The sequence below is a fragment of the Oenanthe melanoleuca genome, chromosome 12 (genome assembly GCF_029582105.1).
Source record: "Oenanthe melanoleuca isolate GR-GAL-2019-014 chromosome 12, OMel1.0, whole genome shotgun sequence".
NCBI lineage: Eukaryota > Metazoa > Chordata > Aves > Passeriformes > Muscicapidae > Oenanthe > Oenanthe melanoleuca.
This window is the reverse complement of record NC_079346.1, coordinates 11,142,947-11,270,884: the sequence shown is the minus strand read 5'-3', so window position 1 is coordinate 11,270,884 and position 127,938 is coordinate 11,142,947. Positions and strand designations below refer to the sequence as shown.

At 53.6% G+C, this 127,938-nt stretch overlaps 8 protein-coding genes across 12 annotated transcripts; 6 read left to right on the top strand and 2 right to left on the bottom strand.

The window, feature by feature from the left end:
- The first annotated feature begins 8,849 nt into the window (after positions 1-8,849).
- Positions 8,850-39,933, top strand: COL7A1 (collagen type VII alpha 1 chain). The gene is made up of 119 exons (XM_056501867.1): positions 8,850-8,963; positions 9,475-9,551; positions 9,895-9,925; positions 10,634-10,835; positions 11,658-11,838; positions 11,916-12,075; positions 12,169-12,262; positions 12,346-12,504; positions 12,706-12,869; positions 12,968-13,097; positions 14,693-14,812; positions 14,942-15,088; positions 15,255-15,371; positions 15,446-15,595; positions 15,800-15,936; positions 16,026-16,161; positions 16,325-16,450; positions 16,520-16,663; positions 16,745-16,870; positions 16,945-17,091; positions 17,172-17,300; positions 17,371-17,517; positions 17,678-17,813; positions 17,895-18,028; positions 18,115-18,251; positions 18,333-18,459; positions 18,538-18,681; positions 18,753-18,910; positions 19,013-19,054; positions 19,202-19,228; positions 19,344-19,388; positions 19,578-19,670; positions 19,953-20,024; positions 20,293-20,328; positions 20,403-20,456; positions 20,641-20,709; positions 20,800-20,913; positions 21,227-21,253; positions 21,393-21,446; positions 21,555-21,617; positions 21,740-21,799; positions 21,945-21,980; positions 22,101-22,145; positions 22,356-22,391; positions 22,484-22,519; positions 22,618-22,653; positions 22,733-22,759; positions 22,852-22,881; positions 23,041-23,112; positions 23,203-23,262; positions 23,369-23,404; positions 23,544-23,624; positions 23,751-23,786; positions 23,872-23,916; positions 24,014-24,085; positions 24,226-24,270; positions 24,377-24,403; positions 25,139-25,219; positions 25,377-25,412; positions 25,504-25,539; positions 25,620-25,700; positions 25,883-25,918; positions 26,143-26,214; positions 26,419-26,463; positions 26,647-26,682; positions 26,836-26,871; positions 26,979-27,083; positions 27,227-27,262; positions 27,435-27,470; positions 27,622-27,669; positions 27,779-27,814; positions 27,981-28,112; positions 28,257-28,466; positions 28,558-28,593; positions 28,762-28,806; positions 28,975-29,046; positions 29,161-29,205; positions 29,355-29,417; positions 29,507-29,551; positions 29,827-29,862; positions 30,128-30,163; positions 30,347-30,391; positions 30,635-30,667; positions 30,826-30,888; positions 30,977-31,012; positions 31,118-31,198; positions 31,296-31,364; positions 31,462-31,497; positions 31,593-31,634; positions 31,768-31,812; positions 31,950-31,994; positions 32,111-32,146; positions 32,279-32,338; positions 32,479-32,604; positions 32,740-32,811; positions 33,006-33,041; positions 33,277-33,336; positions 33,502-33,546; positions 33,620-33,655; positions 33,778-33,813; positions 33,904-33,960; positions 34,179-34,250; positions 34,483-34,554; positions 34,642-34,677; positions 34,770-34,850; positions 34,935-34,988; positions 35,201-35,254; positions 35,331-35,393; positions 35,496-35,558; positions 35,837-35,953; positions 36,306-36,383; positions 36,461-36,514; positions 36,704-36,752; positions 36,831-36,878; positions 37,258-37,347; positions 37,673-37,756; positions 37,849-37,968; positions 38,646-38,813; positions 38,938-39,933. The coding sequence occupies exons 1-119, from the start codon at positions 8,850-8,852 to the stop codon at positions 38,985-38,987; spliced, it is 9,102 nt and encodes a 3,033-aa protein (XP_056357842.1). The 3' UTR covers positions 38,988-39,933.
- Positions 39,934-41,094: 1,161 nt separating this feature from the next.
- On the top strand, positions 41,095-43,132 carry LOC130258096 (urocortin-3-like). The gene is made up of 2 exons (XM_056501154.1): positions 41,095-41,261; positions 42,228-43,132. The coding sequence occupies exons 1-2, from the start codon at positions 41,259-41,261 to the stop codon at positions 42,687-42,689; spliced, it is 465 nt and encodes a 154-aa protein (XP_056357129.1). The 5' UTR covers positions 41,095-41,258; the 3' UTR covers positions 42,690-43,132.
- Positions 43,133-43,423: 291 nt separating this feature from the next.
- Positions 43,424-63,314, top strand: COPG1 (COPI coat complex subunit gamma 1). Of its 2 annotated transcripts, none has more exons than XM_056501152.1 (24): positions 43,424-43,544; positions 47,054-47,106; positions 47,878-47,958; positions 48,056-48,127; positions 48,921-49,000; positions 49,876-49,951; positions 50,105-50,197; positions 50,527-50,613; positions 50,763-50,920; positions 51,500-51,633; positions 52,162-52,229; positions 52,967-53,155; positions 53,612-53,707; positions 55,075-55,318; positions 55,689-55,764; positions 56,060-56,163; positions 56,276-56,401; positions 56,798-56,866; positions 57,233-57,375; positions 58,813-58,984; positions 59,933-60,030; positions 61,308-61,446; positions 62,380-62,478; positions 63,043-63,314. In XM_056501152.1, exons 1-24 carry the CDS (start codon positions 43,517-43,519, stop codon positions 63,171-63,173), a joined length of 2,616 nt encoding a protein of 871 aa, XP_056357127.1. In that variant the 5' UTR covers positions 43,424-43,516; the 3' UTR covers positions 63,174-63,314. The 2 variants fall into 2 exon arrangements, with proteins under 2 accessions (XP_056357127.1, XP_056357126.1); XM_056501151.1 differs by lacking the exon at positions 43,424-43,544 and adding an exon at positions 44,353-44,626.
- Positions 63,315-63,330: 16 nt separating this feature from the next.
- On the top strand, positions 63,331-68,912 carry HMCES (5-hydroxymethylcytosine binding, ES cell specific). The gene is made up of 6 exons (XM_056501153.1): positions 63,331-63,683; positions 65,402-65,545; positions 65,876-65,998; positions 66,565-66,725; positions 67,186-67,378; positions 67,783-68,912. Exons 1-6 carry the CDS (start codon positions 63,501-63,503, stop codon positions 67,987-67,989), a joined length of 1,011 nt encoding a protein of 336 aa, XP_056357128.1. The 5' UTR covers positions 63,331-63,500; the 3' UTR covers positions 67,990-68,912.
- Positions 68,913-70,434: 1,522 nt separating this feature from the next.
- On the top strand, positions 70,435-72,059 carry LOC130258521 (histone H2A type 2-B). Its single transcript, XM_056501991.1, has 2 exons — positions 70,435-70,515; positions 70,587-72,059. The coding sequence occupies exon 2, from the start codon at positions 70,652-70,654 to the stop codon at positions 71,030-71,032; it is 381 nt and encodes a 126-aa protein (XP_056357966.1). The 5' UTR covers positions 70,435-70,515; positions 70,587-70,651; the 3' UTR covers positions 71,033-72,059.
- A 3,601-nt stretch (positions 72,060-75,660) lies between these two features.
- LOC130258200 (histone H1.10) lies at positions 75,661-77,244 on the bottom strand. The gene has a single exon (XM_056501368.1). It carries the CDS (start codon positions 77,025-77,027, stop codon positions 76,371-76,373), a length of 657 nt encoding a protein of 218 aa, XP_056357343.1. The 5' UTR covers positions 77,028-77,244; the 3' UTR covers positions 75,661-76,370.
- An 8,452-nt stretch (positions 77,245-85,696) lies between these two features.
- Positions 85,697-104,941, bottom strand: RAB7A (RAB7A, member RAS oncogene family). Of its 3 annotated transcripts, none has more exons than XM_056501753.1 (6): positions 104,822-104,941; positions 89,630-89,690; positions 88,430-88,556; positions 87,417-87,635; positions 86,791-86,919; positions 85,697-86,650 (listed from the first exon to the last, which is right to left on the bottom strand). In XM_056501753.1, exons 2-6 carry the CDS (start codon positions 89,680-89,682, stop codon positions 86,555-86,557), a joined length of 624 nt encoding a protein of 207 aa, XP_056357728.1. In that variant the 5' UTR covers positions 89,683-89,690; positions 104,822-104,941; the 3' UTR covers positions 85,697-86,554. The 3 variants fall into 3 exon arrangements, with proteins under 3 accessions (XP_056357728.1, XP_056357730.1, XP_056357729.1); XM_056501755.1 differs by lacking the exon at positions 104,822-104,941 and adding an exon at positions 104,229-104,688; XM_056501754.1 differs by lacking the exon at positions 104,822-104,941 and adding an exon at positions 98,797-98,913.
- A 12,153-nt stretch (positions 104,942-117,094) lies between these two features.
- RPN1 (ribophorin I) lies at positions 117,095-124,729 on the top strand. 2 transcript variants are annotated; one of them, XM_056501751.1, is made up of 11 exons: positions 117,102-117,452; positions 118,297-118,361; positions 119,393-119,699; positions 119,944-120,153; positions 121,103-121,295; positions 121,623-121,722; positions 121,986-122,124; positions 122,297-122,416; positions 122,879-123,124; positions 124,131-124,344; positions 124,449-124,729. In XM_056501751.1, exons 1-10 carry the CDS (start codon positions 117,123-117,125, stop codon positions 124,311-124,313), a joined length of 1,893 nt encoding a protein of 630 aa, XP_056357726.1. In that variant the 5' UTR covers positions 117,102-117,122; the 3' UTR covers positions 124,314-124,344; positions 124,449-124,729. The 2 variants fall into 2 exon arrangements, with proteins under 2 accessions (XP_056357727.1, XP_056357726.1); XM_056501752.1 differs by having other exon boundaries at positions 117,095-117,452; positions 124,131-124,729.
- The last annotated feature ends 3,209 nt before the right edge of the window (positions 124,730-127,938 follow it).

Sequence of the window (127,938 nt, the reverse complement as noted above, 5' to 3'; positions counted from 1 at the left end):
GGTCTCTTGCTGTTTGAGCTGTATGGGGATGTTTCTGTTCCTCTACTAGAGTAGCCTCAGTCCAAACTGGAATCCAAACTGGGAAATGCCTGGCATGACAGGAGTGTCCTATCTCAGCTTTTCCTGAACTTTGGAAAAGATCTTTTGCTGTACTCCCTCTCCCTCTCCCTCTCCCTCTTCCTCCCTCCCTCCCCTTCCTGCAGTTTCCACTGCCCAGTGAAGGACAGTGCTAAAGGAGGGAGTTGGAACCATCCCTAGAAGCATCCCAAGTTCACTGTAACTGGAGATGGCCTGAGTGACCTAATAAATCTGTTTCCTGGCTCCATGGACAATGTGGGATTGTTCAGTGGGGCTCTCTGACCAGTTTAGTTTTCAATGGCTTAAGTGTTTTATTTTGCTACTTGGAAGGTTACTTGGGATCCCATTAGTCTGTGCTGATAAATTTAGCCTGGTGTATGGATTGGCCTTTGCCCCCTCTCCTTCTGCATGGTCTTACCCTCTCCAGATTAAGTCCCCTCTTTCCAGCTATTGTGATTGCTGTTACTCCATGACACCTTGGCATTCCATCTGTTGGCTGCTAAAGGAGAGGATTTGGGAAGGAGAATACTGTGCATTGCTGTGTGCACCCTGTGCAAGGCTCTGCATTTCCTGCACAGCACTTCAGTGGCTTGTCTCCACTACACAGAGCTATTCCAGGAATGTAAACTCTAGCAGTGAGAATGGGGAGCGCTCACTAGAGCCCTGTGCTGAGTGCTCCATGTTGTCCTGGTCTCTGCAGGGAGAGCTGCTGGTACCCCCAGTGCAGGGCTGCAGGGCCTGGCAGATGTACAGGGTGGATCTGCCTGTGGAGCAGGCAGCCCCTTTGATATGTGAGATGCTTGTTTGTGATTCGGGTGCTTGCCAAGAGAGGGGCCACAGCAGCCAATTGTCAGAGTTGCCTCACCTGAACTAATTACCCACCCTGGAAAGTACAGTTGATACTCATCATAGGTGCTGAGCCAAGCCTGTCCTGGGGAAGCAGGGAGCTGCAGGGAGGCTTTCACAGAAAGGAGAGGCTTGGAGCTGTGCCACTCTTTAGTGCCAGAGAGCTTTTGGGAGGAGAGCCTGCAGCCCTCTGGGCTGCTTCTCTACCTGCTGTCCTGCCAAGGCTGGTGAAAAATGGCAGTGGGAACCAGGGGTGAGTGGGGTTTAGAAGACAGGGCAGCAGTGCAGCTGCTTGTGTTGCTGGAGCCTTGCAGCTTCAGACCCCTGATGCAGGGATTGACTGAGATGTTGGCATGGCTGCGACCAGGAACTTTTACCCCCATCCAGCCCCTGTATAGTGTGGTTTGCTCAGGGAAGGGATGAGTTCTCCCTGTGAGGAAGTGTCACTCAGTGAGGCTGCAGGATTGCCAGGCTGAGGGACCTGCTACCTGGTGCTTGGTAATCCTGACCAGGACTCCTGCACCTCCCTTTGCCCTTCTGTGCACTGCTGAGACTCCGTACACCAGGAGAGAGGATCAGCGAGCAGTGGTATCTGGACACACATCCAGTTTCCTATTTGGAAAAGGAAATGCCTCGTGCAAAGCTTTAGTGTATTCATTGCTTGGAAAAGCGATGGACAAAAGGCCCAGCCAGGCCTGACTGCCAGCAGCAGCCGTCCCGGGCTGCTGTGAGGCACGAGGCATGGCGGCAGGAGCTGTCTTTGTCCGCAGTGCTGTGCCTGGAAGGGGTGAGCTGGAGCCCTCAACACCCTCATTAAAAGCTGCTTTACCCCACACGCCATCCAAAGAGGTTGGATGGTTCTCACTTTTCCATGCAAGCCTCTGCTTTCCTGTTCTTTCCCTTTATACATTTTCCTTCCTCAGGACTGTGAGGTTTTCAGTGGGGCTGCCATACTGAGGCTTGGCTTTGTTGCCTGTTCAGACCACCACTGGGGATGCCCAGGAAAGCTATTTGAAGTGTGGGGCATGGAGAAGGATCTGCCCAGGAATTGAAAATGGAACTGCTGGGATGGCAGCTGGGGAGCTCCCAGCCCTGGGACAGCAAGAGATACTTTTTTCTGTACAAACAAGTGTCAATAGTACCTGTGCTGGATCACCTGCCAGGTGCCCTGGAGACACTGCTCCTGCTCAGTGTCCCACCATCTATTGCTGAGCCTCTGCCACGGCCTGGGGTTATTTAAGGCTCCATATCCTGCTTTGGTGTGAGAGCTGCACAGCAGAGACAGCATGAGGACAGCAAAGGAAGCTGGATTAAATGCCCAAAGCATTTAGATACTGAAAACAGGAGCCTGAATATCTGAGTGCTGTTCCTGGCTCCACCAAGAGCCTGCAAAGTGACATCGAGCATTCAGGTTTCTGGGGCACTATGTCAAGGAGGATGCTGACACCAGGTGCAATGCACAGAAATACAGCTGCTCCCCATGCACTGCCCTCAGCACACAGCAACTCAGGTGTGCAAAGCATTCTGTAAAGCAGCCCCAGTTCTGTGCATTGCTTTCTGCTTTGCATGTGACTTTTATTCAGAGTAGGCACTTGGATAATGCTACAAACGGAATGTGCTGCTTATCTTTGATTTCTTATATTTAGGGAAGGATGAGTTTACTCTTCTGGAGGGGATTTTTTTTCTTCCTCATTTGAATGTTTAATCTAGGGAGCTACAGTGATGTTGCTTCAGGATTTAGCAGTGGATGTATTTCACGAAAGTGCACTCTGAGTTTCTCATGGGGTGCACTGTAGAGCTCAGCATTGTACAGATTCCTGTGTACCAAACCCATGGCCCCTGATTCAGGTCATGCCACTCTTGAGTAAAGCTTGTGGTGATCAAGGAACAGGCTTGGTGCTACCCATGAAACCTCTAGGTGGGATTTCCAGATAGGGATAACTGCCCATGCCCTGGGGTCTCTCACAGGGAGCCTGGGGAAGAGCAGCATGCGTCTGTGGTAAGTTCCTGCCTCTGCTCCTCTGGCATGAAGGATGCCCCAGCTGTCAGGAGGAGATGGCAGGTGAGTGTGCTTGAGTCTTTGGCATCCCAGCTCCACGTGGCAGTTCTTTTTCCACCCTTCCCCCCGCTGGCTGCTGCGAGGCTGGAGGTCCCCGCTGCCCCTGGCTGCTGTCCGCTCTGGTTCTCCCGCTTCCCCTGCTTTGTTTACTGCTGTTCCAGATGTGCAGCACTTGGCAGGAGCCCCTGTGACGTGGGAACACAAGTGTCTCCTGTTCCTGCCTCGCACGCCCAGCAGTGACTCACCGGTGACCTTGCCCCAGCTCTGCCGAGGGGGATGGAGGATGAGGTCTTCATGGTTCAAGGTGAGCCCTGAAGGTGGTGAGGGGCCAGAGACAGGATGCTGTGCTCTTCCCTTCTTGGTGGCTACACAGAGGGGTGCAGAGGTGCTGGTGGCGTGGTTTCTGCAAGGACCTGGAGCTCTTGGGAGCCCCTGGTTGTCACTGCTCTGGGGATGCACTGTGAGGATGCAGATCATACCCCTATGGCCATTGGGACCCCCAGCTGTGCTGCTCAGCCCTGGAGCTCCACAGCATCCTGCCCCACAGCTGTGGGGTCCCTGTGTGGGGTGTAGTGTCCCCTGCCCCGTGCCATCCTGGTGACACACCCTCCTGCTCGACGGGGATGTGAAATCATCCTGGGGAGGGAGGAGTTCCCATGGTGACCGACAGCGATTCACCCGACAGGGCAGGGCGGGTACTTCGTCCTTTTTATTCCTTTCTTCTGGAGTCGGGCACCCAGCCAAAGAGCTGAAGGAGCAATGGCACAGCCTCGTGGGGGAGAGACACAGGGCAAGTCTGGTCTCGTGAACTGCACTGAATCCCTCTGCAGCAGTTTCCCCTGCAGCCTGGCTGCTGCCCCACACGTAGGGGTGAGCCTGACCCTTCCTGCAGTGCTGATTCCCTGGGAATCAATTTCCTCACTGTCCTAACAGACTGATAAACAGACCTTAATCCTCCTTCCCATGGGTCATTGGTCACGTGTGAGACGTTCAGGGCAGTATCCTGCCGCTGCTGGGGATCCAGCACTGTTAGTCAACATACCCCTGGTATGGGCAAGTGTGGCTAAAAGAGCTTTGTGCTATCCACATGCCTTTATCAGTGCCCAAGGCCTGCAAAAGCCCCTTACCCAGAGACTGAAGCATGGCCCAAACTCCCTAGTGGCAAGGACCCCTTCCTGAGCCCCTGCCTGTCCCAGGTAAGGCCCCTGCCATGTCCGGGTGTGAGCTGTGCCATCCCCTCCCTGGCAGAGCTGAGGGTCCTGGCAGGGCTGCACGTCTCCCCTCAGCCCTCCAGCTGCAGGGGATGCTCCCCACAGCTCTGCCTTGCGCAAGGAGCAGCCAAGCCCCAGCAAGAGTGGGACAGGGGCTCTTTCAGGAGTCCTGCCAGAAATTTATATAGAGCTGCAGGTAATTTTCAGGGGGGATGGTGCAGGTTGTGAAACACTTGAATAGAGGCAAAGAGGAAGCGCTGGGTGCAGGCTGGGCAGCGCTGGGTGCAGGCGGGCACGGGCTGGGTGCAGGCTGGGCAGCGCTGGGTGCAGGTTGGGCAGTGCTGGGTGCAGGTTGGGCAGCGCTGGGTGCAGGCAGGCACGGGCTGGGTGCAGGCTGGGCAGCGCTGGGTGCAGGCTGGGTGCAGGCTGGGCAGCGCTGGGTGCAGGCTGGGCAGCGCTGGGTGCAGGCTGGGTGCAGGCTGGGCAGCGCTGGGTGCAGGCTGGGCAGCGCTGGGTGCAGGCTGGGTGCAGGCTGGGCAGCGCTGGGTGCAGGCTGGGCAGCGCTGGGTGCAGGCTGGGTGCAGGCTGGGCAGCGCTGGGTGCAGGCTGGGCAGCGCTGGGTGCAGGCTGGGTGCAGGCTGGGCAGCGCTGGGTACAGGCTGGGCAGCGCTGGGTGCAGGCTGGGCAGCGCTGGGTGCAGGCTGGGCAGCGCTGGGTGCAGGCTGGGCAGCGCTGGGTGCAGGCTGGGTGCAGGCTGGGCAGTGCTGGGTGCAGGCTGGGCAGCGCTGGGTGCAGGCTGGGTGCAGGCTGGGCAGTGCTGGGTGCAGGCTGGGTGCAGGCTGGGCAGCGCTGGGTGCAGGCTGGGTGCAGGCTGGGCAGCGCTGGGTGCAGGCTGGGTGCAGGCTGGGCAGTGCTGGGTGCAGGCTGGGCAGCGCTGGGTGCAGGCTGGGCACTGGCTGGGTGCAGGCTGGGCAGCGCTGGGTGCAGGCTGGGCACGGGCTGGGTGCAGGCTGGGCAGCGCTGGGTGCAGGCTGGGCACTGGCTGGGTGCAGGCTGGGCAGTGCTGGGTGCAGGCTGGGCAGCGCTGGGTGCAGGCTGGGTGCAGGCTGGGCAGCGCTGGGTACAGGCTGGGCAGCGCTGGGTGCAGGCTGGGTGCAGGCTGGGCAGCGCTGGGTACAGGCTGGGCAGTGCTGGGTGCAGGCTGGGCAGCGCTGGGTGCAGGCTGGGTGCAGGCTGGGTGCAGGCTGGGCAGTGCTGGGTGCAGGCTGGGTGCAGGCTGGGTGCAGGCTGGGCAGCGCTGGGTGCAGGTTGGGCAGCGCTGGGTGCAGGCTGGGCAGTGCTGGGTGCAGGCTGGGCAGCGCTGGGTGCAGGCGGGCACGGGCTGGGTGCAGGCTGGGCAGCGCTGGGTGCAGGCTGGGTGCAGGCTGGGCAGCGCTGGGTGCAGGCGGGCACGGGCTGGGTGCAGGCTGGGCAGCGCTGGGTGCAGGCTGGGTGCAGGCTGGGCAGCGCTGGGTGCAGGCGGGCACGGGCTGGCCCGGCAGCCCAGCGTGTCGAGTCACGCTCTGCGCACCCCGGCCCAGCCCGCACACGCCCCGTGTGTGCGCGACGTGGGCTGGCAGCTCTCCCTCGGCTTCCCTTCATCTCCTCCTGCTGCAGGCACCCGAGAGGAAACCGCTCCCTCTGCTCTGCCAGTCCCTGCTCTTGCATTGCAACGGGTCCCTGGGTCTCCCTGCGTGCACCCCAAGCCCGGCTGTGCCCCAGGCGCTGCCAGCCACTGCCTGCTGCTGCCTGCAAGCCCTGCAGCCGGGACTGGGCTGGGTGCACTTCAGTCCTCATAACCACAAGGCAGGGAATTTTTATCTGCCTCTGCAAAGAAGCAGGAGTTTCCTTTCCATAGCTGCGTGTGCTGGGCTGGCTGGGGCATCTCTGGGGTGTAAGCACCCCATGGGACTGTCAGCTTGAGGGAAAGCAGCACCGGCCACAGGCAGAGCTGCTGGAGGAGCTTTGCTGCACCTGGTCCCTGCATTTCTACCATCTCCTACATGCCCATTCTCAAGGACAAGGCAGGTTGGTTTTACTGAGCCTGGACCCAGCTGCAAATGGGGACTTCAGGGCCAGGAGCGAAGGGGAGCAACTCGTGCCTCAGTCAGTCGAGAAGCTGGATTCCTGCAGAACACCCAGGCTATATGTGTGGCCACCTGCAGCATGGGGCACTTCAGCCCCTGCCTGCATTCTGCTTGCACCTTGCCCCTGGGTTCCTGATGCCCAGCCCCTGTGCAGCCTCTCTTGGGTATCCCCAGCATCACCCAGAGCCCAGTCACAGGATGCAGCTGAGGGCAGCTTTGTAAATAGGGACTCTAGAGCCCCATTCAGTGCTGCTGGCTCCTTATCCTGCTTCCATCATCCCCATTGTCACCTTCCCTTTCTGGCATGCTGGCGTCATGCCATTGCAAAGCACTGCCAGCCCTTGGCAGAGCCCTGGTGTGCCTGGCTCCTCTCACTTGCTTCCCAAGAAGCAGCCTGGCCTCTGAGATCACACTGACCAGGGCTGCCTTCTCCTGCACTACTTGGCCAAGTAGTTACATCCCCGTGGTGTCACTGTTCCCTCCTGAGCCCGTTTTGCATGGCCAGTGGGGCCTGGCAGCAGTCCAGCACAGGTTCGTGCAATGCTGATGTGTGGCTGTGCTGGCAGCAGCCTCCAGACACAACAGTTTACAGGCAGGAAAAACTTTCCATCCCTCCACAGCAGTTGTGGGAGAGCTGAGACATGCACCCACCCCATGGAGAGTCCTGGTGTGGGGGAACAGCAAGCTCAGCCTGACTCCAAGCTAGACTACTTGGTTCCATCATTCTTCAGTCACCAGACTGCTCCTGCCTCCACAGCGCCTAAGGTCCCCCACAATTGGGAGCATCCCCTCCACTTTGGACATCCCAAGAGCTGCTGGGCAGAAAGAGCACCGTCTTCATCTTCATCCTAATGTCATACTTTGATTCCTTTTGCCACAGGGATGTGGCTTTGGGCAGCAGCAGGATCGAGGGTGGTCTAAGCTGTCCCCTTTGGCACAGAGGAGCTGGGGGGCTTCGGTCTGTTTCCCTTTTGAAATGAAGCCTGGAGGATTGGCATGGCTTTTTCTTACCCCAGACCCATCAGGGTAGGTCAGCAGGAGGTAAGGACTAACCATTTCCCACCCTGGCCTATTTTGTGGTCTCTTGGGCTGCTGGGTTGTCCCATGGGGTGGCACAAGTATTCCCCAAGGCTGCACTGTGAGTGTCACCCTGTCACTCTGGGCTGTCCCCAAGCTGACTGGTGATAGTGGCCTGGGGTCATAGGCCTGTTTCCTGGGATGCTGGGCTGGGTGGCTGGGTGCCACATCATGGAGCTGGCAGTGGCTGCTGCTGGAAGACATTCCTGGAGCGTGTCCCAACTAGCCCCTGTGGCAGACAGGGCTCCCCTCCAGGCTCTGGCCAGCTCCTCCACTCCTCACCCGCCTCAGCATCAGCCCCCTGCTGCTCCTCTCCCCAGTGTAAAAGTGCTGGGGGAGGTGGTTTCTCCCTCCCCCAGCCCCAGAACTGTTCCATGCATCCCCACTGGCTGGGGGGTGCTTATGTCATGCTGGGGTGAGGAGCACTGCAGGACTGCAGTTTGGCCAAAAAACTAAAATCCTGTAAGGGTTGTGCTGAATCCCAGCCCATGTCAGATCAGCACCAGAGGCAGTGGCTGCAGAGGGTGGAGAGGGTGGGGGCAACAAGCCTCACAGCACCGAGTGCAGCAGGCTCTGTGTCTCACCATGATGTGTGACTCATACTGTCCCAGAGAGCTGAAACCTCACCTGGGGCTGAAGATTTTCTTCTTGTTTCACACTAAGGCAGCAGTGAGGCCTCATGCCTGGCAAGCATGGGCAGGGAGAAGCTCAGCTCCTGTGCTTCCCTTGTGCACACTCAGACCAAGGGGCTCCCTTCCATGGGGCTGGCTGACCCCTGTGAGGCTCGGTTGCTGCTTCCCTGGGCAGTACCCTGCAAAGACAGAGTTGTTGGGACATGTGGAGGTGTCCTGGAATGTCTCATGATCTGGCCAGAGGTTGAATGTCATTTGGGAACCAGGTTGGCACGCACAGGAGAGGAGCTGGGGTCAGGGTCGGCCCTACAAATTTTGATCAGTGTCAGTACAGAGCAATCAGCAGGCTCTGGGGCTGAGCCAGGTGGGACATGGGGAATCCCAAGTCTGGGCTGTGGGAATGACTAGTGGCTGGGCTGCCAGTCTTGCAGGCTTTGAGAAGGGTTTAGAGCCTTTTGGGGTGTTCCCCGAGGGACTGGCGTGCAGCGGCGCGGGGGTGCCCGTGACTCACTCACACCTGGCGCTCTCCATCTGCGCAGGCAGCACCGTCCCGCGCCGGGGGCCGCGGATTCCTTCCCTGCTCCTGGTATGCGGAGGGAAGCTGGGAAACACCGCGGAGGCGGAGATACTCCGGTTTTGGGGACCCAACACCTCTACGTGCCCCACTCCAGTGCACATGTAAGGGAAATGTTGCTGGCAAGATGGTCAGGATGCTGCCGGGCTCTCCATGGGCGACCGGGGTTTGGGGACCACCCCAAAACAGTGCCTGCCCCAGTCCTGGGGGCCGAGGCGGTGGCAGAGCTGCTGGCACGGCTGTGCAATGTCGCTGTCCCGGTGCCGCCGGGCGGTGCCCGCTGGACGATGCTCGCCCCGGCGCTGCCCCCGTTTGCCGGGTGACCCCCGGCCGCCCGTGCCCTGTCGCCGGCACCGCGCTGTGGGGCTGCTGCACCAGCTCCGGGCCCGGGGCCAGCCACAGAGCCCTTGGCAGGCCCCTCCGCTCCCTGTTTAACGAAGCCCCTTGTCTAATTGGGACAGGCCGCCCTGTCTTCATTAAACGGGCTCTGGCGGGAGGAGGGTTTAGGGATGGTCCTGACCTGGGGATGCTGGACTCGCGGCTGGACCCACGGGGCTGGGGCGGGCAGGGGGAAACCTGCGGCCACGGCGAACTTCGGAACCCGCCCACCAGGTTTGGAGGCCGGGGCTGGGGTCTAAGGAGAGGAAGGCTAATGAAGAGGAGGGGATTCACTGCTTGCTGTGCCTTTAAGAAGAGCGAGGGCATCTCCGCTCCTCCCCTGCCTGGGAACAGCTTGTGCCTGGGAAAGCTGCCTGCAGCCGACCCTGGAGCATCTTTGCTCGGTGGCCGGTGGCCCTGCTCCGGGCCCCCAGCTGTGAGGTGGCCCTGGGCCCCAGAAATCCCCACTGTTTCTCCCCTTGCTGCCCACAAGAAGATGCCCCTGGAGCTGACCATTGCCCTGCCAGGAGGTGGAGGGGAGCCCCTGGGCCAGTGGCCAGGAGGGCGCAGGTAAGTGGGATGCTGGGGACAGGGGAATGGGGGCTGACCACAGAGGTAGGAACAGAGGTAGGTGGCATGAGGTGCATGGCAGGTTCTTTGAGCCCGAGTCAACCCCAGGTGAGCACAGGCACAGTGGGGATGATGAGATGCTGTGTGATACGCCTTAGGAGCAATGTGGTCCCACAGGTGCCTTGGGGGTCAGGAGCACCCTGAGGGTCAAGGGTGCACCCTGGGCTGAGAAGGAGCCTCGGGACTGTTCCACCAGACACAGGATGGGCAGGAAGTGAGACCAGAGCAACACGAGGTCCCTGCCTGCCTTCCTGGGCATCTTCTCCCTTTCACCTCCTCCCAGCAACTGCAGCCACATCACCAGTGGCTTTCCAGTAAGTTTCTCCAGCTCTGGAGTAGGTCTCAGCTACAAGGCTGCTGTGAGATGATGTTTTGAGCAGGGCAGGATGATGTTCCAACAGCTGACTCCAGCACAGTCCCTGTACTAGAACCATGGGTGCTAGGGTCCCATATGATGGGTACCCGAGCCGTGTGTGCAGGAAAGATCCTGGACGAGGTCTGGCTGTCCTGCAGCCTTGTGGGAGCTGTGCTGGCAGGGGGAACAGACCTTCACCAGCAGTGTACTTCCCAGGGCTAGTGCTCAGAGCCAGGCTTTAACCCAGATGGTGCCAGGGGCTCAAATCCCTGTGGCATCTCCATCCAGCTCTGCTTGGGGTCAGGCCCCAGGTCTCCAGGACACATTCCTCTGAGATGGATGGATGGATGGAGGGATGGATGGATGGATGGATGGATGGATGGAACTGGGTGGCCAGCTCCCGGCTGGCAGGTGCCAGAGCTGCTCACCTTCCCGGAAGATGCAGATGCTGGAGGGAAAACTGCCTTGAGCTTTATTGGACCCCACGCAGCCCCTGTCTCGGTGGCAAATCAAGCACCAACCGTTCCCGGGCGTCCAGCGCTTTGCTCCTCCATCCCCATCGCGGAGCCGCTGCGCGTCGTGCAGCCGCGGGGCAGCCCGGGGTGGCACTCGAGGGGAAGAGCCTGAGGAGCGGCTTGCTTTCCTTCCTTCCTTCCTTCCCTCTCAGGGGAGCGAGTGGGAAAAGCCCTTCGGGAGGCCGGGCTGGGCGGGGGCCGCGCCGCTCCGCTCCCCCCGGACCGTGCTCCGGGCCGCCCTCCATAAAGGGGCGGGAGCGGCGGGGTCGGTGCGCGCCGGCACCGCCTGCGCCCGGCACGGCTCGGCACGGAGCGGCGCGGAGCGGTGCGGGACGGAGCGGCCCCGCGGGGGCGGTGGGTGAGCGCGGAGCTGTGGCGGGAGTCCCGCCGCGGGTGGGGGGCACTGCGGGGCAGGACTGAGCCTCCGAGCGGGCACCCTGGGTACTCGCCCACTCGCCCGTGGCGGGGCTCGCACCGCCTGGGCCGGGTGTGCTGGGGCTGGGAGCCGGCGTGGCCATCGCGGGGGTATCGGGCCAGGTGTCCTCCGGCGCCGTGGGAGCGGCGGGGCAGGGGGCTGCAGGCAGGGCTGGCTCCCCGCTGCCCCAGAGCACCTTCCTGGGGCGGGAGGAGCCCCTGCGGGCAGGGGGACCAGGTGCCGCTGCCGCTGCCGTGGCGCGGGGCAGGGGCAGGGGCGGCGGGGGCAGAAGCCGGGCTGTAGCCGGGCCGGGCGCTCCCTTATCCCCCCACGGTGGACAGCCCCACCGGCTGCTCACGGGCCGGCTGCTGCCCGCCTGCCCCGGCCCCAAGCGGGGCTTTCCCCGCGCCGTGCGGTGCCTGCAGTGGTTCTGGCACCCTGCCCTCCCAACGCTACTGGGAGTTCTCGCACGGGCGGTGCTGGGAATCTCCCGGACTGCTGTCCCCAAGGCTTGGGGCTGTGTGAGACCGTGGTGGCAGCATCCTATCCTGCAGGCTCCCACGATGAGCAGCCAACTCCTGCTCCTGGCTGTGCTCCCAGCGCTCCTGAGTGCTCCAGCTGCCTTGGCACAGAAGAGGAGCCAAGGTGGGTGCTGAGCATTGTGCAGAGAGGTGCACACGGTGGGTGGGACAATGAGGGGGCTTCAGCACCAATGTGCCACAGTGCCAGTCTGTGCCCTGAGTGCTGTCACTGCCCTGCAGCAGTGTGTGAGGATGTGCTGCAGGCTGACATTGCCTTCCTGGTGGATGGCTCATCCAGCATCGGAAGGAACAACTTCCATGCTGTCCGCACCTTCATGGACGAGCTGGTGGCGCCCTTCGTGCAGGTGGTGGGTGAGAAGGCAGTGCGCTTTGCCGTGGCACAGTACAGTGATGACCCACGGTGAGCCCACGGGAGGGGGTGTGTGGGGTGCAGGGTGGCAGGGCTGGGAAGTGACAGTGTCCTCCTGCACTCCCCAGGGTGGAGTTCCCATTCTCCCAGCACACTGATGGTGCAAGTGTCCGGAGGGCCATCCAGCAGCTGAGCTACAAGAGCGGCAACACGCGGACAGGCGCTGGCTTCCGCTACATTGCTGACAACTTCTTCAGCCCCACGCAGCGCCGGCCTGGGGTCCCACAGGTATCTACAGAGCAGTGGCCCTGGCAACGTGGGGAGAAGTGTTAGGTCCATAAGCCCCATGCTGGATCCCACAGGTCTTTCCTGTCCCCACAGATCTGCATTCTCATCACGGATGGCAAGTCCCAGGATGATGCTGAGGGGCCAGCAGCAAAGCTGAAGAGCCAGGGAATCAAGGTCTTCGCCGTGGGTGAGTGAGGCTTCTGCACCATGTGAAAGAGCCTTCTGCTTGGTTCAAGTCCCTCCCTCACCCATCATCTCCCTCTGTCCCAGGTATTAAGAATGCTGACCACAAGGAGCTGATCCGTGTGGCCTCAACACCTACTGAGGCCTTCTTCTTCTACGTTGGTGATTTCAAGCTGCTGGATACGCTGGTGCCACTGATGACACGCAGGGTGTGCACGAGTGTTGGAGGCACCCTGCGCCTGCTGGGTATGGGCCCCCATCCTCCTCCCTGAGGGGCACAGTGCTGACAGTGCTGGGTGCTGGACTGTGCATTCCTAGCATCTGTCCCGCTCCCAGAATGACCTCCTGGCTATCCCATCCCATTGGGCACACATCTGTGCTGCCCCAGCAAGATCTCCCCTCTGCTTCATGCACTGTGGAGCCAACAGCCCCTGTGCTACCCTACAGATGGGCCAAGCCACACTGGCCCCTCCAACCTGGAGATCCCAGAGGGGGGCCTCGACCATCTGCGAGTCCGCTGGAGAGCAGCCAGTGGTCCCATCACTGGCTACCGGGTGCAGTACGTGCCCCTGACAGGGCTAGGGCAGCCCATCATGGCAGAGAGGCAGGAGGTGAGTGCCACCCCCTGACTGCTCAGAGTTCCTGGGGGTTCCTGGTGGCCCCATGTGTGACCTGGGGAAGATGAGGGGGTGACATTGTTCCTGCCCAGGTGAGCGTGGGGCCACGGGAGACAAGCACTGTGCTCCGGGGGCTGCGTGTGGGGACAGAGTACCTGGTGACTGTCACTGCCCAGTATGCCAACAGCATCGGCGAGTCAGTGTCCGGCCGAGCACGAACCCGTGAGTGCCCATGTCCGTAGGGATGGGCGAGTGCAGCACTGGGTGCCCCCAGCACGTGGGGCTGGGCACTCATCCCTGCTTCTGTGTGCCTGCAGAAAGCCGTGCTGGCTCCGTGCTGGATTTTCGCGTGGTGGAGACTGGACCAACGTTTCTGCGGCTGGCTTGGCGGCCTGGCCCTGAGCCTCCCCAGGGCTACAGCCTCAGCTACGCTGTGCAGGGTGAGGGGATGGTCCCTGCCAGGGTCAGTGCTGCCTTTGTGCAGCCCCCCGGCAGAGGGATGGGGCTTAATGCAGGGATGCATGCCCAGTGCTGTGGGTGTGTATCCGCCCACCGTTCCACGGCAGCGGCACGCGTGCGCCGGGTGTGGGGCGCGTGTGTGTGCGGGGGCGTGGAGGCAGCCCGTGTATTCCTGCACCTGGAGGCTTCATGCAAGGCTCAGGGTGTGTGCTGGGGCGTGCACAATGGCTGGGGGCCTGGCATGTGCCCCTGTGGCTGCTGCACATGGGGGGCAGGCAGCAGACCCCGTCCCAGCCAGGGACCGGGCTGGAGCCACACACCTGGCAGCCCCACCCTGGCCTCAGGCGCTCCAGAGGGTGCCCCTGGCCCACGTCCCAGCCTCTTCCCGGTGCTCCCCACCCCTGGCACTGGCTGGCATCCTCAGGGCAGGGTGCAGGCCCACAGACACCCCTTCCCTGCTGGAGGGGTGTGTGCCATGTCCCTGTGTCCCCCACACCCCTGCAGGAGCCCCTCAAAGGGAGGAGAAGAGCCTGACGGCCAGCGCACAGTCGGCCACGCTCAGAAACCTGCAGCCCGACACCGAGTACGTGGTGATGCTCCGGCCCCGCTATGCACAGCAGCCCGCTGTCCCTGCCACCCTCACCGCCCGGACACGTGAGTGCTGCACCCAGCCCTGCGCCCAGCCAGGGTTGGGATTGGGGTCCCAGCACAGGGGTGCCCCCCTGCAGTCACTGTGCCCCACTGGGATGGGGCTGCCTGGCCCATTGCTGCCTGTGAGAATGGGAGGGGGATGCAAGTGAACGTGGCTACCACCAGGTAAAGTTCTGAGCCCCAAAAGTTGCTCCAAGGGCAGGATGCAGCACTGTGTGCTCCCAATTTCCTTTGCAGCCTTCTGGGAGTGTTTCCACCAGAGCTTTCCTCCCATGACATAAAAAATGTTGACTGAAAAAATGCAGGGTTTGAGTACAGTGCTCTTTGGGAGGAAAATGTGGTTTCCACCAGGGCAGAGGCTGTTGGAAAGCATCTCTGGGTAGGAGTGGGGGTGAGGCCCCAAGGCAATATCTTTGCAAGCATCAGATTTTGGCAAACCAATTCCTTCAGCTGCCCCAGGCAGTCTTAACCCACAGAAGGTATTTAAGGCATTAAGAGGAAGACGTTTGAGCTCCATTTTTGCATGAGTTTGATGCTTTGAAGGAGCTACCTGAGCGCGGGCTGCACTCAGTGACCTCAGTGTGGTTAGGATCCATGAGCAGGAGCAAGGGGCCTTCCTGGAGATGGTGATTTGCAGGTGGAGGTGGGTCCAGCTGCCCCCTGCCCCATTCTCATGTGGGAGATGGACAGTCACCTCACTTCCACAGGGCACCTGGTGGGTGTGCAGCACCTGAGTGTCCACAACGTGTCAGCACAGAGTATGCTGCTGGCCTGGCAGCCTGTCACTGGTGCCACCGGCTACCGGCTCTCCTGGGCAACCCGCACAGGTAGGCTCCTCTCCCAGAGCTTGTGCCCCTTCTGCTGGTGGTCCCTGGGAGGAAAGACAGCTCCTGTGAGGGAGCTGGTGGCACCTGCTGCCTGAACTCCCCAAGGGACTGCTGCACTGGCTCCCACAGGGCAGGACAGGCACAGGGTGGACCTGGATGCTGGGCAGACGTCACACGCATTGGTAGGGCTGCAGCCCAACACTGACTATGTGGTGATGGTGGCCCCACTCTTCAGGCAGCTGGAGGGGCCCACAGCCACTGTGCAGCAGAGGACAGGTAGGTGTTGGGTACAGGTGATGCCATCCTGCTGCTGTGCATGGAAGGAGGCAGGGACCAGCCCTCATAGCCCCTATCCTTGCCATGTGTGGGACCAGACACATGGGATGGGTGGCTGGCAGCAGAGGGGCACAAGGTACCCTGGCCCATGGGGTCCCTTTTGCAGAGGCAGGTACAGACCAGACGCTGCAGACCAACATCCTGGGCCCCACATCCATCCAGGTGCTCTGGACCAGTGCCCGTGATGCTCGTGGCTACCGCCTGGAGTGGAAGAGAGCCACAGGTGGGCTCAGGGTGCCTGTTGCCCCTGTGGGCCCTCCATGCCAGGAACTGGCTGTGATCCTTCCCTTCCTGCAGGACCAGAGCCCCCCAGAACGGTGTCTCTCCCCAGCAGCACCAATACTTACCAGCTGACAGGGCTGAAGCCAGGCACCGAGTACCGCATCACCCTCTACACGCTCTACGATGGTGGGGAGGTGGCCACCCCTGTCACCACCTTTCAGACAGGTGAGTGCTGCTGTGAGTCCCCTGAGTTGTTCCCCACCATTCCAAGCCTTTGGCATGGAGGGATGTCCCACTGGGCATCGCTCAGCCTGAGGACTGCCTTGGCTATGAGACCCCCCCAGCTGTCTGGTCACAGCCTAGGATGAGTATGGGGGTCGTGCTGTCCAGGCTGTGCCTCTCCAGCTGTGCCTCATGTGCCCCTCACAGGCACGGAGGCACCCGTGGGTGCTGTGTCAAACCTGCGGCTCACTGAGGAGTCGGGCAGGCGGGTGCGGCTGAGCTGGACTGGTGTCCCCGGTGCCACCGAGTACAAGGTGGTGGTGCGCAACAACCAGGGTGAGCCTGTGGGCCCGGGCAGGGGCGGTGCCTGGGGGATCCTGACTGGCTGACACCGAGTGACCACACTGTCCTGCTCCTGGCAGATGGCACGGAGAGGACGAGGCGCATCCCAGGCAGCCAGACGGGGCTGGAGCTCGGTGACCTGCGGGAGGGCATCGCCTACCTGGTGCGTGTTTCGGCACTCGCAGGCAGTCAGGAGGGCAGTGCTGCCACACTCACCATCCGCCTCAGTAAGTCCACAGCAGGGTTTGGTGCCAGGAGTTCTGTACTGCATGTTCCCACTCTTGAATGCATCTGTTTTCTAACCCCCTGCAACCCCTTGGGGTGGCAGCTTGGCTGTGGGGTCCCTTTGGACTCCCCAAGGTGACACTGTGGTGCTGTGGGGTGGTGCAGAGTATCCAGAGGTGGGCAGCATTTCGGAGCTGCGGGTGATGGAGGCCGGTCCCAGCCAGCTGCGGGTCACCTGGCGAGGGCTACCAGGTGCCGGGGGCTATCTGCTGACATGGCAAGGCAGTGACGGTGAGTGTATGGGCTGTGGGATGCCATGGCAGCAGTGCTGGAGCCCTTCCTATCCCAGCCATCTCTTAGGTCAGAAGAAATCCCGCTTCCTCCCTGCTGACCCCACCACCTTCACCATCGAGGGGCTGCACGCCAACATCGTCTACACTGTCAGTGTCTCAGCCATTGTGGATGGCCGTGAGGGCAGCCCTGTCACTGCCACGGGACGGATAGGTGAGGTAACCCCTGCCTGGCAGTGCTGTCTAGTGCCATTTGCTGTCAACCTGGGTGACAGTGGCCCTCTTGGTGTTACAGTGCCAGAGCAGGTGGGGAAGGTGACCCAGCTGGAGGTCCAGGCATCCAGGAGCAACGTTGCCCGTGTCACTTGGGTCGGTGTGCCGGGAGCCACTGCCTACCGTGTGGTGTGGAGCCGCAGGGATGGTACTGCGGGATGGGGATGGGGGCAGGCTGTGAGGGCAGCAGGGTGGGGGGCCTGATGCCACAATCCTTGGCAGGCGGTTCGGAGAATAGCCGGCGAGTTCCTGGCCACACCAACTCCTTTGACATCCCCAACCTGGAGGGAGGCGTCTCCTACACGGTGAAGGTGACAGCACTCATTGGCAACCGGGAAGGCAACCCCGTCTCCGTTGTCGTCACCACCCGTGAGTGCTGGGGCAGAGGGCATCACCCTGGGGTGGCACTGGGCACTCTTGTCCCTTACACCCGTCCCTCTGCTCCACAGCGGAGGCCGTCCCCCTGCGCTCCATCAGTGGCTTCCAGGTGACCGAGGCCTCGGAGCGCCGCCTGCGCCTGACCTGGCTGCCGGTGCCTGGCAGCACCGGCTACCGCCTGTTCTGGCGCCTGGCTGAAGGTAAGCAGAGCTGGCTGGCACCCCTGCATCCCTGCCAGCCCCCACCCTCACTCCTCTCTGCCCCTGCCAGGGGGGTCCCAGCATAGCCAGCAGCTCCCAGCCACCTCCAGCTCTTATGTTCTGTCGGGACTGGAACCGGGGCGGCGCTACCAGATCAGCATCACCAGCCTGGCTGGCAGCCGAGAGAGTGAGCCAGCTACCATCACTGCCATCACCAGTAAGCGACTGCCTGGTGCCAAGGCAGCATGAGCCCCCTGACACTTGGCTTGAACCCAGAGGGGCACCCAGGGCCTGGACTGTCCCAGTGTTGGGCTGGGGAAGGAGTGGGTTGGGGGCTGCCCCATGAAGCTGGGACACCCTTTCCTTCCCCTTGGTAGCTTCCCCAAGCCACATCACCAGCCTGCGGGTAACGGAGGTGCAGAGAGATTCGGTGACTCTCACCTGGACCCCAGTCCCTGGTGCCTCTGGCTACATCCTCTCCTGGAGTCCTCCCGCAGGTGAGATGAGTGGGTGGCCCCAGGATGGCGGACAGCATCCCCGCAGGGGCTCGCTGATCCCTCTGACTGTCCCCTGGGTGGCAGCTGGTGGGGAGAGGGGGCAGACGCTGCCCAGCAGTGCCAGCTCCCAGCAGGTCTCCGGGCTGCGCCTGGGCCAGCGCTACACCTTCACCCTCCGCCCACTGCTGGGGAGCGCGCCGGGCGCCGAGGTGTCCGTCAGCGAGCGCACAGGTACTGTGGGGGCACTGCAGGGCTGGGCTGGGCTGGGCTGGGCTGTCTCCACTCTGGTGCTGGCTTCATCCCTTCCTGGCTCGCAGTCTGCAGGGATGCCCTGGGTGACGTGGTCTTCCTAGTACACGGCACCCGCAACAGCTCCTCTGGTGCCGACGCTGTGCGCACCCTCCTGTCCAACACCGTGTCGGCCCTGGGGCGCCTGGGCCCTGAGGGCACACAGGTAGGCTGCTGCCACAGCTCTGGGGCCACGGGGTGGGATGTGTGTGGGCTTGGTGTCCACTGCTCCCCTGCACCCTTGCAGGTGGCCCTGGCCACATACAGCTACCGCAGCCTGCCCTGGCTTCTCCTCAATCGCTCCAGCGACCTGCCCACTGTGCTGGAACAGATCCGTGCCATGCGCTACGAGGAGCCCAGTGGCAACGCCATCGGTGAGGGGCTGCACTAGGAGCTGGGGCAGTGGTTTCCAGGATTCTGCTGACTGTCCCTTCTTCCTTCTCCCTCTCTAGGGGCTGCCATCACTTTTGCCAGGACCTATCTGCTGAGTCCTGGTGCAGGGCGCCGTCCCGGCGTGCCAGCAGTGCTGGTGGTTCTGGCTGACAGCCCCTCTGGGGATGATGCCATCACTGTGGCCAGGGATGTCAAGGCTGGGGGTGAGGATGAATAGGGTCTCATCAGGGTGTGCAGGGACTTGTGTGGGTTGCTGAGGGTGCTCTTGGTGCAGGCGTCCAGGTGCTGGCAGTGGGCATGGAGGGGGCAGACCGGGAGCAGCTGCGGCGCATGGTCACCAGCGAGGACCCGCGGTACATCTACCATGGCAGCGACCTGGCAGAGCTGGAGGGAGAGCTCACTGATGATCTCTGCACCATCATCTCCACCAAGGTAAGGGCCAGAGTACCTTGGGGGGTGTGGAGGGGGAGCAGCCCCATGTAAGCTGGGGGTCTCCTATCCCTGGGTTCACACAGACTTGTCTTCTCTTGCCAGCCAGTGCCGAAGCCAAAGCCCTGCACTGTGCAGTGCCCCAAGGTGAGCTTCTCGAGGCTGTGCCATGCTGTGCCGTGCCACAGGCACTCAGCATGGGTCTGGGACCCCTAGTTATGGACAGCAGAAGCCCAGTGGGGAGTTAAGTAGAAGAATGCCAGCCCCTAACCCCTTCCCTCTGTCCCCTTGCAGGGCGAGAAGGGAGACCGCGGAGAGGCAGTGAGTGCTTTGGTGACACCCTGCCACCAGCTGGTGGCTCTGGGGTGTTTGCATCTCCCAAACCGTGCTAACACCAGCTCACAGGGGACACTCACTACTGACTTTGTCTCTGCAGGGACTGCAAGGACGTATGGGACCACCAGGTCTCCCTGGTCAGCCGGTAATAACCTGATGGAGGGGGGTATAAGAGGGGCAGCTCCCTGGAGAGGACAGTGTCATGGTCCCCATGTCCTCATGTTCCCTTGTCCCTTTGTCCTGGCAGTGGGTGGGTGTGGGGCAAGGACATGTCCAGGCAACACCTCTTGACCACCACCTGCTACCTAGCCTATCCTCTCCATTGTGTCTCCAGGGTCGCCATGGGCTTCCTGGCCCTCCAGGACCACCAGGGCCACAGGGTCCACCAGGAGAGAGTGCTGAGAGTCTGGGCAAAAAGGGGGACAGGGTGAGTACCTCTGGCCCCTCACTTAGGCACCCAAGAATCCCTGGACACAGTGACCTAGCTCCATGGGGCCTCTCATGCCCCTGTCCCTTTGGTTTCCCCACCCACACTGGAGGGAAAACCCCATTGAAGATCAGTCCAGCCCCACACTGCACCCTCACACCCCAGCTCAGCACACAGGGGAAAGGCACCCTGGATCCCAGCTCTTCCGTAGGGCTGCCCTGAGCTCCCAGTGCTGGCACAGCACTGCCTGGGGCACTGGAGGGGTGCTCCTCTGTCCTGCAGGGATTTCCTGGAGCCGATGGGACACCAGGAAGCCCTGGACGCCCTGGGAATCCTGGATTACCTGGGCAGCCAGTGAGTAAGGCTGTCCTTTAGCTTTGCTGCTGCATGTCCCATAGTCCTGCCTGGTCCCTGAGCCAGCCTCTGCTTCCCTGCTCCCTGTGCTGGGGCAGCTGGCAGGATCACTGCTATCTCCTCTGTGTGTATCCTAGCAAAGTGTACTGTCTATCCTTGCTTTGGTTGGAGATGCCATGCCATGCCACGCCACCCCATTCCATCTCATCCTATCCTCACTCCCCTGGCTGGCAGGGACATGTTCACCTCCTGAACCGTTGTTTTCTAGGGCATCCAGGGCATCCCTGGTCCTCGAGGGGATCCTGTGAGTATGGCCCCAGCACTCCCCAACCCTTCTCACACCCAACAGCCCCTCTCATTCTCATCTTTCCTTCCCAGGGGACACCGGGGCCCGTGGGACCTAGTGGCCCAAAGGGGCAGAAAGGTGAACCGGTAGGTGATGGACAGGGGCCTGCCCCACAGGGGTCCCAGCATTGGGGACCCTGGTGGGCACATCTCCTGCCTGGCATCTCCTGGCCCCAGGGTCTCCCCATCTCCCTTCCAGACTCTGGCCTTGTGGCACTGTGGACAGCAGGGCACATGCTGTCACTGATTTTTGCTCCCCCTCCTCGTGCAGGGAGAGCCCAGGGTGATCACTGATGGAGAGCAGAGGCTGCCAGGCCAGAAAGGGGAGCCAGGTGTGCCGGTAGGTGTGGGAGTAGGGATGTGAAGGGGTCTCTGCCAGCACCCCCAGCCCACAGAACAGCCTCAGCTGATGGAGCACCTCTGTCCCCAGGGCAGCCCCGGCTCACCTGGGATCCCTGGCCCACGGGGGCCCCTTGGTGATCCAGGCCCCCCTGGTCCACTTGGACCCATGGGGCTACCAGGACCTCCTGGAGAGTTTGTGAAGGTACTTCCCCCCGGTGCTGCATGGGGATGGCTGGGGGATGTGTGGGCAGGTGGATGGGAGAGCAGCCAGCAGCTTGGAGCTGCTCCCCTGTGGGCTCCTCCTGCCCTGCTTGTGGGCTGTGCCTCTACTAGCCGTGCCTGCACACATATGCACGTGCCTGCGCTGTTGCTGGCAGTGGGCAGCGTGGGGAGAGAGGCATGCACATACCCTAATGCCACTGATGTTGGGCTCTACCCAGCATGTTCCTCTTCTATTCATGGGGGATATGGGAACAGCCCAGAACTTCCCTTATTTGCTTTTTTCACCCTTGCAGGGAGAAAAGGGTGACCGAGGGGAAAGGGTGAGTGCCTGTGCCCTGACCCCTCTGCCCTACTGGATGGAGGTCCCTTGAGTGTCCAAGGGCACTGCAGACTCTCAGGGTGCTGGGAAGGGCTGAGCCCTCAGGGCAACCACTCAGGAGCTGACCCTTCTCTCTGCAGGGCCCCCCTGGATTCATAGATGGGGCAGTACCTCGAGGGGATCCTGGACTCCCAGTGAGTTGAGCCCCTAGCCAGCAGGGCTGGCAGAGGGGATCAGGGCTGCAGTGCCTATGTGCCCAGGGTGAGTTGCATCTCCAGGGGCTGAGATTTTCTCTCTTGCAGGGCCTGCCTGGGGACCCTGGGCCTCGGGGACCTGCTGGGCCCCCTGGCCTGAAGGGAGAGAAGGTAAGAAGGTGGCAGGGATGCTCCCCCCTGGGACTGGACCTCACAGCATTCTCCAGCGGGGATTCCCATCTAATGGGCATCCCCATGTCATGAGCATGGCTGTTGTGTCTCCAAATCCCTAGGGTGATGGCATAGAAGGTTTCCCAGGGTCACCTGGCCGTCCTGGGGACCCAGGAGACAGGGTGAGTTTCCTGAGAGGAGGTAAGGCAGGCAGGAGCTGGCCATGCCAATAGCCAAGTCCTAAGGCACATTTGAGCTCCTGCTTCGTACAGCCCGGGCATTTGCCTTGTGACACCCAAGGTGACAATGCTCCACTCTCCTTTGCAGGGTCCTCGGGGGCCACCAGGGGAGCAGGGCAGGAAGGTGAGTGGTGCACGGACCAAAGGGATACTCTTGCCATGCCTTTGGCAGGGGGGAAAAGGGTTCTAGGTTCTGTGCCAGGATGTCCCCCAGCTGCCCCTGACCTGTGTTTCTCTATACCAGGGAGACCGTGGGGCGCCGGGCGAGCTGGGAGAGACAGGCGAGAAGGTGAGATGTGCCAAAGCAGAGCAGCATTGGCCAGTCCTGGTGTCCCTGAGACCTGGTGGTGGCTGTGCCTGGGGATTGTTGTCACAGCCCAGTGGTCTTGGATGGCACTCAGGACTGAATTGTGAGGAAATCTGGGGCAGTGTATGGGGAGGGGGCAGTATAATGTAGAGGGAGGAAGGCTCCTGAAACCCTCCTTGCTTTGCTCTGCAGGGAGACCGTGGTGTGCCAGGCCCAGAGGGTGTTAAGGTAGGCGTGCTGGGGCAGCTGGGCATGGTGGAGTGATGCCTACTCTGTCCTGGAGCAGGAACCCCACACACCTTCTGCTTCCGCTCCTGCAGGGTGAGATGGGAGCCCCAGGGCCATCAGGCAGAGAGGTGAGTCAGGGTGTGATGCTGTGGAGCCAGGAGCTGACATGCCCTGGGTGCATGTTCCCAGGCACTGCCAGCCCCCTGAGGTCTCTAATCTGCCACAGGGAGCTCCAGGACCAGCTGGCCCCCGGGGTGAGAAGGTGAGGACAAAGTGGAGTCCCAGTGGGGTGGCAGGGGTCTGTTGGGAAGGGGCTGGCAGTGACACCCGTCTCTCTGCAGGGCGATCCAGGACCACCTGGCAAGCCAGTAAGTGATGCAGGTCCACCTCTGCCTGCCCCAGCCCCAGGACAGGGAGCCATGGGCAGTGCCCAGCATGGTCTCCTCTGCTTCCCCTCCAGGCTCCCAGCGTGGCTGGTGTTGGAGAGAAGGTAACCCTGGCCCAGCTGTGCCCTACACCCTCTGGGCATGGCTGTGGGCTGGGGAGGGGGATTGTACAGTTGGGCTCATCCTGGTCCCAGGCCTGGTTGTCCCCAGCTGTTGTGGGGAAAAAAATGGGTGGTTTGGTGTGCTGATTTTGTCTGCTCCAGGGTGACAGAGGTTTCCCAGGACCAGAAGGACCTCCTGGCCCCAAGGGTGACACAGGAGATCAAGGTGCCCGTGTGAGTAGGAAGCACAGGGCAGATGGCACAGCCCTCCCCAGACTCATGGTGCCTGTGCTGTTGCTCCATGCTATGTCCTTTCATGTCTAGGGTCCCCCTGGCCTGAGCATCCCAGGGCCACCTGGCCCCAAAGGCGAGCAGGGTGATCGGGTGAGTCTGGGGGCACCCTGGGGGCACCAGCTCGTGGGCCTGCTCCCTCCCTGTCAAGGGTCACCAAGGTTCCCAGTGACACATGCTCTTCCTCTCACACAACCAGGGTATCACTGGCCTCACAGGCAGGAGTGGCCCAAAGGTAATGGCACTGCCCTTCCATTTGTCTGTCCACCCACCTGTCTGTCTGTCCAGCCCTAGAGGGGCTGTTCCTGCAGGCTGTGCCCCTTCTCTCCCAGCTGCCCAGACTCTACCCTGACTGTTGCCTCTCCCTTTTCTAGGGTGACCCAGGAGAGCCAGGGGAGAAGGGGGAGCCGGGCCGAGCAGGCAGCCCTGGGCAGATCGGGCTGCGAGGCAAGGAGGTAGTGTGGGACAAGGGGCTATGGGGCACTGTGGCCCTGAGCAAAGTGGGGGCTGGCAGGGAGCAGGGGGATGCTGGTGACTTGTACGTTTCTCTCCTGGCCGGTGCCCGCTGATTTGTGCCGCAGGGAGAGCGAGGAGAGAAGGGTGACGAAGGCACCCCGGTAAGTGAGGGTCCCCAGGACCCCTGCCCCTGTTCCCACTGCCCCTGTTCCCACTGCCCCACACTCAGCCCCTCTTTCCCCACAGGGCGAAGCAGGTCTGCCTGGCAAACCTGGAGACAGGGGTCCCCGGGTAAGTGCAGGGCTGCTGGGCACCCTGGGGCAGGACAGAGACCCATGGCCTCAGGGTGGCTCCTGTTAATGCACATCCTCCCTTTGTCCTCCCCCAGGGCCTTCCTGGCTACCGTGGTCCCCCCGGGGAGAAGGGTGACTTGGGAGACCCAGGACCTGAAGGCAGGAATGTGAGTACCTCTTGTATGTACCCACTACTTCATGGACACCCCTCACCTCATTGCCCCACACCCACCCTTACCCCAGGGTACCCCCATCCCACAGGATCCCCCATTCCCTTCCCCTCTAACTCCATCCCTCTTTCCTGCAGGGCAGCCCTGGAGCACCAGGGAGCAAGGGTGACCGTGGGGACCCGGTGAGTGATGGCAGGGCCACGTGTGGCCCCCCACGCTGGAGCCAGCTATGCCTTCCCCAGGGCTGGGCCAGCTCCCCTTAATCTGCTTCCCTTGCCCTTCTTTCAGGGGCCTCCTGGACCCCCAGGACGAACTGTGAGTTGTGCCTCCCTCTTCTCCCTGCCCGTGGGCTGGTGTCCGGCCCTGTGTGCTCCAGCAGCGCCTCTCTGCCCCACAGGTCGATGCTGGGCTCGGAGGAGTGGGGGGAAAGGGTGAGAAGGTAATGAATGAGTGCTTGGGATGCTGGTGGTGAGATACCCTCTGCTGTCCTCTGGGCTCTGCCTGGCCATGGGATCATTGCTCATAAAGCCCTCCCTGCCCAAAACAGCCTCTGCCCCGTGCAGCTGATGTGCACCACGACTGAGAGGCACATGGAGCTCAGGGGCACATGGGCTGACACTCATGCCCTGTGATGGGAGGAGGCCCTGTAGGGCTGAGGGTTCCAAAGGAAATGGTGTGCTCCTGTCTCCCCAGCCCCACAGTGCTGCTGGGGCAGCACCCAACACTATGGGCATTCTGTTGGTTTTTTTTTTAAACCCATCTTAGGTTCAGGACAGTTTTGGCCATTGGCTGTGCTCTGTGCTAGGTGGCATTGTTGTCCCCAGCTGTGGCAGTGCTGGCTCCTGATCAGCAGTGCTGCTCAATGCCTTTCTTCTGCAACCAGGCTCTGGCCTCCACTCTCCCAGTGGGAGCTGCATTGAGCCCAGCCACCTCTTTCTCAGCCTGTGCCTCTTATTTTGAGAGTGTTCCTCTCATCCCACCCTAAAGCACAGCTCCAGCACAGTGTACTCTGGCCCAGTACCCTCTGACCACTGTGCCCTTCCCTGGCAGGGGGAGCCTGGGGACCCAGGCAAGGATGGTGTGAGCGGTGCCCGGGGTGATGCTGGCCCCCCTGGAGTGCCTGGAGAGAGGGTAGGTGCTGGGTGCCTGGCGTGGGAGGCACTGGGACAGCAGCATGGGTCATGTTCTGCAGGAGAGCCGGGTCCTGGTGTGCAGGGACAGCCTGCTGAGCACCCAGGATCTCCTCCTTTCCCCGTGCCCCACTGCTGAGCCTGTCTCTTTCTTGCAGGGTGTGGAGGGCCCCCGTGGCCCCCCTGGCACACGGGTAAGTGTCCCCTTTCCCTGAATGGGGGACCCGTGCCCTGTGCAGCTCCTCTTAATGGGAGATGATACTCACTTCTCTTCTGGTCCCTTAGGGTGACCCTGGGGACCGAGGCCTGCCAGGAGAGAAGGTGAGAGGATTGGGGGCTGAGGGTTGCCGCACAGCACTCCTATCCCCCCCCAAAGCTCCAGCTGTCCTGCTCTCCTGCAGGGGGACCGTGGCCCACCGGGGCTGGATGGCCGCAATGGGCTGGAGGGCAAACCTGGGCCCCCAGGGCCTGCTGGGCTGCGGGTGAGTGTGCTCCAGGGTGGGGAATGTCTGTGCCTGGCTGCCGTGGATGGGAGCTGTGGGATACAGGGATGGTGGCATGGGAGGAGGTGTCCCCCTGGACACCCTCTGCTCTGGGGATGCTCTGGACAGGGACCTTTGGCAAGATGGGAATGTCCCTGTCCTCACCTCCTCCTTGTCTGCAGGGGGACCCGGGAAAGCAAGGAGATCCTGGCCGGGATGTAAGTACCTCTGGAGAGGGCGGGTTTAGGTTGTGCTCCTGCTGGGACCGTCAGACTTGTAAGGAACCAGTGCCCTGTCCCATGCTTCTTGGTCCAGGGCAGTGCAGCAGGACCCTCCCCTGTCCCCAGCAGAGTGCCACTGCCAGTCGCTCCCTGTTCCCAGGGCTGGCTGTTGCAGATGGGTGCCCTGCTGCCTTGTGCTCCACCATCTCCTTTCCCTACAGGGGCTGCCAGGGCTGCGTGGGGAGCAGGGCCCACCTGGTCCTGTGGGTCCCCTGGGACCACCTGGCGTGCCTGTGAGTACCAGCCACCCTGCACCCCAGGGACACATCCTGCCCGATGCCCTCTGTGGATGCCAGCTGGATCCATCCACAGGGCTTGCCCTGTGCCCAGCTCCCCCTTCCCTAGCTCCAGTGGGGCCCAGGCATCCCTAGCTGCTGGTGCCCCTGGCTGGTGGAGAGCCTGGGGGGCTCCCTCACCACCTTTTTTTTTCCTCCCAGGGCAAACCCGGTGAGGATGGCAAACCTGGCCTGAATGGCAAGAATGTGAGTAGAGGAAACAGGGCTTGACTTTGGGACTCTCTCAGGATGCTGAGGGATGGTGATCCCAGTACAACATAAGGCAAGGGGAGGATGAGGCAAAGAACCCCCATGCTCTGAGCCAGCCTCCTGTTTGTACCCGTGTTGAGATGGTTGAGTGGGGCCCTGACAGGCAGCCTTTGTTCCCAGGGAGAAGATGGGACACCAGGAGAGGATGGGAGAAAGGTAAGATGATCCATGGGTGGTCCCTGTATGGTCCTTGCATGGTCCCCCTGTGATCCCCACAAGCCCCATGGCTCCACCCTCCCCGACCAGGAGCACCATTCTGGGGCATGTGGATGGGGCAGCATCCCTCCAACTCCTTTCTCTCCTGGTTAGGGAGACAAAGGTGATACAGGACTACCTGGGAGAGAGGTGAGTGTTCCCCAGAGAGGAGTGTGTGAGGGGGCTGCTGGGTACAAGCCCCCCCTCGGGCACAGACCCAGGTCCCAGACCCTGGGGTGTCACTGCTCTCTCGGCAGGGCCGCAGCGGTGCCAAGGGCGAGCAGGGGGACAGAGGTGTGCCAGGCCCCCTTGGCCCCCCTGGCCTTCCCGGGGTCCCAGGCCAGGTTGGCCCCCCAGGCCAGGTGTGTAGTTCTCGACCCCATGGCGCCACTCAGCAGCAAACCTGGAGTTCAGACTGCTCTGAGGCAGGCAGGACCCCCACCCACGGGCAGTGCCCTGTGTCCATGGGGGCTGGGGGCTATTGTGTCACCTTCATGTCTTCTAGGGCTCCCCAGGCCTCCGTGGGGTGGCTGGACCAAAGGTAAGCGTGCTCCTTCCCCCCAGTCCCCCAAGGCAAAGGTCTGGGGGGGACCACATGCCCGAGGGAATAAGTCCCTGGTAGGAGTCCCCACCCTGAAAATGACAGGCTGGGCCCTGGTGCTGCAGTTGGTGCTGGGCAGCCTGATCCCCTTGATCCCTTTGCTGTGTTTCAGGGGGACCCAGGGGAGCCTGGACTGCGAGGGGAGCCGGTGAGTACCCAGCACTGAGCCTCACAAGCTACCAGCACCCCAATCACAACCACAGCCCCCTGCTCAGGCAGCACCAAAGTGTTAACTCTGAAACCTCCTGAGGGTGAGCACTCTGTGCATCTTCTCATTCCCTCTTTTCCTGTAAACCTAGGGGCGACCTGGCAACCCTGGAGCACGTGGAGACCCTGGGACTACAGTGGTGAGTCTCTGCCCTGACCTGCTGTGCTGCATCAGCCCTGGGGGATAGAGAACCGTCCACAACCTCTGTGGTGGGAACCTACTTTGTTTTTAATGTCTTTGTATTGCAGAACATTGAACGTAGCCTGGAAGCACTCGGCATCAAGGTGTGTATTTCCTGACTGTCAGGCTGGGGCTTTTTCCTGCCACATGGCAGCAGGAAGAGGGCATGGGAGGTGATGGGAGATCCAAGCAGTTTAGTATGGGTTAGCAGGACTGTGGAGTGCTGGGTTCCACTAAAGCCCTGAGCGTTGGCTCTCTTCTCCCTGCCAGGTCTCATCCCTGAAGGAGCTCACGAGTGCCTATGATGGGAGCTCAGACTCGCTACTGCCGGGCTTTGAGCGGCTGCGGGGCCAGAAGGGCAGTCGGGGGGATCCAGGAGAAAGGGGGCCCCCAGGCCGAGAGGTGAGTGCAGCCAGGCTTGATGCCAAACCCCAGCACTCTGCCCCGCTCCTGCTTTCTGGGCTGGTTGGCAGTTCATGCTGGGGTGCTCGGGGAGGGCTCACAGCCCTCAGGGCTGGCTCTGGCAACACAGCTTATGTTTTGCAGGGCTCCTTAGGCTTCCCTGGTGAGCGAGGACCCAAAGGTGACAAGGGGGACCCAGGCAGCCCCGGCCCCCAGGGCCCCATGGGCCGGGCCGTGGGCGAGCGGGGTCCCGAAGGGCCGCCGGGGCAGCCAGGGGAGCCTGGCAAGCCGGGCATTCCTGGGGTGCCGGGCCGGGCTGGGGAGCTGGGAGAGTCTGGGAGGTCCGGCGAGAAGGTGAGTGTGTGTGCAGGTGCAGGTGAGGTCTGGGGGACTTGGTGAGGGGCCCGGGGACAGCCCTGTGACAGCCACCATGGTGTTTGCACAGGGCGACCGAGGCGAGAAGGGCGACCGAGGTGAGCAGGTGAGCTGGGACAGGGACGGGGTGTCCCCATCGCCTGCTGTGCTGTGCCCCTCCTGAGGGGCTGCAGGGCTCTCTGTAGGGCAGGCAGATGCCCTGTGGAGGCCAGGAGCGGCCATACCAGGAAGGCTCTGCCTTTTGACACTCAGCCTATCTCTCTGCCCTTCTCAGGGAAGGGACGGCGTGCCTGGACCCCCGGGGCCCCCAGGGCCCAAGGTAGGTGATGGCTGCTGCTGGGGACCATCGTCAGGGTGCCAGCCTGGCCCTGTGGGGATGGATGGCCACATCCAGTCCCTTGGCACAGGGGCTTGGGGAGGGCTTTGCCCCTGAGGGGCCCTTCCTGAGGTGCCCTGGCTGCTGGCCCTGACTGTGCCCTGCCCGCAGGTGGACGTGGTGGAGGGCAGCCTGATGGGCCTCCCAGGCGAGCGCGGCCCCACCGGACCCAAAGGAGCCAAGGTGTGTGGCTGGTGTGAAAGGAGAAGGGCAGCCAAGACACCGAGCTGGGCTGAGGAGGGTGGGGGGGCAGAGGGGCAGCAAGGGCTGATGGCACCTGTCTTCTTCCCACCACAGGGTGAGCCAGGAGCTGAGGGCGAGCGGGGACCCAAAGGAGATAAGGTCTGAGGTTATAAATATCCAATGTCAAAAGGGTGCAAAGCCCTGGGTGAGGGCAGTGCTGGGCACACCCCTCTATGGGTGTCAGCAGACCCTGAGAGGCCATGGGAAGGTCCCTGACCATCCTGTGACACTGCCTGTCCCCCCTGCAGGGCGAGGGTGGCCTGAGGGGTGACCGAGGGGAGCCTGGTGAGAAGGGCAGGGATGGCGCCCCGGTGAGTGCTGCACTGACCCCATCCCTGCCTGGCACTGACCCCATCCCTGCCTGGCACTGACCCCATCCTGTCTCCATCCTTTGCTCCAGGGTCTCCCGGGTGAGCGAGGGCTGGCAGGCCCTGAGGGGAAGCCGGTGAGTGGGGACACGGTGGGGACATGCAGGCTGGGACTGGGGGAGGTCTCACACCAGCCACCACCAGCATCAATATGGGCATTTATGTCTCATTCACCTTCTTCTCCCGCCACATCCCATGCAGGACCTGCAGAGCTTTAGGGGGCTTCTCCCTAATTCCCACCCCTCCTAGGTGCCCTGGCTGGGTACCACACACTGGGCATGGGGAGCAGGCAGGGCTGTGTGGAGGGGGTGGGTTTCCACTTGTCCACTGACCCTGATGTGGTTCTTTGCAGGGCTTGCCAGGCTTTCCTGGCGTGCTGGGACGCCCGGTAGGTGTCTGTGTATCCCCCATGTCCTTGTGCCCCACCACCTCAGCACACAGCTGGAGGCTCCTGGCTGTGAATGCTTGGTGAAACCATGGGAGTCACTCTGCTGCCGGGCTGGGTCCTTGGCTCCCTGCATCTTAGCAGGACCTGTCCAGGCATCTCTTACTTGGTGCTTACAAGAGCTGCTGGCACTGTCTGGGTCTGCCCTCCCCTGCTCCCTCTGGGGAAAACCCACTTCTGCAGTGATCCCATTTCTTCCTCCCTTCAGGGCAATCAGGGAGAGCCAGGACCCCCAGGACCTCCGGTAAGGAGCCACCTTGCACCACGTGCAGGGGACTGTCATGCAAGGGTGGTGTCAGCCAGGGTGGGCATTCCCCAGGGAGCGGAGGTGGGGTGGCAGTGCTGGGACTGACTGGTCCTGCTGCCCCCTCCCTGTCCTGTGTCACCAGCAAGCACCACCCCAATAATGTCCCATTGTCCCCTCCAGGGCAGCACTGGCCCACCAGGCACCCAGGGCACAGCTGGTGCCAAGGTAAGGCAGCAGCACTGGCATCTGCATCAGCATTGCCATGTCCAGCCTGGCAGAGGGAAAATGGTGCTAGATTTGGGGACTGGAGGGAGGACCACATTTCATTTAATTTTTCACATTTCACATTTCATTTTCATTGGGCTGGGGGGAGGGACATTTGGGCTGGACCCCCTCCTGGATGCAGGTATGTGACCAAAGTAGCTGGTTGGTTGGGGTGGTGGGGTTGATGCACTGTGTTCTTCACAGGGTGATCCAGGGGAACCTGGCTCCAGCATCCGTGTGAGTACTCATACCCTCCCTGCCAGTACCCACCTGGCTGTCCCAAACCATCCAGCCTTCCCAAAATCAGCCAGTCCCACCCTAACACACCTTCCCACAGGGGCAGCCAAGGTCCTGGCTGTGCCATCTCCTCTCTGATGTGGCTGTTTCCATTGCAGGGCTTGCCTGGTCCCCAGGGCAACATGGGCTTGCCAGGACCCCTTGGCCCCCCTGGCCCCGTGGTAGGTATTTGCAGCACCCCAAACCCTCCCCTTGGCTGTTCCTGGTGCCTGGAATACTGCTTGATGTCTGCTCATGTCTCCACTGCAGGGCCCACCAGGTGTGCCTGGGCTGCCAGGACAAGTGGTGAGTGTGTTGCCCCCCACATGTGGCTGCCATCAGTGTGGGTACTTGGGGCTGCCTGGGGGCTGTAGGGCCCTCACAGCCCACCCCAAATCTCACTGCCTGCAGGGGGAGAGCGGGAAGCCAGGCGTGCCAGGCAGGGATGGTGTGCCCGGGAAGGATGGCGAGGCAGGAGTGCCTGGGAAGATGGTACGTGTGTGCTCACCCTGCCCCATCCCAGGGACACCCCACTCAGCTCAGCCTGGCTGTCTGCAGCTAAGGCTGAGGGCTGTGCCACTTGTGCCAGGGCTTACCAGGACCTTCAGGGCCTGCTGGTCCCAAGGGAGAGCCAGGGGATGCTGGAGCCCCAGGGCAGGTGAGTGCAGAGCTGCCCTGTCCAGTGTTCCTGGTCAGGATGAGGGGGAGCATCCTGTGCAGCCCTGCTCACCTGCCCACTCTGTCCTCTGCCCCAGGCCATTGCTGGTCCCCCTGGAGCCAAGGGAGAGAAGGTAAGGACCAGGGTGTGAGGGCTGGGGTGGGCAAGGCTCTGCTGGGCACTGGCATCCGCAGTGGGCACATCTGAGCACTGCTGTGTGCCCTGCAGGGTGAACCGGCGCTGCTGGAGGGTGTGCTGCTGGGAGAGCCCGTGAGTCACCCCATGAACCCTGGCACTCCCTTACCCTCATCTCCCCCCATTCACCTTTCCCACCACCCTTGCCTGCTGAGGGGCAAGCCAGCCCTGTGGCTGCCCTCTCCCCTAACCCTGCTGTCCCTGACAGGGCTCCAAGGGAGACCGAGGCTTGCCAGGCCCCAAGGGCGAGAAGGTGAGCGCTGCCTTGGAGTCAGTGGGGAGGGCGTTGTGTGGTCCCTGGCTGCTTGGTCACAGTGTGGGGATCCAGCTCAGCTGCTCCCCTTGTTCATAATCCCACACATCATCTTTTTCCTTGTTTTTCCCTGCCAGGGGGAGCCAGGAAGGTTTGGAGAGCCGGGAGATCCTGGAGAAGATGTGAGTAGGAGGCGTATGGGGGTAGTAGGTGGATATTGGGGACAGTGGATGCTGGCAGGATCTGTGCCCCTGCCACCTACTGCCCAGGTCTTCCTGGGGGCTTGGTGTCTTCGCAGGGAGCCAAGGGATCCCCTGGAGCCAAAGGGGAGAAGGTATGTGTCCCCTGTCCCCAGGGGGATCCCCCACCCTGGGGGATGCTCTGGGTGGCATGGTGGCCATGTCACCTCTGTCACCCCTGGCTCACCAGCCAGATGATGTTTCACATGCTCTCTGCCACCTTGCAGGGATCACTGGGTGTCGGTGCAAGGGGACCACCAGGACAGGACGGGCCTCCAGGTTTGAAGGTAACCCCTGTTCCCCATGTCACCCTGGCTCTGATCATGTTCCTAATGACCCAGTGATGCTCTAGCTTGGCTGGCTGAGGGAAAAGCATGCTCCTGAGGAGCTGTTTTTGTGGGGCTCATCTTTTACTTCCCTCCTTCAGGGTGACACCGGCTTGCCAGGATTACCAGGACCCCCAGGCTTAGCAGGCATTGCTGGGATGCCAGGACAGCCAGGCCTGAGAGGGGACAATGGACAGCCTGGCCCTCCAGGGCCCCCAGGAGAGAGGGTAAAGACTACAACCAGAACATGGCAACACTGATCCTGGTGGCTCTGGACCCTTGTGCAGTGTCAGTGAGGTCCCAGCAAGCCCCAGTGCTTCCCAGCCACAGCCCCTGCCCATTCCCTGCCTTTTCCCTGCCAGGGTTTGATCGGCTTTCCTGGCAGGGATGGCACTGCTGGACCACCAGGACCTGTGGGGCCCCCAGGGCCGGCCGTGAGTATGGTGCACAGCATGCCTGGGGATGTAGGCTGTGCCCTGGCTTCCCCACTGTCTCAGACAGGCTGACAGGGACCCAGCTGGCTGCTGCCTGGCCCCTGGAGTGTCCAGTGGGACTCTCAGTGATGTTTTGCAGGGTGTCTGGTATTGCTTTCCTTCTGTGGGTTGCTCACCCTTCTCCTTTCTTTTAGGGCATTCAAGGGGCCCCTGGCCTGAAAGGTGACAAGGTAGGACCTGGTGCAGCCCTATAGCCTGAGAGATGGGAGGCTGCTTCTCTTGTGGAGTGTCCCTGCAGCCACCTCACCCCTGAGAGTACTGAGCCCACTCTGGATGGTGGCACAGGGAGCCTCCTGTGTGCCAGGCACCCAGAGAGGTGGTGGGGACTGTTGGGTGTCCCCTGGCAGGGTTGGGGGGAACTGTGGGCAGTGAGGATGGGGATCAGTTCTTGCCTTTCTCTGGCAGGGCGCTCCGGGGGCCGGGCTGCCAGGGGCCAGAGGTGAACGTGGTGACCCCGGACCACGGGTAGGTACTGCCACAGTCCCCATGTCCCCACAGCCAGGGACAGGAAGGCTCACAGTGCCAGCCCTGACAGGTCTCTGAGCCACAGCTGCAGCTGTCCCTGGGGTGGGGTGATGCTGAGGTGCCCCCAAACCTAAACCCCCTTCTCACATCCCTTCCTTCTTGCAGGGTGAAGATGGGCGCCCAGGGCCAGAAGGGGATCGTGGGCCAGCAGTAAGTACCCCCCTTCCTCAAATGCATCCTGATCCAGGCCTCTTCCCGCCCACACCTCTCTTCTCCCCTGCAGGGCTTGCCTGGGAATCGTGGGGAGCGTGGGGACAAGGTAAGGGACTCTGTGGGCTGAGGAGCTGGGGGGAGAATGAAGCACTCCAGGTTTTGGGGTGCCCAGGGAGGTGCTGCCTGCTCCCTGCTGTGCAGCTTTGCAGTGTCTCACCTTCCTCACAGGGAGACCTTGGGGCCCCAGGACCCAAAGGAGACAAGGTGAGTCCTTGGGGCAGGGGCAATGGGAAGGCAGGCAGCAGCCCTGGCCCCCCTTCTCACCCCACGTCTCTCTCTGCTTTGGGGGTACAGGGCGATACTGTGGTGGTGGAGGGGCCACCTGGAGCACGGGGCAGCAAGGGGGAGCCGGTAAGAGCTGTCCCTACCCATCCTCTCCCATCCTTCCTGCCCCTCTGGGAAGAGCTGGAGCTTTTTCCTGCTGAGGGACCCTCCTTTGCAGAGCATATTGTCCCCTCTCCTTCAGCCACCCTACAGAACCCCATGTTCCTGCCCCCACGAGAGTCTGTCCTCCTGTGACTGAGCTTCTCCTCATTCCCTGACCCCTCCCTATGTTTCCTCCTTTGCAGGGAGAGCGTGGCCTGAAGGGCACAGAAGGGGACAAGGGGGACAAGGGGGAGCAAGGCATGCTCGGAGAGAAGGTACAGGGCTGGGGGGAACTTGTGTAGGGCTGGGAGGTGCTGGGGTGGGGATCATGGAGGGCTGCTGACAGGGCAATGGACAGAGGAAGCAGGGCATGGCAGCATCCCTGTGCCCTATGTGCTGGGGCTAGTGGCACCAGGGACATGGCACAAGGGGAGCTGCCAGACCTGGCCTCAGAGGTGGCTGGAGCTCTCCCTCCTGCCCTGTGCTGATCTGGGTTTCTGCTTGCAGGGCACAAGGGGTGAGCAAGGAGAGAAAGGTTCCATGGGCTTCCCTGGGGCACGTGGCCCCAGCGGGCAGAAGGTATGAAACAGGGCAGCCCCTCTGCCGGGGAGTGCTGGTGGCAGCATGCCCCTCAGCTGCCCTGACTGATGCCTTTGCCTTCCCCAGGGAGAGGTTGGAGCACCAGGAGAGCCTGGCGAGCCGGTGAGGAGCTGTGTCTTTGTGCCTCTGCTGCCCCACTGCAGGGCAGGAGCAGGAGCAGACCCCCGTCACGCTGTGTGTGTGCTCTGTCACAGGGTCAGCCTGGCTGTGATGGCATCCCCGGGGCACGGGGAGAGAAGGGGGACATGGGACCCCTGGGCATGCGTGGCCTCAAGGTGGGTTGGCTTCTCTGGCTGCTGGAGCTCTCCTGGCCAGGACTAGCGCTGGCTTGGCGTGGCTCTGACTTCCCATCCTTGCAGGGTGACCGAGGCATGAAAGGTGCCTGTGGCCTCAATGGGGACAAGGGCGAGAAGGTGAGTGTGTGCCTGTGGGGTGCTGCAGGAGCCTGGATGTTGCCTGGAGGCTGTGGCCCTTTGGATCCCTCCACCAGCCAGCGGGAGCGGGGAGATGGCTGAGGCCAGACCGTGACCCCGTGACAGGGCATGGGGTCCCCTGCTCTGCCTGTGGCTCTGAGGTGAGCGTTGAGGGGTGGAGGACTGACTGCCCTGCCTCTCTCCTGCTGTAGGGAGAGCCAGGGATCCCGGGGCGCTCGGGACTGCCAGGGAGGAAAGGCGAGCCGGTGAGCACCCCACTGCCACCAGGGTGGGACTGGAATGCAGGGCTGGTGGCTGATGGACATCTGCTCTGTCCCACAGGGAGATCTGGGTCTGTCAGGACCACCAGGCATTCCAGGAAAGGAAGGGCTCATGGGACCCAAGGTAGGTTAGAGCAGTGCTGGGAACAGCTGTGCTGGCACTTCATCCTCTCACTGCCTGCCCCCCACTGTGTGTCCCCTGCTGCCTGTCCCTTTCTCTTCGCAGGGTGACCGGGGATTTGACGGGCAGCAGGGAGCCAAAGGAGACCAGGGGGAGAAAGGAGACCGGGTGAGCAGGATGGAAAGGGATGGGCTGCATTGCACCACATTGCTTGTACCAGGACACAGCCTTGGTTGAAAGCATATCAGAGCCTGATGCTCCCAGAAGATTCATTCAGTGCTGCTCTAAATTATGTCACTAAACAATGAATGGCAACAATTCCCTGCTCTTTATAAGAAGGCACCAGTGCTAGTTCTTTGGGGGTGTGGGGTCAGAGGATGTCCGTGGCATCTGCCCTGAAGTCAGGGGCTCTGACACCCCTGGCCTCACCCTCTGCTCTCCTCCAGGGTGCCCCAGGTGTTATGGGTGTGCCTGGTCCCCGGGGCAGTGACGGTGCTCCTGGCCCCCCTGGGCCCTCGGGGAGCGTTGGCCCACGAGGTCCTGAGGGCATGCAGGGCCAGAAGGTACGTCCTCACCACGGGTGACTGGTCCCCTCTGGGGCTGCGAGGATGGGAGGGCCCTGTTCCCTTAGTGGGTGAGGGATGGGGGGCATCTGGAGTCATGTCCCTGCTCTGTCCTGCCCTGCCAGCTCGCTGGCTTTGGGTTCCTCCCTTGTGTCCCCCAGCCCAGGGGATGGAGTCTGAGGGGAGGAGTCTGGAACCCTGCTTGTCCTCGAGTGGAGCTGGACCTCTCCCCCTCCCCACCTGCATTTGCATCCCTGGGTGCAGGCCTGGGGAAAGCAGCACATCCATGGTGCTGGGGAGAGCAGAGACTCCAGCACCCAGCAGCCAGATGCTGAGCAGGTGTCCTTTGCAGGGGGAGAGGGGCCCCCCGGGACAGTCGGTGCCGGGTGCTCGCGGCGTGCCCGGCATCCCTGGTGAGAGAGGAGAGCAGGTAAGGGTGGGTGCCTGGCCCTGCCTGGATGGGCTCCAGCCAGGGCCAGCCTCCCACCTCCTCTCTGCTGTCCCCAGGGCAGTCCTGGTGCCCACGGGCTCCGTGGGGAGAAGGGGGAGCCAGGCATGACGGTAAGGAGCAGAAGGGAGCCAGCATGGGCTCGTGGCACTCAGGTCACTGGGGTGGGAAGGGGTGCTGGGTGCATCCCAGTGCCACTGATGTAGGGGCTGCCCTCACCTCTGGGCTCTGCTAGACCCTGGGAAAAGGTTTTTTCCTCCTCTCTAATTGCTCCATCCCACATGCCTTCGTGTGCCCGGCAGGAGGAGGAGATCCGTGGCTTCGTCAGGCAGGAGATGAGCCAGCACTGTGGTGAGCATCCCCCACTGCTGCCCTTGGGGCTGGGGGTATGCACCTGCTGGCCCTGACCCCCACCCTGTCTCTCCACAGCCTGTGGTGGCCACTTTCCACGGCACCAGGACTCACGTGAGCACTCAGGTTGCAGCTCTTCCTTCCTATCCCCCCGCCCCACACGTGCATGGACATGCAGGTGTGCCACTGTTTTTGGGGAGCTGGAGATGGCTGGCACCCTCCATGAGCCTCCTGTCAGGGTCAGCATCAGTGTAGGACCCTGCACAGGGAGAAGGGGTGGTGTGCAGCAGGGATCCCCAGGGGCAGCTGGCTCGGGATGGTGCCAATGGAGTCTGGGTGCTGCCAGGGTCTGCCCAGCTGAAGGGACCCAGGAACTGCACCCCATCTACTCCTGGGTGTCAGAACTGGGGCAGGTGTCCTGTAGGGTTCAGCAGTGCTGGAGGAATGGGACTGGAGGGATGGAGCAAGGGGTGGGCTGGGACGAGGTGGGTGCTTTCTCTCCAAGGAGGCTGGGGGGCTCAGGCCAGGAGCAGCTTCCATTCGGCCCAGGGAGCAGGAAGAATCGTCCGCCAGGAGAGAGAGCATGACCAAACAGGTGATGGAGAGTCTGGAGGACCTGTAAGATCTAGCAGCATGGTCATGTGTGCCTCCCTGTGCCCTCCCCTGTCCCTATCCTGCTGGGCTCCACGTGGGTGCTGTCTGGGCCTCCCCTGCCTGTCCCTCCTCTAGAAGCCCCCCTGGTCTGGGGTGCAGAGAGAGGAGGGGGTATCTCCAGATCCATGTACCCTGTCAGGCTGCTACAGGGTTGGGGCAGTGCTGGACTGCTCCACCCTTGAAAGCAGTGGTTGTCCCCTGGGAAATAAGGAGAAAGCAGCCCAGACTCCTTTGCCTCTTCCCTGATGCCTGTGTTCCCTTGACAGGGTCCGTCTCCACTCAGCCATTCCTTGCTGGCAGTGCTCACATAGTGCCTGTGCTCAAATTGTCACACGCTGAGGAAGATGAGGGTGTGTCATCCCTGTGCTTTTAGTCCTTGTCCCCCTTTCTCTGTGCTCCATGTGTGTAGTGAGGACTGCTCATGTGTAGTGCTGTCTCCCAGGGCAGGACAGGCAGATCATGATCGACAGTGATGACCTGGGGTATGACAGCATGGATGGAGAGGAGGAGGACTACGATGAGGTCCTGGAGATGGACAGCTTGGAGCAGCCTGCAGTGGATGGTGAGCTTCCCTGCACTCACCTGGCACTGAGAGCCAAACTGTTGGGGGAAATCATGGAGCTGCCCCAGGTTTTGCTGGTGTGGTGCCTTTGCATCCATCTGGGCAGTGGGTCCCTGTGCCATCTGTCTGGGGGGATTTGGGATTTCCTGCCCTCTCACTGATATTTGGGAGGGTTGCACCTTCTCTATCACTGTGCTGCCCACACCATGCAGACCTTGTGCTCTATCCCCCTCACCGAAGTTGTCACCAGCAGTGATGGGTGGTGTACTAGGCTGGTGAGACCGGCTGCCCTGGCAGCTTTCCTGTGCTCTGGTCATGAGCCACAGGATGGATCTCGAAGGCCCCAGGAGATCATGGAAGCCCCAGTGGCAGCATGGATGGAGAGTCCCTCTATAACCTTTCAAGGGATGCTATGGCCATCATGTCCCCACACCACCTACCTCCCAACTCTTTGCTGAGAGCTGTCCCAGATGGAGACAGCTTGCCCAGAGTGGTGTCTCCTGCCCTCAATTCCAACACTTGGGCAGAGCACAGAGACATCTCCTCCAGCCAAACCCTTCCCATGCTCAACCTTCCCCTTCTGGGGTTTCCCCTCCTCTGCCAAGTGGGTCTGGCAGCCTGCACTGCCAGTGTGCTGCCAGTCCCTGCCTGCCCTCAGCAGCAGCGTTTCCCCACAGCTGAGCCCTGCAGGCTGCCCCTGGACGAGGGGGACTGCCAGCGCTACACCCTGCGCTGGTACTACAACCAAAGAGTGGCCGAGTGCCGGCCCTTCGTCTACAGCGGCTGCCAGGGCAACCTCAACCGCTTCGACAGCAGGGAGGAGTGTGAGCTGCACTGTGGGGCAGGTAGGCAGGGCTTGGCACACCGGCAGGGCCAGCAGCATCTCCACCTTGTGCTGTGGGCTCAGCCATGCGGAGCTGGGGGGGCAGTGCTGGCCCAGCACTGACAGCGCCGTGCTTCTCTCCGCAGATTCCCGTGGCAGTGCTGGCAGCCAGGAGGGAGGGCAGCCAAAGGCGTAGGTGCAGGCAGTGTCCTGGCAGGCAGGGCTGCCTGGAAATGGGGCCCAGCTGCCTCCCTGGCCGGGGCTGGACTGCTCGTGGTGGCAGTGGCCAGCACCAGCCCCAGCAGGAACCTGGTGCTATTTCTAACCTGTCTTTATGCTGCTCATGGGTTTTTCATTGCCTGTTTATTGTCATTAAGGTGAAATTTATCTCAAATGGGAAACTGCCTCCCACCAAGGCTCTGAACCCCCTTTCCCACTGGGCTGTTCTGTTTGATTTTTAAATTATTTGTTGTCAACAGAATGGTTCTTAGCTGTGTTCCCCTTCTCTGGAAGCAGAGCTGGGACTTGGCACTTGGGAGTTGGACTCCCTCCCCTCCCATAATACCCTTGTACCCTTTCCTGCCCCTGAAACTCCCTCTCTGCTCTGCACTCTCTGCTGGGAGAGCTGCCCACAACCTTGTGCCAGGCAGTGCCTCCCTGCACAACATCCCTCACCCCCTCCCTGCAATGAGCTCCATTTGAATAAATTTCACCTTAACCTCAACTAGGGCCCAGTTTCCCTTTTGTGGCTGTGATGGTTTGGCAGTGATCTGTGGGAGACTGGAGGCTCTTGTCATGTGCTACCCTTCAGATCACATGCCTGCCAGCACCTTTCTTCAATCTGGGGGATCTCACCTGCACCCCCAGGCCTGTCAGGGAAACCCTGAAGATGGTGCTATGTTAGAAGAGGTTCCTGCTCGTCCACGCTTACTCTCAGAGGCTTTGTGAAAGTGATGTTGGCTGCCAGGGTGGCAGCCCCTGCTTCCCCCCATGCCCAGGGCTGAGTAGGGACATGCCCTTCAGTGTCCCAGAGCCCCAGGGGCTGCCAGGTGGGCTGTGTGGCCCCCACACGTACTGCTGTTCTCTGTGTATATCTATATACAAATGTATATGTGTACCAATGCAGGGGGATGTGTATTAAAGCTGTGCTCACAGGGAGATGTCACACTTCTTGGCACACTGCTGGAGATGATTGTGGATTCTGGGGACAGCTCTTGACTCATGCATGCCCCCTGCCCACCCCAGCTGGGCTGCCCTTTCCAGCTGCCCACTGCTGGCAGTGTGGCTGGGGTTCTCACCCTTTCCAGTGCCCCATCCCTGTGGCCAGCACGTGCCCAGCTGATGCAAGCCAGGCCATGACCCCCTGCCCAGGCCCTGACGTGTTGGCACGTGGGTCTGTGGTGCTGCATGATGTACTGTGTGAATCAGTGCTGCCAGCTAATTTTGGCTACTGGGTGTGAGTTCCTGGCTGGCCCTGGGAGGAGGAACAGAGCTGGCATTATTTCTGTTCCCTGCCATTCTGGGGAGGGTGGCATAGGATGGCTCACCCATTGGTTCAGACCACAGAGCAGAACACCAGGGGTCTGACCCCTGGGCACCCTGACTGCTGACCCTGGCCAGCCCATGGGGCTGAGCACCCACAACTCACCTCATGAGCCTAAGAGCCTTGGGATGCTACCACAGTCTCTAAGGGGGAACTTTGGAGCAAAACCCTTGAATATGGGGCTCACTCCACAGCAATGCCTGCAGGCTGATACCCACCTTGGGCAGCTGGCAGAGGGGCTGGGCCAAGCTGGACTGGGGCAGGTGTCTAAAAACCAGTGGTGTCCCAGTTGGAATGCATTAAGGTGAACTGCAAGTCACTGGTATCCTGCAAACAAGTGGCCAAAGCAGTGCTTGGGTTTGGTACAGCAGGGGGATGACGTGTCTCTAGATATGCCCTCCGTGTGGCCAGGGAATCTGTCAGGACACAGTGCCAAACTGATACCAAGAGCTGTGCAGGGACCTTGTGAGGCACAATGCCCAGAGGGCTGCCCATGATTCCTGTCTGGCAGCAATATACACGTTCTCTCCCTCCCTTAAGTGATAACTAAGCCTGACAGGAGCAGGGAGGCCTAGTTAGATGGAGAAAAAACCATTTTACAAGTCAAACATGAAACAGCTACAACTGAGCTGTCCCAGGTTCCTGGAATCCCCTCCAAATGCAGCTGGTGAAGCTACAAGGGGGCACACACCCACTCACATCCCGGGATGACTTCATCTGCTATTAGGCAAAATGTATTAAAAACATTTCCACACACCACCCCCCCACCTTCCCCCGTCACCGTCACCCCCTCTGCGGGTCAGAGGTGGAGCTGGGACAGGATAAGAGCCAGGGCTTGGCAGGGAGAAGAACAAACCCCCAGCTTGTGGTCCCTGCACCCTGGGAGCACTGCCTGAACATCGAGGAGACGAGGACCTGCTGCAAATGGTGAGGCTGTGCCCTCTGTGGTGCTTGCTTTTAAGGGGCTTTTAGCTGGGAAATAGGTTGCAAGGGGTTAGATGCTTTTCATTCCTCTCTTTGCAGTGAGTTAACTGCCTCTGGCTGCCTGCTCTGGTATTTTCCAAAGGGTTTCACCCCAGAGATACACTGCTGGGTGACTGATTTTGGGGAGAGGCAGTTATATAGCAGGATTTGTGCAGCAGTGTCCCTGCACCTGCTCTGACCCCCACCCCACATCCCAGAACCATGACCCCTATCCTGTAGCACAGCATCCTGCAATCCCTGGGGCCCTCCCTGTGACCAGGGTGAGGGATGGGGCGGAGAAAGTTGCTGAGGCTTGACACAACTCAGGACATGTGGCCAGCCCCCAGCCCTTGTCACCCCACTGTGATCAATAACCTGTGTATTTTACTCCAGGTGGCTCGTGTCCCTCCTTGGGGGGTGGCCTTTGCCCCAAAGAGCCCAGCAGCACAGTGGGGAATGACAACTGCCAGGGAAGGTGTGTGAGGAAGAGCCCCACAGCCTACCCAGCCCTGAAAGCCTGGGCATTTCCCTGGCCAAAGGGCAGGAATGGGTTGGGGAGCAGCCACAGTACCATGGCAGCCACCCTCCTGAGCAGGATTGTCTCCTTCCCTGGGTGACAAAGGGCTGAAGGGTGTGAAACTGAGGGCACAGCTAGCATCTGGCCAGGGGCTGTGTGAAGGGACAAGGACACCAAGGTGATTTGATTCCCACGTCCCCTTCAGCCTCCCCAAAACTCCCCGCCCTGTTCAAGAGTGTTAAAATCAGAGTGGAATAATGAAGGGTTCCTGAAATGAGGGTGAAGCCCCAGCTGGTGCAGGGAGTGGAGGCGTTCTGTGGGGGACACCCTGGTGGGGACATGCCCTGCTGGGGACTGTGGGACCGAGACAGGTGCTTGGGATGATGCTCAGTGTCACCACGTGCTCCCTGCAGGCACTCCTGGCCACGCAGCGAGGCAGGATGCTGCTCTCCTTCCTGGTGGTGCTCGGGGCACCAACGAGAGCCTGGAGGGGACCGAGCCGTGAGTGGCTCCCGCCCGCCCCCCGAGCCATGGATGGAGGGAAGCTGATGGGGCAGGAAACCGCCCGCGAAAACAAGATGCTGCCAGGCGTCTCCAAAATGAGAAGGGGGGACGATGGCTCTGGGACAGGGTCTCATCTGGACAAAGCCAGCCTGCCACTGCTAGAGGGATCAGAAAGACAAGCACTGCCCTGGCTGATGAGCCCAGCCACCGAGAGAGCTGCTCCCAGGAAAAAGGGGAGGAAGGTGTCCCTGTCACTCGATGTTGACACTCACTTACTGAAAATCCTGCTGGACCTGGCCAGAGAGAAGGAACTGCAGGCCAGGGCAGCTGCCAATGCTGAGCTGATGGCTCGCCTGGGGCGCAGGAGATGAGCTGTCCTGGCTGGGATACAGCAGGGCTGCAGAGGGCAGCGGGGCTGCCTGGGGCACAGGAGGAGGGAAGTGTGGAGGCATCGGTGTGTCTGCAGGGGACTGCGGGCATGGCACCTCATCCCCCCGGGCCCAGTGCTCATGGCACAGGCAGCAGCCATGGGAGGGTTTGGTTTAATAACTATCACCTCAGCACCACTGGAGAACAGCTGGGTTTACCTTGGCCAGTGCTTGAGCACAGCTGGTCCCAGCCCCAGGCACTACAGGGATTTCTGTGCTTGGCTTTGCTCCCTGCTCATCCACCCCCAAGGTGTCTCCAAAGAGGCTGCATCCAGCCAGGCAGCTTTTCTTGGGTGCTTCTTCTCTCTGGGTGACTGAAGCGCACAAAATCCTCCACAAAGCTTGGCCAAGCCTCAAAGCTGGAGTTTTGAGTGAGCGTGCACAATAAAATGTGGCATCAAACACAACTTGTGCTTTAAAGTGTTCTGAACCCCTTTACACTCCCATTTTGTGTTCCCTTTCCCCAGAGATGCTGTGAGGGCATGTGCTCAGCTGGGGCCAGCACAGGAGGTCATTACATTCCAAATGAGGGGTGTCAGACCTTGCACCAACAGCAGAGCCAGCCCCTGGCCCAGAGAGTCCACAGCAGCTCTGGGCCAACAGGGAAATGGTGTTGTGCCCCTGGAGCTGCTGCCTTCAGCACAGCTGGGAGATAAGAGCAGTGCAGAGCAGAGTGCGGCCGCCCCGTGCAAAGTACAGGGTGGTGCAGGCGAGTCACAGGCCAGGAGACACCTGCAGGGGGGCCACTGGAGCTGGTGGGGGACACGGCCATGCTCTTTGAAGAGTACCTGCAGCAGGGTGAGTGAGCCCTTTCACTGTGCAGCACTGGCTTTGGGAAAGGGGCAGAAGCAACTGAGGTGAGTGACCCCACATTCCGCGGGAGGGACAGATTTCAGGAAGGGATGTGGCAGCAGATGGTGGGTTGGGGTGAGGTGGCAAGGTGGGTAAAAGGTCCTTTGCTACTCCTGCCTGACCTGAGGCTCAGGTGATGCCCGGGCAGTGCCTGGCCCCTTGAGATACCCCCCTGCACCGACAGCGTGTGTGCTGTGGAGCTGAGCCGGGAGTCTGTGGTCCAGGACAGAGACAGGGTGCCAGCAGCAGTGGGGGACAGGTGTCATAGGGAGACCTGCCAGAGCTGGTGCATCCAAGTGTCAACAATGCTGACAGGGAAGGCAACCCGAGTGACAACTGGGCATCCCCCAGAAGGGGGTTCTCCCCTACCATCCCCTATTGCTCCTGAAACGCTGAGTCTGCCAGGATCTTGTCCTTTCCATGTCCTGCCCCAGTGTCTCATCTGTCCTCCCCGAGACCCAGCGTGCCCCCATGCTTCAGCCCCCTCTGCCCCTAGTGTCACCTCATCTCCCCAGTGCCTTTCCCCTGCCCATCTCAGGGATCCCAGTGCCATCCTCATCACCAGCGCTTCCCCTGGCACCAGTGTCTCCTCTCCCAGGCCCTGTGCTGCCCCCAGCCCCAGGTACCGAGCAGTGCCCCACCGTCCCCCGCAGTCCCAGTGTCCCCCAGACTCCCTCCATCGCTGACCCCGCCCCCGCCTCGCCGCCAATCAGATCGCGCCATTGCCGATTGGCCCCGCCTCCTCCCTGTCAGTCACGGCCCCGGGCCGAGCCCTGTACACGTCCGGAGGGCGGTCCTGCGCCTGCGCAGTGCGGCGGCCGCAGTGGCAGTGACAGGCTGGCAGGAAGGGGCGGGGGCAGGAAGGGGCGGGGGCGGTGCCGGCATCGGGACCGGGACCTGGAGCGAGATTAGGATCAGGGTCTGGGCTGGGACTGCCACTGCCGCTGCCACGGGACGGGAGGGCTGCAGCGACGGGCCGCTCGGTAGCACCATGCTGAAGAAGTTCGACAAGAAGGACGAGGAGTCGGGTGAGGGGAGGCCGGGGGTGCTGTGCGGGAAGAGACCCTTCTGTGGGTACGGAGGGGATTTGTGAGGGGGGAACCCTTCGTGGCGACGGGGAGAGCTGTGAGGGAAGAGACCCCTCCTGTGGAAGTGAGGGGTCTGTGAGGGGAGGCTTGGTGCCAGCTGGGCAGCGGGGGCTTGCTGGTGTGATGGAACGGGGTGGGAAGCGCCTTGGGAGCACTGTAGAAGCACTGTGGAAGCCCTGTAGAAGCACTATGGGACCACTAGAGCAGTCTGCTGCCTCCTTCTCGCCGCTGCAGCCAGAGGCTAAACTGGTTGTATCGGCACAGCACACCGAGGTTACCTGCCACATCACCAGGTGCAGAGCCTGAGACTAAATATTTAGCATACTGTCTCTATTCACAGTTGCCCAGATCTCCAACCAGGTGCTATAGCCAGGTAGAATCCAGTTCATTTTCTGGCCCCACAATCACTGCTACTTTCAATGGGTCAGAAGATCTGAGAGCACCAAGGAAACATGAAGTGATTTCCTAACTTTTCAAAACTTTGGGTCTGTTAGTAAGGAAGAGGTTGATATTTATGTGGTGTGTAATTCAGGTGGAAGCGATGCATCATAAGACAGTTTCCATTCATGGTTTAGCTTTGTGGTATCCTTTTTCATCTTCCTATGAAGCTTTCTACACAGCTCTGCATAACAAATCCATCTGTCCTGAAGCAAATTGATTCAGCTTATATCTTGGTGATTGTTCTGTGTGACTGTGCTTGCTTTTTATCTTAAAGTGCATTAAATGCTTTGCCCTTGTTTCCCTTTTCCAGGCTTCCAGTGACATCTTGATAAGCAGAGAGTTTAGTGAGGCAGCTCTTGGAGGGAAATAGCTTTTGGCTTTAATTTTGGGGGCTGTTCTTTATTTGCACCTGCCACACCCATCAAGGTATTTACAGTACCTATGGCTAGGGCTGGTAGGAGATGCAAATATCCAGTTAATTGGCTTCTGTGTCTTTGCTTTCCATGAATGATTTTGCTAGCTTTGGATGACCTGCTCCCACTCCCTTTGACATATTATTTTGGCCGCAAAATTATGTTTCTCTACAAATCAGAATAAATTGTTGTTAGTTATCCAATATTAGGAACTTTATGAACACACAGCCTCTGCCCTCCCTGCATCTTTCTCTGTCTCTATGGAAGAAAACTGATGCAGGGTGTTGTGAGGACTGAGAGCCTGTGTACAATGCTTTTGAAGATCCTTAGTGCTATGAAAGATAAAGCGGTGATGCTGTGTTCATGACTGAGTTAAGGATTGTAGACATGCTGGACCATGGAAATACTGGGCTGCTGGGCAGGATTTTTGGAACACATTTGCATACTTATACTAGAACTGGTTCATACTCATACTAGAGACATTTTTCCTCTTTCCCCTTGTTTTGTTCTACTTCTTCAACCTCATATAAGCGTCTGTGTTTTGTTCAGCCACCTGCTGCCTTTGCAAACTTTTCTGAGCCAGAGGAGGGCATTTTATGAACCAGGAAGGAGCCAGAGTGCAGATGTGTTTGCTTTTGTATGTAAGGGCTTACTCCAGAAAGGGCTTCTGGCACCAGCCTAAGATGTTTCAAGCTTGGGTCAGGTCAGATTTTGGCTCAGAAGATTTTCTTTTTAGTGGACTAGGCCTTGGAACAAACACTGGAACAGCCCTGAAGAAGGCTACATTTTGTCCCATGGCCAGGCTGAACATAGGTTCTAATTAAAACCTGCTTATCAATAACTAGCAGCTTTTGAAAAGCTGCAGCTCACAAATGCTTGGGAGGCAATTTAATAGAGACCATGCACAATCATAGTGCTTTTCCCTCTGATTATTTAATCCTTAATTGCTGGAGGTTGTAATTATTTAGTATAATTTACTTTGTTAAGTGGAACAATGAAAATTACTCGTGTCCAGCCTATCTAGTCCGCTGTCTTGTTCTCTTAATTAGTGATAGAGCCAAAAATACTTTACGGGTGGATTCTTGATTGGTTTATATGGGAGGGATAAAACACTCCTGACTCACCAGACTGGCAAGTGATACCTCTTTCTGTCTAAGCTTTTGTTTCTAGGCCTATTGATGCTCTAACTGCCTGCAAGCTCCCAGCCCAGGGGTGGAAATAAGTCTTTGGGGATACAGTGGAGCACAGTTATTTTACAGCTAATCAGTCTGCCTCAGCTCACAGTCAGTTACTTCTGGAGGGGATGGCAAATTGAAGAATGCCCTGCGTGCTCTGCCTTCTCTGACTGCCTTGAAGACATCCAATTAATATTACTTCAGAGAGGGTGCTCTGATTGCTTGGTGTTCATAAAGAAAATCACCCCTCAGACTGTTTTTAAAGTGTGGACATGGTTAAAAAGTTGCTTTTCCATGGCACTATCCCTGGAGAGACTTTTACTCTCTTGGTTTTGCAGGTGGGAGTTCCAACCCATTCCAGCACCTGGAGAAGAGTGCAGTGTTGCAAGAGGTAAATCTTCAAACCATCTCCTCTGTGTGCCCTACTGCATTGAGTCTCTCCCTCTCCTGAATAGGTCACTGGAGAACTTCAGCAATGAAATGAGGGTTTTCTACAGTCCTGCTTGCTCTGAAAGAAATGGGCAACAATTCTTATTTTATTACTGGACAGATAAAGGTCTAAGGTTGAAATGGTCTCTATAACAAATTAAAGACTGTGAACTATAAATAGTAATAAAAGGAATAAAATTATCTGGAAAAGTTCATCCCAAGCCAGGAAGATTGCCTTGGACATCCCAAATGTCTTGTGGATGACAAAATTAATGAGAGGGGTGTAAGTGGTTATTAAATAGTTTTATGAATTATCTCTGAAGAAATGCCATTCTTTTCAAGGGCAGGTGAACATCTCAATCCCCAGCCCCTGTTGTTTCAGCATTCTCTGTTTGCTTGTGAGATTGGGAATGGTGTTGGCTCCTGTAGTCTCAGTGAGCTCAAGTTGCTCTGTCAGAAGAGTGGTGTTTTAGCTAGCACACAATGCACACCTGTGTGGGTGAAAGTGTGATGAGAATTTAGCCTTTAAACCCTTATTGCTCTCGGATATGTAATCCCAGACTGCAAAACCAGCTGTCTAAAGGGGTCCATGTTTAACAGGAATTGAAGGGAGATCTGATCCAAAGTCATTAAGTATCTTGGCATAACTCACTCACAATATGTTGTTGGGTCAGGCAGGACAATGTTTGCAAGGGGGTGTCAGTGTCAGTCCTTGTCTGTGCTTCGTTTCCAGGCTCGAGTGTTTAATGAGACTCCCATAAACCCACGAAAATGTGCTCATATCCTCACCAAGATCCTGTATCTCGTAAACCAGGTAAGAGAGAGAAAATATACATCTATACAGAGATGTGCATCATGCCCAAAGCTGATTGTGGTAACTGGGATTTCCTTTCTTCTTTCCAAACAACTAGGGGGAGCACCTTGGTGTCACAGAAGCTACCGAATCCTTCTTTGCTATGACCAAGCTGTTCCAGTCCAATGATGTAAGTCTGCCTTTGGTTTTCTCTGTTTACCTGGTGGGACAAGTCCCTTGAGATGCACATTTTTATACAATCAACCTTTTCTGTCCTGTCTGAAGCTACCTGATCTGAGTGGGAAGAGTAGGGTGAAAATTTAGAAATGGTGATCAGCTTCCTAGCCCTTCCCAGATCTTGTAGCAGCTTAACTGAAATATGCACTGCTCTTGAGGCAGAGATTCCTCTCTCTAAATTGCCATTTAACTCATGAGATTGTGGTAGGCAGGTGGATTTTACTGTGCTTTGTGCCCAGCATTAAAATATCCTGCTGAGAGTCAACAGTTGTGTTTTTGGAGGAGGCTGGGAGTTAGTGCCTACCCACAGCAGTAGCACTCTCATTTGTTATCCTGCAAACTGCAAGGCATGAAAATCATGAGACCAATCTAGAAATCCCCAGACTCAGGAATATAGATTATTTGCTTTGTTGCTTTTGAAGCAACACAAGGCTTTCAACCACCAAAACAGCAAATAGTATCAAGGCTTTCTCCTTGTTCCTGTGAATGACAAGTGGAAGATGAAATTATAGATCCAGCTAAATCTGGTATCTATGGCTGCACCCTAAGGCTGAGGGATTTAGAAGAGGAAGAGGTGTTTTGTTAAGCAATCTGGATTTTTTACATCTTTTACACTCAGGGAGTGAGGCATTCTGAAGATACCAGGTTCTTGTGATCTTCACAATAAAATTATGTAAGCAGGGAAAACTGAGATCCCTTCGTATCTGGGATCACCATGATGTTGTTCTTGTGTATTTCCTTGCCAGCCAACCCTTCGCAGGATGTGTTACCTCACTATCAAAGAGATGTCTTCTATTGCAGAAGATGTGATCATTGTTACTAGCAGGTCAGTCATTCACTTTTCTTGCTGAAATATCAACATGCCCTTCAGTAATGTCTGTCCAGCTTCTTGAAGATAACTGGAGTCCCTGTGCAGGGTGATGATAGGGAATGCCCTTAGTGAGGAGAAAGTTTTCCTTTATAAAAGACCAATAAAATACAAACATTGAACTCATAGTGATGTATGCAGAATATGCTGTGTCCCCATATCCCATGCCTATGGATGTTTGGGGTGTCTCTTAGTTACATGATATAGTAGCACAGCTGTTTTTTCCCCTTTTACAAGAGCTTTTTCATTAACTCCTGTCTGAATGCCTTGAAATGTTTTGAAGAATTCTGGCATAAATTCCAAAGCTTTCAACAGGTAGACAAAGATTTACTTCTCCTGTAGCAGCACAGAATATGACTTCCCCAGGGAACAAGATTCCTGAATTGCTGATCATCCCAGTGAAATGCCCTGTCGGGGAGTCAGGAGCCTGACAGTACAGGGTCTGTAAAGAGCTGAGGTGGAAGCCAGTCTCAACTGCTACCATGTGATGAACTCTTGGCCTTTCACAGATGGTCTCACACTGACAAGGACCCTGGGAAAAGGGCAGGAATGAGTGTTGAGTAAGAAGGACAAATGCTTCAGGGGTATATATATGTGCTCCAGCCTCACTTGGTGAACAGTGAACTTGAAACTCCATCAACATGCAGCTTGTTGATGGGTTTGGGACATGAGTACTGATCTTTGCCTCCTGCCTTCCCACCCCAATGGGATTTGCCTGAGACCTGCAGCTGGCTGCTTGGCACTCAGCCACAGTGCTGGCTGCCTGCTGCTCTGTGTGCACTTGAGAGCTGCTGGCTCAGGAGTGCCATATTGAGAGCTTCCTGTTTTCCCAGCTTAACCAAAGACATGACTGGGAAGGATGACAATTACCGAGGCCCCGCTGTGAGAGCGCTCTGTCAGATCACTGATGTAAGTGCTGCTTTTCCCGTGGGGCAGCTCTGTGCCCTTCAATTTTTCCTACTTTACCCCATCCCACTTTCCACTCTGCTTTCATGCCTTTGCATCCCCTTTCACACTCTGAGCAGCTTTCCCGTATCAGCTGTTGTTTCCCTCTCCCTGCAGAGTACCATGTTGCAGGCCATTGAGCGCTACATGAAGCAGGCGATTGTTGACAAAGTGCCAAGTGTGTCCAGCTCTGCTCTTGTGTCTTCCTTGGTATGTACTACTTGCAGCATGGGCCTGAGGGACAGTCAAGCAGGGTAGCAGTCATCTGTGGCAGGACTGGACATCTTGGGAATTTCGGGATTTTGTTGCTATTCCTGTCTCCGTGAACTGAGGGACTGGTGCTGACTTTGCTAGAGGTCAGCCTCCTGAGGCTGCAACTGTTGTGGCCAGGTCTCTGCCTGCTGATCCCTTGTTCTTCTATAAGTTGCTGCTGCCAGCATACTCATGGGGAAGGCTCATTGCTTCTTAATATAAACTGAAATTCTCAAAGCTTCCTTCATTCTTATCTCATGGGTTGTTTTGGCTTCATTTTCTTCCAGCACTTGCTGAAGACCAGTAATGATGTGGTAAAGCGCTGGGTGAATGAGGCTCAGGAGGCAGCTTCCAGTGACAATATCATGGTGCAGGTACGACACCCACCTCCACCAGAGGAATAGCCAGCAGCAGCTGAGCATGAGGCAGATTGCTGGAGCTCAGCCAGGCACCTCTGGGTGACAGAGGGGACCAAAGGGGAAAGAACCCACCGTGGGTTGTGATGCTCTCTTTCCCTGCACAGTATCATGCTCTGGGCCTGCTGTACCATGTGCGGAAGAACGACCGCCTGGCAGTCAACAAGATGCTCAGCAAGTTCACACGCCACGGCCTCAAGTCCCCATTTGCCTACTGCATGATGATCCGGATAGCCAGCAAGCTGCTCGAGGAGGAGGCTGGCAGGTGAGCAGGCTCTTTTGCCCTGCTGAAAGAATTTCCTGGTCCTGCTTCCACCTCCTCTTGTAGGCTCACTTGCCATCTCATTACTTCTGTCTTTAAAGAGCAGCATGCAGCTTCTCTGCTCTTATTGTTGGATAAAAGCAGAGAAAATATAGGATGTCTTCATGGTTGTGTAAGATTACTTCTGTGAGTCTTGCTTGCATATCAAGTACTATCTTGTTTCTCTGGATTGTTTTGCATAGCTGTTCTTTGTTCTATTTCATTTTCTCTGTCTTCTGTAATTGTTTATTTAGCATGTATGCAGAGTGGCTTTCTGGTGGATAAGAGTTGTGGTGTGTGCAATCATTTCTTACTGTGTGAGAGCTGAGGGAGATTCCCTTTAGCCTGAAAGGCAGAGAGTGTCTTGTCAGAAAGCAGGCTGACTTTAAGTATGCTAGAAGTACAGTATAATGACTGCTGCAAAATCTGGGGGCATAGCTGCTTTTACCTTTCCATGGGCTGTGTGACCTGCCCATTTCTGCTGCTGAATTCCTGATTTCTGTTAGTACCTTTGCTTTAATATAGCCCTTTTTTGTCCCTTAGCCGTGATAGCCCTCTGTTTGATTTCATTGAGAGCTGCCTAAGAAACAAGCATGAGATGGTGGTGTATGAAGCTGCATCTGCCATTGTTAACCTGCCCAACTGCACTGCCAAGGAGTTGGCTCCAGCTGTCTCAGGTAGGTGTGGTGCTTATGGCCATCAAGAAGAAATTATGAGCGTCCAGTAGTTGCTGCTGATTGCCCCAAGAAACAAGGGCCTTCTGTAGTTGCAGGCTTGTTATGCTGCTCTGTCCTTTGTTGTTTTATGCTGCTGCTGAGAGCCTGTGGTGTATGTGAATAGCTTTGTTCTTGTAAAGGTATTTCCTGGTGTGTTCAAGTGTGGGTTACTTCATGGGTCAGTCCTGGGAAAGGAGCAGGAAATATGACAAGGTGATGAATTTGGCTTTCACAAGGAGCAGAGGATAGCAGCAGTGTGGAAGAAGAGGGAGGTAGGTAAGAGTTAGTTGTCAGCAGGGATGTGACAAAGGCAAAGAGGACAAGAAGAAGGGAGGAATCTCTTAAAGGTACAATTGTTTCTTAAGCATTTTTCTAGTTAACCTTATGCTTGCAACTGTCTCTTCACTGAAGCTCTTGCTTTAGGTAGGAAATGCTTCTCAATAGTAGTGTGCCTAAACATCTGCCTTTGTTGCTTTTCCCACCTTGCAGTTCTGCAGCTGTTCTGCAGCTCCCCGAAAGCAGCACTAAGATACGCAGCCGTCCGTACCCTCAACAAGGTAGGAACCAGTCTCTTGGGAGCTCCAGTAGTGTCTCATGTGCAGGGAGGTGCAGACTTCAGAAGAAGGCAGTCAGATTATGTGATGGTTTTGTGTGAATAACCTCTGTCTTGTGCTACAGCCTTACATTTCATTGCTTTCTGTCTGGAATAAAACCTCGAAGAACACTCTACAGAAGGAAAAGAAACCCTGATAATTTTCACTGGTCTCTTAGAATGTCACTGGTCTTGGTGTTACTGCTTTCCCTTCTGAGCTTCCCATGGTGAGGAAGCTTCTTGTAAAACAGGGATGAAACCTTGATGATGCTTTTTGTCTGCTCTGTGGTAGTCTTTGCTCCAGCTTTTCCCTTCTCCTTATAAACTCTGCAAAAGAAAAAGTGAGAATGGCAAAGTCTGGTAACTGCTGTGCTTCCGCCCACTGAGCTGTTTTTCACCGCTAGTCTGGCTGAATTTTTATTGGGAGTTCATAGCTTTCTTTCCTTACTATATAGAGGAAAATAAGAGAGTTAAAAATAATAAAAGATTGTTTATTACTAGTGCTTCTCTTCCAGCAAGGGGTGCAGTTCTTTAGGAAACAAGAGCTTGTTACCTTAACTCCAGATCAGCTGTTTGTCTGAGATGTCCCTCATGTGCAGTCTATACCACTTGTTTTTATGGGAAGGACTGAGTTTTGCTGGGTTTTGCCAGCTGGGCTTTTGCATCTGTTGAGGTATTTTCATTCTTCCTTCACTGCTACAGGTGGCCATGAAGCACCCATCTGCTGTGACTGCCTGTAACCTGGACCTGGAGAACCTTGTGACAGACTCCAACCGCAGCATAGCCACCCTGGCCATCACCACGCTGCTGAAAACAGGCAGTGAGAGCAGCATTGACCGGCTCATGAAGCAGATCTCCTCTTTCATGTCAGAAATCTCAGATGAGTTCAAAGTAAGGAAGTGGGAGGAGGAGGACACCTAGATTCCTGAAGAAGCCTCATGTCTTTGTCCGTGTTTTTGTGTGTGCTCTAAACCTGCATGGATCTGCTTCCAGAAGCAGCAGTATATTTGCAGGGAGGAGAAAGTATTTGAGGCTGTCTAACTAAGCCATGCCTCAGTCCTACATCTCCAAAGTCACGTGCTCTCTTCTGGGGAGATGCCTTCTGAGAATCAAATCTCCTCCCTCTTTCCAGTGGGTGTGGGCTTTCTTTAGGGACTGGCCAGTGCATAAAGATGTCTCCTCCAGTTCTTTAGGGCTGTACCTCCTGGAACTGCATTTGCTGAATAAATAAAGACAAAAACATGATTTCCAGGCAAGGGAGGCCAGTACAAAATTGATACAATTCAGCTGTTTTTTCCTGCATGGTGGAACAGAATTATTTTTTTAACTTGCCCTCTTTTCCTGCAGGTGGTAGTGGTGCAGGCCATCAATGCTCTGTGTCAGAAGTACCCTCGCAAACACGCCGTCCTCATGAACTTCCTCTTCACTATGCTTCGGGAGGAGGTAAGTCTGCAGGACAACCACCTGCCTTGCTTGTGTGCATGGACAGTACACCCTGGGAGTCAAGCTTTTACTGATAAGGCTGGGCAGTGAAAGCCTCTCTCTAAAAGGCTTGCAGTCTAACTGGGCAGAAATGCCCAGCTGTGCACAATAGTTATGAGCATACTGCCAGGCATAATTTTAGCATGGTTTTCATTCTGTTATTTTTTTAATGGGAGTTTATTAACTCTCAAAGCAAATGTAAGCAACAGCAGACCTGTTGACAGTCCATGTGTGTTTCACATTTGAACCTTTTATACTTTGACAGCAAATTCCAAGAAGTTTTGTCTTGTACACAAAGATTTGATAACAACCTATTTATTGATGACACGGGACCACTTTTGTTCTGGTGTCTGTGCTGTGGCAATGAAGGGATCACGAGTACCTATAACCATTCTCTGCATTCAGTCAGACAAAAATTGCAGAAAGAGAGCTTTACAGAGGTTTGCTGAGGCTATTTCTAAATAGGCAAACATGCCTGCAGCACAGCTGGCACCACTGCTTGCTCTGACATCACTTCCTGCCAATTACAGCCTCTGAATTGGGAACAAACCAGAGCGTCTCATTTTGCTCCTGTGAAAAATGGACCATTCTCCTTTCCCAGATTTTCTGTGGGTGTATGGTATCATTTTGAATGTGGTTTTGTACTTCAAACCATTCTGTTTTAAAGCTTTTTTAATCCGAAGTAGCTCCAGAAAGGTCCAAATACCTGGCACTGTGCATGTAATTGGCAGAGGGTAGTGTGCATTTAATCCCCTGCTGTGTATTGAGGGCATTAGTATATAATGTCTGAAGATAACCAAGCATTACTGGCATGTCAGGTTGTGGCTGTACCTGGGTAGGTATTGATTGCCTATCGTCCCACACTAATGGAGCTATTTGCTGCATCCTGCTGTGGCAAATATGATCCTTCATACATTTCTCTTATGCTTCATCCTCAGATGTCTAGTGCTCAAGGTGAGAGGGTTGGGTTTTTTTCTCTGCCCATATTGCTATTTTTAAGCACTAATTCTAGCAGCAGAGGATTTTGATGGAGATAAAAACCCTTCAGCCAGATGAATCCTTTTACTTTTGGGCTAGGACTAGGGTTTTTTTTCTCCAGTGCAGCCATCTGAAGGCAGCTGACAAGAGAGCTTGAATATTAGCTGGCCCTCTGGGTGTAAAGAGGGTCAAAAATGAGGGCAGAATTACTGCCCTCCTCCTTTCAAATACACGTTAAAAAGCACTGAGTGTGAGTGACCTTTCAAAGGAATGTTTCTCCAGTCTGGCTAGCTCAGAATCTCTAAAATACTTTGAGATTTCCAGCTGAGCAGTTCCCTTTTGCTCCTCAGGGTGGCTTTGAATACAAGCGAGCCATTGTGGACTGCATCATCAGCATTATTGAGGAGAACTCAGAGAGCAAAGAGACAGGCCTGTCTCACCTCTGTGAATTCATTGAGGACTGCGAGTTCACTGTGCTGGCCACTCGTATCCTCCACCTCTTGGGGCAGGAAGGGCCCAAAACCAACAACCCCTCCAAATATATTCGCTTCATCTACAACAGGGTTGTTCTGGAGCATGAAGAAGTGCGGGCAGGTAAGTGACAGCCCTTGGACAGATCTTCAGGGAACCATAGTGTATGAATGCCTCTGCTTTTGAGGGCTGTGATTTGCTCTAGGCCTGAGCAGATTGTTTTATACAGCAAAGATCCTGCAGTAGTATTGATGGAAGAAATGGCCTGTGGCTGAGAAGTGGGAAGGAATATGCACTGGTTCTGAAACTAGACAAAAATTTGCAGGCACTTCACCTCTGCTTCCTTTTAGTCACAGTTTTACTAGTGTACACAGTTTACTAGTGTAGCATTTCTGACATGGGCAAGATCATGGTTTGATCAAGGATAAGAAATGGAGGAAACTTCAGCTGATTCCTTTGCTTTCTAATTCTGTTTTCATGACTTTTGCTACAGGTGCTGTCAGTGCCCTGGCCAAGTTTGGAGCTCAGAATGAGGAGATGTTACCCAGTATCTTGGTGTTACTGAGAAGGTCAGTTGTGTCTCAGAGTTTTTCAGCATCCTGGACCCGTTTGCTTGAGAGCCTGTCTAGTCTTCTCTACCTGTGGGTCTGAGAAGGTGCAAGGGCTACCGGTGATCCTGTGATAGGATCACCACTGCATTAAGCACCACTAAGTGGACAGAAGTAATGTGTGGCAGATTACTGCTTTTCTAATACAATTACTAGGAGATTGCTGGATCTCCCTCCCGTGTGGCATATTTTTTCTGGCTCTGTGATGTGTCTTAGTCATATAGATTCTGAAGACAGTTTTCCACTTTCTTCTCAGGTGTGTGATGGATGATGACAATGAAGTGAGAGACAGAGCCACCTTCTACCTGAATGTTCTGGAGCAGAAGCAGAAGGCCCTCAATGCTGGCTACATCCTGAATGGTACTGAAGGAAGGCCTTAAAACAAGTCTGCACTTCTTTCCTGGCTTAACAAGAGTTAAACTAAAGATTTGTCATTGTGGTGGTTTCAGTGACCTGTCCTTTCTGTCCCCAGGGTTGACGGTATCCATCCCTGGCCTGGAGAGGGCTCTGCATCAGTACACCCTGGAGCCCTCTGAGAAACCCTTTGACTTGAAATCTGTTCCTTTGGCAACAGCTCCTATCATCGAGCAAAGAGCAGGTGAGGAGTCAGGTCTCCTGAATGCTAGTGATTCCCTGCACTGAGCTTGCTGGGAATTGCTGAGCTCCATCCTATTTGAATTTTGTGGGATTGCATCTCCTGGAAAGACTAAGGACTGCAAATCTGGTTGCTCCCACATTAATGTTTCAGTTCAGTCCAACTGCTAATAATAGTAGTAGTTGGCAATCCTCACTGGAGCTGCTGCAGTTCTAAAGCTGCTTAGGAAGCCAAATATGGGTGTCTAGTCTATATCAAATGAGAAATGAGCTCCCTTACTTTCCTTAGTCAAATCCCTCTTCAGACACTGATCTATTTTCTGAGTTAGTAATTTCTTACTCTTCACCTTTAAATCTTTTGGGGTTTTTTCTGTTTGATTGTTTTATTTTTCATTTGCAGAAAATGCCCCCGTTGCTGTAGTGAAACAGCCAGAGAAAGTGGCAGCAACCCGGCAAGAAATATTCCAAGGTAAATTGATGCAAGGCCTCTCATCTGTCTATGTGTGAGAACTCTGTAGCCACTTCTTGCTGAGCCTGCCTTAGCCCCTCTGGCTGCTTCTTACCTTCTTGCAGGGAGTGGCATGGGCTCCCAACTTAAGGTCAACTGTTCACTCCTGGAGGGTGGGGGTGCCTGCAGTCCTCTTTTTTCTGTCTTGCAGTAGATGTGAGCAAAGGATGACTCCTTTTCATTTTAAAAGTCTCTGGGGAATGTTTATGAGTATATGATGGATAGTTCCTTGCTGTAGCAGCTTCTGGCAGCTGAAACAAGGGATTTGAAATGGCTAGCACCTCCTTGTGTCTTGAGTAAGGCAGTAATTTGTGTCCTCTATTTCAGAGCAACTGGGGGCCATTCCAGAGTTTAGGGAGCTGGGCCCACTCTTCAAGTCTTCCCCAGAGCCTGTGGCCCTGACAGAGCTGGAGACAGAGTACGTGGTTCGTTGCACCAAGCATACCTTTGTCAACCACATGGTGTTCCAGGTGGGTAGCTATGGGGTGTGACTCTTACAAGATAAGCTCCTGACTGACTAAAAGCTTCATTGTGAAGACATCTCTCAGGGATATCATAGAACAGCCTGAGTTGGAAGTGACTTTAAAAATAATCTAGTTTCAACTCCCATGCCATGGACAGGGACACCTTTCACCAGATGAGGTTTCTCAGAACTCTACCCAACCTGGCCTTGAACAATTCCAGAGATGCAGCACCCAGAGTCTGTGTTCAAAGCATGACACTGCAATGAGTAGTCCTTAGTTTCATATCCATGGTAGCAGAAGCCCAAAGAAAATTAGTAGGGGTGGGGGGGTGTGTCTGAGCAATGCTTACAGGTACAGTCAAATCCAACAAGCACCAGGTGGGGCTGTTCTCACTGAGGAGCTGGCAAGAGGATCTGTGTTCTATCTTCAGAGTCCCCAAGGATGTGGTCTGGACATGAAAGAGTGAAGCTTACTACATCTGAGAAGCTGAAAAGGATACCCAAGAAAGGGATCCAGTGGGGGCGAGCTCTTCATCTGCTATGTTTTGTTTTAGCCTGTAGCACAGGTGCTTTCTTCTGTACATCCTGGCTCTGGCTGTACCACCCTGCTGCTACATGTGAGATGTTAGGATTGATGTGCCCCAGTCCCCTTGCCTGGGCTTCAGGGAGTCCGAGGCACAGTGAGTCCTTTGCTAGCTTGTGAGCAGCAGTGTTTTGTCCTTAGCCAAGCTCCTTCCTCAAAGCTCAGAAGTGCTTACACAGCCCTCACAGGGGTTGACCTTTGTTTCTATTGTCCATCCACCAGATGCAATTGTATGAGCTTAAGAGATTTGGCATTGCAGCTGGAACGAAGTCTAGTCAGCAAGTTTAGACTTGCTGAAAACATCAAGCTTGCTGAAACTTGCTCGAGCTGTACGTTGTTTGAGCCATGCAAAAGATCATCTTTCCATCTGCTGTGAAGGTGCTGTGTCCCTGTAGCTTCAAGTGGGATGATGTAGGCAACACAGTACTTGCATTTCTGCAGAGCAAAGAATTAACCCAGGAATGACTGGAAATCATAGGAAAAAGTTCCATACTAACTGGTGGAACTGAAACAGGCAAAATCTGACACATCTCTGTCCTCACTGAATTTGTGATCCTGCCTGAATTGCAGGGGGCAGGCCTTGGATTAGTATGTGCTTGTTCGTTTTAAGTCTTGTTTCCTTAACAAAAGAAGTTTGCTGGAGCACCAGACTCCCCAGCAGGGTTTTAGTTTCTCCCTTAAAGCATTTAAATGAGCACTCTTTAGTCAAGTTGCTCTGTAATGAGGCAGGTGATAGCAAGGTGCACCATGGAAACACAGAGAGCTGGGGACACCAGGCTCCCACTGTGCCTAAGCTAAGTCTGCTCTTCAATGGGTAGTGAGCAGCTTCAAGCTGTTGCTGTTTTCTCTTTTCCCGTTTAGTTTGACTGCACGAACACCCTGAATGATCAGATCCTGGAAAATGTCACAGTGCAGATGGAGCCAACAGAGGGATATGAGGTCATTGGCTATGTACCTGCCAAAACCCTGGTGTACAACCAACCAGGTACCTGCTACACACTGGTAGCACTGTCTGAAGAGGATCCGACAGCAGGTAAACAGTCTGCACTCCCTTTTCCTGTGTTGCTTATTCCTACACATTCTTACATCCCAGCCATATATTTATAGCTTGTGTATGAGTGCAGCCCTGAGTGATGCTGAGCATGACTTGTCTTTGCTGTTTTGGGGGCTGTCAAGCCTTCCTTCTCCTCTGCTGGTTCTCTTGTGCTGTAGTACTGCCAAGCTGGGCTGTGAGAGCTTGCAGATGAGCTGTCTCTTATGCACACTTGCATGTCCTGCAGCCTTTCTTTGTGTTAGACATGGGAAGGCTGATGCTTGTAAAGGGCTGAGAGTGCCCAGATGCTCTGAGTAGCAAAGGGGTATTTCAGACAAACCACAAGAATTTATGGGATATGTGTTAGAATTAAATATCCCCGTCTCTGTTTGCCGCTATCCAGAGCATGAATCAGGCTTTACCTGTGCTTTGGTTTTCCTGCTCTGTGCTCTGGAACTGCTCTCCTGTTGTGTTGTTGCTGTTCACTCAGCAGTACCCATCTTCTAGAGATGAGTCATCGCTTCCTCTCCCAGCTGAGCGGTATTAATGAGCTGCAGCATTGCAGTGCGAGGGGCTCTCAGTTCAGAGGTGCTGAAATGAACTGATCCTGTATGTGCATCTTGCCTCTTCACAAGGTGCTGGTGGGACATGTTAGTATTCCCAACACAGTGTGAGGTTCATTAGTAATTGCACTTGATCTGAGGATTATAGTCTTGTACAATCACTGTGAGCTGGTCTTTATCACTGTTTGCTTAATATTATAAATAAATAGCTTGTCCTTGAGAGATAGAAATTGTGGGAAAGCTCTCTCTAGGTCAGTGGCTAAGCCTGTGCTGCTGACAGTGATGAGGAGAGCCTGGCTGCCCCAAACCTCCCAGCCCTGTTCTACCTCAGGGGAGTGTGGATATGGTGGTAATGTGAGCTTTGCCTTTGCTTTCTTGTCTCCAGTTGCCTGCACGTTCAGCTGCATGATGAAGTTCACTGTCAAGGACTGTGATCCCAACACGGGGGAGACGGATGATGAGGGTTATGAGGATGAGTATGTGGTAAGAAGCTGGCCATGTACCTGATCATGAAAACTGCTGTCATTTCGTGGGGTTTTGCAATCTGAACTCGGATCCCTGCAAGCAATGGTGTGACCACCAACACTGAAGTAGGCAGCATCATGTGGAGGGAGCTCTTGCTGTCTCCGATACAGACAGGAGTTTGCAGAGCTTGCTTTGTCTCATTTGGAGTATTCTCCTGGTGCACTGTAGATGGACACCTGACTGTGCAGAATATGGATATTTTGGGAGGCCATGGTGCATCCTCCACGTCTGGCTGACTGTGCCCTACGGGCTCTAGCAATGGCACACCCAGGGTTGTGGAGGCAGAGGGCTATTTGGCATCTTTTGTTCTCCACAAGTTGCTCCTGTGGTGGCATGGTTAATTGTCTAGAAGCTTGCCTGGCACAGGAAAGTTGCCATCCTTGTTCTTATTCTGGGGAAGGTGGAGCTCTTCCCTCCCCAGCACTGACACTGCTGAAAGCAGTGGTGCTGCAGAAGCACCTCTCCCTTGGAGAGGAAGGGATGTCGTTCACAGCTCCAGAGACTGTTTTCTGTGCATTGCCTGTCACTGCTCTGAATCTGATTAGAGACACTGCTGTGCAGTGAGTCACTGTCTTCCCAGAAGGAGTGGGGAGAGTTTTTCACAATGGAACATACAAGGTTAACACTTCTTTCAGCTTCCTACTATTGAGTGATACTTAAACAAACCCTTCCATTTCAACTACAATCAGGAGGAGCTTCTTTTCTGCAGCAATTCTGTTGGAATTATGCAGGCTGGTGTCCTGCAGGATACTGCCTGTCCTTCATTACACACTCTGGAGGGACAAGCCTGGTTCTTCCATGCACAGGTGCAGTCACAGCAGCTGCTCAGTTACCCTGGTGCTAGTGTTAGGTGATTGCATGTCTGTCAGTCTCACTTCACCAGCCTAGAAAATGACAAACCAGAAAGGTAAAACAAAGCTTACATGCATTTCAGGGAAGCAAATGCTCAAGCTGCTATTTCTAAACTTTTGTTTTCTTCTCTGTTACGGCCATTTGTCTAGTGCTTTGATCTCAGTCAGGTGAAGGGCTGTGCTCAGGGCAGGAACCTGGTTTTTAAGCCCTGGAATGGCATCACTGTGCCCTTCTCAGGCCTAGCAGTTGCTCAGTAGCAAACCAGAAGTGGAAGTGGAGGCAGTCTCCTGCACTCACCTATTTCACAATCCAATCTGAAGTTCACCCTGAGGATAACAGGGTTAAGAACAGCCATGGTTCACTTGAACCTCTTCTACCACCAGCTTGAAGACCTGGAGGTCACAGTGGCTGATCACATCCAGCGAGTTCTGAAGCCAAACTTTGGAGCAGCCTGGGATGAAGTCGGTGATGAATTTGAAAAGGAAGAAACCTTTACTTTATCTGCTATTAAAACCCTTGAAGGTAAGGAAGAGTGTGTGAGCACAGCAGAGCTCTTATTTTCCCTCTAGCAAGCAGTGTCCAGAGGCCCAGTCTGGCTCACTTTAGATCTCTCACAGAAAAGCTAATGATGCAAAACCCTTCACAAGCTTTACACCACAGCTGTTAAATAGGGACCTGCAGTTACTGTGATAATAAGTTAGTTCAGGTTACAAAAAAACTAAAGAGTGTTTTGTGACCAGTAGAGACCAGGCCGGATTGTGGAAGCAAGAGAATATCTTGCTTTCCTCTTGCACTTAACCCTTCCAAGCAGACAGACCATAGTTCAGTTATGAACTCCCACCATTCTTCTTGAGACCAGTAAGAAAAAATGAAAACAGCAGAAGACATGAGGCTGGTGAACAGGCTAGTGGGGTAAACCCTCTTCTCTTTCATCATGTATTAAAGAGTCCTCCTATTTTACTCACAAGCCTGTGAAAACTCAGTTCTTTTGATGCCTTACAGGGTGTCCTTGTCCTATAGCCATTTCTGTGCTCCCTTGAACAGCCCCTTGGGGTTTGAAATACTCTCTCTGAGGCCTTTACATATTTCTCCTGAAGACTTGTTTCTCCTTTGCAAGTCTCCAGAGAAGTGAGCAGGCTGACAGGGCAATGCAGTAAGTGCAGCCAGCTGCATTCTCCTTCTGTCCTTGTCTGACTCATTCCCCCTCTTCTTTCTGTTGCACATTTGCTACATCAGATAACAGAACTCTTTCATGGTGGTAGAGGTTTTTGTGTGTTGTCTTTGCAGTCCTTGTGACCTCCAAACCCACAATTCTGACCAGTGGTGTGTGTCCCTCAGGACAAGGAATGTGAATCTAACATGTAGGGAGAGCTTGAGTCACTTTTAGGTGCTCTTTATGTGCCCCTGTTAAGATATATGTGACATACAGCCCATTTTATTTATTTTTTCTAACAGAGGCAGTGAGCAATATTGTGAAGTTCCTGGGGATGCAGCCCTGTGAGCGCTCAGATAAAGTGCCAGACAACAAGAACTCTCACACACTGTACCTGGCAGGTGAGCTGTGGAGTGAGGTTCTGCTGGAGCAGCTCTGGGAGGCTGCACAGAACTGCCTGTTGAAAATTAGGGCAGGAGTTCCTGATGGAGCTCACTGTACTCTGGTTTGGATTTTGAGGTTTGTTCCTGCCATGATTTTTGTCTCTGCAGTGCAGAGCAACTGTCTTGGGATCAGGGAGGGTGCTGTTGTGAAGGGGATGCTGGGATCAGCCCCAGGCTCAGCTGGGTGGAATTTGCTGTCTTCATGATATGTGGCATCCTGCTTTGGAGTGAGCCTGGTGGGGGAATGACAGCAGCCCTACCCAGCAGAACAGATGAGTACAGGAGCTCTTAGACATGCCTGGATCTCATCTCACCTGGAGTTTATTTTACACTTTGGTTTCATGGGTCTTACAGTAGCAGGAGTCCCAGGAATGTTATAATGAATGGGAACTGAACTGCTTTAGGGTCTCTCCTGGCCCAGTACTAGGATTTTCCAGGTACCAAGAAGTAGTGTTCATCTCCAGATTGCAGGGGAGAGCAGCCTGCACCGTGCTCACCGCTGGGTCCCCCTCTCCTCTGCAGGTGTGTTCCGGGGTGGCCATGACCTGCTGGTGCGGTCCCGTCTGGTTCTCACGGACACGGTGACGATGCAAGTCACGGCCCGCAGCGCCGAGGAGCTTCCCGTGGATGTCATCATGGCCTCCGTCGGATAAACCCCATTCCCAGGACTGTCCCGACTCCCAGCCCCCACTGGCAGCAGAATAAGGATCGCGGGCACTACAGCAGCTTTTGTGTTCTCTGCAGTATAGCTGTACTTGGGGCTTTGTCTATAAAATTACCATGTTTTTAATCTCTGTCCCCGCTCGCGTCCTCCCGCAGTGGTTCCAATAAAGCAGCAATGTCGTGGCTCTTCCTGGCTGTGTGGGGGCGGGACCGGCGCTGGGCGGTGCGGGCCGGCCCTGCCCCGGCCGCGGCCCCTCCCCGCGGGCGGGGGGAGCGGAGCGCGGTGCTCGGTGCCCGGTTCCCGCGGAGTCGGCGGGATGTGCGGCCGCACCGCCTGCTCCCTGGCCGCCGACAACCTGCGCCGGGCCTGCGCCTACCGCGACCGCCGCGGCCAGCGCCGCCAGCCCGACTGGGTGCGGCAGGAGCGCTACCAGCCCTCCTACAACAAGGGCCCGCAGTCCAGCGGCCCCGTGCTGCTCTCCCGCCGCCACCTCCACCAGGTACCGCCTCCCCCGCGCCGCGCTCCGCGCCCCGGCTGGGGCCGCTTTCGGCGGGGGGCGGGTGCCGGGCATCCCGCGGCTCCAGCCGGAGCGGAGGGAGCGAGGCCGTGCCTCCCCGCGGGTGCGGGACTCGCTCTGAAAGGCCCGGGTTTGTTTCGTTTCGCTTTGCTGTACGTGGCAGGTATTGAATTTTCTCATTGCTAAAATGTCGCTTCTTGTTAATATTTACATATTCAGGAGGAGAATGGGAATCGGCACCGGTTTTTCTGCAAAAATGTGTATAAGCCCTTTACCTTGGAAGAGGTTTTTCGCGAATGCGTGTAATTGCTTTGCTGGTTTTAATTGGCTTTCCTGAGGCACTTCGTTGTTTTTTTGTCTATTTATTTATTTATTTATTTATTTATTTATTTATTTATTTAATAACTCTGCAGTGTGTGCCCAGGTCACATTGGTAGTAGGAAAGAACAGAAAGAAAAAAAAAAATCTCAACTCCAGAGTGGGACAGTAGCTGTACACCTGTGGTGACTGTTGTCCCGCATAATTTAAGCCTTGCACGACTTCCCCAGGACAACCTGGGCAGCCTCCACACCTGTGGGTGCTGCTCGTTCGGTTTCACACGAAAAGGGTGAACTGCTGCTCTTTGGCGGTCAGCGGGGTGAAGCGGGGTGTGCTCAGTTGGAACACCCCAATCTGGACCCGCTCTGCTCTCACTCCCCAGCTGGTGCAGCAGCTGCACTTTGAGCCGTTACTGGTACAGGTGGAACCCCCGGAGGGCAGTGCCATCAGGCATCCCTCATGCTCTCCTTCCCTGCTTTAGGGGTCCCACATCCCCCAGGAGTAGGTAATGGACCTGATGGAGCAGAGAAATGTGGGGCAGGGAGTGTGGTACACATCACAAGCAGAGACTTGCTTAGTTATTAATCGCTGTTCAAGTTGTTGGGATGCTGGTGTGATGTAGGGTGTCCCTTTTAGCCACTCCCACCCTGAGTGAGGCTCTGAAGGGCTTCACAAAACCGTGCACATACACATCCCTGCACACACACGTACAGTGGGTGTATCTCTCTGTCTGTCTGCTGCAGTCCTTTGGGAGCAAACAGCCTGGCAGACACTGCCAGGGCAGGCAGCTGTGGGCAGAAAGTGAGAGCAAGCTGGGGGAGAATCGAAAGCCACAAACTGTTTCCATTGTCCAAAGGCAGGTAATATGCAAAGCACAAGCAGTGAAAGTGCACCAGGTCAGCAGAAATCACATTATTAAAATGAAAGTGAGGTTTTTGCCCCTTTGGGATGTTTGGTGTCACCAGAAGAGGTTTTGAGGACTTTGACACCAGCCTGACATGGCTGTTTACTCAAGAGCTCAAGAGTTCATGTTTCCAGCCATTTCCACTAAAAAGCAGCAGCTGTATTAATTCTTCCAGAGATTTAGGTAAGCCTCATAAAGACAGTTCTTTATTCATGTGCTTTCTGCTGAAGATTAATTCTTACATGACGGCTGTTAAGAATATGCGAAGTGTTATAATTAGTGGCTATTTCTGCATGGCTTGTGAGAGAGGGGCAGTGAGCCCCAGTGTCTCTTGGCAGAGATGCTGGCCAGATCCCCTCTTTTAGGGGGCAAGGCCACGTCCATAGGACTTCCCCAAAACACCTCTTCAAGCTGTGGGGGTGCTTGTGATCTCTGTGATGTGTCTCTGGCCTGAGGTGTTTCTCTGTTCATTCAAAAGGATGCTGACTCCTCTGAGCGGGTCCTCATGGACATGCGCTGGGGCCTGGTGCCCTCCTGGTTCAAACAGGACAACCCCTCCAAACTGCAGTTCAACACCTCCAACTGCCGCAGCGATACCATGCTGAGCAAGTCCTCCTACAAGGTGAGCTGCTGCCACCTTTGTGTCCTGCCTGAAGAAAGCTTGTAGTCAGCAAAACCAGGGCTGAAACATCTGCTGGGCACTACTGGTCACCACTTGCTGTTGCTCCCCTGTACTGCAAAGCTGGTGGTTTCACTAAAACGGGAGAACTGAAAAGGCAGTTACTGGTAAAGCTCAACATAGCACTAATGGTGGCATTTGTGCATCCCAGGGGCAATTTAGGAAAGTCCTGGAAGGGATGAGAGGGCTGGGTGGTTGCAGGAGCCCTTCTGTCATTGCAGGCTGCCTGAGGCTGCTGTTCTCCACACACTCACTTGTGCTGTCTCTCTCCAGGGTGCTCTCCTCAAGGGCAAGCGCTGCGTGGTCCTGGCAGATGGCTTCTACGAGTGGCAGCAGCAGCAGAGTGGGGGGAAGCAACCGTATTTCATTTACTTTCCCCAGACCAAGGATGCCATGGTACGGAGTCCCTCGCTGCGTCTGAACACTTGCATCGAGCTCTGGGTCCCTCCCACCAGCTGCCTGGGGAAAAGCCCACTTCCTCCTACTCTGCCCATCCCTGGGAGTCTGCTTCCCAGCAGGGCTGTGCTCTGCCTGGGCTCAGGACTCTGTCACCCCTCTGTGGCTGGCAGTCCCATCGCAGCGGTCTCCAGGCCGTACAGAGTGATGCAGCGCCCCTGCTGTCACGGTCACTGCTCCCCACGTGCCAGACATTTGCATGGCTGGGCAGTGTGGCTCACAGGGGACTGGGCTGGGAGTTTCACTACCTCTTTCATTTGGCTGAACCAGTGGCTGGGATGTTCTGAAGGGGAGGGGAGCAATGGTTTGCCTGTAGGAAGGTGACGGTCCTGATACCTCTCCTGGAGTTACCTCAAATCAGTAGAAAGATTCCTGGAGAGCCTCAGATTAGTTCTGTTCATGACTCAGATCTGAGTCACTGACCTGCCTCAGCACTGGCAAATCTGTGCTGCTTTGGCTGTCCATGGGCCAGCACTGACTAGGACAATGGGGCCTCTCCCCTGCAGGACAAGGAGATGGAGGGAGATGAAGAATGGAAAGGATGGAGGTTGCTCACTATGGCTGGGATTTTCGACTGCTGGGAGCCACCAGGGGGAGGAGAAATGCTGTACACTTACACCATCATTACCGTGGATGCCTCCAAGGACGTGAGCTTCATCCATCACAGGCAAGTGAGAGCAGGAAAGGGGGTTGCAGGGTAGAGGGGGATGAAGCAGGAGAACTGCGCCTTTAGACACCAGTCTGGCAGCATGCAGGCACAGAGTGCAGCCTCCTGCTCTTGGAGAGAAGTGCTACAACATTACTGACTCATTTCGGGTCACCAGCTCATACCCTTTCCATAAATCACCATCTTTGTGCTCTGTGGATGGCAGTTGGAATTGGATCACTTCCTGGAATGGGTCTCTCTGCCTGACCAGAGCCAGGCAGTCAACCCCTCTGCCCCTTCCAGCACATCAGCTTACCTGGGTGAAGTGAATGCACATTCTGCCTTGCAAAAGAGCATTCTGCTGCCTTAGTTTTCCCTGTTTTCCCCAAGGTGCCACTCCTTGATAGCATACAAGTCTGGCTTTTGCCACCACACTGACAAATCTGTACTGAGTCTTAGCTCCAGTTGTCTCATCCCTTAGGATGCCAGCCATCCTGGATGGGGATGAAGCCATCAGGAAATGGCTAGACTTTGCTGAAGTGCCAACCCAGGAAGCTGTTAAACTCATCCAGCCCACAGAGAACATTGTTTTCCACCCAGTGTCCACCTTTGTCAACAACATCCGTAACAACACACCCGAGTGCGTTGCACGCATCGAGCTGGGAGCCAAGCAGGTGGGTGCTGTGGGGGGAGCTCAGCCACGATGATGTCTCTGAGCTGGGTCAGAGCTGCCAGGCTGCAGGAGGAGTGGCAGTAGGCAAAGTCTGCAGAGCATGCCCGTGCTTGATGCTGGAGTGCTGAGCCCTGGACAGATTCCCTTCCCTCTGCTTCCAGAAATAGAACTGTCAGCCCATGCCAGGATTTTGCTGCCAAATGAGGCAAATTCCATTTTTGCCTGGGGCCTTGGAACAAGCCTGTTTGCAGCGGTCTGGGGAACCTCCCACAGATGTGCCTGTTTGCAGGCAGGGCCTTTGCTCCAGCCTCCACATCCTGCTCTGGCCCAGCTCTTGCAGCTGGCTGGCTGCCCTGCTCTCTCTGTGCTTCTGACTTCTCTCACACTGTTTTTTTGTCTATCCAGGAGGTCAAAGCCACCCCAAGCAACAAAGTGATGCTGGACTGGTTAAAAAGCTCCCAAGAGGGCTCTCCCCAGAAGAAAGAAAATGATTTGCCCAAGTGGACAAGTCAGTTCATCCACAGCCCTTCACCCAAGAAAACCAGCGCATCTGTCCTGCAGCAGTGGTTGGGGAAGCAGGGACAGCCAGCTGCAAAGAAGCACAAGGCTTAGGCACCAGCTGAGATGGCTGGCCATCCCTTTTACTGCTGCTGCTTTTCCTAAGCAGAGTGAGAAATGGTATTTTTGGAAGACTGATGTTGAACCTGTCCAAGCCTCTCAGGTGTTGATCTGCTGTTGATCTTCCTTGTGTTTTGTTAAAGGTTGATGTCTGTAAAGGTTTTGGTGTTGTCTTGTGCTGGCAGGAGCGAGTGTAGCCTGTTGGCTTCCCTCTCTGCCAGTAATGCCAAGCGAAGATAAAGCTCTGAGAAGCATCTCAGCCTGCTAGGGGAGGAATAGCTTCTGCCTCCTGACAGTGTTCATAGTTCATGTCTCTTTCTGTTTGGTTTTCTCTTCCCTTTTTTTAGTGTTAAACTGATACCTCTTTTCCACTTAATTCCACATTGACATACAATCTGTACAAATTCCTTTCCAATACTCTTCCCCTCAAAAGATGGCTGCAGTACTGAGGAACAAGCAGTAAATACTGTGAGGAAACCCCAGGCTGGGTAGATCTGCCAGATCCACCCTGCTCTGCACCAGCATTGTTGTGTGCATTCATGGCTCCTAAACAGAGAGATGTTCAAGTGGTACCTGGGAGGAGCTGGAATTTGTGTAGGTTTTTCCCTGCTGCAGCAGGGTGGAACAGTGTGTCTGTCACGTTGTTTGTACAATCATTTTGTTAATGGGATTTGAAGACTTAGAGAGGATTTCCTTGATCTGGGGAGGGATGCACTCTGCCTTATTTTAAAAGGCCAGTCATTAAAGCCCCAGATAACCTAAGTGCCATTACAGAACAGCACAGGGCCGTTGTTTTTGAGGTCAGGGATTTTGTAAACAGAGCCAGATGTTACGGACCAAAAGCCTTACATGGTGGAATCCTTGATAGAAATCAGTACTTCCTTTGTGTTGGAAACAATAAAATGGGCTTCACTGGCTGTTTGTGCCGTGCCCTTGTCCATGTGTGTGTCTGTGTCCCTCTTGCCCACTGCAGCCCCAGTGCTCCTGCTTTGCAGGCAGAGCTTGTACCTCCTCTCCATCTGCTGAGGAGCAAACCAGCTACCCACTGCTGAACTCTCAGGGTCTGAGCTCTGCAAGGCTATCTTGGGGGATCATTTCCATTTGCCAGTGGTAAATATTCTCTGGGGTTTGATTCTGGGGTTCTCTAGAGCCATCTGTTCCTGGGGAGCTGTAGCTGAGGCTTGTCCTTGGGTAGGGACAGCAGAGCCAGGGTAGGAGCTACAGGGTGGACACCTGGGGAGACTCAAGTGCTCTTGGAATGAAATCCGGCTCTGAATCCCTTGCGTGCTACAGAGGCAGCTGAGTGCAGGTTTCATGACTAATGGGAAGCTGGGGTGAGATTAGGATTTCTATCCAGAAAGCCTGTTGCTAGCTGGCTCCTCATTGCTGTCACCATGACTTGAGGCAAGAGAATCACTGTATTAGCAGCTCCTGGCACAATAGATTTTTCACCTTGATCCCGGTCCTTGCAGGAGTCACAACAGGAGCCTTTCTCTCCCTGCCTGCCCATCGCTGTTCCAGGATGAGCTGCTCAGCTGCCCCAGCCTAGTCAGTACTAACTGCAGATGAAGCTTTTCTAAAGGTCACCAGCTCATCTCGAATTCATTTCAGGTCTCCAGTTGCTGTGGAGGGAGTGAAGATGCTGAGCACGAGTGGGGGCATGCTCAACTTTCCCAGCTCTGGAGAACATAATCCTTCCCGTGGGGACACAGGGGCGATGCAAAGGCACAGGGTACAGGTTATCTCCCTCCAGACTGTGGGCACTAGCAGCAGCATCGCCAAAAAAAAAAAACCAACCAAACAAAAACAACAAAAGAACCCTACACTGAGTGTTTAACGAGAAGGTGTGATTGCTGAGCTACATCACCTTTAGCCTGGAGTCTGGCTGCTCGCCCAAGGCTGTTTGAGGCAGTTCCTCTAACCTGGTGTGGAGATGACCACAATCAACCTGGCCTGTCCACACAAACTGATTTGGGGGAAAGTTTCTTCTTTGATACGTGAGGAGACAAGGGAGGGTAGAAACTCGCTGCGGATTGCCCTCCCTATCGGGGATTCTTTTCCCCATGGCATCGCCCTCGCCCGCAGTCTTTGGCATCCTTCCGGTAGAGAGATCCCGCTGGCCGAGGAAGGGGCCATGGGTTTAGGCAAGGCAAACGGGCACAGCGCTGCCAGGACACCCACGGGCGCTCGGGCCAACCCCCTCCTGCCGTCCTCGGCCCCGACGCAGCCACGAGGCGGCAACGGGGGCGCAGGGAGCGCGGGCGGGGTGCGGGCCCGGCCGGAGCGCGGGCAGAGCCGCGGGTATCGCCGCCCGCCCTGGGCGCCGGCCCGCGGCGGCGCTGGGAGCCCTATGCAAATCAGGGATTGGGGCGGCAACCAATCAGCGCCGTGGCGGCAGCGGCGGCAGCCAATGGGGCGCGGCGTGCGGCGGGCGGGCGGCGATATCCGCGGCGCGGCGGCGGCAGCGCGGGCAGTGCGGCGGCGGGCGGCGCGCAGGGCAGAGCGGTGGAGCTGCTGCGGGTAAGGGCGGCGCGGCGCGGGCGGGGACGGCGCGGGCCCCGCGCGGTGTAACGGCGTTTGTCTCCCCGCAGGCGCCGGGACCCTCTGTGCGCGGCGCTGCTTGAGAGGCGGGGCGAGGGGCCGCTGCCTGCCGGCCATGTCGGGCCGGGGAAAGTCCGGCGGAAAAGCGCGGGCCAAGGCCAAGTCGCGCTCGTCGCGGGCCGGGCTGCAGTTCCCCGTGGGGCGGGTGCACCGGCTGCTGCGGAAGGGTAACTACGCGGAGCGGGTGGGCGCCGGGGCGCCGGTGTACCTGGCGGCCGTGCTGGAGTACCTGTCGGCCGAGATCTTGGAGCTGGCGGGCAACGCGGCCCGCGACAACAAGAAGACGCGCATCATCCCGCGGCATCTGCAGCTCGCCATCCGCAACGACGAGGAGCTCAACAAGCTGCTGGGCGGCGTGACCATCGCCCAGGGCGGCGTCCTGCCCAACATCCAGGCCGTGCTACTGCCCAAGAAGACGCAGAGCTCCAAGAAGTGAGCGCTGCCCCCCGCCCCGTCCCCCTGCCCCCATCTCCCTTCTCACCACTGCCTCACCTCTCCTCCCAGTGGGGCTGGGGTTCCCCGTCCTGCCCCTCAGCCCGGGCTGGGTGGTGAGACCTGGCAGCACCCCACCAGCCCTTCACTAGCCCCCCTGGCCTCGGCTGTGGCATGATGCTGGGAGAGCATGGCTGAGGTCAGGCCCTGCTTGTGCTCCTGCTCTGCCTCTCTTCCCTCTGGAAGAAGTGGTTTTGGAGGAGGCAGCTGGATCACAGCTGTTGGCGGTGGTGACATCTGGAGCCGTGTGATTAGGTCACGGTGCAGAGCTGCCGGTAGCTGCTGAGGATTGATGTAGCTGGCAAAGGGATGGACACAGGCACCCCCGGCTGCCTCTCCCCTCCGCCAGCCCTGGGACTGTGCAGGGCCCCCCCAGCTGGTCCTGCTCGTCCTGGTGTGTACTCGCTGCTGCCGTGCCCCAGCCTCCATCCTCAGCAATGCCATCCTGGCCGCACTGCAGCTGCGAGGGCAGGAGGCTGGAAAACCTGAAGAGGAGAAAAAGTTTCTCCATTGGCAAGAAGTGGCTGTTAGTCTTAGTTTTGTTCATGGTAAAACTAGTGCATTGCCTACTGTAAAGAAGCTTTGGTCCCATTTATTTTCAGGTCTCTATTTTTGGGTACATCTCTGTAAAGTCACTTCCTTGCAGCTCCCTGGCTCGGTGGGTGCTGGGGTACTCGGTGTTCCCACATGCCGTGGGTCCTTGTGGCGGGGTGGGGTGGAGGCTGCGGTGACAAATCCCCTCGGAGAGCGTCGCAAGGTCAGGCGCCCGCCGGGAGCGGGAGCTGCCATCTTCTGCCATGGCTCCCCTCCTCTCCCAGCTGCAGAAGCCCTTCGTCTTGCCGAGAGCTACCCTGTACCCTGGTTGCACTTCTGGAAACGACATACTCTGTCTCTTTTTTGTTGTTGTTTGTTTGTTCAGCACTATTTCTGGCTTTGAGAAATAAAGTGATGATGATATCTGTTAACTGTAACCCTTTATGGATTAATATTTCTTTTGAAAACCACTAGAGTTTGTATTAAAGCCCACTCCTGGCTAGTGCCATGTATATTTCCTGGCTGTGTGGCTGATGTGGAGCATGGGGGCAGGATAGCTGTCCCGTGACCCCTGGATAGGTGATGCAGAGACAGCTCTCCTGCTGCCCAGCGCAGCCGCTTCTGTGAGGCCGATAGTTGTGTGCATGCAGCAGTGCCGAGGCAATCGGACCTAGACCTTCATCACTCGTTTTTTAAGTAAAACAGAGTATCTTCTATTTATGTGCTGTAAGTAGCATGTGTTCAACCTATTGAATCAGCTGTTAATCTTGTGGATGAAGTAATTTACCCTGGATCTGAGTTTAATGTTATCTAGAGTAGACGAACCTGGATGCTTGTCAGCTGGCTTTGTGCAGGGGTTTTTCATTCTGGTATGTGGGAGCAGTGTGTTCATTGGTGTCAGTGCTGATGGGGGTGTGGAGGTGTCCTACAATTCCCCTGGGGTATCCTGACCTCGGTGGGTGGGGACAGCAGGGCCCAGCCCCACTGCAGCAGCACAGACCCCCTGGGATCTCTCTGCCTCCTGCACAGGGGCTGTTACCACCAGCGAGGTGGGGATGAGCAGCTTCCTTTCTGCTGCCCAGTGTGGTGGTCAGTGTGTGTATCCTAGTGTCTTGTTTTCCCCTCTTGTTTTCTTCAGGACCAGCATTCTGTAAACCTGGGAGTGCTTTGTATTTCTTAGAAAAATGCAGAACTTGTGATTCTGAAAAGAATGGTGCAAACCTGATACCTGATTAAACTGGTTCCCTGTTGAATGCTCTTAAATGTGCTGTGTCGTGTCACCTCACCAAACTCACGGAATCTGGCAGGCTCTCTCTGGTGTCTGGGCTGTGTGTTCTCCAGGGGAAAGGATGAGTAAAACACCAGACAGGACCACTGCTAGACTGTGTGTTTGCCCTTCACTCAGAGAGTCCTGGGAGCAGATAATACTGTTGCCTGGTTCTTTTCCCCTCTCTGGGAATGGCACACTGCCTGCTTGCTCTGTCACGAGTGCCAGGGAGCTTCAGCTGCTCCTGGAGGAGAAGTGAGGCTGGACCCAGAGCTCAAGGTGCTCCATGGGCTGCTCCAGGAGCCTTTGGGTGACCTTGCAGGCAAGTGAGAGAGATGAGAAAAGTGATCTGAAGGGAAGGAAAGAACTTGGAGATGGCAAGCCTGTTTGTTCCTTTCATGCCTTCTCCTTTGCTGGACATTCCCAGATGGCCTAGGATGGACTGGAGGCTACTGTACAAACCAGAATTGCACCTTGTTTGGGTTTTAGGGAGGAAGGGTTGTGGGAAGCTTAGGTGACTCCCCGTGGTGTTAGGGTTGAGTGCTGGTTGGTGTGTGGGTCCAGGCTGGGTGCTGGTCCCTGTAGGGCAGTGTCACTGTCCCTGTTGGGCAGTGTCACCTGCTGCCCTGCCAGCACGGGGAGGGGCTGCTGCCGGGAGCTTGCAGCCACCCTGGATGTTGTGTGGCTCTGCTGAGGCTGGTGGGGGGTGAGGGTGCTGTGACTGGGTGCTGGTGGCACACACATAGAGCCCTGGACACTGAGCTCCAGCTGGGTTCTGAACTTCCTCTGCTGGATGTGACAGACCAGCTGGAAAAGCTGGGATGTGGCAAGCCAGATTGAAGGAAATCCTGTCTGTCACAGCAAGCATTGCTGAAGTGCTTGGCCTTTATCACCTCATAAACTTCTGAACACTGTTTTGACCAGGAGATTTGGAAGTCTTGGTCTTCATTATAAAGCTGGAATAAATGTGGTCACTGTCAAGCCTGCAGCTTCAGGGACAGATCTTATGTTTCTAGAGGTGTTACTGGTCCTGGCTCTTCTGAATGCTTCATAGCACCGGAGCAGCTGAAGGACCTGGCTGAGCAGAGCCTTCCCCAGAGGTCAAGTGAGCCTGGAAGGATCTCTTGGTCTGTGCTTCCCTTAAGGACAGGGCTGGCAGGCTGCAGGATTGTTCCCTTGCCTCTTGGGTACCTGAAGATGAGATGAGCACAGACCTGGAGCTGAAAGCTGCCTGCTGTGGGAGGCTGCTGTGCATCTCACCACGTGCAGCAGAGTCTGCCAGCTGTGTCCCTCAGCTCTGCCAGTTTGATGAGATGAATCACTGGCTTTTGAAAGTCCCCAGGGCTTGGGTTTCTCTCCAGAGCCTGGTCCTTGTGTCTGGCAGCACCCAAGGGAGCTCACTCAGGGATGCCCCAGCATCATGGCTCCTGGCAGGCTCGGCTCCAGCTGCATTGGCACAGTGTGTCACCCTGCTGCTTTCCCTGTGCTGGGCAGCGGGAGGGTCCCAGCCCTTGGTGAGGGCATCCCCTGTGATCCTCCCAAAGCTGCAGTGTCAGCTATTGACTAAAGACACAACTGCAGGGCAGCGCCAGAATGCAGCACATCTCCCAGGCTTGGTGTGGGGCAGCAGAGTGTGACTGCTTCTTCTAAATACAGACCTGGAGGGAGGCTGCAGCCTCCTGTAGCAGACCAGGGCTACATGCTTCCAGGGGCATGCCTAGCTCCTCTTGCTGGATGTAGCAAAAGGACGTTTCTTCAGGGAGTAAAACTTGCTTCTCTTCTCCCTGCTTGTTCTCCAGGGGACAAAGGGATAAAGCAGCGGCTCCAGGCGGCTGGGGCCCTGGAGGAAGGGGCTGTTCCTTTCCCAGGAATGCTGAAAGGCCCTGCCATCGCCTGGTGTGACAGTCCCTAGGCCCCCCGGCTGCTGTCCCTGTCACCTCCTCCTGGGAGCTGTTGGGTACGTGCCTGATCCGTGCTGTGTGCCCTAGCACAGAGAGCAGGTGGATGCTCCAGCACAGCAGCTCGCCATGGCTGGAGCAGCCCTCGGGCACTGCTGCTGCTGAAACTCTCCCTGCCTGGGGGCGGCAGTGGGGCAGGGCCCTGCTGTGGGGCTGAGTTGGGGTGATGGCAGCGCTGTCAGGGCTCACCCACAGCCGGCCTGGGCGGTAGCGTGCAGCTCCTCCTGCCCTCCGTGCCGCACTCCCATCCCTGCTGCTGGAGCCGGGCTGCCAGCTCTCGTCCCCTCTGTCCCCAGCCCCAGCACGCTGCGGGTCCCCGGGCACGGAGGGCGGTGAGCCGGAGCTCATCCCTCGCCGTGCTCCCTCGGCAGCAGGCAGGACAAGATGGCCCAGATCCTGTCGGGATTTACGCAACCTCGCCGGGTGCGCTATAAATAGCGAGCGCCGGGGGGGCCCGCGGGGACGGGGCTCGGGGCAGGGCAGGCGGCTCGGGGTGTGCCCGGGAGCTGCCCCTGCCCAGCCCGGGAGGGACCCGGCAGTGACCGGGGCGGGGGCTGCGCTGCGGGATCCTCCGGGGTGCCCCCGCCCCGCTGCTCCGGCAGCTCAGCCGAGCGCAGCTGCGCAAGCAGAGCGCTCCTCCCTTGCCTCCATGGCCAGGGACCCTCCTTCCTCTTCCTCCCCTCCTTCCGCCCGTTCTGCTCTCGGAGGAGGATGCCGGCTCTGGGCATGAGCACCCCGACCAGCAGGGAAGCCCCCCTAGGACCAGCCCCCTTCCTACCTGGTCCCCGACACCTGCAGGGAGCACACGGGAGAGACGTTTTGTACCAATTTATTTGAAACGACGATAAATGAAAAGGAAAAAAAAAAAACGAAACCAAGAAATGACCCCACTAATAACCCAAACCCTCCCCCACCCACCCCCAGACCCATAAAAAAACATTGAAGGCCATTGCAGTGCGGCCGGTGGCCGCCGGGGGGCGGCCACTCCCGCGCGCCGGGCCGTTGCCATGGCGGCGGGGCCGCGGGCCGCCAGGGGGCGCCCTGGCCCTTCGGAGCGGCCGCGAGCAGGCACGGCGCGCGGCGGGAGGGGCGGGGCCGGGCGGGGCGCGCGCGGGCGGCGGGAGCGGGACCGGCCCACGTGGCGCGGGGGGGGCCCCGTGCAAAATGGCTGCTATGGAAACCGGGCGGGAAAAATCCCTGCGAAGAACCGGGGGGACGCGGGAGGGGGTGGGCGCCGGGAACCGTCTACAGGCGGGGAGGGGCACGGCCGAAAACAAAAGGGCGCGATTGGGGAAAAGCCGCAGAGCCGGACGGGGGAGGAGGGGGTGGAAAAAAATAAGGCGGCAGAGAAGGAGAAGGGGGGCTGGGGCAGCCGCAGCCCCGCTCACCGCGCACGGCGGTGGCTGCGGAGGCGAGTCAGCAACACAAAGACAAAGCGGGTCCCCTGGGGTCTGTCCTCAGAGCAGTCTGTGCCGCGGGGCTCTCAGTCCGGGGGGCGGCGGGAGGCTCCCTGCGCCTCAAGCTCATGCCTTCCGGCTCTTGAGCGCCTTGGGCTTTGCCGACTTCTTCACCTTCTTACCCCCGGGGGACGCGGCTCCCTTCTTGGTGGCCTTCTTGGCTTTGCCCTTGTCCTTCTTCGCCGCCGCACCGCCGGCTCCCTTCTTGTGCGATTTCTTTTCGGGCTTCTTGCTCTTGGCCGCCGGCTTCTCCGCCCGCCGGGTCGAGGAGACCGTCGCCTTCTTGAGGGACTTGTGGGCGCTGTTGCCTGCGCCCCCCTCACCGCCGCCTTCCAGCTTCTTCCTGTTGAGCTTGAAGGAGCCGTTGGCGCCGGTGCCCTTGACCTGGAGCAGCGTGTCGTTCTGTACCAGCGCCTTGATTGAGTACTTCAAGTAAGTCCTGCCGTTCTGCTGGTCGAACCAGGCCACTTTCTTGGCCTCGTTATAGATCTTGGCCAGCGAGGAGCCATTGCGCTCGCCCAGCTTGCGAATCGTCTCCACCACTAGCTGGCTATATTTGCCCGGCTGGTTCTTTTTCTTGTTGTTCTTCTTTTTCTTCGATGGCGACAGCGAGGCGCCGCCACCTCCTTTCGCCTTCTTAGCAGCCGCTTTCTTCTCCGGGGAGAGGGGCGCCTCCTCCGCCTCGCCCAGGGGCAGATCGGTTTCCTCTAGCTCTGCCGCCATGGTGCGGGGAGTCGCGGGCCGCGGGCCGGAGCGGGGGCGGGCGGGGGCAGCGGCGGCGCGGCGGGGCCCGGCGAGCGCGCTCCGTCTGCTCCACTCGGCGTGCGTTCTGCGGGGCGGGCGCGCCGCAGCCCTTTATATGGGCGCGGGGCGGACCACGTTGAGAACAACAACAGCCTGGTCCGCCGCCAGCCCCGACTTGTGCTTCTTGGGGCTCTTTGGCGGGGCTCCCGCGCCCCCCCGCGCCGCCGCGCCCGCCCCGCGCCCCGCGCGCCCCCGGCCCGCGCCCGCCGCCGCCCCCGCGCCCCCCGCCGCGCGCCGCCCGAACACCCCCGCGCGGATTTCGGGGGCGCGGCCGGCGCGGCGGCGGCGGCGAGGAGGGGGGAGCCCGGCACGGCGGCGACTGGGGCCTCAGCTCGGCCCCCCCGCCCATCGCCGCCGCCGCCCCCCGCCGCCCGAGAGGGGCCTCCGCGGGCCGGGGGAGGCGGCGGGGGCGGGGGGCGGCGGCGGCCGCGCTGGCCCTGGGTTCTCCGGAGGGAACTAACACAGGCGACGCCCTCCCGCGGCCGCCGGCAGCAGCGCGGGGGTCGTCGTCCCGGCGACTGGGCCCGCCCTCCCACCGACCCTCACCCCTGGGATCAACGGGGGAAGCTCCCGGGGGAGCCCTGCGTGTGCGCCTCGCTGGGGAGGATGCGAAAAGCGCGGCGGGGCCGGGGTAGGGCTGGGGAGGGGCCGGGAAGGCTCCCGACCGGGCTCAGTGCCGTGGGTGTGGGTCGGGGGGCTCTGCGCTGTAGGCGCAGATCTGTATGGGCGGGGAGGGATGCTCTGAACCCCTCCAATTCACCCCATCTCCCCAAATCCCACCGGGGAAACGCGGCTTCGGGGAGAGGAGGAAGGGATGCACAAGCCCCGGGGCTGGGCCGGGAGGGGCCCGTCTCCCCCCGCTCCCGGGAGTGGGATCCGTGTGTCCCCACCGCGGGTGGGGCGGTGAGAGAGTGCGCGGGGACCCGGCTGTGCACACACCCCTACACACGCGCACACACACACGCACACACACGCACACACACACACACACACACACACACACGCACACACACACACATACATGCACACACATGCATACACACACACACACGCATACATGCGCACACATGCATACACACACACATACATGCACACATACACACACACATGCACACACGCACACAAGCACACAAGCACACACCCCTACACACACACACACACGGTCACACCCGCATACATGCCGCACCCCGCCCCCCTGCCCACGCACGCCGAGCCCGCACAGCCCCGCCGCCTTCCCTTTCTCCTCCTCCCCCTCTCCCCATCCCCCGACTCTCTCCGCCATTTCCCTCGCCCAGCCCCCGCCGCCGGAGGGACGAGTCCCGACTGCTTGGGGTCCGTGGGGCAGCAGGAGCCCAGCAGGATCCCAGCAGGATCCAGCCCCATCCCGAACCAAGCGGGGTGCCCTGTCCCGCCCCGAGCAGAGACCCCCCCCACAACAGCGGGGTTCTGCCCCCACAACAGCGGGGTTCTTCCCCCAGAACAGCGGGGTTCAGCTCCCAGAACAGCGGGGTTCAGCCCCCACCACAGCGGGGTTCAGCCCCCACCACAGCGGGGTTCTGCCCCCCGCAGCCGTGCCCCCGCACCCCTGTGATGGGCTCTGCAGCCCCCGGGATCCCCCATCGGGACCCCCCGGAGCACCGGGAGCACGGAGCACCCACTCTGGGACACGGCACCCAGCGGGGCTGCACCATGGGTGCGTGTGTGCAACACGCCAAAACACCTGTACACGTGTAAAGGTAACGCTGTAGCCCGGTGGGAGCTTAAGCCGGCTGCACAGTGTGGTTGGTATGTATGTTGTGTCTATTACAGATGTGTGATACCTAATAGTTGTTATTTATAGCTACATTGAATTTAAAATTAATGCGTGCATACACGTAAAGACCTAGCTGTATATTTTAAAATATTGACATAAACATATGAAAATTGAAGAGCAATACGTGTAGGTGGGTGGATGTGCGAGCAGGGCTGGGCAGTCACTGATCTCACCCCGGCTGTGTGGCTGGGAGCAGCACAGGGATCCAGCACCAATCCCCAGAGCTGTGAGGGCTCCTCTCCCTCCCCTCCAAAGGCAGGGTAGGGAATGGAGCACACACGTGGAAATAAATGCAGGTATATGTGAATAGAATGTGTGTGGGAGGCTGCTTGTGTGTGAGAGAGAGAAACACAGAGAATGGGAGAAAAAAGCCCCAACACACACACACACACACACACACACACACACAGAGACACACACATTCTGTTCCCATATGAACATACACACGTTATATACATATGTATGGATCCATATATACATATATGGGCACAGACAGCGAGTCTTGTTCACAAACCTCTCATATACATACATACATACACACATACACACATACATACATATCTATAGAGAGAGTGAGAGGTTCACAGGCAGCTGTCTCTTGCTATATATACACACATATTGGCATACATAGAAACGGGATGAGAGACTGAGCGTGCCGTTCAAACATTCTCACATATATATGTATATATATATCAATATATATTGATATGGGGATAAGCTCTCTCACACTTTTCTCCTGACCTCTCTGTATGTACACAAATACATGCACATTATTCTCTCTCACTATATACATCCATAGAGACTATGTACATGTCGTAGAGACACAGACACAGAATTAGAGCTGTTCACACCCGTTATTCTCTCTTGCTGTCTATAGATACACGTGCATATATACTTGAGGAAAAAAGCAAGATCTGTTGTCTCACACACATTTTCTATCACTCACTCTCCCTCCCTGCCCTATATAATTGTATAATCTCTGTATAATTCCTTCTCTGTATGTGATACATGATAGAGAGCAAGTGAGAGTTTTTCTCACACACACAGTACTGGCTCTGTATAGATGCATGTGTGTGCATGTGTACAGAGAGTGTTCACTCATCCATATATGAATTTATAAAAATTCAATTAGAACACTGCTTATACATACTATTCTCTGTTCATATATATGCACATATACCTATATGCTGAGCTGTTTTCACACATGGCAGTCCTTTTTGTTCCTGTATAGATATGTATATATGCATATATACAGAGGGGGGAGAGCTGTTCACACATAATTTGCTCACTACATGGGTATACATCCATTTGTTTAGGGAGAAAGCTGTGACATATATATACACACTTCTATATGTAGAGAGAGCCTGTTCTCTCACGTCATTCTCTACATATTTATACATACATGTATTATTAGGCAGAAACACAATTCTGTCATTATATATAAATAAATGCACACATACACAAAGATCTTCACACAGCAATAGTCTGTGTGAATGGTTCACACTAACAAAAGTCTCTGTTCACACATATCCTCTCTCTTTCCATATCTATATATTTAGACATATACAAATAACAAAATGAGTGAGACCAATTCATACACACAAACACAGTTTCCATGACTCTCTCTTTTTGCCCTCCCTCCATCTATACTCTCTGGAATGCATAAATATATGCATATCCATGTACATATGTTGATATATTCTCTGTCCATATGTACACGCATGAGTGTAGAGATGGAGCCATTCTCTCACATAGTACTCTCTCTTGCCTTATACATGAGTATATAGAAGCATATATACACATAAATACAGATTGTTCATGCACAGCTCTCACTATATATACATACATAATTAAAGCACATTCTGTTTACACAGAAACACTATTTTCTCTGCATCATACACATGCATATGTATAGTTAGTGAGTTGTTTTCACAGGATACTCCTCTCTCTTTCTACACAAATACATATATGTGCAGATAAACACACACATATATATGCTGTACATATAGACAGCCTGCCTCTCACAGTTCTCTCCCTCCTTCTCTTGTTAACACTCTCAGATCTCTTCCTATACATGCACACAGATATACATATTTATACACATGCATCTATACAGAGAGACAGTGGTTCTTTCATACAATTACACAACTCATTACACACACATGCACATGTATATATACACAGAGATATCTACTTATATACTAGGGGAATGAAGTAGCAGGTATGGTATATATAATATACTGAATATAAAGTATCTTTATACATTATATAGATTATTTCTGTATTTATAGATGTGCATATATACACACAGTGAGCTGTTCAGAGAACTGTTTTCACATACAACACTCTCTGATGTATATTCTCTCTGTATATACATGTTGTCACCCATTAAATGCTTTTTTTTGTAATAGATAAACCGATATGCATACACATATTTGTATATATATATAAAATTCACACATAGCATTCTCTTTATATATGCATATATACATATATAACTGGAGAAATCACTGTTTGCATGTATATATAGAGAGCAAGAACATGTGAGCTGTTCACAAATGTGCATAATTCTCTCACTATTTGTATATACATAAGTCTGTACTTAGAAAGGGATGAGAGCCCTTTGCATACGAGTTTGCTTGAAATATATCTATTTATCTATACACACACACAAAGGTACCTGTGCATCTACAGAGACAGCATTGTTCTCACATACACACTTTTCCCTTTCTATATATACATATATAATATATATGGAGGGCAGAGAGAGTGACCTGCTCATTCACCTCTCTCTGCATGTATATGTATATGTATATGTATATGTATATGTATATGTATATGTATATGTATATGTATATGTATATGTAATGTATATGTACATCTGTATCTGTATCTATATCTATATCTATATCTGTATCTATCTACGTGTACACTCTCCAAGTGTTCACACTAACACAATATCTTTTGCTATATATCCACATACATATGAATACATTATACATGTATACATTATAATACATACATAAATAACTAGAGATACTCACACATACACACTGTATCCTTAAAAACACACAATGCCTTTCCCTCTCTGCATGCACATACATGTGTACAGTGAGATTGTGAGCTGCTCAGTCTTTCTCTTGCTACACACACACACATATGTGAATATGAAATATGAAGCACACATGCACATTCACACACAGAGCATTCCCCATATCTCCAGCCACACACACTTTATTTAACATTTTTTTATACATGTAACTAATTGTGCATGTGTCTATTTTCTACCATCCTTCCCATCTTTTCCTTTTTCCCCCAAGAGGGAGAGAAAGACCTACCCAGAGCATGGTAAAAATAACTCCATTACATCCCTCCCCCTGTGAAAATGCCTGTGGGGTATCTGTGTGTGTGGCTGTGGTCTCTCCCACCCTTTCTTCTGCCCCATATATTATATCTGGGCTGCATATACAGTGTGTGTGTGCATGTATTGATCTGGACATACATTCTCTGTCTGCATGCATGTGTGTATGGAGAGCAAGCACAAGGGAGCCAGTCTCCCTCCCAGTCACACACAAATGTTCTCATATTCACCTCTACATCCAATTTATTTAGATATTTATTTATGTGTTTGTATTTTCTTTCATTTTCTTTCTCTGTCTCCCTCCCCCTCCTCTCTTTCTCAAAGAAATATAAAAATAGCTGCAGAGAGCTGCATGTAAATGACCCTTTTATATAAAAACAAACAGAAATAAAGAAATAATATACAACTATATAAAAATATTTTAAAATGTATAAAATAGACACAGAGAAGTATATAAATACTAAGAAAAATCTCTGTGTTTAGACAAAGAGGAAAAATCCACACCCATAAAAATACAAGCATATAAGTATAAAATAATTTAAAATGTGTCTGAATGTGTGTGATCATTTCTATCCCTCCATGTATGGGGGCAGTAACTAATACACAGACATACCTTTGTATATGTTTATATCCATGTAATTAATATTTAAATTTTCTTCTATAATATATAAATAAAGTATATATGGGTGTAGCCATATCTATGTGTGAGATTTTCTCCTTCTCCGAGCATATTTATGCATATGAAGAAAGAAATACTTTATGCTACACGTGTGTACGTGGGTAAGGCTGCAACCACATATGTCTCATGAATAGAAACCTGTAACTGGTGCTGTCTCTGAGCCTTGGGAGATTTGCCTGTGTAACACAGCAATTCACACACCCAGCTCCGTGCCTCTTTGTGCTCTCCAAAAGATGTGTCCTGGTAAATATACACATACACACATGGCTGCTGGAGTAATGAGTATGTAAACAGCGAACACACCCGTGTTTGCCTGGAAACACTCGGTGTGCCCGTAGGAACGGAGCATGTTTGTGTTTGTTGACCCGTTTCCCTGCGGGTCCCGGCGCACCTGGGGCTGGTGGCGGTGCGGCCGCTCGGGGCTGCAGGTGTGCGGGGCGTGCTGGCAGCGAGCCGGGCTGGGCTGGCAGGAGGGCTCCTGGGGGTCAGGGCAGGCAGGCTGCAGCGCAGGATGGCTCCGGCCCCGAAAACCTGCCAGGTGCCGCTGCCAAGGCTGCGGGAGCGCTCCCGCCCCGGGCTTCGCAGCCCGGCTCTCTGCCGCCTTCCACGTGCCGGCGGCGGTCCGACTGGAATTCCCTTGGCTCTGCTCGCCCCACGCAGCCCTGCAGCACAGATGCGGTTGTGTGATTGCCCAGCTTTCATGTTCGCACATCGCAGCTGCCGTCTGAGCAGTTCCAGCGCCGCTGCCTGCCCTGCCGCGACCTCGCTCGGCTTCACCCCCTTCACCAGCCCTGAGCTGCTGGAGCTTTTCCTGTTATGCCTAGGAACAGTGGATTTGGGAACCGACCCCCTCCCCTCGTCCAGCCAGGCTCCTTCTTTGGGTCTTTTCCTCCTCCCCAAGAACCAGCTGAATGTTTCAGCCTCTGCCAGGACTAGATTTCCTCTGGGATTCACCCAGCAACAAGTCACACTTGCACTCACTGCCATTGCACCAGCCACAGAGGTCATCACAAAAGTAAAAGCCACAAGACTCCAGTGGTGCAGGGAGTGGTTTTAAGTGTGTGTGTGTGTCCCCTGCAGTGACAGTCAGTGCAGCTGCCTTCTCCAGGCCACAGTGATGACAGTTACTCTTGCAGAACACCAGTCCCCATCTGTGACAACACCACCCGTGAGTGTAACAGCAGGGCACCAGTTCCCATGCTGCTTGCCTCCTGCACCGGTTTTGTGTGCATTTCCACCTGTGAAAACACTGGTACGTAGGTGGCAAATGGAATCCTCCCCTCCCCTTTAGCATCCATAACATCCTGTGGCAAGGAGCCCCACAGCTGTCCTACCCCATCTGGAGCATTCTCCCTCTGCCTTGGGCTAGTGCCAGTTTATCTGACTGGAAAGACATTAAACACAGGGTCGCTTCAGGGCTCAGCCACAGCCCTTGCAGCCTCAGCTCCACCACCCAAGACCAAAGCAGGCTGCAAAGTTCAGACCATCCCCTTTCCCCAAAAACTTCAGGGTTATTGTTCCCCCCTCCCCCAGCTTGGTTTTGTCCACAGTCCAGCTGTATCCACAGAAAACAAGTGCAGAACACTTTAAATGGAGATGAGCAGAAGGTCAAAGTCTTTCAAAAAGGATGCAGATAGAAAAGCAGTCCCACCAGGACACAGTGCTAGTGGAGTTATTTGAGATTGATGTGGACAGCAAAAGCCCAGTCAAGTGAGAAAAGTGTGATAGGACAGCACCATAAAATAGGATATGGAGCACAAAAACTGTTAGAAAGCTCTTGAAATAACTGCCCTCATTTCACTAAACTCTGTTTTCCATCTTCCTCTGGGTACAGTTGTCAGCTCAGCCTTGGTGAGTGCAAGCAGAGGGTCATACCCAGCATCTAGAATTTAAAGGCTTAACTTTGACTATGCTGGACCAAAGGAAAGGCCCTCAACTCACTCCAAGGAACCCCAGGAAAGACTGAGCCTGCCCTGCTCACACAACCCCTATAAGGGGAGGACAGCAGGAGCTTTAACAGCCTGTCCCAAAACACAAAGGCTGTCCAGGAACAGGCTGAAGGACTGCCCTCACTGAGGGATCTGAGCCAGCATCATTCCTGTCCCTGCAAGCAGCTTCCAGAGAAGCAGAGGGGTAACTCTCTAGCAGTGGCCTAAGCCAAGGAAGCAGGGCTGGCTCACCCCACACTCTCAAAAAACAAACTGGAAGGCACAAACTTTATAGTAAGGAACAAGCACAAATGTCCTTCAGTTAGCAGTCACTGGCTTGCTGGAATGGTGACTAGACAGAGGAAAGAAAGAATGTTAGTAGAGGAAAAAAAGAGTCAGAAGCAGGAGTAAACAAGAAGGTTTGTTCTTGTTAAGTTTATTGGCATCATGTTCGTTTCTTTACATAAGAGCTCAGCCTACGTACTAGAATGTAGACCTCTGGAAAACAGGTAGAAGGGCTCCATTTAAGCAAGCTACAAACGCAAGAACAAATACCAGGAAGAAAGGAAGAGAGGAAAGGGACTAGATTGCCAAGTTTTTCCATACCAAAAATCCAGATTAGCAGTCAGTAAGAAGAAAGGTAAAATTCATAGTCCAGGTCATTCATCAAGAGACAGCTACCACACCCCACGTGGGAGAGGAGCTCCTTCCACAGCACAAAGAGCCACAGGCACACCTCAGCTCTGGCTCCTCATGCTCGCTCCAGGATGTCAGGAGTTAAGCAGTAGGGGAGGTGAACAAATGAGGTCATTTCATAGCTGTATTTAATTTTAAATCCAATAATCCAGTGTGCATATCAATGCTGTTATGCAAATCTGAGAATTTAGATACAAGGAAGCCAGACAGATTTTTCCAGAAAATGAAGCCTTTTTGGCCTCAAAACAAGAAGGCTTACATAGTTCATCTCTACTGTACAGAATACTGCCTCTATCTGGACTCTGTGTTGCTAGCACGCTGCAGGTCACAAGTGTCCTCCTCACTTTCTACACAACCTGTGTTTCAGTACTTGAACATGTAATTCAGGAATTTTACACTAATTTATACATTTTTAATTGGTTGCATATATTAACATGTACTATAAGATTTTTCCTAAAGAAGCATTACATAATACATGGATACTGTAAAAAGATCTGATTAGTTAAAAGTAACAAGCATTAACAGAGATACATACAAAACTCAACCTAGTCTGACTGAGTGCTGAGCTTGCAATGAACTATGGGTAATCAGCCTTTCCAGTTGCAGCCTTCACGGGGAAAACACGAGACAGTTAAAAATGTAACTTGTTACACAGATTACCTGTAAACAGTTTCTCTCCATTGGACACCTGGAATTAGATTCAGTTCCCAACATACATAAGAGTTTCCATTTTAAACTAAGAGAAAGGTCTGTTACCATGAAGTGTGATGTGGATGGTGTGGGGACGTGAGCTCTGAAGCGCAGGACTCAGATGCTCATGAGAGATGGGTGGATTTTGGCAGCTGGAGATGCAATTTTTTTTTTTTTTTTTTGTAATTTCATTTTAAACACAGAAGAGGGGCTGTGTGTTTGAAGGCCTAAGTGTGATATTCATTTGTGAAGGACTGTGCTCAACCCCTCCCACTCCCCTCAGCAGCTGCAGCTCTCCGCAGAAGCCTTCGCTCGGTCAGTCTTGTCTAGTTTGATGGGTTCGGGGAATTCATTGTAAAGTTCCACTTCGGTTTCCTAGTGGGAGAGAAGGAGGAGTTAATTAATGCCACGGCTCTGCAGACAGCTCCCAGCACACAAGGAGCTGGGGAAGGCTGGGGTGAGCCCCAGGCTGCCCACAGCACCAGCACAGGGCTGCACACTGGCCCCCTCCCTACCTGTTTAAGTGCATTTCGTGCAATCGTCTGGAAAGCTTGTTCCACATTAATGGCCTCCTTGGCACTGGTTTCAAAGTAGGGGATGTTGTTTTTACTGTAGCACCAGGCTTGTGCCCGTTTTGTGGTGACCTGGGTGGACAGAGAGCAGCATCACTACCTTCTGCTGTGCAGGGAGGGGTTTTATTTTCAGGGCAAGGCCAGAGATCCCTCATGTCCAGCCTGAGCAGCTCTGACCTCAAAGCTGCAGCCTTGAAACAGAACACAGGAGACCACTTCCCATCTCCCAACAGACCCAGTCCCAGGGCAAGGAGGACCATGCCCATAGCAATGAGACCTCAGGGCACTGGCCGGTTCCCATGGGAGCTGCTCAGCACAGCAGGGGGAGGAGAAGCAGCTCCCTTCCTTGCACCTCTCCAGCAAGCTGCTGCAATCCTTCCACCAGTGGGCAGGAGCATGCTGTGCTCTGACCTCTCCAGGCAGGAGAAACCCTTCTCCGGTGGCAGACAACATCTGAGCCACTCTCAGGCACCTCCCACTCCCGTTTCTCAGGTAACCCTCCTGTGTTTCTACAAGGTCTCCCACCCCAGCAATTTCTTAAGAGGAGGTTAGTAAGTCCCAGTACTCACTTGTCTGTTTTCTAGGTCAATCTTGTTTCCCAGCACAACAAAAGGAAAATTCTCAGGATCCCTTGGACTGGCCTGAATGAGGAATTCGTCCCTCCAGCTGTCTAGGGTTTTGAACGTGTTGGGAGCCGTGACATCAAATACCAGCACACAGCAATCTGCTCCCCTGTAGAAGGCAACTCCCAGAGACTGAAACCGTTCTTGGCCTGCTGTATCCCATATCTAGAGCAAAAGACAGGGCAGAGAAGCCAGTTCTAGTCTGACACAGTCTGCAATTAGGGCATTAATTCTAAAACTCCCCAACCAGGCATATACAGTCCCAGCTAGGCAGAGAACAGCACCTGAAGGCTTGGGGATTTCTGTAGACACTAAGCATCAAAAGCCAGAAACACCTTCTAAAGATAGTTGACCCTTTTTGTGTTCAGGCAGGGACAGACATATCCTTGTCCTGAGCAAGCAGGACTTGGGTATTAGGATCAGCAGGTGACCTGCCTGCAGTGCTTGAATGCACCTGGATACCAGCAGAGTCCAAACACTCTTCTGATGGCTGCAGCTTTTGCTGCTTTGCAATCAGTTTCACCATGGAGAGATGAAAGCTTCAGATACTAGAGACATAAAGAGGCTAGCAGGTTAACACTACACCCACAGGACTTGGGGTGACATGAATGGTTGACCTTGGGAGTCTTTTCCCAGCCCTTTCCAGTTCTTGAGTACTAGGGAAGTCAATGTTTCTAACAAGATCTAGTTTACTGACAGTACCAAATCCAGTTTTTTAAACAGAGCCTAGAAACGCTGTTGTTAGCTGAACCCAGATTAATCTTTGTGTTTCCTTGTTCAGCCCATGCAAAAATTTGTAGAGAAGCCCAGAAGCATTATGTCTAACAGAAGCTCAGTGCAAACAAGATTCACACCCAGTACACTGACCCTTACACCAGTCTGGGCTGCCCCAGAGCAGATGCTTCCACATGAGTGGGGTGATGGCACCCCTTGCAGCAGGGAGCAGAGTCCCCCCTTACCTGCATTGTCACTAGCCTGTCATCCACCATCACTTCTTTTGTCAGGAAGTCTGCACCTATCGTAGCCTTGTACTGGTTACTGAATTTCTTGTTCACATACTGGTTCATGAGCGATGTCTTTCCCACCCTGCACAGGAACACACAGAAGAAAGACTTGGTAGGCTGTTTCTACAACAATATTTGAGTTAACCACCCTGAAGAGAACATTCCAGTGCTCTTCACTGCCATAACCTCCTGGCTTTTCAACCAGGAAAAAAGCACCCACCTCTGCAAGAAGGGGCTTGCACACCAAGAGATGCTGAGGCACCAGCTGAGTAAGAGCATTAGCTACCCAAGGATACAAAGGATTACATCCTGAGAAACCTCACTTCCCCATCACTAATCTGATCCTTGGTAAGGAGCTGATATCACATTATGACCATGAAGGCAATTTTGGAAGATGAAGTGCTTCAGAGAAGCCCATCACAAACAGTAATCTTCAGCCTCTGCAGAAGGAGGAGGTGGAAAAACAGACAAATCTCAGATAGCAACAGCTCACAAACACATCTGCTAGGCACCCAGAGGTGGAGATCCTCCCCAGGGAGCAAGCTTAGAGGCTCACATGCCCTCTGTGTGGCTGAAACACTCTGAATAACAGCTTGCTGGGGACAGTGGTATAAATAAGGCTTATGTCATGGGAATCAGGTTACAGCCTGCACAGCAAGTAACCTGTGACAGCAGAGCAGACTCCTTGCTGAGAGAACAGAGCAAAGCCTTTCACTCCAAGGGGTGTGCTCTCCAGCTAGCCCAGAGAAGCAAAGCAGATGGCTTGGTACAGACTATGTCCTGACAGAGACAGAATTTTAGGAAGTGACCTAAGAATGCTTACTAGTGTTTTTCTTTTTATTTTTTTAAAACACTCATTTCAACAACACATGTCCTCCTTGCAAAAGGCTATTCTGCTCTGCTACTGCAGTGGTCTGCCCACCACTTTTCCCCATTTAATATTTTGGCAGGACCTCAAGATACTAAACTGTAGGGACACATTCAAGACAGAGGGCAGGGAAGAGTTCTTAGACTGTGATGTAACACAGCTATCACGGGCTGTAAAATCTCTCCTCCCAGCACTGCTAATTTCTTACAGTACATCCAGGCTCCCACTAGTCAAGAGCACTGCTCTAGACAGAGAGAGATTAGCAGCTTAAAGGCTCTTCCACTTACCCAGAGTCTCCAAGGATGATGACTTTCAGTAACACTTTCTTCCTAGAAGTCATCTTTCACACTAGAAAGGAAGAACAATCCCATTATAAACCATTTGTATGCAATTCCTCAAGAAAGCAAGCAGCAAGTCTGATGTCTGAGAAACCTGACTCTCAGCAAGGAGCCAGCAACAGGCAGGGCCCAGCAGTCCTGAAACCAGACTCCAGTTCAAGGCTACACTCAGCACTGACCAGGTGTCTGCCCACTGCACAGGATGGGCCATATCAGACCAGGAGTGGCAATTTAATACCAAGAGGTAGATGAGCTAAGCACTTGTCATTTACTGTACCAAGACCCTCCTGGATCCTATTTCCAGGCCATTTGGTAGATATACTAGCCCAGACCATCTCCCTTGACTTGAGGCAGTGCAGTAAATCATACCAGCTCCCAACACAGGCTAATAATTCTTACACATGCCACAAAGTAAAGGGTAAGCAGGCACATGTCTAATACCACACTCAAGATTTTTTGTGCTGTTAAGTAGTTTCCCAGGAAAAAAAAAAAAAAAAAAGAAAAAATAAAAAAGAAAAAAAGAAAAAAACCCCCCACATTTCCTCCATCATGAGCTTGGAGAAGTGGTAGCTTTCTCTAGCAGCTGTGCAGTGTGAAAGAACCAAATCCCAAGGACATGTTGTGGTTAAATCAGTTGTAACAGCCACACAGGGCAGCTGAATTACAAAGCAAACTGCTACCAGACTGTGGCTTCTCTAAGGGCACAGGAAGCGGACTACTGCCACCTCAGCTTTGGTGTAATAAGGTTACAGTGACAAATCTCAACATGCAGTCGATTGCTGGTCATCTACTCCATTAGATGATGACTTGTTTGTTTAGTTGCATCCTTCAACTTCATGGACCACTAATGGTCTATCCAATTAGCAAGAGAGCTGAGCTTCAGAGCTCCACATTTATTTGCTCTTCTTCAGATCAGTGAGGCAGCTACAAGTTCATCAGCTGCAGCAGGCCTGAATACAATTCTGGATATACCTTAGCATGGTGAGAGCAAGTACAAGGTCTTGCCAGTGGCTGAGCACACTCTTCCTACCAATGAGGCCCTTCTCCACACCTCTGGAGGGGCAGCCACTTTTATGTGCTGGATCAGATCACAGACCCCGTTTTGATCCACAACACAAGGATTTCTTGGCTTCCCTGAAGGAGCCCTGCAGGTTCAGTACAGCAAGGGGAGCCACAAAATGCTATAGCTGTGCTACTTGACTTCAAAAAGCCTTGACATTAAGCCCTTACATATGGACTTGCTTACCCTATAAAATTCCCATCTTGCTATACCACATTCATTACAACACACAACTCCTATTCCTCAGGAGCTATTCCTGATTTTTACAGCTAAGGAGGCCTTAGCTTCTACACAACAGAGATATATGTCTTCCAAGCAGCTTGATGCTATGTGCTTCCTGGGATACACAACAGACTAAAGATGCTAGATAACCACACCCATTTCACCCCACTACTACAGGAGGCTTCAAGCTGTAAGAGCCTCTCACTAGATGCAGTCCAGTTGCAGAAGATCTTAATCATCTCAAGTTTTGAGGGTTAGAAGATATGACGTGCTTTAGCCTTTGTGTCAGTGAATGCTGCAGAAGCTGAAGGAGCACCCCTGCAGCCACTGTAGTGATGCACCTACAGCTAACAACTTTTTGGACTGCACCCACCTCACAGTCACAGGGCTCTTTAGGTTAGGAAAGCTTCTGGAATCATCCAATGGGTCCAACCATTAGCCCAGCACTGCCAAGCTACCACTAACTCATGTCCCTCAGTGCCACAACTGCACGGCTTTTAAACACCTCCAGGGATGGTGATTCCATCACTGACCTGGGCAGCCCATTCTGGGGCTTGACAGTGCCTTTAGTGAAGAAATTTTCCTTAATATCCAATCTAAATCTCTCTGGCATAACTTGGGGCCATTTTGTCATCTTGTCATTTGTTACCTGGGAGAAGAGCCCAACCCCCAGCTTGCTGTATCTTCATTTCAGGTGTTGTGGAGTCATAAGTTCCCCCCTGAGCCTCCTTTTCTCCAGACTAAACACCCCCAGCCACTCCCAAGGAGCCTTGTGCTCCAGCCCCTTCCCCAGCTCCATTTCCCTTCTCTGGACACACTGCAGCCCCTCAATGTCTTTTGTGTAGTGAGGGGCCCAAAACTGAACCCAGGGTTTGAGCTGTGGCCTCAACAGTGCCCAGCACAGGGGGGCAATCACTGCCCTGGTCCTGCTGGCCACACCATTGCTGACACAGCCAGGATGCCACTGGCCCTCTTGGCCACCTGGGCACACACTGGCTCACGTTCAGCTGCTGTCAACCAACAGCCCCAGATCTTTTCCTGCCAGGCAGCTTTCCAGCCACTCTGCCCCAAAATAACCCAAAGCCTGCGCGGCCGACGGTTCATCCGCACTCCCCAGGCCTTGCGAGGCGCGGAGGTGGGGTGGGAGCAGGGAAGGGGCTGCGCTGCCCCTGCTATGAAGCTTCATAGGATGAGTTTTGACTCTTGCTTTCAGATCAGCTAAGCCAGTGACACTTGCAGGTTAGGTGTTAGAGATTTTCCCATGCTACTCCTGCAGGTGAGCTTTACAGGCTGATGCCACCCTTAGATGGGTGTTAGCAGATGCCAAAGAGCATGTGGAGGACAGTTTCACCAAGTGTCAACACCTCCCTTTTCCAGTAGACTGCACTGTTCACTGATCCAACTGACAGCCCAGCTATGCACACCAAGATAGAGCCAGCCCAAAGTTGTCAACAACACCAACATTCAGCTCTGCTTCTGCTCTTGCCAAGATCCACACACCATAGCTTGTCTCCCCTATAGCCAGCCATGGGGACAACAGACCACAGAAGCTCTCCTGTGCACCTCCTGTGTTTGCAAAGCACATAACAAGTGACACTTGTCAGCATAAGCAGCCCGGATGGAGCAAGAAGCAAATGAACAGAGCTTTAAAACAGTTTAAAGACAGCTGTGTACACTGAACTGTCATGAAAAACATCTGCATAGGTTCAAGTCCAGTGCAAGTCACCTGATTTCCTCAGGACAGAGGAAAACAACTCACCCAGGAGTGGCTGTGCCAGAATCCAGCATGCTTCTGGGAACTGCTTCTATTTTCCTCAGAGTGTTTCCAATATCACTTGCTGCTGCAGCTCACTGCCTCCTGGTATTTGAAGCAGCTTTGGACAAGCTGGCATTAGTTCTCATGCTTAGAGAAGGATTTGCACAGCCCTAAATTGCAACACTAAATCACACTGGATGCTTATCTCCCAAGTTCAACATAGCCTGAAGTCCCACTATGAGGGGAGGGAAAACTGCTCTGTCAAGATTCATTACCTTAGAAGTAACTCAGCTGAGCAACCACCTGCAAACATAGGAAGTCAGGCTGAGTCAGAGCTGACACTGCCTTCTTGTCATAGCTGACAGGCTACCCAGCAGTGTGAAGGGCTGTCACTGCCCCACCAACACCAGGCAGGTGAGACACTCAGCTTCCACCCCAGGTGATGCAACGGATATGAGCCATAGCACAGGAGGAGCTGCCACAGCTGCATATTTGGTATGGGCCATGAGACAGTAAGGAACCCCAGCCCTGCCAGGGACCAGCAGTGGACACTGCCCAGTCTCACACCCTTGTTCTACCAGTCTTAACTGATGCTGCCTTGAAGCCTAGACAGTTGATGGGCCAAGCCCTCTTTAATAATCTTCTCATTGCAGGTATAAACAGACCAACACTCCAGAGTTTTTTTTTGCTCAGTACAACAAGGAAACATCTTCAGGTTCCATAGAAAATGGTTGAGTTGAGATAGTGCTGAGTCAGTGGGACTCCAGCCTAAGATTATTCTGCACTATATAATGCAGCTTGTCTTGCTTTATGGTATTTGACACATTTACTCCAGGGCAGCACCCTGTTGAGGCACACACCCTTCAGATGGCAGTGTAAGAGCTCACATGGGGCTTGTGTCCAGTCCCAGGAGCACTTCTGAACACACACTTCCTTTTTCAGAGGTATCACAAAGAAAAACTTGTTTGTTAAGATTTGATCCAAGACTCAGCTCTGTTTCACACTGCATAAAATCCATTTGAGCGAGATCATCTGCATGACTGCTCAGAACACAGCCTACAGCAGCACACCCAACCAGCCCTGCTCAGGAGCCACCAGACACTCCACATCAGCCAAGACCTGATCATCAGCATCATTCCTCCTCCTGGCTTAACTGGTGCCAAAGAAATGACACAGCTGTCTCTAATACAGGAGAGGAGACCTTCCACTCTATTTTTAATGCCTATCCTCTAAGCAAATAAGCCATTAATGATATGCTGACCCTCAGGAAATTAAGCTGGTATAGCACATTCTTTCCCACAATACTGTTATTACCTTTAAAGCTCACCTGCAGGAGTAGCATGGGAAAATCTCTAACACCTAACCTGCAAGTGTCACTGGCTTAGCTGATCTGAAAGCAAGAGTCAAAACTCATCCAATGAAGCTTCATAGCACTACAGCTCAGATGCAAGAGCAAATAAAGCCTATGCCAAGTCTAATTAAGTTTCCCTTGTTGCTTCAGAGTACATTACAACTGTCCTTTCCCTTGCTATATTAAGACAGCTGCTTTAACTCAAAGCAGAAATGGAAGGTTATGAATTCCTTAGAGATGTTCACGTGTCAAGTCACAATGCAGGCATTTTAATATTAATTGGGTTGGTACAAGCAAGGAACAGTAGTAGTTTGCGTTGATGGCTCACCAGACCTCAGATTAGCTATGCTTTAACAGAAGCAGGCCTTGCAAAAGGAATATTCTAAGTTGTTCATGGACAATTTTAGTGTGAAAGCATCCAGCCCTAGGGGAATCTCACCTCCATGGAAGACAAGGCTCCCTAAGCAGCAGAATACCCATCCCAGTTTTGAAGCTGTTGAGCAGTCTTTACTGTTTCAGCTTTGCTATTGAACAGTTGAAATCACAATTCTAGCATGTCTATAGAGGCTGGAATGTTTGACCAGGAGTTCCCTGATACTACAGCGATCAGCCTGCCACCTGCACCTTCTGCTAGAAGCCAGCTCAGCGCTGAAGTAAGGATGTTGGACAGCACATCTAACTTAGTGTCCTCTGTCACCAACAAATCACAAAGTGGTAGGGCAGCAGGCATTGAGCAGAACTAAACTCAAGAGTTATGGATGCCTAGTTTTGCTCCCTGTCCCAGAAGGCAGCACAAGAGTAAGCAGGTATCCCACAAAAAGGTGTATTTGAACCTGAAGCACTGCAGCTCTGTTCTGGGTACTGTGGCCAATAAGCAAAGCTTCCACTTTCCCACAAGACCTTTAGCAAAAACACTCACTGTGAACAAGCTGATGTGGATAGATCAGGTCTCCATTAGGGGCTACCACATACAACAGCATGCTCACCACAGTGACCTGACAAGAGCTACCCTTGTGCTCCGGAAGAACCTTCTGTCCTGAAACGTGGGAAAAGTGTCCCAAAATGCAGCTAAGTGCACTTTTGACACAGAAACAGCACATCTACTCACTGTTCTCTTGCATGGATGTCTCTGTACTACAGAGAGCTATTTTTATTCCCTCCCTCCTCCCTCACTGGGTTCAGCATTTCTTCAAGGAAATTGAATCTAGAAATATGATTCAGGACCAGCTCAGTCAGACTGAACCGTTCCCTCTCAAAAGTAGCAAGCTCTCTAGCACATCTGGCATCTCAAGGGCTTATGCCTGCTTAGAGCTTCACTGAAATGAGACGGTCACTGAACGTTTATCCTGTTTTTAGAGGACCAAGCACACCAAACAGCCTGGCAAATACCACTTGTGCCACAATCACACTGTGCTATGCTTTAGCTAAACCTTTGAGTAGATATATGAATTTGTTCCAATTTTTCAGCTACTCTGAAAAAGCAAGGTCTCATCCTGAGGAAGGGCATGGCCTGTTATTGCCATTAGTTAACCAGAGTCACAGTTGCAGAATGTCCGAGCAGCCCAGACACCCTTTGTATTGAAGCCTCAAACTCCAACTGCAGCAGAGCCCCAGATGGGGCTGAACAAGCTTTACCAGTCACAATTTAACAACAGTTTGGTTCCCACTGGCTGGTCACACAGACATTGCTAATGAGGTGTCAACCAATACAAAGCTACAAGTGACTGCCTGAAGAGTTCAACACAAATCTGAGACCAACAGATACCAACATTTAACAAGACACTTGCATTCTGCCAAGAGTGACACAGTAGCCCACAAGGAGGACAGAAGTCCTGCCTTTTCAGCTGGGCACAGCAGTAGCCAGAAGACAATCAGCAGGGGCTGCTAATTTCATATCAATATGGCTTAAGAGATGCCAAGCTCCCTTCAAGGAAGAAACTAGAAATATGACTGCCTTTGATGTTTTTGACTGCTACAGAGCCTGCATATTTTCCTTACCAAACCTGGGTGCTCTACACGTGGGACATGTATCCAGCATCCTCACACTGACGACTACTACAGGAGCATAGGAAGCTGTAATAGCAGGTTGAGTCTTCACTGACAAAGGCTACACAAGCAGGACAGTACTCTCTTCTACTCCCATGACTATCAGCAGCTCAGCTTCCCCAGTTCACTGGAAAATACCATTGAGAAAAGCCTCACTTTTAGTGGGGACACGTGCTGTGTCTAAAAAGGAAATCAGGAACATCTTGTCATTTGGGCTGACAACTTGCAAGAACTGCTCCCTGTAAATAGGTTGTTTTTGAGGGCAATGGGCTTCTGCAGTCCATGCAATCAGAGGTGCCTTCAGGCCTCACAGATGCACCATGGAGCAGCAATCAGTTCAAGCAGAGCCCACACCAAAAGCAGCTGGCAGGATATTCCTGTGACAGCTACACTGAAGGGTACACTCTAACTGCTGTTCTATCAGTAGCATCTTAAAACTGATTTCCACCTCCTTCTTCCCAACACATTTATGTTGCTGTTCTAACCAATATATTACCTCCTGCTGGTACCCAGCCAAAAGCTCAAGCACAGCTCCTCATTCCCTCCTCAAGAGGAGCAGCTCAGCTGCCTGCTGCTTACTGCTCCACCAAGAGCAGGCTTCTGTCCAGTTGGTACCTTTCCCAGACAACCCTGTGAGGCAGAAATTACCTCTGTTCATGGAGCTGGAAGCCTCAGCTACAACTTAATTTTTGATACCTTGTGTAAAACATACTGCAAGCTGTCAGGTGTAAATACACTGTCCAGTATATCCCAGTATATCTGAGAGTCCTATGCCAAAAACTTCACCTTCTTGAAGAACAGCCTAGAGCTTTAGATGCCTGCTAGCACACTGACACTGCTCAGATGAGAACTGAATCTTAGAACATCGTTCAGTATTCCAAAGGAATTAGCTTTTTAGACTACAGCTGTCCGCAGGAAGTTTCCACCTCCTTTTGAGGGTGGAGTTGCAGCCTCCAGTGCTGGAACAGCTGCTCTGGAACTAACTGAAGCTTAGGAACCACCAGCAGCAGCTCAGCCACATGGCTTCAAGCTCTATTCATTGTCTGCTTCAACACGGGCACCAAACTGGTGTGACACGGTGCTAAAAGCCAACTGACATGGTCTGAAGTAGCTCCCAGATGGAGCTGACACTGGGCCTACGCAAATAGTCTGCTGTGTCCTGTTCATGGGTAACATGCTCTTAAGACAGCTCAGCACCAAAGGAAGAGAATGATGGGGCCACATGCAGCTTGGAGAAACAGCAGAAAACTCAGCTGGGAAACAGAAGCTTTGGAACACTTTTGAGCATTATAGATTCTTGGTGTGATCAAGGAAGCTCCAGAGCCAGTGCTGGGTAAGACACTCCTATCAGTGTGAGTAAGATTTTAGCTTGCCTCAGACATCCCCTTAATCCTCAGCTGAAGGCTCTATCACACATCCCTGATGTGGGCAAGGACCTTGCTCACTGGAAGGAGACATGCCAACACCCACCTTGCCAGAGTCCAGACAACACAATGGAGGCAGAAGCAATGCCATTGGTAGGAGCCATGTTGGCAATGAAATCACAGGACTTGCACATGAGAAGGGGTCTGCCCTGCCAGAGGTCTCAGCTCTGCTGTGGCTCCCTTAGGGCTGAGATTTGGAGAGCTGCATTCCTGAGAGGCGCTGATGCATATGATCAGTTAGGCTCAAAGCCCAAGTTCTGAAAGCCAAGCTCTTCAATCTAAGCCTCACTGATTCACAGGCCTATTACACCTCTTGGCATTTCTCTAGATGAGAGTTGTTCTATGCTGCACGAAGTTTAAATACTACCTGTGGAACTGAACAAGTTTTTGGCTGTAAAGCTGCCATAATGAATTATGACTCTACTCTAGAAAAGTCCAAACTACGTGGGACTAGACCCCAACCCTAATGCAAAAAACTGGTTTATATATCACAACAGCCACCTTCTCATGAGGACGCAGGTTGATCTGACTTCATGGTTTGCAAGTGGGAGCAAAAGAAGCATGAAAATGCATTTGCTTACAGTACCACAGCATATGTTTTTCCATGTTCAGTCAGACCAACAGTATTCTTAGGAGCAGTGGGAAAGGTCTGGAGGACACTTCTTGCTGTCTACGGGAACAATACTTTGCCCAGACTGCTGTTAAGCCTAAGATCACAGGAGCACATGTAGGATTCTCCTAGGTGATAATCACACTCAGCCAAAGCAATGGAAGGAAGGGAGTGAAGAAAATGTCCCCAGGGATGCAGCCAGCTATGCTGGGCAGCCACCTTGGACGGATCACTTTGCTCCTCAACAACCTAGGGATGATTCCCATCATCTCCACGGGTATGGGAGACTGCAGCTGTGGCAGGAGTTCAGGAAGATCCTTTTGACGCTAATGCTACACACTAACAAGACCAGGATTTCCAGAAAGCAAAGCTGCTGAAGTAGAAATCTTCAGTTTATCGGAAGACATCTTTACAAGAAAGCCAAACCCAGAAGCTTCACTGAAAGCTGGATGTTTCCAGTCATGAAGTTTTAGTCTACTGATTCCTCCAGTAGCTAAATGACCCTTACACCACAAAATATCCTCTCAGGATTGGGCAGATATACCCTAACAGATGGATAGCAAGATCTTCTGCTACCCTTCTCTTGGAGGCTCAAATAATGTCAAGAATGCCATGTCATTCAAGAATCATTATTGCTGTGCCCCTACCTTCCAGGAAGGCGCAGTTCCCCTTTTAAATCCCACAGGATTCCAGGTAGTTCCCTGCAGATTTCCCCCAAGGACGAAGCTGTTACAAGAACAGGCATGCTTGCTTTAACACCCCTCCCCCTTTATCAGAGCAAGCTTAACTTCCCCTATTCTGCCCTGGGGGAGACAATCTCAGGATGTGGGAGGAGAGTTGAGCACATAGCTGGCTGCTGGGAGACACTAGGCAACAAGCCATGTGTCTTGACTAAGGGCCTTGCCTACGCAAAGCACTGCAGCTACACCAGCACAGCTTCCATGATGCCTCTACCACGATGGCCTCCTTGGTGGACAGCTTTCCACTCAGTAAAATAAATCTTGAACCAGCTGGAACACGGCTATAGTGCTCATACAGCCCAGTTTATACAGTGGTGTCTGTTGGCCGCCTGGCACACAGCCACCCAGCTAGTGGAGCCACCCAACAGTTTTAGTAACTCTGACATGAATATAAAAAGCCCAGCACAGTTCTCACATCAGGCCATACCGTGAGTGACAATTCCCTTATTGCTTTCAATAAAACAAACAGTGCCAGAGGCAGCTGGGTTTTAATCTATGAGTCCAGAAGATAAGGCTGTCCAAATCAAAATATTCTAAGTTAGCCAGGCCACTGACAAAAAGTTGAGTTGTTAGATTTCTACCATATCTGACAGAATGTTCTAAGTGCTCAGATTCATTTCTAGTTTTGACTAGAGTTTAAGTTTTCACACACTCCTGTCATGCTTTCAGTTTCAGAAACACAAATAGATAACTTTCGCAATGGTAAGCAAAGCCCAGATCTTAGACCTTGTCAGTGGTAAACAAGCCTTGTTTATCCACTCCTGGCTGCCAGAGTTCCTAGAGGCTGGGCAGGAAACAAGAGACTAAAAGGAGACTTTGACCAAGTCAAATGACAGCCCTTAGGAGGTCTGCCAGAGGCTGTAACTAACACCTGATATTCAGATCAGAGAGTGAATATTGCGTCTTCTGCAGCATAAGAAACTCAACAGAGGAGCAAGGACAAATATTGATGGGAGATCCTACTAGCAGATGTAGGGAAGCACCAGATCAACACTAATGGCAAAAAGAATTACTCCTTCCAGGAGGTCCTGTTCTCAGTAATAAGTCTTCTAGAGAGGAAGCTTTCTCTAGGGACAGGTTGTAATCTAAGAACTCACCTTGATCTGCGAGCAGAACTCTTGATCCTACACACACTCAATACTATGCTAATGTGGTTTGCAGAGCAGGAAGGACAAGTATTTCAATGCCAGGATGGGACAGGTGCAACAGGTAGCTTGCCATGACAGCTGAAGTCAGTGACTAACAAGGAATTCACACTATGGATACTCAGTTTCACACTCATACTTCATACCCTCATACCTCTTGCATAGATCCTGCATCAATACTTGAACACGTCACCTATTCTCTAGATGAAGCTCCACAGAGGTCTAATAAAAACCTGACTTGCATGGTGAGGTTAAGAGAACTCTGTGGGTAATTGGCATCTTGTTAGGCAGGGGGAAAGGCTCAGGCCTGGGCATGTCTCAGCTAAAGCCCTCTCACTGCTCATGCTCGAGCGAATGTCACTGCTGTGCCAGTTTGGACTCCAGATATCATTATCCACGTCTGGGAGCCGAGTGACTCAGCCCACTTGAGGGAGACAAGCACCAGACAGGTTACTTTGAAGAGGATTCTGCTTCCAGCTGGAAAGAGTTCAAGGGCTCAGCACAGACTTGTTAGATAAACTGGTAGCCCCAGTAACCAAGGTCCAGGTACTCCAAGCAGGTTGGCTCTGAAGGCAGCTCCAGTTGATGGCCACCACTTTAATAGTCTACCTTGTCTCTCAAATGACCAAAGTTACAGTATACAGGACAGACTCAAGAAAAACACTGGGACTTTTAATTGACTTTAAAGAGCTATTAAATGTCATTTAACAATTTCTGCTTGAAACTCATGCAAGTACAGTTAGACACAATTAGTCACGTTAAATTGTCATTTTAAGTGGTTATGCAGAAGAAAGAGCAAATCACTCACTGTATCAAGTGGCTTTAAATCATACAGCTAGAAATCTGTGCCACAGGTTTACACTTCAATCCCATCTCAAAGGCAGTGCACCCTATCCTGAAGCTTCACTGCCCTGTGAAGACAGGCATGGCCTCAAAAACAGGTTTCCTGGCATGAGAAATCAAGGCTATTTGAGATAAGCTGCAAATCAACACACTTCAGTGGCCTTGATGAGCTTGCTTCCCTTCCCAGGGTCATTGACCATGAGGTAGCAAGAGCAGTGTTGGCAAAGCTTCCCCCACAGGCAGAGCTCTGGTTGCTGGCATGGAGAGGAGGAGCAGCCTCGCAGGAGCAGCGCTCACAGCAGCGATGACATCACCAGGGCAGAGCTCCGCCAGCACAAAATGCAGCAGCACGCTGGGCTGGGAGCTGCATCCCTACCAAGGGAGCAAAAGCAACAAGCACACCGGGAGCCAGAGGGGAACTGAGTGACACAGGGGCATCCCTTCACTGCCTGCTATTTCTGAGCAGCACATGTGCAGTTCCTGACCTTGGACGCTCGCTTACAAGCTTTATTCAAGGTGCATTTAAAGAGAATGCAATCGAGCCCCTCACTGCAGAAATAAGCATGGTATTTTAACTATTGTCATTCAATTAATTATCCATACCTACCTCAGTTTTGAGATGCACAGCTCGTGTTTGGATTGGTGCTGCACAGAGTGACACTTATCCTCACAATCTCCAGTCACAGCTATATCTGAAGGCAGACTGTTACACAGCAACTACAAAAGATCATTTTAGAAAGCTGCAGAGGGAAGCCAACTCAACTCTAACTCAGACAATTAAACTGCAATCATCAAGACAATGCTGTGCAAGAATGAAGTACTCCAGCATCTGAAGGATGCAAGACTGCTGTCAGAAAAGCAGCACATACTGCTGCCCAACCAAGTTCAGCATTTAGGTAAGGTCTTAGCTGGACTCCCTTCTATGGAGGCTATAATCTTTAAGTTACTCTACAGCTCTGCAAGGGAATCTTAGGTCCATCAGGCCCCAGTAACAAGGGCTTCAGAGCAAGTCAGGTCACAGCCAAGGAGAAGTCAGAAAGACATAAGGAAACCCTGGCAACATACAAGGTGAGGGTTCTGTACTTATTTCACAAAGGTTCAATTTACTTCACTTAATACACAAAATTGCTATATTCTAAAGGCAGGGACATGCAACAATAAGTACCTGTGAGAACACATCATCTGCCAGTTTCAGAGAATGCAAATATCCAAGTGCCCTATTTCATGGCCCTTATTCCTGAGCCAGGTACCTGCAAACCCTCTCACAGCATTTAAATACACACCCTAACCAAGAACAGGCAATTTTGTTTACAGCCAAATGTTAAGTTCTGCATAAAGTAGTCTCATTTTCACACAGAAGTTAGACCAAAATCCCATACATGTTAGAGACAGAGCTATTTATAGTTTTGCACAGATGGTTTGATGGTAATTGTCATGTTTCCTCAAGGACAAGCTTTGCCAGAGATTTGCTCCAACAGGTAATTCTCACAACCTTCCAACACAAGTATCTTAAAACATAAGCTTTAAGAAGGTGCTGCAGAAAATAAATCTGGTAACCCTCCTGCTCACAAGCTTTCATTTTGGTTAGCAAACTAAGCAAAGTCATATCTTTCCCAGGTCACTTCAGAGCAGAGCTTGTACATCTTACACTTTCAGTTAAGGATTTATCAATGTTGTGACGTGTCTGTGCCACTCAGAGTTTGATTCCCTGGCTTCAGCAGCAGGGCCAGGATGCCTATAGTGCAGACTCTGCAACACAGTTACTTGAATTCTTAACTCGACACCCTAAAGGTACAATTCAGGGTGTCCTGCTCTCCACCTTGTCACTCTGGTGACCAGTGACAGGATCAAGAGAACAGGTGGAAGCTTTGTCAGAACAGGTTTAGGCTGGATACAGGGGAAAAGTTCTTCACCCAAAGGGTGGCTGAGCACTGGAACAGGCTCCCCAGGGAAGTGGCCATGGCCCCAGGCCTGCCAGAGCTGAAGAGCACTTGAACACTCTCAGGCACATGTGGGGGTGTCCTGTACAGGGCCAGGAACTGACCTCCTATGATCCTTGTGTGTCCCTTCCAACTCAAAATATTCTGGGATTCCACGCTGAGCTATTATCAGAATATTTGAGTTTGAGGACAGGGACCAGTGTGTGACACCACAGGGAAGAAGAATGTTTAACACAGCCAGTCCCTTCCATCATATCAGTTATACTTCACACACTAAGATTTGGAGAGCAAGAAGCTGCTATCAGATTTCATAAGTCTTCCTTATTGAGGGGGTCAGATTAGCCCCATCTAACAGCTTTTCTACACCAAATGTAGGGTATTAACATAACACCACAAAGAGCAAAGAAAAAAAAAACAAAACCCCCAGAAAAAGGCAGTGCTTGAAAGTTAACAGTATTAGAGGTGCTTTAATTCTGAGGACTCAGGCCAGGCAGGCATGGTGGGTCCACTCATTAGTGCATGGAGGGCAAGTCATGTGTTCAGTCAGCTGTTGGGAGTCACAAGGGAGAGGGGGAAAGAAAAGTATACTTGTTCTTCCTGAGTAAGTACAGCAACGAAGCCTTGATTATTTAACAAGGAATATTCAAATGACTCCACCCACTTTAACCTCAAATTCAGCTCCTGAGAGAGAAGGGTACACTGACTCCAGCAGCCCAGTTCTACTGGAATCATAGCTAGGCTGCAGCTACTACTCACACCACTGGTACCTCCACAGCCTTCAAGTCACAGCCAGCCAAATACTGTGGCATAGCTTCTTACACACTATTCCCCTAAAGAGAGAATTCTCCACTTCCCCAGACCCAATTCCCACATGGCTGCACAGACTGTTAGGCACAGGCGAGAGCTGGCCAGACAGTAATAATACTGAAAACTTTAAAGGTTCCATGCCAGCAAGTGTCAAACAAAGAACAGCTTGCTTACAATTGGGGGAGACTTCATTCTGTCATGTGTTCTCAGTTTACATATAAAAACCTCGTACACACAGATCACAACAGCTCTGCTTATCAGCAAACATTCAGAGTTTTCCAGGAGATAATGCTGAAAAATCCAGATTTGAGAACAAAGGCCTAGAGTTACTAGGTAAGACACACTCATTTTGATGCTGAGGTTAACTATCCTACTTCAGATTAAGTCAGCCTTTTTACTACTAAAATAATTCCTCTATTTAGGGGGAATGCAATTGTCTTAAGTACAATCATCAGGCATTTCCATATTTATTAGTCTCTCACTGTATATATGGAAACTAATAATGCATCTATCACTTAATTTACCTTATTATACCCTCACAGACAAAAGCACTTCTAACATCCACTCTAATAGTTCTTAGAACTGACTCAGGCTTTACACACACCGACAGCTACTTTCGCAATAACTGCCAGTCTCCTCGGCCGCCTCTTCGGTCACATTAATTGTCCCGGGGCTGCCGGTTCATGTTTAAAGCGACCCCCAGAGCAGCGTTTCACCCAGCGCCTCCTTCGGCCACCCGCCGCCCGGGGGGAGCGCATTGTCTGCGCCGTGGAGCCACCCGCTGCCCCGAAGCCTCTCCCGGCTCCGTGGGGAGGCACGGCGGCTCCACGGCGCAGACAATGCGCTCCCCCCGGGCGGCACTGCCCCGGCCTCCGCGAGCCTCTCCGCAGAGACGGCTCCACAAAGGCCCGGCGAAACGCGTACCCCGGGGAGGAGCCCCTTCCCGGGGAGAGCCCCTGTATTGTCCCGAGGGCAGCGCCGGGCCCGGCTCCAGGCAGCTGGGCGCCGGCAGCGCGGCCGCCCGGGCCCGCCTCGGGGTGGGCAGACGAGCCGGGCCCCGGTGCAAAGCCGGCCGGGAGCACCGAGACAGCGCCGCCTTCCCGCCGCGGCCCCCCCGGTGCCGGGGAGGGGCCGCGAGCAGCTCCCCCCGCCCCATCCCCACTAGCCGCGCGCTGCCCGCAGTGCCGCCGGGCTCACCTGGTGCTGCCGCCGCGGCCCGACCCCGATCGCTGCGCCCCCCGCCCGCCTCGTCGGCTTTAATGGGCCCCGCCGCCTCCCGCGCTCGCTTCCGCCTCCCCGACAACTTCCGCTCACGGGGCCCTGACGTCACCGCGCGCCGGCCCCACGTGATCGCGCCAGCCCGCCCGCCATGTTAGGGCGCCGAGGCCGGGCCGGGTGGGAGGTGCTGGGCCAGCGTCCCCATTGCCGTGATTGTCGGAAAATAAATGTTTGTGGTACCGCCGGAGCCCTCACAGAGGGGAGCGGCGGGAAGGGATCTGCCTCCCCCGCGGGATTCCGTCGCAGCACGGCAGTGAACACCGCGCCCTGCGCTGAGGGGAGGAGGAAAGGACCAAAGAAACCTTCATGCATTCAGAAATAAAGGATGCGGATACACAGGCACAAATCTGTTCTTTGGAGTTTTCTAAAATGTGTTGAAGAACTAGCACGAAGTTCTTCACAGTTAAAAATGTGAAAAAAACCACCTTTGTTATTGCCATTAGAAATAGGCTACATTTTAGATTAAATATATTGAATGTTTATAAATTTTTATTCGTAGCTGTAATCTAAAGTGGGGTAGTAGCAACAGCGCTTGTCAGAAAAGAAGATAAAAGATTCCAGTTGAATATACATTCAGGTTGATTAACCAAGCAATTGTCAGCACCAAGATCAATAGTGCAGGCAAGTAAAATGGGACATTCTGAAGTCTCTGGACTGTAATCCATGGGGTAACAACTATCCTGGTGGTGGTACAAGTGAAATCCATATTTTCTGTGTTGGCAGCAAGCTCATTTATTACTCAGCAATTACTTGAATATGATTATTCATCCAAGTCATGTGACTGCTGTGGGTTTAGTTAGCTTGCAAACTCAGGAAAGCAACCACGAGAAAAGTATTTTTAAACTGAGGCTACTAGCAATATTAAAAAGAAAATCACACAATCACAGACCTGTTGGGATGGGAAGGGACCTCTGGAGATCATCCAGCCCAGACCCATGCCAAGACAGGGTCACCCAGTGCAGGTGACACAGGAACACATCCAGGTGGGATTTGAATGTCTCCGTGCCCTCCCTGCACAGCTGTTCCAGGGCTTTGCCACTCTCAACGTAAAGAAATTTTTCCTCATGTTGAGGTGGAATTTCTTGAATTTTCATTTATGGCCTTTGCTCCTTGTCCTGTTGCTGGGCACCACTGAAAAGAGTCTGGCACCATCCTCTTGGCACCTGCCATTGAGATGTTTGTATGGATTACAGATTCCCTCTCAGTCTTCTCCAGACTACACAGGCCCAGCTGCCACAGTCTCTCCTCATAGCAGAGATGCTCCAGACTCCAGAGAAGGGAACTTCTAGCAACAATGTATTAGTGCTTTTTGGGTGCCCCATTAGATGCAAAGAGCTACAGAAAAACCTGGTACCATTTAACATGCAGACTGGACAAAAGGGGGAAAGCCCTCAGCACATCAGCAGCTGGAGGAACAGAGCACTGGCTTGTCCCAGTACATTGCCTTTAACAGAAGACCCACATGCTGGGCAGACATTAATGGCAAATTACTGAGTGTTCCTCAGCTCTCTTTTCCTAAAACTGTGAGTGAAATTTCCTTCTGTACTGCAGAGCAATCCTGGCACCACCCATTACAGAGCTTTGTTATGCAGAACTTCACAAAAAGTTCCTGTGCCACTTGCTCTTCACCAACAGATGCTTTCTGATCCACAGTGGGATTTTTTTAATCTGATGATTAAAGATCCTGCTTGCCTCAAAGAACATAGAGATCCTGGCAGTCTGGAGGACCAGTGGCAGCAGACAGCTCCCTGCTGTCCAGATGGGAGCTACATTCATGGTGGCAGAGTGAAAGTAGAAGGCTGGTGGTAATGAGGTGGTAAATGGAAGTATTGAGCTATGGCTCTTGACATGCCTCCCACCTCCCCTCCCCTTAAAAATAAACACATGCTCTGGGGGGACACCAGAGTGTGCTGCAGTGAGCTGCCCAGCACACTGAGTTTAAGCAGCCTGTGAAGGAAACTATAAAATGTCAAAATCCCAATGAAAATCCATAAAAACAGATCAGTTGGAAACCAAATGCCAGTCGTTTCCAATCACTAACACTGCTCTGAAGAAATCCATTCTCTGTCCTTGAGGGGCATTCACACAGCCGAGTGGATCTCTGAGGTTACAGGAACAGGTCTTCAGACATCTACTGATGCAGAAACCTCAACCTCTTTCATGCACTCATTCCTCTAAACCAGGAAGTGAGAATGTCCTTTGCTTTGATTTTCTTCCTTTTGTGTCACCTTATCTCTATGTACTAATCTTCCTGATCCAATTAGAGACAATAAAGCATTATATGTCTTACACCACCTCTTTGCTGCCATCCTTGGACCAAAAGAGCCCCTCCCTTTCCCTTCCCATTCATGAGATGACAGAGTGAACAGTGATACAAAAACACCTGCAGAGAGGTCCAGGGAGGACATCACCTCAGCTGTGGCACCTACAGATCCCTGACATGAGCTGAGAGCATCTGAGAGTTCCCATAGTGCTTAATATATTCACACCCTCTTCTGTGGACACACAGCTACCCTACTCCTGGCCATCTGTGACAATAAAAGCTTGGGGAGAGTCTCCTTATTCCCCTGATATTTGTTCAGCATGTTTCATCTCTTCAGAGTCCTGCAGTCCCTCGTCCTCATGTCTGGGAACAGCCGGGACCCTTTGCCTCTGTGTGCAGAAAGATGTAGCACCAGCCTATGGTGGCTTTGCCTCAGTGAAAACTGACTGTCCAGAGCTTCCTATGTGCAGCTGTCCTCTCTCAGCTGGTGGTGCAGTGTTTCCCTTGTCAACTTTGGCCTTCCAGACCAGCTTCCTCAAATTAGCATTATAATGATCTAACATATGGAAATTAAAAAAGGGAACTAAAATGCAGTAAACACACATGTTGCTTTGGTACTCCAAGCTTTGTTATGCTTTGATTTATCTTGTCTAAAGCAGATTCCCCCTGCTTCTGCTGGCATTTTGTTCATTAGAAATCTGATATTGCATGACCACCTATGCATTCCCACAGAGCACAGACCCAGTCTTTTGCCTGCCCTCTCCCCTATCCCTGCCTGCAGTACAAATACTGCTCTGGTAATCTACTAATACTTTCACCTTTGCAATCCTCTGATACCTTCCAAGTCATACAGCAGCATCACATGAAAAGAGAAAGGTAGCTCTGGACAAGATTTGATCACCAGATACCAACTGTATGAAGCAACTGCATCACTTTATCTCATAGCAGATCTCCAATCTGTGGTGCAGAGGACATTGAACACAGTGCAGGGATTATGTCTGTGCTCACTGAGAAAATGCATCTGCTGGAGGATGAACATCTTAAAGCACTGGTACAGGATCTAAATGCAGCCACTGAAGCCTGAGCCCCTCAGGGAGGTTGGGACCAACCTGCAGTGATGCAAAGCCAGCTTGTGCCAAGTCCCCTCACACCAGACACAAGAGACACATAAAAGAAATAGCTTTGGACTCTTTTGACAGCATCCCTCTGTTCAATAGCAACAGCCACAAGACCACTAAAGAGTTGTCATCTCTTTGATACTGAGAGGTGGCAATGCTGGCATGTTCTCTTAGATGCCAGCTCACTCCCTGAGATGAGAAGGTCCAAACACCTACTCTGCCTTTGAGTCAGTCTTCTGCAGAGGCTGTGGACAACATGCTGATCACAGGGGATATCCTTAAACAAGTATCTGTGTTGGCCCTGGGAAGACAGGCAGGGAGAAACAACCCCATGCTGCTGGTTATGATGTAACCACATGGCTTTGTGCTTACTGTAATTATCTGGGCCTAGACTGGTGGAAACAAAGCCCAAAGGAAAAGTCAAGTGTCAGAGGGGAAAGGGTGTTTCCATGGCCCAGACTTTGTGCTCGGGGCCAGAGAGGCATCCACATCCTATTTATAACCATAAACCCATGATGGTGTCGCACAAATAGTGACAATCACCTGAGCCTCCTGCAAATCTCCCAGCTACCAGCTACCTACAGAGGTTCTCCAACACCACCACCACCTTCACAATTTTTCAGCCAGTCCTAAATGCTAGATAATTATTTTTTTACAGCTGTGTTGGGAGGTATACCAGGTAATTTCAAATGATTGTTCTCATACTCAATTGGGGAAGACGATCCAGAGAGTGAAGTAACTTCCCTGAGGCCAGAGTGAGTCAGTTACTTCGTCAGATCCGTGTCCCTCTAAACAGACATTTCTGAAAGGCTTTTTAAACCATAGGAATGGTATAAAAATAGGTACAGAGAGAGTTGAACAGCCAGCATAGAACTGCACAGGCCTTTGCAGAACTGGCCTTCCTTCAGGGATCAAGGTTTTGTATGAGGAGTGTGTTACCAATGCAGCAGATTCTAGGAGCTGTTACTTACCAGGCACTGAAGCCTTCACAGTGCAGATCTGGTGAGCCTGAGAGCTCTCAGCTCATGCCAGTAGTGGCTTTTAAGCCATGAGGGCAGGCAGGACAGGCCAGGCAGGCTGGCAGGGCCTCGAACACTTTGCAGGACACACCGTTGGTGTCACTGCTCTTCTCTGCATCAGGTGTTGTGCGATGGGACAGACCAGCCATGTCAGCTCTGCATCCAGGCGTTTTGTGGCAAAGGTGGCCATGTCATGCTGTTGTTGCACCCAGAATGTGTCATGGGACAGGAGCCTGCTGCCACATGACCTCTGTGAGTGGGACATTTTGTAGGACAGGTGACTTGCATATTGCTTCTTCCTTAACAGTGACTCAGTGCCAAAAGATGTCCAAAGACAGCTCTCCGTGGGTAGGAACCAAACTGGCTGCAATGCAGCACGCTCTCTAGGGTCTGCAGGTCCATCCTGGATCCTAAGAGACAGAGCTGTCTGCAAAGGCCTAGGAAGTTCCTCTGGGACCCCCATGGGAAGGACACAGACATATCCCACAGCAGGATTCCCACCTCAAACGCCAGGCACCTCTCTGCAAGCACAGGGTGCTGCAGATTAGCTTCAGATTTATCTGCTTCAGCTCTTTTCAAGTGACAGATTTTCGCAATGCCCTCGTCTGCTCTAAAAGGAGAAGCAAATCCTGTATCAATGGTAACCACAAGCTGGTGTAATTTTGAGTGCATGTTTTCAAAGGCTGTGACAAAGATACTCAGCCTTGAAGGAGAAGAGTGTGTGGGCAGTGAGGTTTGCTTTGCTTTTATCTTGGACAACACTTTTCAGTGCCTGGTACCTCAGCAGCTGCATTTCTGACCCCAGGGAGTTATGACTCACTGTTTGCAAATCTCTGAGCCACCAAATTGAAGGTATGCCTTGCAAAGCATGATCCTAAACTGAAATGCTTAAGTGGGTGTTACAGCTCCAGTTATTCTGTACCAGCACTCAGGGCTGGCTCCATATCATTGCCTAAATTTCTGGCAAATATAAATCAGTACCTCTTACTTTGTTTAGATAAACAGGATCTCTCTGGTTTTGTCTTCCTCAGTGAAGTTCTCAACCAACCTGTGAGCAATGAGGTTACTGAAGATGATTATCCCACCTACCCCAGCACAATGCCAGCCTGAGGAACATCTGCCCAGTTGCTTCAGACACCAATATCAGAGCTGGGGCTGGCCTAAGGCTCTTTTAGCTGCTGGGTGACCTGTGTGGGGTTAAGTGGACCACTGGCTGCCATACTTTCTGTTAGAGTGGATCAGTTCACTGACTCAGGGAAAAACAACACAAATATCTTATCAAACTTTTCTTGGCAGGCAGGCAGGAGACCTATGTGTGAGGAGCCAAAAGCCTTCAGAGAAATTAATAAGAACAAATGATCAAAAGATGGTCACATTTCTTTTTTCCTTGATCATTGATGTTTTCCTTATCAGAAAAGTGACTGCTGCAGGTCAATGCTGTTCACAAGGGGCTAATGCTCCCTCTCTTTGGGAGACTTGTGATGGGAAGGAATTACCACCATCCATCTGGCAGAGCATGATGAGCTATCTCTTGGGAAGGGTGCCACTGCTGACTGCCACATCCATACATGCTGGAGTCCATGAACAGCTGGGCTTGGGTCAGAGGTTTTGATTCAGCCAGGCAGGGGCTCAGGAGTGCTTTTGCTGGAGAAATGTAAATCCCAGCTAGCACTTCACAGAGCATGATCCAGGAAGGTCCCTGCCAGCAGATTCAGAAATTTAGAAACCTGGTGTGAAATCTGCATTATCTCACTGCTTGAACTCAGAGCTTCTGGAGGGAGCAGAAGAACTGCCGATCTGTAAATGATCCCTCTTGTTTGCTGTCTGTGGGATCCTCAACTTACTGCTGTGTGTGGCAGATCCTGCAAAACTGAAGCTTTAAAATCCAGGTTTAAACTCTATGTGAATAACAGGCTCCCAACAGATACAGCAGCATGTGTTTCCCTTTCCAAAAACAAGCTGAGAAAGAGGAATTGCTCCATGTGAAGATGGCAACTCCCTTATTGTGCAGAGTGCCCCATGACGATTCCTTGCCGACTTCATTGCCACTGAGTACAGTATCATGGACCACAGAACTGTACTGTTCTCAGGTGGGTCCTGGCACCACATCTGCCACACCTTAAAGGGCTAGGAGGAAAAATGCAACAGCGCTTATCAGAGAGATGGGCACTAAATCCCACGGCTGTCCCGTGGCACCCGGGTACTGCATCACTACACAGCCTGTCCTTCACCACGGGGACAAGCCACCTCCTGGAGTGAGCCCAGCAGAGCCTGGCAGGCAGCGGGAAGACACAATGAGCCCAGCAGATCCCTGCAGCGCCCGCAGGCCCGGGCGGCTGTTGCCCATCACAAAGAGCCTGACCGAGGCTGCGGCCGGGACGCTGCGGAGGGAGCGGGGCCCGCCCGGCATCGATTGCTGCGGTTGCCACGGTGAGGCTGCAGCGATCGGGGCGGGGCCGGGGGCGGAGCTAAGGAGAGGCCCCGCCCCGCTCGCCCCGCCCGGCACCGCCCCTCCGGCGCGCCGCGCGCGCCCCCTGGCGGTGACGCGTGGGTATGGCCGAGGGACACGGACATGGACATGGACATGGACATGGACATGGCCGGGGACAGATGAGGCTCTTTGTCACCCCCTCACAGCTGGGAACCGGCTCCATCGCCCAGTCTGGACGGGGCAGAAGTGTCACCGCTGCCTGCACCCGCTACCAGGACCCCAGCACGCCCAGCCCAGGGCAGGGATCTCAGCACCAGCCTCTCAGGTGCTCCTACCTTGATTCTTTCAATATATTTATCTCTGTAATTTCAGCCAAACGCGGGTGCTGTTGCCTCCATCGCTGGTCCTGGGAGGTTGCAGCCCTGGGACAAACAAGCAGATGGTGTAATTTGGTGTCAGGCCGTGCAAGGATTTGCTCATCTGCTGCACAAGGGTGAGATGAAGCTGCTGCCCCAGGAGCCAGCAGATCTCCCCTCTGCCCACAGCTAGAATTCCCAGCCTCCTCTTCTGGAACCTGGCAGGACAGCAGGTTCCCTGTCTCCTTGGTTCTCAGTGACAGGCAGCATCTCTCTTTTCCAAGATATGCATTTTTGCCCACCTCTCTCCTCCTCTGGCTTTGCAGGTGCCAGTCCACCAAAGGCATTTTCAAGCTGTGGGTGTACCCAGGTCCTGTGTGAACTGTGAAGTACTTGAGTAGCGGCCCTGATCACACCCTCATTTTTTAAATATAGTTTAAACAGCACTGTTCCCTCTATCCAAAACATGCTCTGATGCTATGACAAAATCCAGACCTACCCAGCCCAAAGCAGCTCTCCTTGTGTGGACAACATACCTTGCATTTTAACTGTACACGTGTAGCAGACCTTTTTTCATTCACAGCCTGCCAGTGCCTGCCTATGGCTATTTCAGTTACATTTTTAGTAAGCTTTAAGAAGAGTTTAAAAGTACTTTTTAAAGTGATGAAGTGTCCTCTTTTCCACAATTTTTTTTCTCCTTGTTTCAACAACACTCATCACACAGTGGTCTCACCCCTTGCAGGACTCACAGATGCTCTGCTATATTCTTCCAGATTTTCCCTGTGTGTTTCCCAATTCTTTGTACAATTGCTGTTCACAGGCAGGTTTTATTAATTATTTTTTCCTGAATCTTGTGGTCTGACAATGAGAGAAAAACAGATTTATTTTTTTTTTAAACCAGAAAAAAATTATTTTAAGGAAAGGTGAACACTATAAGGAGTGGGGAAGGAGGGGCTACTGCAGATAACTAAATTAACTTGAAAAAATCCAGAGAAGCAGCCTCTGGACAGACAGTGCACCACCACCACAATTTCTCTGCAGAGGCAGGATGTGTTTCCAGAGCAGCTGAACAAAGAATAGGAGCCAAGCTCCAACCAGCCTCCTAAGACCATCATTCCATGGAAATCACAGGCAAACCCCAGATAAGAATAATAGTGTGTTTTTCTTGGCAGAGGCTCAGTGTGAGTTGTGCTGACGAGCTAAAAAAGGAGGTTGTAAAAATAACTGGAAGACTGTTGTTGTTCTTTTTCTCCAGCTGCTTTTTGAGACCCTTAGCAAGGCTAAGCAAGCTCTACCATCACTCAACCACCTTATACCTGTGCTCTCATGGCTGGCAACTGCAACACCTTGCTCAGGACTAAATAGAGAGAGAGAGATGCTCTCTGCCTCCCACAGGCAGCCAAAAGGCTGATTTACATACACAGGGTTAAAGATGAAACACCAACAAAATCTGAAGCAGGGAAGTTTTTTCAGGATGACTGATAGATTTGTATTAAAATCTTTAAGGTATTGCCAGATTGACTTCTGCTACACATGCACACAGCCCTGTTTACTCTCTCCTGTCCCTGGGCTCCTCAGGGAGCAACATGTTTCATGGTCCCTGCATATTCCTGGTGCAGCTCCCCACTGGTATGAGGATCCACCAGAATAAATCCTGTTCCCTGCTGCTACAGGCCTCAGTGTGCTTCTGTGGTCACAGCCAACCCGCTCCTTCTAGAAAACAACTTCTCCTTCCCTCCTTGAGAACAAATTGCTCTGACAGATGACACAGCTCTGAGTTTGGCATCAGCCCTATAAAAACAGAGGAACACAGGGCTTTTCCTGGGGTGTGGTTCTTTTCATAGCCTATGCAGCCAGAGGCATTTATTAGACCACGATGGTCCCTCAGCCCTGGCAGATGGCTGGGCTGGCACCGGCTCCATCCTGGCTGTTCCCCTCCCACTGCTCCGAGGCCCTGAGGGTGACTGGCTCTCTCCACAGCACACGGGGAGCTGGGGCACTCTGCCAGTGCCTGGATGGCAGCAGGGTCTGGTAACCTCTCTCATGCTGCTTCCTGACCTGCAGCTCTCTGGACTTACTGCTGGAGGGGGACATTCCTTGCAATGAGAGAACAAAGGAAAAAAAATAAATAGAGAAAAAGCAGTTCTGAACGCCTGTCTCTCTCTGTTACTTGGCACCAAGCCTGGGTAGCTGGATATGCACACAGGCACTGCACCCTACTGAACAGCAGCCTGCAAGCTGTCCCTGAGCTGTCCCCAGAGCTATCCCTGGAGCTGTCCCAGCCACCATCACACCCAGGCAGGGGCCACGAGCAGCTGTGGCTGACCCCATGCATGAAGAACAGCCTGGCACTGCTCACAGGATAGTGGCAAGAGGGGCCTGCAGAGCCAAACTCAACCTTGAGCAAGCCCAAAGGCAGCACCTTTTCAACCCAAAGACAAATTTAGTCTATGTGGTAGGGCTGAAGTCTTGAAAGAGATGATGCACAGGCTCAGCATGACTCAGTTATTAGAATTAGAAATGGATCCAAACATAGGGTTAGTATACAACAGTCTGGTTCAGAGCTCGCCAGGTTCGGGATGGGTCACATATTGAAACTGGCATTCACCAGCGAGGTCAAATCCAGCCTCTGGGATGAGCCCCTTGGAGAGCAACTTTTGGCCTGAGATGTAACAACTGAAGCTCAATTATTTCCAGACATAAGGGACATATGCATTTATTTCGTTCCCTCCTTTTACCAGGAGAAATTGCCCTAAGGGAGAGGGGGAAATAAGAGCTGGAACTGCATGTGTTATTAAAGAGGCTGACTGGAGTTCATTTATTCCGTGTGACACATGGAAGGACAGTGACAGCCATTCCTAGCAGAGGAACTTGCAAACCCAACCTGGACAACTGGAAGGAGTCCCCAGATGCAGCACCACTGGCCAGCCTTTAATTAGAACCAGCTGTTCTGCTCAGCCCCTCATGCTTCCCCTTAACATGCCTACTCAGTTCAAGGCCCCAAAGCCCAGTTCTTTGGAGAAGGCCAAGATAAACAGGCTTTTCCTGGAGAGCAGAGGGACCTGGAACACTTTTCTGGCTGGAAATATGAGGCTGAGGAGGTGGAACCCACCCCTGCAGGCATCTCCTGCTGTGCTGCTGGAAGAGAACACCACTGTCACCCAAAACATGGTGACAAAACTACCTGCTTGTGTTAGGATATGCTTACAAGGCGAGTTGCCAAATTCACAGTGCCTCCATAAATCAAAGGGAAATTAAAGTAATCTGCCAAGAAAATTTCCATGATAGGAATTTGGGGGGCGGGGGGGTGGTAAGGGAAGAAAAGGAAGGCTAGCTGAGAAATTATGCTGTTTTGAACATAGCACACCAGGAGACATCCCATTCTATTTAGCCTTTGCCAAGGGGCTATTTGACTCTGTATCCAAACACGTAATTTAGGAAATCCTCTTCCGATACTTGGCAATCTTAGGCCAAATCAAAGAATTATCTCTGTGACTCGTATTAGGATCTTAAAGAAAGATTGAGTCCTGGATCACATTATGCAAACATGAAAGGTCTGTTGTCCCAGAGGGCTCACAGGCAAAAGCCCTGCTCTGGCAATCACAGCAGACAACATCCGTTACTTGCTTTTATCTGCCTTAGATGTTTGGGAATAAAGTGTCAATCACCTCTTCCCTGGACATGTGTTAAACCACTAATATTTTCCTTTCCTCAGCTGCCTTAAGTCAGTGCAGGGCTGGTTACCATGCCTTGGCTACCTGTAGCACTTCTACTCTGGCATCACCTAGCTGTCAGTTATTTGTGGTTTTTTAGCAGTGTTATAGATGGGTGGTGTGGTGATTGGCTCTCGAAAATGAGGTTATTATGTGTGTTAAAAGTTGTTAAGGTTTAAAGTTCTTTTGATATGTAACTGTTGTTGTAGATTCTTTTTGGACCCTTTTTTGTTCTCCCTTTAATCCTCTCTTCTCCCATCTATATTGTTGCCACCAGAAAGCCTTGGGGGTCTGGGTTGTCAGAGACATTTGGGGGAGAGCATGTACATGTGCCCCCTGCATGAGGCAGCAGGAATGGGGGAATATTTTTGCTGGGGGGCCTTGGCATGACAACACCTCACCTCCAATCAAGCTGCAAGAAAGTCCCCACCAATGGACAGTAAAAAGAATTAACTTGCAGACTTTAGGAGGGGCCAGGTATATATATATATATATTATATATAAGGAAAATGTTGGGATATGTATTTGGCTGATGCAATACCAGGGGTATAAAAAGTGGAGCTGCCTCTGGTGGACGAGCCTCTGGTGGTCGGCCATGCTCCCAACACTGTCCCTTTTTGCTTTGTGATATTTTTTTTTATAGTTCTTTTATAACTAATTTCTGCTCGGGGTCTGAGTCATTTATAAAAGCAGAAAATTTGGGCTCATCTTAAACTCTATTTGTGCTAAAACTTACCTTCCAGTGCAATGTGTGCCAGGCCAGTGAGATAAGTTGTCCTAATTTGAGGCTCATTAATTCAGCAGCATAATCAAAAGCACCAAAGTCCATCCCTTTGCAGTGCCCAGTGCTGCATCCCAGTGCCATCCTATGCACAACACTTCCACCAGGATTGACATCTCTGGGCCCTGGAAGCCCTAGCAGGAACTGCTACTGCTAAAAACATGGAGAAACAGAGCGGCTTTGAGCCGTGGCAGGAGAGGAGGCTGAGGAGCACCTCAAAGTCCTGAGCATCCTGTAATATTTGTTATAAGTGGTTTTTCGGGGTTTTTTTGGGGCAGAAGTGGGAAAGCCCAGTAGGGCCAAACAAGCAGCGTTTGACCAGCTCCTGTCCAGGTCTGGGAGCTCAGCATGGGCACGGGCCCAGCGCCCCGCGGGAACACCCAAGTTCGCCGACAGAGCCGGGACGCCAGGAAGCGCCCGAACTGCGAGAAGCCGAAACTACCCCCGGGCCTCCGCAAGAGTCCGCCCAGTTTCCCTCCTCAGGCACCACGGAAGGCGGGAGGAGGAGGGCCGGGCCTCCAGCGCGTCTGGGCGCCGCCATGGCGAGCCTCCTCCTCCTCCACTGGGCGCCGCCATCTTGTGGCGTGCCCGTACGGCGCGTGCGCCGCCATCTCGTGCCCTCCCCGCGCGGTGTGCCGGCCATGGCGGGGCTGCTGTGCCGCCTGCTGCTCCTCTGCCTGGCGGCCGCCGGGGCCACCTCCGAGCTAGTGCTGGAGGACGTGCGGCGCTCGCTGGACCTCAGCACGCACCTGGCCAAGATCTCGGCCGAGCTCAGCCTCGGCAACCCGCCGGGCGGCGCGGCCGCCTCCACTTTCCTGCTGGCGCTGGAGCCCGGGCTGGAGCCCCGCCTGGCCCACCTGGGCGTGCAGGTGAGCGTGGGGAGCGGGCAGCGAGCCCCGCCTGGCCCACCTGGGCGTGCAGGTGAGCGTGGGCAGCGGGCAGCGAGCGCCGCGCCAGAGGGGCCGCGGGCGCTGCCCGGCCCCGCGCCCGAAGGGACACGTCGGCACTGCCGGGCCTCAGCGCCGCTCCCGGATCCCGCGGCCGCCGCGAGCGGGGGGCGTGTGGCGGCGTGAGGGCGGAGCTGGGAGGCGATGAGGGGGCGATTCGCCCCGTCACGGGTGGGCGAGGAGCAGGGCTGGCAGCCCCAGGCAGCGCCGGGATGGGGGACCCGGCCCGTACCCACAGGAAGGTCGGAGGAGCAGTAGGACAGTGCTTCTGCCCTAGCCCAGCAGTTTTGTCACTTGAGATAAACTCTACATACAGCAGAGAGAGGTACATACAGTGCTCTATAACTTACCTGTATGCAGAGTTTTGTGATATACCTCAGCTCGTCAAGCCATATTCACTCTGACTTGCTCACTGTCCAGTCACAGGGGAAATCACAAAAGCATTTGATTAGAGTTCTCATTTGTGCAAGTTATGGTGACTGTGCCAGCTTGGGAACCAGGCTGAGGGAACATAGGAACATGAGAGTTACCAGAAACCTCCACTATCTGTTTTTGCACAATGACCACACTGCAGTTTGTATTCATTAAAAACATTATGGAAGGGCCTTTTAAAAATTTTTCTTAACACATTGGTTATATATAAGCTTGTACTTTCTGGGCAACATCCCCCCTAAAAACTCCTTACAGGGACTGTACAGACTTTGCCCTAAATGTGTTAAGTCTTTTAAATAGCAGCACACTGATCCCATGTGTTCTTTGGGAACAGGTGAAAGGTGAGGAAGAGGAGGAGAACACCTTGGAAGTGAAAGAGACTAAAGTTAAGGGCAAAAGGTGAGTATCTCCCTCTAAGATGAATGCCTAGAGCTGTGTATGGGGGTTTCATAGTTGTCCTCACAGTGGAGCAGAGATACTACCCCATTTCCACATACCTAGAGATCACAAGTGTTTTCTTCCTCAGCTGTCCTTAGTCTCTTGTAGTCAGTGCCTTGAGTAATGCCCTGGCCCCCTGGGACACCAGGTGAGAGAAGCATTTGGTCATGCTCTTACCCATTACTCCATTTTGAGCTCTCAGTCGGTTGGCAGTGGTGACTACAGAGAGTTTAGTGCCCTGTGGCTGTGTGTAGAGTACTACAGAGCGCTGGGTACCATGGCCCAGTACAGGCTCTTCCTGCTGCTGAGCTTGGAATATTATGGAAGTGCTGCAGGCAAGTGTTTTCTGAGCCATGAGAGCTGAGCAGTCCTGTAAAGTGGCTCAAAAGCACAGTGCAGCTGAGTTTCAACAATATAGTAGCTGTGGAGTTAAGTTGCCAGGGTAGACCTTAGCTTCTGACATGGCTGGATGTCTCATGTAATCCTGCCCTTGGGCCACCAGGCATGACAGGAAGTATGTTTGCTTCTAGCATCACCTCGGTTTGTCCAGTGCATCCTTAGACATCAGTCCAAAACCTTGCTCCCATTCTGGCCATTCTTCAGTTTCAGATCCTGCGGGCAAAAATCTGAGAATGAACAGACTTTTTGGGAACAGGTGCTTAAGATGTTTGTGATTTGTCTTCTGGACTTGTAGCCATGGTTCCTGTGATGCAGATCATTTCTGTCATCTGCAGAAGAATGGAAAAAGTGTTTTTTTGTGAAGCAAAACTGTAACTGTGCCTGGACACAGTGCAGCCTGTGCTGCTTCCCCGGCACAGTAACCACACCTGCTGGGACAAGGCATCTCCATGTCTTGGAGGAGTGAAATACCTGCCCAAATCATTAAATATGTGATACATGGTCGCCTGTCTGCAGGGGATGTTGCAGTGGGAGGATCTGAATGCTCTCTCAGGAGAGATCCCACATGACTTACCTGTTCTTCTCCCTTCCAGTGGGAAATTCTTCTCGGTGAAGCTGCCATCTCCTTTGGGCCCAGGAGCCAAGGTCCGTGTCTCTGTTGAAATGGTTTTCACGCACGTCTTGCAGCCCTATCCCACCCACATCACCCAAAGTGAGAAGCAGTTTGTGGTCTTTGAAGGAAATCACTATTTTTACTCACCGTATGTCACCAAGACCCAAACAACCCGTGTCAAACTGGCCTCCAGGAACGTGGAGAGTTACACCAAGCTGGGCAACCCTTCCCGCACTGAGGACACGATTGAATATGGCCCCTTCAAGGACATCCCTCCATACAGCCAGGTACATTTCTGTGCAAAGGGCTTGTGGCTCTGCAGAGAGCATCTTCCAGATACGGAAGATGAGTCTCAGAGGCTGGAGAGTGGGAAGCAGAAATAGAAATAGAAATCACAGGTCAGCCATGAGTTTGACTGTGTGCAGGCATCTGTCAAGGAGGGTTCTCTGTGGCACATGGAGTGGATCGTTGTGAGGGGAGCTTGCTGCTGACTTTAGGTCTGACAGCTTATCTTTTTTTCCCCTCCTTTAGGACACCCTGAAGGTGCACTATGAAAATAACAGTCCATTCCTGACCATCACCAGCATGACACGAGTCATTGAGGTGTCTCACTGGGGTAACATTGCGGTTGAAGAGACGGTTGATTTAAAGCACACAGGAGCAGTGCTGAAAGGGCCTTTCTCCAGATACGACTACCAGAGACAGCCAGACAGTGGGATCTCTTCTGTCAAGTCCTTTAAGGTTGTCATCTTGCACGTATATTTTTTATAACTGTGGCTTCCCCCTTTCTTAGGTCCCCAGCAGGAAAAAAATGCAGTTGTCCTTTGCATTTTGTTTGGTAACCATATCCCAGTCATAAGGGAATGTTAAAACTCTGGTCTATTTTCAGAGAAAGCTTGTGCTGGATAGGAATAGCTTTTGGAAGCAGCATTAGGAGGTTAAACACTTTATTCCATTTGCTGATAAATATTTTGCACCAGGGCATGTAGTGTTTCTCCACATTCCCACCCCTCAATCTCAGGGACCCTCTAAATCCCTTACCCCTGTATTGAGGTCTCTGCTTTGGGTTTTCGACTGTGTAAGGACCCACCCCCTTATTTTCAGAGTCGCCTCTCTGTCATATCCTCCTCATGTTGAACAGTATTATTTGGAAAATCACCCATTCATTCCTTGCTCACAAAGCACTCAACAGGAATTAAAGCTGTGGCTCTGCTAGTCAGATGTAAAAAGTATGTGATCTCATCTGAACCAAAACCTTTCTCACTGCTTGTAGCCTCCAGGATTGATTGTTGTAATTCTCTAGGGTGGTGCAGCCAAACAGAAATCTCACTTTGCTGAGTGTAAAGCCACCAAGTCAGTCACTGAATCACCAGTCAGCTAGGGCAGCAAGTTGGAGTGAAAAGGGAATTGCTGTCCTGGTGGGCATGATGAGATCCCTTGCTGTCTGGGGTGTTTGAAACTCAGCTGGAGAAAGCACATTCATTTGGAGGCCAAGTGATTTTAGTGCTGGCAGCCACTTGTGGGATTGCTTATAATAGCACAATTTTACCACTCAGTGCAACTGAATGGCCATTTTGTCATGTCTCATGTGGGAGCAGTTTCTCAGTGCTTACCAGCCTTTATTGGTTTTGCTAGTTTCACTGGAAGTAACTCCCCTCTGATGCACTCACTGCTGCTTCTGTCCTTACAGACCATTCTCCCAGCTGCTGCTCAGGACGTCTATTACAGAGATGAAATTGGGAACATCTCCACCAGCCACCTTCTTGTCCTGGATGACTCTGTGGAGATGGAGATCCGTCCCCGATTCCCACTTTTTGGGGGCTGGAAAACCCATTACATCATTGGCTATAACCTGCCAAGCTACGAATACCTCTACAATCTTGGTGAGTGGCTGAAGAGAAGGGAATAAAAAACATCCTCCTGTGTGTTTAAAGGTAGTTGTTGTACAGAAAAGAATTGAAAGCTATGGTACACAGGACCTTAGCAACAACAGTTGCCAGCTATTTTTTCTAGAATATGCAAATCCACCTTTTTTGTGCTTCCTTCAGGTATTTGTAGACGTCTGGTTAAAATATATCTGAGTGAGCTAGTGCCCCCTGCTGCACAATTAATTATCCATGCAAATTCTGCTCCTGCCCATGGACGCTGAGCTTCAAGGCTGTCCCTTGTCCTCTGAGGAACAGTAACCACTCTCTGCTCTGCACTCTTAGGTGATCAGTATGCCCTGAAGATGAGGTTTGTTGACCATGTGTTTGATGAGCAAGTTACAGACTCTCTGACTGTCAAGATTGTCCTGCCAGAAGGAGCCAAGTAAGTATGATTTCTCCTGACTTGTTACTGCAGACAGTGCTGTGTTGGTGGCAATTCTCCAGTCTGCTCTAATGGCCTGGGGACAGTGAATCAAAACCATGACTCTGCATATGGAGGAGATCTTGGAACACAGCTTTCACTGTAGAGCATTATTTAAACCGCATAATTTACCTTGTGCTAGAGGCTACAATTGCCCAGGCAAGTCCTGGGTTACATCATCTCAAACACCGTGGGGTCATATGGGACTGTGGTTTTATCCACAGGAATATCCATGTGGACAGCCCCTATGAAATCAATCGTGCCTCAGACGAGCTTCACTACACATATCTGGACACTTTTGGACGTCCCGTTATTGTGGCACACAAGAGCAACCTGGTGGAGCAGCACATCCAGGACATTGTGGTGAGTGTGGCCTCTGAGCATTTGTGCCTCCTCTGAGTTCAGCAGCTCGGTCAGAACAACTAAGAAATAAATACTTGCTGGACTGCTTTGGTGGTTCTGCTGCTGCCTGAGGGGAGGAGTTAACCCTGCAGTAACATGGGGCACTGCTCAGTGTTTGGAACTTCTCTTGTAGGTTCATTACACCTTCAACAAAATCCTGATGCTGCAAGAGCCTCTCTTGGTGGTTGGAGCCTTTTACATCTTGTTCTTCACTGTGATTGTCTATGTGAGACTGGATTTCTCCATCACCAAGGTCTGTATGATGAAGAGCCCTGTGGGAATATAAGCAGTTTTCTCAGCTGTTGTATGGTGATTCTTCATACCAGTACTTCTCACTGAATGTTCCTGCCCTTCCAATGTTCTGGTTGTTTAAAGTCCTGCTTTTGTTCAGCCTGAGCACTGGTACTCCTGTAGGGCTGATCTAGTGTCGTAAAGCTAACTAGAGTTTTGCTTGCTGCATAAAAAGGAATCCCCCTGAGAAGAAGGGATGTCTGCAGTTCTTTCTCTGCAATGTTTTCACTGTTAAATTGTTTGTTGGGCTGGAATGAGTGCTGAAAGGTGCTTCCCCTAATCAGCAGTTGCACCATTCACCTAATTACTGCCAGTTGACTGCAAAGGGAACAGGTTCAATAACAGCCCTGTGGCAGATTGCAGGAATGGCTTGATGTGGGTCAAAGATACAACTGCTTTGATCTTCCCTCCTGTCCTCTTGCAGGATCCAGCTGCTGAAGCCAGGATGAAGGTTGCCTGCATCACAGAGCAGGTGCTTACTCTGGTGAACAAGAGGCTTGGGCTGTACCGTCACTTTGATGAAGCAGTGAATAAATACAAGCAGTCACGGGACATCTCCACCCTGAACAGTGGCAAAAAGTCTTTGGAGATGGAGCACAAGGCCCTGACTAGTGAAATTGCCTCTCTGCAGTCTAAGCTGAAGACAGAAGGCTCTGACTTATGTGATAAAGTAAGAAATTAAAATTTATAAGCTCTCCTGTTCTTGGCTCTGTCAGTAATTCTGCATGAATTTTAATTGGCGGTTTAGTTTCTGCAGCCAGTCTAGATTGGGTTTTTTCCATCTGAAAATGGCTTGGTCTCTGCAAGGGCATGTGAAAAATGTTACTTTTGCAGTAATCTCAGTTATTGAGCCATGTAAATGTTGCTGATAAACAGCTGCTTGTGTTGTTTCTTAAGCAGTCCTTGAACCAGCTGCATTTGTACAGATTAATCTTTTGTAACAATTCTGATGCTTCTTATTGAGCTCATGGCAGTGACACTTAAGCAAAAATGGAAACTATCAACACATTAACAGTTCTGACTCTACTACTCACACTAGTCAACCCAAAATCTTCTCTCTCATCTCTTATTTTCTTGTACATTTGCATTTGGTGCAGACAGAATTTTGGTAACATGATGCTCCTCTGGGGGTGATTTGCTCCACCATGTTGAAAACCATGGCACAATGAGCACACACCCACTGTCCTTCCCTTCAATATATTTTAACACTTACCTGAAACAGCCACTTAACCCCCGGTGAGGGACATTTTAAAGTCCATTTAGCCAACAGCCGCCTTGGTTGATCTCTTATTTAACTCAAAGGGTAGCTCTGTCATTGCAGACCTACCACTCACACTTCATAAACATTAACACAGGGACACAGCTTCCAGCTGTCAGAGCTGTGATTTAGGTTGAAGCCTTTAAAATCTGCAATGAAGTACTCTTTAACAGTCTCTTGTCAGTATGGCTCCTGGGTCCTTGGACCCCCTTTTATCTGCACTCCTTAGTTACCCATTCATGGAATAGTCCTCATAATACATGGCTCAGGAGGCAACATTCAGGGATGGGAGATGTTTGTACTTAGCACTGACTTCATCTTTTGTTATCATCTGCCATCTATTCAGCTTCACTGTAGGGATTTTTTTTGTTTTGTTTTGTCTCCTGTAATACCCCCTTGGTTTGTCACCCTGCCACAGGTAAGTGAGATTCAGAAGCTGGATGGCCAAGTGAAGGAGCTGGTGCTGAAGTCGTCGGTGGAGGCAGAGCGGCTGGTGGCAGGCAAGCTGAAGAAGGACACGTACATCGAGAACGAGAAGATGCATTCCAACAAGCGCCAGGACCTGGTCTCCAAAATCGACAACATCCTTGATGCTCTGTAACTCTGCTTTAGCAGCTGCACAGAGGGGAGAGGTATGAAGGGAGATGGGAGTGATACACTTTGAGCCAAATCTCATTCCCAGCAAAATTAGGGGAAACATTGATGTGGAATGTCTGAAAGTGCATTTTGTTTTTAGATTTTTCTATAGAGCCTGTCTGCTCGGCAGCATGTGCTGTGCAAGGGACCACGCCATCATGTTGGGCTGGGTAATGGGGTTTCTTTACCAGAGGTGAGACTCAGCCAAGTCATGAAACAGTCTCCTGCTTTTGGTTCGTCCTGTATAGATGTGCTGTGAGTAAACGCATGCAAGGAGCCAGTCTGAGCACAGACACGCTTAGGGCAAAGCTGAATGTCTCAGCTCTGGAAAGAATAAAAGATACCTTTGTTCTACTTTGAAATAAAACAGTCACTGCCTTGCGTCTACGTGTTGTGCTGGGCTGGGGGGAGGTGGAGGGGCCGGGTGACCCCATCCTGCCCGTGGCCCAGCAGTGTAGTTTCCTCTGGAGCAGAGTTCAGCCCTGACCACTCCTGCCTGCTGTCAGCTGTGTGCCCTGAGGTCAGAACTCTGCGACATCACAAAGCCCTGACCCAGAGAGGGGAGAAAGCCAGGCCCTTGTTCCCGGGGATGTGCATGCACCTACACCCTTACAGGGAGGAAAACAACAGAGCTCCTTCTGACGTCTTACTGTGTGCTGCATGTGACCAAAGTTCCTGCATCCCTTGTGCTGCCCATGTAGGTTCTTACTCACTTAGATACCTTGGGGGGTATATGCAGTCCCCTGCTAATATCAGTCTCCTAAGATTTTTTCATGTGTATCTTTGCCTCAGTTCACTGTTGAATACCCCAAATAGGGACAGCAATATGGTTCTCCCCTACTGCCTTTGCCTGGCATAGTTGTTTGGATCAAAGTGGTTAAAGGTCCTCATACAGAAAAGGCCAGAAGGGCAGGAGGGGCCGTGTGTCCCCTGTTTGCCCTGAGCTGCCTGTGGGTGGGTGTGTGCAGGGCAGGGGTGGTAAGTGGTGTGCAGCTCTCTCCCCTGGGACCTGCAGTTTCCTGTGGGAAGCAGACTGCAGAGAGTCTGGAGGTTGCCTGCAGACCAAGCAAAGTATGTGGCTGCCCCACAGAGCAGTGGCTCACGAGGAGACCAGTGCCAAATGTGGCTGTGCTGGGGAGTGAAGATTTGCCACAGTACCTGAGCTAGCACCCTGTGAGGCTTGAGGCAAACATAGTCCCTGGCCAGTGCTGCCTGCAAGCCTTGTGCTTGGATATGCACAAGCAGCAGGACACTTTCCAGCCCTTTGCCAGAGTATCTGCACTGCTGCCCGTCTGGTCTGAACCTACATAGCTCAGGTCTGTCACAGAAACACTTGTCTCTGCTCCTTACTAGCCCCTTTTATCTGAGATAAAAGTTGTCTTTATCCTCTCCTGGGATACTTTTCTCCTTGTACAGAGGATGCAGTTAGTTAGCCCTCTGCCTCAGAGCCATACAGCTTCCAAAGTGGTTTGTTAGTCAGGAGTGTTTAGCAGCAGGCCTGAGCTCAGGCATTCACCACATTGTCACCAGGGACCAGCTCTGTCCCATGCCCACAAATCTCACTTGGCAGCAGAGTGAGCAAGCCTAAATCCCTGCCTATCTGCTCCCTGTGCAGGTGCTGTGGGGAGCCCTGAGACAGTGAGTCCTGCCTGACCAGCTGCAAATAGCTAAAATTAAATAAATTGTCATTAATCCATCGAGCCTGAGCAGGCACCATACTCAGGGAGTATCAGGTGCACACAAAGCCAGACAAGGGCTGCCTGTTGCACCCAGCCAAAGCAGACAGGTCCAGAGGATGAAAAGAGGGATCAAACTGTTGATCCCAAAGATACTTTCCATTCCCCCAGCAGAGGAAAAGCAGTGCCCTCCTTCTCTCCCAGATGCCCCTTCTGCCTGGCTGGACCCACAGCTTAGACCTCCCGAGGGTACAGTGGAGCTTGCGATACCTGTTAAAAAGCCCTGTGGGATTGATAGTGCCTGTGTCTTTCTATCCCAAGGGGATCTGATTAATCAGCATACACCTCAGCCTACAGAGCTACTGGGCAGCTTCACATACTGCTTGTTAATGGAAACCACAACTGCAAAGACAGCAGCTATAAATAGGACGAAGGCAGCCCGAGCTAGAAAGGCCTCTGGTCCCCAAGGAGAGCTGCCCCAGTTCCTGAGGCCGAGAATAAAACAGCGGGTGCTGAAGTGATGCCTCACTCCTCTCCAGACAGCTCCTTTCTGCTGCCCTCCCTGGGGGAACATGCCTCCCACACTGCTCCCTGAGCCCCTTCTGCCCCAGTGCTGCTCCTGCAGCAGCACATACACCAGGGAACCTTTTAACAAACACACAGCAGCAGTGCGACCTAGAAACCTGAGCCATTTCTAGATTCCTGTGAATTTACTACTGTGAATAAATGAGAAAAAATGGGAAAACCACAGCACTTACCAGGAGCTTAGGATCTGCCGGAGCCAGGGAGAGGCAGAGCAGCAACACCCAATAGCAACAGATGGACCAATTAGGGCCAAATTTAAAGGGAGCAGCTTCCAATCCATGGAGTGGGGGAAGGGATGAGATCCCCTGTTCATCTGCTGTCTTCTCCAACAACTCTGAGGGCTTTAGGGGATCTGGCTTCAAAATCTCTCTCCTGTGGTTGGGTTTTACAAACTGTAAATACATCCAAAGAGGTTTTCAAATTATCTCCCTGCTCAGACTCTGGGATATGCCCAGGTAATGCTCCTGCCAGATGTGTAACCCAAGGTGCCCACTGAGGACAGGAAGCAGTTACTTCAGGGCATCCCCAAATGGAGCCATCAGGGAGTTCAGTCTCTCATCCATGTGACTCAGGTGGGGCTTGCTTTATTCCTCCAGCCACTGCTGGCTTCTGCCACCAGGGTCACTCCAGCAGGTCCCTGGCCGGGGCTGGCCTTGCCAGCACCATTTTTGGCTGGCTTTGGGATCTCCCTGAACTCCAGCTGCTGCTTTGCAAGGATATCCTTTATTTCTTCCAGGCTTGGTAGGTCATCAGGTGTAAGGAGCTGGAGCCAGCAGGTTCCCAAAGCATCACAGCCAACAATGGGCAGGGATGTAGGCACTGCCACCAGGGAGTCCAGGTACGAGGACTCTTCCTTTCAGCTACACTTGTGGCCATCTAACCTGAGACCTGTAGCCAGGGGGAATCCCAAGCTGATGGAAAGGACCATCTCCATTTTTCTGCTGCCTTCAAAAATAGCCAGGCCTTCAGGAGAGAGGTGGGAGCCACTGCAGTCTCTGCTGTTCTTCACAGAAGCTTTTAGAACTAGAAAGTTCACTTGTGATCTTGCTCAGAGAAAATAGGTTGGGGAGGTTGTTAGGAGTTAGGAGGCATCTGCCAGGGGGATTGCAGAACAGCAGAAGGAAAAGAAAGGCTCAAATATAGGAGCACTTGAGACCCTCTGCCAGATTAACATCTCACATGTAATTATAGCTGAGCCCTTCTAGGAGCTCATGTTTAGTTTTATTCCTGTGCAGTTTGGAACCAAAAGGTTGGAAGGGCTGAAATTTGCCTTCACAGCAAAAGGAACAAAATGAAGAGAGATGAAAAAAAAAAAGTGTACGGAGCAGA

What these genes read in the sequence shown, in the direction of transcription:
- COPG1 (XM_056501151.1), top strand. Translation starts at nt 44,590, where the DNA reads ATGCTGAAGAAGTTCGACAAGAAGGACGAGGAGTCGG. An exon ending in GTGACAATATCATGGTGCAG is followed by an intron (nt 50,614 to 50,762) that starts GTACGACACCCA and finishes TTCCCTGCACAG; the next exon opens with TATCATGCTCTGGGCCTGCT. An exon ending in CTCGAGGAGGAGGCTGGCAG is followed by an intron (nt 50,921 to 51,499) that starts GTGAGCAGGCTC and finishes TTTGTCCCTTAG; the next exon opens with CCGTGATAGCCCTCTGTTTG.
- RPN1 (XM_056501752.1), top strand. Translation starts at nt 117,123, where the DNA reads ATGGCGAGCCTCCTCCTCCTCCACTGGGCGCCGCCATCTTGTGGCGTG. An exon ending in TGGCCCACCTGGGCGTGCAG is followed by an intron (nt 117,453 to 118,296) that starts GTGAGCGTGGGG and finishes CTTTGGGAACAG; the next exon opens with GTGAAAGGTGAGGAAGAGGA. An exon ending in CGAATACCTCTACAATCTTG is followed by an intron (nt 121,296 to 121,622) that starts GTGAGTGGCTGA and finishes CTGCACTCTTAG; the next exon opens with GTGATCAGTATGCCCTGAAG.
- LOC130258200 (XM_056501368.1), bottom strand. Translation starts at nt 77,027, where the DNA reads ATGGCGGCAGAGCTAGAGGAAACCGATCTGCCCCTGGGCGAGGCGGAG.
- LOC130258521 (XM_056501991.1), top strand. Translation starts at nt 70,652, where the DNA reads ATGTCGGGCCGGGGAAAGTCCGGCGGAAAAGCGCGGGCCAAGGCCAAG.
- COL7A1 (XM_056501867.1), top strand. Translation starts at nt 8,850, where the DNA reads ATGTCGCTGTCCCGGTGCCGCCGGGCGGTGCCCGCTGGACGATGCTCG. An exon ending in TGGGACCACCTGGCGTGCCT is followed by an intron (nt 26,215 to 26,418) that starts GTGAGTACCAGC and finishes TTTTCCTCCCAG; the next exon opens with GGCAAACCCGGTGAGGATGG. An exon ending in CAGGACCCCCAGGACCTCCG is followed by an intron (nt 30,164 to 30,346) that starts GTAAGGAGCCAC and finishes TGTCCCCTCCAG; the next exon opens with GGCAGCACTGGCCCACCAGG.
- HMCES (XM_056501153.1), top strand. Translation starts at nt 63,501, where the DNA reads ATGTGCGGCCGCACCGCCTGCTCCCTGGCCGCCGACAACCTGCGCCGG. An exon ending in TGAGCAAGTCCTCCTACAAG is followed by an intron (nt 65,546 to 65,875) that starts GTGAGCTGCTGC and finishes GTCTCTCTCCAG; the next exon opens with GGTGCTCTCCTCAAGGGCAA. An exon ending in CCCAGACCAAGGATGCCATG is followed by an intron (nt 65,999 to 66,564) that starts GTACGGAGTCCC and finishes TCTCCCCTGCAG; the next exon opens with GACAAGGAGATGGAGGGAGA.
- RAB7A (XM_056501753.1), bottom strand. Translation starts at nt 89,682, where the DNA reads ATGACTTCTAGGAAGAAAGTGTTACTGAAAGTCATCATCCTTGGAGAC. An exon ending in ATCATCCTTGGAGACTCTGG is followed by an intron (nt 88,557 to 89,629) that starts GTAAGTGGAAGA and finishes GTTCCTGTGCAG; the next exon opens with GGTGGGAAAGACATCGCTCA. An exon ending in CACGAAATGCACTTAAACAG is followed by an intron (nt 86,651 to 86,790) that starts GTAGGGAGGGGG and finishes CTCTCCCACTAG; the next exon opens with GAAACCGAAGTGGAACTTTA.